Source organism: Leuresthes tenuis, unplaced genomic scaffold, assembly GCF_036924035.1.
Source record: "Leuresthes tenuis unplaced genomic scaffold, fLeuTen1.0.hap1 SCAF_24, whole genome shotgun sequence".
NCBI lineage: Eukaryota > Metazoa > Chordata > Actinopteri > Atheriniformes > Atherinopsidae > Leuresthes > Leuresthes tenuis.
In genome coordinates, this window is record NW_027325378.1 from 17,645,645 (window position 1) to 17,752,766 (window position 107,122).

Below are 107,122 nucleotides of genomic sequence, written 5' to 3' on the forward strand. Positions count from 1 at the left end.
CAGCTGAAAGAGAATCCATTTTTGCATATGTGCTATTACCATCAAGAGTTGAACAGTTAAAGTGTGTTTGTGTTTCCTTACAGGCCGTGTATGGCATTAATCAGAGGAATGTTGGTAACTGTCAGACTGGATGGCTGTCCAGTTTTAGGGAAGGGGATTGAAAGAGGAGAAGGGTGCAGAGAGGTACGCCAGCATTCGGCCGCGTGCCACCTCTCCTGTCATCTGTGCTATGCCAGCCATGGCATCCGGTGTGCAGCCGGTGAGAGCTGGAAGCTGAATCCCTCAACCTCCCTCTACTTTCCAAAGTCCTTATCTCAATCTGATATAGATAAAGAGAGAGAGAGAGGGGACATTTCTGCTGCCATTCATCCAAATCATCAACATAATTTCAAAGAGGAGAATTGAGGATGACGAACTGTGCCTTTTTTTCCGCTCAGGATCACAGAAGTGTGTACAACCGCAAAAGGCTGGAGACTAATCTTCAAAGCACTGTTTGCACAGGCCTGTGTGTTGAGTCGTTGCATGTTAATGCACTGAGCAGCTCTCATCGGCACACGTTCTTAACTTGGAACCTTATTTTCTCATCAAGGTTCTTCCTCTTGATGTTGGGAAATCTTATTGAAATGAGATTAATCTGGAAAGGTGCGCTTTTCGTCTCTTCCAGTCTTCCATCATTTCTGCACATACAGTAAAGAGCACCTTCATATAGCGCCGCTAATGCGATTACCAGCACTTTCCTCCTTAAGGTTTGTATTGGTTTTCACTTATCGGATTACTCATGCTCTCTTAGTCCTGTCTCGGTGATGCAATGCATGCATTTCTGTAATAAAGATTGAACTCTAACATCTCTTTCTTTGACAGTATATTGTTCTGCTATCAACTTTTTCATTGCGAACAAAAAATATAACCCCTCTCAGTTTCAAGGTCTTACATATATAATAGAAAAAACATCTGGCTATTACTGAGTCTCAAAACGAGCCAAATACAACCGTGGACACACACCACATGACGGATGATGTTATGTAACATCATATATTACACTGTCATTATTCATTTAATCAAAAACTGAGCCAAGACGCAGAGACTTTGTGTGAAAAACGAGTACAGCCCACAGTTCGGTAACTCGTAGAACCACCTTTAGCAGCAGTAACTTGGAAAATTTTCAACTTAATTTATTACACTCTGCCTCTTCATTTAGGCTTAGTTTTTTGTTCAATAGATAATTACACTGTGTAACACGTGTTGTGTTATGTACAGTGTTAAGACCTGGTATGGAACATTAGATTTTTCATCATTTAATACATAAAACCTTAACTAAAATATAGGTTCTAGTTTCTTTCTAACATGACTGTTTGTGTTTCCTCTTAATTCATTCTACAGTTGTCACGTAGCTTTTTGCTACATTAATATTTTGCTTCTAATGGCCTAACAGAGCTTGACGTCTAATTTGCATTGGAGGGGAATTCTTCTCCTTCAAGCTCTGCCTGGAAGCGGCATTGTCACGTCAGCTGATCAGTTGGAGCTTAATTGCCTCGTTTAAGTGCAACTGGGAGAGTTGAAAAAAAAAAAAAAAAAGACTTCCACTATTACACATTCATGCTCATATACTCTCAGTCAGTCTGCGTGTGCAGGCTCCAACTTCTGTGCAAGGCCATGAAATGAATTAACAAATGAAAGGTGGCTTTCACATACCAATTCATCCATACCTCGCCTTTACTGACCCATTTGGAACATTCATTTGACGGCTGTCAAAGTGAGGAGCAGTCAGCATACAACAGAGCAGAATCTGACGGTCACCTCATTTTATTCACCATTTTATTCACCAACAACAGATGATCTCATGTTTCAGGTACAACATATACTAGCGGAGCTGTATCACCTTCGGTGTTATGACAAGCAAATGAATGCATTTGTAAGATGAATGTCCAAGAAACAATTAATGCTATATGCTTTTTAAATGTAAATGTAAATGTAATTTATTTATACAGCCCTTTACAACAATCCATTTCGGTGTACCAAAGTGCTTTACAGCAGATAATAAATAAAGAAAAGTCACCATTCTACTGGGTATTAAAAGCCATCTGAAATAAGTATGTTTTAAGCCTAGATTTAAAGAAGATTTTAGAGAGCAAACATGTCTTGAATAACTACAGAAAATTGTAAATGTTAAATTAATTTCCTTATGTAGGAATACAAATATCAAAATGTCACTACAAGACACCACTGTAGCACATAAGTAGTAAAAGCAGAAGTTATTGTTACATTTTCAAGAAGAGAGGAAGCAATGCAGGTAGTCGACTGAAAGTGGAAATGGCTTGATTAGCCACATAATGAGGAAGACGTACAAAATCTAAAATCCTAATAAGACGAATTAGCAAGATCAGAATAGATCATAATCAGACGATGTCTTGAACACAGAAGTGTGTTCAGTCAGAGGCTTCTTCAGCCTCGCTGCGAAAAAGAGTGGTGCAGGAGGTAATTTCTGCCCACAGCAATAACTCTACACAAATGAAGTTTTTTTTTTAATAACGACTAATGATAAGTCACTGATAAATGCTTTTGGTCTTTTATGCCACAAAGAAATTAAGTTTATTTCTGTTCAATTCAAGCTACCTTTGAAAACCAAACCTACACTGAGTCATGTGAGATATTCTTGGAAAAGCATTCATATTCCAGACTGTTATCAAACAAAAAGCTTACTTCATTTTTTTTTTCAGTAAGCAGCCAACTTAAATGTCATGTTTTGTAGGAAGTGGAACACTGTAGTTTTAGATGCAGGCAAACAGCTCTATCAAGCAGATAAAGGACCAATTTAGTTTAATGATTAATTGACCAGTTCTCCCATTAAACTCTGTGCAGCACTGACATTTGCATTCAGTAAATAACTTAGGCTACATGATGCTTGTATAAACTGGCAATTCAAACGGCAGTCTGCTTTAGGATTTTCGTGTATTCATTACAGCGCGCTCGCTTTTATTGAGCAAGTTGTAATTCTTGAGCCGTAATCTCACGTACAGTAGTTGGCAACTCAATGAGCTTGTGTGGTAAGCGGAAGAGGTGAGGAGCTGGGTGAGGGGGAGGGAAGAGAGACAGAGAGAGAGGGAGGGAAGAAGAGTGCAGGACGCGCTCCATCCACAGCTTCACTACGCTGGACTGTCATCCTTGGAGGGGCTGACCGCATCTCCACTCGCTCTCCGCCTTGGTTCAGTCCGTTTTTTTCTTCGCAATTACAGTTGGACGGATGTGGCATGGGTGCGATTTAAGACACAGCATACTACCCAACCGTAAGCAGTTTTCATCTAAGAAGAACCTCTCAAAGCTCGTCCGGGCGAAGGCAGAATAATGATGGAGTACTGGAGGCAATGCGCGCTGTGGTTAATAAACTGCAAGGTGCTTCCAGCTAGCCACCGGGTTACATGGGAGTCCGCGCAGGTATTCGACTTGGCTCAAACCCTCCGGGATGGAGTCCTCCTGTGCCATCTGCTCAACAACCTCAAACCCCAATGCATCAACCTGAAGGAAATCAACCTCCGTCCACAAATGTCACAGGTAAGACACGTCCCTGACGTCTGTTCCCCTGTCTGTCGCTGAAGTACAAGGCGACCGCTATGTGGAGCGTGCATCCAGACTTCGGGAGTATGACCCGACTTTAAAGTTTCATTGCCTCTCAACAAACATGCCATTCCTTTCACGACCTCGACTCAACTTCATCGCCATGAAAGTGGCTGTGTAGAAAAAATCGGCTGTATATAATTCTCATTTTAACGACGTATTTAAACGATAATTAAACTTTTTTTTCTTCCAAACCTCGGTCGTAACGCTCTGCCATCCCCACTGTGCGTATTTACTTGGCGGAAAAACGATACATATAAGAAGCCACCAAACCACATTGGTTGAAATAAATATAATAAAATAAAATAAACGCAATTCTTCTCGTTTTTCTGCTTTTCATGTCAAAGAACAAACGTGCGGAGCTGCTAATTGTTGCTCTGTCGCGTGAGTATTTCTGACAGTTAGCATAAGAGCACCTAACTGGAGGAAAAAAGTTAACGGAATACGGTTAATTTTTATTTCAGACAACTTGCACCCTGTTTTACAGTTGGGCTGTAAGCGTAAAGGTTAAAAACGTACATTTTCTCTGATGGTTGGGATCAAATGACTCGTGTAAGTTACTTGTCGGAAGTTTTATGACATTTTTAAAACAGCACTGGTTAACCACTAGCCGTGTGAACACCACTGCCCAGTCTGCAGCTCAGAGGTAATGTTGATATGAAATGAAATAATGGATAATAACGTGTTCTTCAATGCCTTTTTAGTGAGTAATCAAGAATGCTTTTAGTCTAACAAGAAAAAGAATTCTGGTTTGTCCTGTAGGTAGATAAACAGATAGATGAATAGCTTTGGCCATGTGGCTCCTGTTTGTCAGATACCATCTGCTTCAATAACAGGAAAGCCTGAGCCAGGACCAGATTAATACTCGCCTTGATAGCATTGAATCTGGGTGTCTGGCTGATTGACAACACACAGTGAGGTAGACACACACCTACTGAGTCTACAGACCTGGTGCAGAAGGATTAGACTGCCTACGAAACGCACACACACTCGGACTACACACATACTACTTTGTGATGGATGCCCTGATATTTGCATTTCATTCAAAACAGGTTATTTAGGTAGGTATAAAATAATGTGATGTACCACAGGCCTGATGGAGACCGGGGATCGGGTTTGTTTCCTGGAAGAAAGTGCTCCGAAGTCAATGGCTCGGTGGCACAGTCAATATGATACGCAGTTACTGTTCACTCACAATCAAATTGGGTATCCGCTATGCAACTATAGCACACTGGGTAAATCAGCAATTTAAAGCAGTGTAGTGGTTTTAAATGTCATCAGGGGCAATGGAAACCAACCAACGAAGGATCTGTTTACGCGGAGATTTCAGGCACCACTAGATTGGGGCAGTAATATGGGCCTATTTGTCCATTTGATGCTAATGTAAAAGCTATGCCAGGACCTGAATAATTGCAAATAAAGGGGCATGAGTAGATTGGTGTTTTCTTTCCATGTGACATAATGATATCCAGCAGAACCGCCGCTTGCAGTGGGGAGTGCTTGGCCTGGTTATTTATGGCCAGGCTTTGCTTCGTGCATGACTGGGTGCTGTTCTCACACTGACCCAATGATGAAGCCACGTTTAGAGGCAAATTAGCATTAGCATTAGTCGTTGGCTCAAGCACAATCCAGTAGATTTACAAAGTGCACATGCAAGACCTTGTGTGCTGTGCTCAAATGCTTCAATTGGCGTTTTTGGCTTGGTAGTAAAGTGCATTTAGATTGCGTTTCCTAATTTCCCTTTTTGCCTCATCAACCCTTTTCACAACAACTCTTATTGTACTTAACTTTATGTTTACGACTAAAGAACACGAAGAGCCAATTTTAACAATTAAAGGTACTCATATAGGCTCAGTTACTGTTAGATTATTGGCAAAATGTCCACTTTTGTATTGAATATTCACTCTGAAACTTGATATTAATGCCAGTAGAACCCCCAGCAAGTTTCTTCCCTCTGTGGCCCTGAAGTTAAATTTACATAACTGAGGGAGGAGTCGCTTCCCTTTCACCCTGCATAATGCATGAGGGACCGTGGCAGCTACTTTATCATTGGCCAGTGATAACACATGGGACGCTGCCGCGGCCTCACCCATGGGACCTATGAGATGGAAAGACAAAGGCAGTGAAAGGACGGGCCTACAAAGAGTCTGTCTGAGGCATCTCAGAGGACATAAAGAGACCTGGAGGGCTAGTGTGCTTCGCTGGGGTGGGCCGCTTAATTAAAGCACAATGCATCCGAGACCCTGGAGAGTTCACATGTGTGACGTTGGAAGCAGGACGAATTGCTTCTCTCTCTCTCTCTCAGCGTTAATTGTGTTTAGGTGCTTACTGTGGTATGTGCTTGGGGGGCAAAAAAAGTGTCAAATTATCGGAAGAAGTCGCTGGGATCCATCTATTTACTGAGAAATTGAGGCGATCGGTGCCGCAGCTCGTCTTCTGGTGGAAAACGAGTGAAGTGGACTTCACACGTTTCCTCTGTTTGCTCCAAGCATTCGCAGTGAAGAGCTCAAAGTTCCAGTCAAGAGCCTGAGCAAAAAAAATTCTCTCCTGTCTTTGATCAGGGTTTTACAGGGCCATCATGAGACAATTACAAAGTCTAGACGCAGCCACACCGCAGCAAGTGCAGCGCTTTGCTGGCCTACCAGAGAAAACGCCACATAATCAGTGGTTGCCCTTTGTCTCAGTGCGTGGAAATGAGGGGTTTAGCTTTAAGAGGAACTGTTTGCTGCTTGCCATACTGCAGGAAGCAAACCATGCGGTGATGCATGCATGCAGTCTCTTCATTGCTCTGTTTCTTCAGATGTTCAGGTCAATGTTCTAATGAAGGTGGCAAATACCTCTCAAACCCTGCTTGTGTAAACAGCAACAGAGTGTCCATCTACTTGTAGCTTCTGTAAAAACAGAGTGTGTGGAGGCGAAGGATGCACGAACAACTGCTGATGTCGATAAAAATAAGCTTTTGTTGGGGTCTCTAAGTAGATACATACGTCACTTGACTGAAGTTGAAATCTTGAAATGTGCCTGGGCTTCTCTTAACTTGTGAAGCCAACCGCTTATCCTTTTTTTTTTTCCACAAAAGCTGCAGATTCAAACTGAGAGAGCTGCAGCAGTGAACCCGCCAGCTGCCGAAAAACCTCTCACACAGATCGGGGGCCGTGAGCCTCGACATGCACAGGAAATCAGGAAATGGAATAGAGGAAGGAAGTGAAACTAAACATGCCCCCGATCCAACTCTGACCGAAGCTCCAAGAGAAAAGCCCTCGTCAGGCAGCGGAGGCTAAAAAAAAAAAACTAAACAAGACTTTACTCTTCAGTCCAGGCTCCCTCTGCACTTTTTTTTTTTCTTAAAGTGAAAGTGAAAAGAGGAGTGTGAGTAAGAGGCCTAATTTCAGCAAGTCCAAAGATGCAGAGAGTGTTTCCTTAGAGCAACAAAAACACAGATACACAAATGAGAACATGTGAATCTCTGCACAGATTGCAGACCAACACAGATGAGCTTTTAACACTTTATGGTGCAGAGTTCTCTCCTGTTAGCTTACACGTCCCGAGCCCCGAAACTGAACTATTATCCAGTGATCATGCAGCTTTCCCGGCCTTCTTGTTCTGTACATTCTGCTTTATAAATGAAGCGACCCCTCCGTTCGCTGTCTTCTTTTCCACGATGCATTTTGGCTGCTTTTTCGCAGTTGTGTCCTTTCAGCTGACCCGACTTTGACTCTTTTAAAGGCCAAAGCAGCCGCAGCATGCATGTAGATATAGTACGGTTAGAGGATACATCATCCATTATACATGGCACATGTGTATATGTTATCAAACTGAGACTGAGGTTCTGTGATGTGAAACTAAGAAGAGAAAAGCTGGTCTTCACTGAGCGAGCACTCCATGCAGCAGGCTTCAAAGGCTCTGAGGCTCGCTCGTCACTCTCTTGCAGAGAGACAAAAGTTAGACAGAGATAGTGTGGGAGGATGAGATAGAAAGAGAGGGGGGAGTCTTCATTTTTCTGAGAGGTTCTGTACAAGAAGGCGAGTCCTTTAGGCCTCGGAAACTAAGAGTTGTGTCTCATAGACGGATTGTGATTATGCAGAAAACAGAAAGTTGCCCCAAGTGTTAGCATGTGGAGTGTGTTGTTGGACAAACATTTTCAAGGGGTCATGCATTATGAATTAATCCCGTTTCTCTTTTCCTGAGAGCATGTACTTGGGTGTCTGAAGTCGCTGCCAACTCAAAAACATAACCGCGGCCCTTTGTTTGGGGCCCTCGGTGTCTGAAAATGTGACATTCAGCGATCCGAACAGATTTTCAGGGGAAACATTCGCCGCCCCAGAAGGTCATCGGCCTCGTCACCTCTGCCTCACTTCCATTTCAGATGGTGCTGCATTCACTGTATCTCAGAAATGGGAAGTTGAAACTCTCGTGCTCTTGCTTTTTGGCCTTGCTGTTAAAATCGAATCTCATCTTTCATTTTGATAGTTTCCTTAACCGAAGAAATAAATCAGCTAATAATGCTCTACTTGTACTTTGTGGTTGTGTTTGTTTCACATGCTCACACAGAAATCTGACAGTTGGAAAGTCTGTTTTCCCATTTGTCATGGAAGGCACCATCCGTAACAGCTGTTTTTAAAGACATCAGTGAAATATTGCTAATATACTCTAAAGTTCTTTATGCTAGCAGCTAAAAACTGATGTATCTATGGAAGAATGGAGCGACTGTGAGGTTCAGAGTTTATGGAGCTGATATATGAGGAATTGTGCTCGGCCGTTACATTGTGCGGTGTGTGTTTTAACAACTCGGACCAGTTTGACACATGACCTGTGACGGGAAAGAGGTATCGGTAGCCCACCTGCAGCCCGTGGTCCAGTTGTAGACGAGGGAAACATCTTTGGGAATAAAATTGCCGTTCAAGTGTTTTATCTATCTGCTCGGTGTGTGGGCTGAGCTCTCAGGCAATTTAGTGCATGCTCTCTCACGCCCCTGGTAAAAGTGCTCCAAGTGTTATTAAGTACGAGAGAGGCAGATTGGAGTGGAGTGGGTCACTCCACGCCCCGAAGATGATCCGCTCGAATAGACGCGTAAATTAATGGAAGAGAAAGGAGCTGCTGTGCTGTCTCTCTCTGTGTTAGTTTGACCAAAGCCTGTCACAGACATTTCATTACGACCTCAGGAGATTGTATCAACTTGTAGAAAAACATCCCTTAAGGTGCAAAATGTAAGGCTCAGATCGAGCGCAATTATAGAAGAGTCTTAATCTGTAAATTACGTACGTAGTCCGCATAAGTGCATAAAAAGCAATAGTTATAGGCTAAAGGTTTAGGGCATCATCTAACAAAACTGGAGCTGAACTTTGAAGCATTCTGTTGTTCTCTAAGTGAGCACCACACAATAGAATAAAGGCTGGAGAGCTTTCTGGGTACAGTCCAGCTTTCTGGCTCTCATATGTTTTTGATGCAACCTTGAAGACACTCGACGGACTTCCTGATTGTGCCACGTTGCTTCTGCTTTTTCAGAAGTGAGGAAAAAAATCTCGAAAACTCGCACCTTTTGGTAGCTCCTCTGCCTCCCGCATCTGCCCGTTTGTTACAGCACGGACAAGAGGGCGTGATCAGAATTCGTGGTCAGGCTTCGGTAACCCAACCTGGCTCTGATTATTCTCACCTATCATACGCGTGCCGCCGTCTGCGTGCTATTAGTATGCGGCGAGGGAGTGCAGGACGCAGCCACTGAGCCCCAGGACGAGCTGCTCTGGCCTCGTTGATTCGTTTAAAAGAAAAAGAAAAAGATTGCGACTCTCTGTGTGTGAGTAACACCGCAGCAGCGCACGCCAACTCGGTGCGAGAATCCGTGGCCTCCCGTTTGCAATATCTTCATGTACGGTGACAGGAATGCACATATAGAGACCGTGCTGCGTCTCACGCACATATGCACCGGGGAAAATGACCTTTTCTCCTGTCACCAAGGTAACAAGCCTGAACCAGAGCCAGCTGGTAAAGACTATGTTCCAGTGCGCATTAAACTATAGGTAACATATACAGTGACTGTTGTCGATTGGAAATGCGAAAGGCCTTGTTTGTTTTAAGCGACAGTTGGAAAGAGTTACGTCGATAAAAACAAACAGTTGTGACTCGATGCATGTCTAATACATAGGGTCATACCGACGTGTGCAAAAGAAAGTACTTTGTCAGTTGTAATGTTTTACATGTGAGTATGTGTTGATCCGGTCTGATCCCAGGTGTAAAAATAACATTGTGCCATTATTCTGTGAACGAAAGCGAAGCCAAAACGAAGAATGGGTGCGTGTTAGAAGTGCACCACGTGATTTACTAGCTTGCAGAACCCCCTCTATCAGCCAAAAAATGTTAAGTTATCGTTTTCTGTGGGCTTTTTACCAGTCTCACAGGAATTCTGTGCAACTTTGCTTCAGTTCATTTCAATTTATTTCAGGGATTTGTTTGTTCCCATTTTTTGCCAAGCTGTAGCTGTCGGACAGATAGCCTCAACCTAAACAAGGCGTAACTTAATTTTCTAATTGTACCGTCATCATCTTGATCATTTAACACGTCTACAGAGGCCTGATGAGTCTGAGATGTACCTCTTGGTGTTTTTTACCATTTCTCTAAGATTGTGCGGTCCGATCCTGGGATGAGCTTACTGGGACGTCCTCTCCTGGGAAGGACTCTTTCTCATTCTGAGATGATATATTCTGAATTGCTTGAGGTTGTAGTTACTTGATTTTAGAGGCTTTAAGAACCAAATGAGTTCCTAAATATGGCCCAGTACGTAATTCCCTATGACATCTCTTTCGTGACAGTTTCTCAGTAGAGTCTTATTAGCCAGACATTGAATTTTGGTCAGCCATCTAACATGATATTGTAAGAGAAATCAACAGATGTTTCTTTTTTGTATTCGTCTTTCTAGCCAAACTGTGTCTTTAGTCCTGAAAGTATCCCCTTTACGGATCTTCATCCCCAACACAGCCACACTCACGTGGGTCAGACAGCCGTTGACCTCACTCTGTCATGTAAGAGCAAAACATAATTCACACTTCTTTTACACAATCTTTGAAGGGCTTAACAGTCAGGTAGAGCAAAAAGGAGGAGGGGGGGGGATGCTGTCTGCTTCGCCGTTTGCTCTTTCCAAGTGTACATTATTTAGCGCTTTATGTAGGAACAGTTTGCACGATATCCAGTTGCCAGCTCTCCGCTACGTTAATGCCTTTTATTCCTCCTTTTGAGGCAGTCAAACACCGTCGAGCCAAGCTGCTTGACCTATGCCGCCATTGCCAAGAGGGTTCACATCTCATGCAGTAACGCTAATTCAATTCCCTTCTGTAGTGGGGGGATGGAGTGAGCTATAGGTGGGGGTCACTGGGGTTAAGTTTTGGATTTAATGGAATATGGCCTCTGAGACACGTATTGGTGTTGTGGGGGAGGTACACAATTTTCCCTTTTTGCCTCATTCTGATAACATTAAAGGAACGGGGATGCAAGGGAACTGCCGTCGTAAGTCATCCTCCGAATCAAAAGGTGTGGGGGGGGGGGGGGGGGGGGTTCACTGAAATCTGTCCATGAAATATTTGGTTACATATTTACAACCAGTTTTTTTTTTTTACATAAAGGCTACGAGTGTTTTATTTGTTTAAGTCATTTCCTCCAAAATCCAAATGGTAAAAACTATTTCTTTCCAATGCTTTTTTTTTTTTGTTGGACTGACTCAATAACTCAGACCTCTGAATTTTTCATTCCAGATTGTGCCTCCCCAGCTCCTGAGGGGGGTAATATCTGGCTATTTAGCCGCTAGTCTTAATTGCTCCATTTACTTCAGTCAGTTGCTTTCTGCTTAAAGTGAGCCCATCAGAGTATGATTTAATGAAATCAGCTGTCTGGAATTCAGGTTTAGAACAACAGTTAACCAAAACAGGATTGCTGTGGGCCTTCAAACCAAAACAATCAGCTGAAAGAGGCCAGAATACTTTTGGAAGCTTGGAGGAACTGCAGAGTTAATTTAGGATTTTCATTGGAGTTGCCATCATGGTTGACCCTTTTTTTCGGGTCGCGCTCAATATCTCTTTCCCACTGTCGATGTAAAATGAGAAAGGAGGCTTTTACCATTCAGCTGGAAAAAAAAAAAAAAGGACAAGTTCTCATTTTCTCATGCTCTCTGATACCGCTGTGCTTGTTGTTCCCTGTGACTTCACATACTGAAAGAACAGATTAGTAGGAGGAGCAGCACACAGAGCATCAGCGACATAAGGACGCGGATTGACTACTTTGGTGCCAGTCCTCCTCTCACCTAAAGCGGCTGGTGGCCAGTGAGTCAAACCCCCTGAATAAACAGAGCGCTCACCGAACAGAAATGTGACAAGAAAGTGCAAATGAGACAAAGCGAGCACAAACACAATCAGGAGCGATTGGAAAAAGTGACTCAAAGACCATCTGCATGCAGTGTCAGTGTTTTTCAGTCATGTGGTGCCGTGCGCCAAGAGTGTGTGGGTTTTTATGTAAGAGTTCAGAACCAAAAGGGGGACTGTGACATCAGTTACCACAGTGTATTTCTGGAATGAAAAGCTGCTGACCGCTGCTTTATGTTGACAATATGCTATTCAGATAAGTGGGATGATGAGCGTCTTCGCTCACCGGGGAGAGGGCAGGGTTTTCATTAGCATCAGCAGAACTTCACTTAACCTCCCCGCCTCCCGTTTCCTGGTAAACGCAGCTGACAAAAGCTCCTGCGTGACATGGACGTGACCTGTCGGCTTGTACCGATCACAGTCGGGTCTGAGCCCGTGATGTACGGATACCTCAGCGACGCGAAGCAATCGCACTGTGGATGGTGACAAAAACAAATACTGAATTTGATCCGGTTTAATTCCAATAACTGATGCTCACCAAGGGCTGAAACAGTGAGACGGCCAAACTGTCTTCCATCGTGCGCATCTATGAGAGAACAAGAACAGGATTTCATTACGCCCCGCAGTACACACAGGGGCCATAAACGGCTCCAGCTTGTTGCTATGGAGCTTTGACTTGTATCAAGGAATACATAAGCAGAAACTGGATAATGATTGTGGATACAGAGCACGACCTCATATAAAAAATACAGCAGCTTGTCTTACAGGACGATTTTTCTCTTTTGCCTCATATTCCACTTGGTTGGTTTCAGAAATGAAACGCGCCGGGTGGAATTTTAAGCCCCCACAAGCATTGTTGGTATATAAACTGTGCGTTTTCATGCGGGCTGAGTCAGTGTGTGTTTTCCAGATTCCTGCTGGGCTTAATCTGGCCTCAGTTCCTCATTACACACAGTGAAGTTATTTGCTGGTTCCTTTGACATACATCAGTAACATTAACATTGCTGGTTGTATTTGCCTTGGATGTGGTTGTGCTGCTTTGCAGGCTTATGATTGTGATGATTTGTGAGGTACATGCCCATCTTTGTATAAACACAACATAAACAAGCAGGCATATGAAGGACCGCTTGGTTTTGTCTGTGGAGTTTGGTGACTAAGAAATGTCGGGGGAGGTTTCATGCGTTCGGGGATGCATGACATGTTTACATGGATCGTAGACATTTATTTTAAACCTGAAACTCATTTAGATGACAGTGGACTTTTCACTTCTCCACATTTCTGAGTTTGGTCTGGATGTGATAGAGGAAGCCCTTAAAAGGTCCCTTAAAATACTTCATAAACTCTTAAGCTGTTTACACTTCACAAGTTGTTTACTTACTCTGACAGTTTTCATTGCAGTGTTTTTGGCCGCTTTGCTGGTCGAGCATTTCAGCCGAGTATGACGCAGTCACGTTCTCTTTTGTTCATCTTCTGTTCATCTTCTGTTCCATCTTTTTTGTTCAATAGTTCAGCTGTTATAACAGCGAGACCGTAATATTACGCCAATACTGATTACCCTCGGTTTTAACAGCAATATTCGGAATCTTTTTTGGGTTTTACAGGTGTATTAACATCATCCAGGTTCCATCAAACCTCATGCTGTGCTCAAAATGGGACCCTTTGATTGTTTGGCATCTTTGCGAGAAAAAGACAGGACTTCGGTGCATAAATTAAGTTTTAATTTGCTGTAGGTTTTCTTGAATTGATATGTAGTAAAGAAAATGCATAGACAGGCTCAGAAATGTAAACACAGCCCACTTCCTCATTGCAATTAGGCTATTGTGTGTTTGACTTCTTTTCTTGGTGAAGTCAGTAGAGTTCAATAAAATTTTATTGGTTTCCTGGCAGAGACCCTACTTTTCAGCACACGCCACATTTTTCAGTAGCTTCGACAAATCATCCACACAAACTGCACACGCAGTGTGTGTGTGTGTGCAGTGGGAGGCGCTTGCATTTCACTGGGAGCAGTTTGGAACTTCAGGGCCCTGCTTTAGGACACCTGGACACATTGAGGGGCTGGGGATCGAATTCCCGGCCTTCCAGTTACCGGACGACCTCCTCTACCTCCTGAGCCCAAACTGCCTCCCTGGTGTCAGGACTTTAGGAAGACCATTCCAAACGCTGTTTCACAGCTGGTTGTTTATTAGTTGTGTTTGGGACACGGTTTCGTGACCAATGTTTTGCTGAATTTTGGAGGCGATGCCAAAGAATACTTTGGTATTCCTTCTTCCTCAGTATTGTCTTATCATCTCTGTGCAATCTTCTTATTCCAGTAAAAGGAAAACAGCTCCAAAGCATGATACAACCACAGTTTGTATAGTGTTGTGGTTGAACATCCCATCCTTTACCCTTTCAGCATATCTCCAGAGGATAGCCCCTCAGTCCGTGGCCATTAGGGGTGTAAAGTGAACCGATACAAATCTGTCTTAAGATTGTAGTTACGTTTTATTTTTATTTGCTCTTATATACAGAGTTCGAGCGGAGTGTAAACGTCAAAGTAAAATATCAAAGTGGATGATTACTGTGCTCGATTTAAACAGCGTATCGACCAGCCTAACCCCCGGGTGCTCCACTCAGATCAAGCAGCAAAGGCACTGTTGTTGCTTTCATGGTAAAAAGAAATGCAGCAAGTCTGACAACCAGCGCTAACATGGTGTACAAATTCAAAGTTTGGAAATCTTTTGGATTCTATGAGATGGAGGGAGCATTGGACCAAAGTCTATTTCCCGGCCTCTGTCCTCAAGGCACACAGCCCTGCATGTTTTCCATGGGTCCTTGCTCCAGCACACCTGACTTAAATAAATGGGTCAACTCTTTAGCATTTTAAGCTCCGCAGAAGGTTGATGGAGACCCATTCATTTGAATCAGGTATGGAGCTGCAGGGCATCGATTAAGAGCGGCGGCAGACAGATCTGAGAACTCACTTCGTAACATTTCGAAGTAAATCACGGAATGCCTGTGCAGCGAGCACAGGCAAGAACAGCAATAGCACACAGCATAAAAACACACAGCTTTTTCCAACACCAACATAGCCTCAGCTCAGCAGGGTCAAATGGAACCGCAAGCATCTATTGGCTGATTGATTTCGAAAGATGTTTAGAAGTGTAGTTGAGTGCAACGCTTTCATGATAGCTGTGAAATATATCAACTAGGCTGTATGTGCCAGACGTGTATGAAAGTCATACAACAACTCTCAAATGCACATTTCTAGAAATTACGTGGAAAAGAACTATGCTAAGCAAATGTTGAAAAGTCCCTGCAGTCAAACTGGATCATTTGGTTTAAAAATGTATCGTCACTGGATCGTATCACGCCCGTCTTGTAAAGGAGACATACACCACTAACAGCCTTGCAAACCTCTCTTTACTATAATGACAGCAACACAAATTTCACAATTTCCTCTCAGATGTGGGTGACAGTTAGGGTTTTCTTCCAGACCACGGTAAAAGAGTCACTGGCAAGTCAAAAGGACGCTTTGGACAACTTTTCATGCCGCTGAATTTATTTCAGAGGGTCTGCTTCTACTTTTTGAGTCTGTATGATCTATCTGATCCCGCTTTGATGTGGAAAAATACACAATAAATGCAATTTTTGTGGCAAAGTCTGAGGTTTTTCTCCTATTAACAGATGTCTTTTGTGGAAACAGTCCCAAAAGAGCAGTTAAGTGAAAGCCCACTAATAACTGTAACTATCTATATGTAGAACTATTATTAATCCAACCCTTTTTTTTATTTTAAACTCACTTACAGGCGTAATATTTGCGGCAGCAGCCAGATGAGATTAAAGGCAAAGCAAAGTGGAACGGACAGAATCGGAACAACAAAGGGTTGAAATTAGCACGGCTGTGTCGTTGAATTTCGGACATTTAGGGGGTAGAAACATGTTGATGAAATCAATCTATACGGCCCATTATTCGCAGGTGTTGATCACCTACCCAGCAGCTGATACCTGGCTTTGAGTTGCCCTCTGCTTTTTATTCGTACAAATTCATCCACCAGAAACCTCTTTATATTCATTTTCAACTCGCCGTTATGACTTGCTTTGTACCAGTAATTGAGTCACGCAGATGTGGATATGCATGCGCACCTCCTGAGCCCCAGAGAGTCACAAATGCAGAAGAAAAAGCGGCCAGAGGAACAGTTGGTGGTTGCCTCATTCTCTTGCTCTCTAGTTAATACAGTTCTCCGCTTTATGTCCTCGACTTTCGTCTTTCATATGTGCTCTGCGAAGCTGCTTCCCTCAGATAATATACGGAGGTCCTTTGGGACTCTCCGGAGACTCCAGGCAGACAAGATGTGCTTGTCTGATAAAAGAAAGTGATGTGTACAAGTGTAAACATTCAATAATATCCCCTCAATTCCTGCTTGCTGCTTCACTCTTATCTATATCTCGCTGGCCGGGGGCTTTTCTCTCACTTGTGAAATCATCTGTAAAGTGTAATTGAACAAGAGTGGAGAGCCCCCCCCCCCTTTTCTTTTTAAATTCAAAGCATGGAAATGCGTTGTCCAGACAGATCTGATTTAGCAGAGGTGCACTGTGCGTGGTTGAATAAGTGCACCTTCTTTCTTTTTATTTGAGGTTTGTATTCTGACACCAACTGATTCATTTTCTCACAGGCAGTCAAATAAACAGCCAGGCTGCTTTTAAGAAACAGGAAACTGAAATCAATTTCCTGTGAACCTGTTACTCAAGAATAAGAAGAAGAAGAAGAAAAAAAAAGACAATCATGAAGAGGCACCATAAATGGAAAGTTGGGGAATTTGTAGTATTTGCTTTGGATTTGGTTACTTATCGATACGGGATGTTATTTGAAGTATTAGAGTGGACCAAATGACCAGAAAATAGGCAACTTTAAGCTTTAAGAATTATTGTTATTCTTTTTACACTGTTTTTTTTGCCTTTAGGTGCCATTTTACTTGTGACTTTTATTCAGTTTTTTTGCTGCACCGTTTGAATTATTCATCTTCCTCCTGTGTGAGTTTTCAGTTGTTTCTGTTGATTTTAGATGCCGGTCTTTTGTGTTCAGCCAAAATGGCTCCTCCGCCCAAAGTCATGAGCCACAATTCACGGGAAATGTGCTCGAACAACGTTCGACCAACATCAGATTTGACTGTGACATCAACAATCAGATGTGTATCTATAGATGAGGTCGTGGACGGGGTGCAGTTACACTTCATGATCATGAGTTTGGACAGAAAATTCCTAATCGAGCCACAGAAACGGAGGCTGAGATGTCATGTTTTTCACAGTTTCTGAATGATTATGTACAGTCAGAGGTTTAGATGTTAGAAGTTGTTCTGGAGCCGGGTTACGCTGTACATTTTTCACAAGATTTAAGGAAATGATCTGAAGCATCTTTGGGAAACAAACGGGACTTCGATAGGTTGCTATCCTCGGTAGGTGCGTTCAGACCCAACAGTTCTAGTTTGCTGGAAGCTCCCCAAAGGGCTATCTAAAATAAAAGGCTTTTTTCTGGTTGCATCCACACCGAAGATGGGAATGCTGACATGACAGCCAGCCGGTAGATGGTAGATAAGTCATAGCCAGGTCTCCATCACCGTTTTTGATTCACATTTAGAAAATAAGAATAAGGAAAGGCGGCTGGAAACAGAAAACTCACTAATGTGCCTAAATGTTTACATGGTTTCGAGAGAGAATGAATTGAAATGGAAACAACTTTGTGAATTACGTGCAACTTGGCAAAGATTTAAAATGATGTGACTCACCAATTTATTCACTTTAAACCAGTCAATAGAAACCTGTCAGATTCACATTTCTTTTGTCAGTCTTTTTAAAATATTGCTTTAGATTAGCTTCTCTAGTGAACGGAAGCCTGGCTATCGTCTCATTGTAATTTCTAGCATGTAGGCTCAAAAGAACTGTTTCACTGTTTGTCCACTCCTTTGTTTGTCGAAAGTGGGGGGGGGGGGGGGGGGGGGGGGGGGGTTACCAGCTTTTTTTTCTTTTTTCTAATTATATAATGACTGATTCCAGTGCAGCGTTCGACCAGTCACGATACGCTTGTGTTGTCTGAATGAATAACTGCACATTTACACTTAGAGGGTTGTTCTCATGCCGGGAGAGCATCTGCTCTGAGCTCAGAAAGACCTCAGAAAGATTTCTAAGAGATGAGTTACTGCTGTCTAAAAGTAACTAATACATCTGCAATATCTCTAATTATATTCGTGGCACCGAAGCAGCAGTGTCCTAAGGTTCAGACATTAATCTCACCTGTTCTAAGTCGGATTTTCCATTCTATCCCAACTTTATCTGATTTGTAGCTTTATGACGTGTGTAATGTGAAATAACTGAAACAAGGGAGTCATTAAAGAAGCAAATTACATGAAAGTTGATTGTTACTGTTTGAAGGCTCATGAGCAAAAATGTAAAGAAAAGTCTGAAACGCTAGAAACCCAGACTGTTATGAATAACTGACATTCATGGATGCAACAGTTTTAAATGTTTGTCTGGCGTTTCCCCAAGTTGCCAGATGAGCTGTGAGACAGTATCTACCGGGCTCATAATCCGCATAAAACATACAGTTTCCCCCCCATCTGTCATTGTAACCTATCTACCCACAACATTTGTGGATGCATCTACCAGCTGAAGGTTGAATGAATTTGCTCACTGCTTAGCAGCTGTTGCTTGCGCTGTTTGCCTCAAGTGCGCATTCACAATTAACGTTGTGCCGAGCCAAATATATGCAACTCATCACACGCGCGTGAGAGGTAGCTGCGGTCTAACAGTCTTAATATTATGATTAGAAAGCAGATGTAACTGTGTGGACCATTCCAAACACCATCATGAGACAGATGCACTGTCTAAGAACTCTAAACATCTGCCTTTGCAGCATAATGAATAGTAACATCAGCTACATATCTATGGGTTGTGTACATCTTGGAATCTCTATTATCATCTGTATAATCAGATACATACATATTGTTTGCAAATTCTTCAGAAAAGACCCATGATTTTTGGTCCCAGAAACTTTCTGGTTTGCATTGATAAGCTAATTTTTTGCACAAATCTGTAAGGCAGTGGCCAATATAATATCTCAATACCATCAGCCATCACGTGGGGATACTTAGCTTCGGGTCTTTAGCATTTATCTGCATGCAGACAATGATGAATTCAGGGAACACGAAGTCTTGGCCAGTAAAGCTGTAATTTTTAAGTCAGATGTCTGCCGGCTACACTGAAAGCCCAGACAAATTAGCTGTTGCCTTCAGGGACTTCAGCCAAAGTCTTCCCAGATGTGTGATATCCTCTTTGTTGCTTCACATTGTTACAGCGATACATCAGTTTTAGGACCAGAAATGTGTAGCGCTCAGCCATGGGTGCAACCCGGTTTTACAGTGAAGAATGCAGGGTTACACCCTAGGATGAGGTCATCTTTCAAACCCTGTCCAACGCTGCGCCGTGATGTGACAAAAAAGAGAGTCACTTCCTGAAACATCTCTTTCAACAGCATAATTTCTTTGTTACATCCTACAGGAAGTCACAGATGCTGCGTGACGGTTAACTCTTGCATGTTGACACCTTCCCGTTCACAGTCTGCCTGCAGTTCTGAGCTTCTCATAAAGAATTTCAATTACCTCCCAAAACCTTTCTTAACACCGGGGCTTTACCACAGTGTTTGCTTGGTTTTAGTGTAGGATATAGATAAATAGTCGCTGGATTTAGCACCATTGAGATTGTTAGTGTAAGATTTAGGTTACAGATGGGAATGAAATTTGCATCCTCAGTTCCAAGTTCTTTTTCCCCCCAAGTTCCTCGACTGTAATTAAGCTCAGTTAACAAACTCACCATCCATTGATTTTCAGTGAAAAAGTTCTGTGGCACTTTTTGAATACACTATCTTAGCAGCGAGAGCACACCATACCAGCAAGAATACAAAACATCAGTGCATTTCTTTATACCTCTTTTTCCAATTGCGACCCACTGCCCTATTTCAAAAGAAAAGATGAAACAAGACGTCCTCGTGTTGCCCATAAAACGATTCATTTGTCTTTTGCAGCTGAGGTTAAGGGGGGGTTGAATTAAGGAGTGTATTTTTTATGCATGTGATGCTGCCTGTACATTTATTGATGACTCACTCACATATAAACCCTTTCTTGCCCCCCCCCAACACAGTTCCTGTGCCTGAAGAACATCAGGACTTTCCTGGTGGCGTGCAACGAGATTTTTGGAATGAAGAAAAGCGACCTGTTCGACGCCTTTGACCTTTTTGACGTCAGGAACTTTGGGAAGGTAAGCAGGGCAGTCGCTCACAAACACACCCTCACTGTGCCTGCCTGCTGTCCCCAAAGACTATACTGAATGAGAGAAATGTGCTTTTACGCCCATTTTTGGCTTTGCCTGGAAGTTAGATAAAGACTGTAAATTATTGACAAGCGAACAAGCTCTTATTTCCCCCCCGACTTGGATTTCAGATGATAGTGAAAGCCTTGATGCATAGAAATCCATTATCTGTGCTTCTTTTCACAAAAATTCACACAAGCCTGACTTGACTTTATAGTTCAATGTTGGATTCTCTTTATTGCTATTTTTTTCTCTGTTTTCGTGGCTTTTGAATCGTATTTGCTGAATAATTAGTCAATGTTCAATCTATCATAGCTGGCACTTATAAGCACCGTCTGAGGCCATGATGCATCATTCTTCACACACCCAAGCTCTTAAGCCAAAGCCCAGAAATCAACAGCATGACCCAGCAGTTTAAGCTCTTCTGCTCATTAAAGTGAAAATGGCTCAGTGTGCAGGCTTTACAAGGGGTTAAAAGCATGGCCTTGAGTTCATTACTTTGTTAGGGTTGTCGGTCTTTGCTTGTAGGGCTGCGAAAGTGTCTGCGGCTCTCTGACAGGCCCGCCGCCGCCCTCAAGAAGTTCCCAGGAGGTTTAATTAGAAATTGCAGTCTTGTGTGGAAGCAAAGTGCTGCAGGCTCCCGATGCACATGAATGCATTGGGAGATGACAGGATCAGGTATCCATATCTTAAAATTTGTGTGCATGCTTCATCGGGAGAAAAACAGGACAGAGAAACTTTGCTTTTCGTGACGTCACCCTGGAGAATAGAGATTCTGGGGGTTCCTGATTTTTGTCCATTGAGAGGGTGAGAGGCAGGGTACAGACCAGTCCATCACAGGGCCACTCAGAGACATACAACCACGCTCGCCCCCTCGCTCCTATGGACAGTTTATGGACAGTGGGAGGAAGCCAGAGTACCCAGACAGAACCCACGCAAACACAGGGAGAACGTGCAAACTCTGCAGTGACAATGTGGAAGGGAAACCTTGGCTATTCTGTACTTTGAAGACTTGTAGATACTTTGACATTGGATAGCTACAGCTTACACACAGTCCATCCATTCATTTTCTTACGCTTGGGTGTCCAACAAGAAGCAGCGGCTCTACTCCGAGCTCCTCCCGATGCACAAGCTCCTCACCATATCTAAGGTTAAGCCCAGACACGCTTCGTAGGGAACCCGGTTTTTTCTGCTTGTATCCGACATCTCAATCTTTCTGTGACTACTCGAATCTTGTTACCAAAGGTGAGGGTTGTGGCAAAGATAGACTGGTAAATCAAAAGCTTTGTCTTTCGGCTCAGCTCAGTCCTCACCACAATGGACTGGTGCAACGCCCTTATTACCACGGACTAAGTCCTCGTCAATCTGACCATCAATAAGATCCTGAGATACCGAAACTTCTCCTCTTGAGACAAAGACTTATCTCCAGCCCTTACACACCGTCTAATTTAAAGACACAGTCATATTATACAACGTTGTCATTATAGGGACGAGATAAGTGAATCTGGCTGAAATGGACCCATCAAAGTGGTTTCCATAGCAACTGCATTACTTACAAATATGATGGTTATGTCTGAGCTACGTCTTTGAACTTCCTCTTTCATGACAAACCCACAAGTCAGGTGACAACACTCTTTCAGAGAAAGGCTTATGAAAGGCAGCAGCTTGTGTAATTAAGGCCTGTTGAACACACCGAGTAACGCCGTTCATTGGGAAAGTTTGCTTTGAGCAGGTGGAGTTATCTGTGCGTTTGAATTGATCTTGGCGGTTTTTCAGCCAGAACAATTCTTTTCGAGTCACACGACCAACAAAAGGCTATTTCTACGAACTGTTAAGAATGCAGAATGAACGGATCTTTTGAAAAAATTTACGATCCTACAAGGAATACAGAAGGAAAATGAGAAAAGCTTGAGAACGGATCTTTTTTTTTTTTTTTTTTATCTCTGCTGGCGCACCGCGGTGAATTAAGCAGCTGAGAAAATTAAAGCATCTTTTCATTAAGTCATTTATAATTAAAACACTTTGGACCGCTGGCAAATTTCTTTATTCATACCAGGAAATATTTTACTGAGTTATTTGGTGGGTGAGAGTTGTTCAAACACAAATCTTTATCCTTGCCCCTGGGAAAAATACAGTAGAAAAAGAAAACTATTTAGAGCTGTAGAGATTCCCTCACCCTTGTGATTTTTTCTATTGAAATCTTAATCCTGGTATGCTGGTTTACTGCTGAGAGGATTAAAGCCCCCCTGGTGTGTTTGTACTCTTGGTAGCCTTTTAGCTTAGCATAAGATAAAAACAGTAGTTTGAGGTTCTAGAAGCGCAGGTTATCTGTTGGACTGTTTAGCAGCTGCAGTGTTTTTATTCTAATTGTTTTCACTTGAATTCAGTAGAGATTCAGGTTAAATTTGTCACCTTCTTATGGAACGGGTTCCCATATTTCCACTCTGTCTGTTAAGTTAGCTAATCAGCAGCTAGCTTTAGCATGCAGTGAATGGATAAACCTCGATACTTCAAACTTTGTGAGAGGGACTTTCTCAGTAGAATAAATCAGATTTTTGTTCATCTGGCCAGGTCACGAGAGATGATTCATTTTTTCCATTTTGTGTTGCATGATGTTGCCCTCGTCTTCCTCCACTGATTTCACTCTGCTGTGGTGGACAACTATGATGACTCTTGGTTGAATCCATCACTGCCCAGAGTGAATCTAACACACTGACTGTAAGCTGGTGGGTAAGCCTCGCTCGGCTGGCTCTGCAGAGGCTGATGGAGTGAAGAGAAAAGGGAGTGGGCAAAGCTGCCATTCATGGTCAATAACACTGCCATTTACTGTTTTTTCCCCCTGCCTTTGGTTTAAAATAGCTGCCAGACTGCTCTTGCATAAAACATCAGCCGTGATTGTTTATTTTAGAGTTGGCTCAATACCGTAGTCTTGATTCTGAGTAGTGTTGGGTCTGTTTGAGGAAACATGCCGGAAATCTCTCTGGGCTGTAACAGCCATACGGGACTTTTCAGCCTTAGAACCCAGGAAGGTGCATCAGAAGAACAGTCGTCATTAAATATGACTAGCTTTAAAAAATAGAGCCGTTAGCAGTCGTAATGTCACGTCTGACTAACAGCTTTGGATTGCTGATGATTCAAACTGTGGCTGCACAACACGGCCGTTGCAGAACAACATGAAGACAAATGCAAGCAGGTCTCCTTGCCGCTATCTCTCCTGTGCACGAACATCTGGTTTGCACATCTGTGTTGTAGACACGTGAGCGCTTGTGGCCTCTTTAGGGGAAAGAGTAACTTGGCTGTACCGGCCATGTACGCACACACACACTAATACACACCTAGGGCAGGAGGAAGGGTGAGAAAGCATCAGAGTTGTGGTTTGAAGTATTTAAAGACAGTGGAGAGCCACAGTTGTTTGTTTTTTTTCTTTCTTCTTTTAAAATGTGGAAGTGTTTGAGAGTGAGTGACATTCAGGTGCGTATTTCACCACAAACATTTAATCACATCGCAAACGGTTTGTCTGCTAAATGTAAAGATGTACACCGGAGCTGCACAGAGGACCTTGACTGTAGTCATTATCTCTGAAGCCGAGGCTGTGAGAGCATTTCTCACAGTAACGCCAATAGCCCCGCAGAAAAAGTAAAGCTGATATGTTAAACTTGTCCTCTCACAGATCATGTCAAAAATCCATTGCTGTTGCTGTTGGCACCTGTCAGAATGCTGACAAGACGGTCTCAGAATCATACAGCCAGGAGTTGTAGATGTCAGCAAGCTTGAGGCACCCTCTTGTGACTTTCTGAGAGAAAAAAAAGTATCTTTTGTTGTGACATGCACTGAAATCCACACTGCCATCATAATTCCCGACAGCAAGTGACTAAGTGCCTCGCTTCTTTTATACTGCTAATTCCAGCCTGCTTTCAAAATAGAAGCCAAGTGCTGACATGAGGTGTCGACACTCACAGTCACATGATGGACAGTTTCTCAGAGCCTGGAGGAAAATAGTCATCATTCCTTGTCCAGATCAGATTTGACACATCGAGGAAACAAGATATTACGCAGAGCTTAAAAGGTGCTTGTAGGTGGATTTTGTCACCATTTAGACAAGGACATGCTTAATGTGGTATTTCCTGTTTACATTGTGACAGATACTGGCTGTGGCTTCATACGGTATTAATGATTTATAGCCGTTTTTTTGTTGTTTTTTTGTTTTTTTTACTACCAAACTATATCAGTTCAGAATTAAATGCAAATAAGGATGTTTAAAACCATTATTAACGATATGCTTGGGAGACACAAAGCTCATCTGAATGAATCAGATCTTGACTGTTGATGCGAGTCCATTCTATTTTTACGGTTAAGTAACCTCCCACCGCCTGTTAGGCGATTCGCTGCAGACAATTTAAATTTTTGTTGTGTGGCAGCTTCCTTTGACTGGTCCAGGAGGTGCCAGTTGTGTGCCGTTAACCGTGTAGTATAAAAATAAGATGTTAATAAGAGGTTAACACTTCACGTTAGCAGCTGCTGCTAACTCGGTCACCTGCAACAGAATCAGCAGATGTTACTTGTAGGTTCGATGCAGCGGTTGAATTAATCAGCCACTTAAGTCTTTTTTTTTTTATCCTTATGTAGTCTTCTCACACACGTTTTTCGACAGAAGGTGTTGATGATGTGGTTCTCTTTGGTTACTGGCTAAGGTGTGGAAAAATGACACACCAGGGAGAGCAGATATGGGAAGGACGAGGGAGACAGACAGCGAGGGGTTATTGATTGGTGTCCTCTTCCTCAGTTGACTGTGATAAATTTAACTGTGGAAATCCACTAAAGGCTGATGCATATCCTGACCAGCCCCCCCATCATTTCTCCCTCTCTTTCACTTTGTCCTTTGTCCTTCAGCTGTGCTCTCCGCAGCAGATGTCTTTGGTTAGATATCATATGTCTGCTGTGGGCTAATGGATACTTTGGGTGTAGCTTTGTACTACAATTGCAGGTCCACAATGATTCTGAAGGCTTATTTTAGCCGATTAGCATAGTGGCGGATTGATACGTGGTGCTGATGAAAAATAAAGATTTAAAGAGAACTGTAATTTGGTCCAAATCCTCTAACTCTAACTCTAAAAGTGTATTACCAGATGAGCTTTTCTGGCATAGCGTAGGAGGTTTCAAACTTCAACTTTGTAGGTGTGGGTCGCTTAAAGCTGCAATTAAATCGTCAGTCTTATCGAGCTGTGAACGCGCCCGCAGCGGCCTTAATTAGTCTGGCTTTTTAAAGCACAGCCTTACTTTCATGATCTAAAGGCTGTCCCTTCACTCACACTACAGCACAAAAGCATACAGAAATGTAAGAAACAGACAGGGTTCCAGGGTTTTTTTTTCGCCTAAAAAACCCAAGTTGATTAAAAAGTCTGCAAAAACAATTAGTCTGAAGTTATTGGCAGACGGCTGGAGAAAAGACGGTTCCTTGGCAGGTGTGAATCAGGTATTCACACACCTGCAGATCAGTTAACTGTAGGGTGTCATCAGCATACGTGTGCAGCTTGACTGATGACATGACAATGGAAGAAAACTCTTTTGTTAATATACATGATTATGAGACTCAAACTTTCACACCACTGGACTTTAAACTGAAATCAAGGGTTAAAAAGAGGTCAAAGCTTGAAATCGAAGGTGTATCCATTTTCAGATTGATTCCTGTGGTTACTTTAGCTCAGATCGTTCTCTAAGAGTCTCCACCGTCTGTTTACTGTAGTAATGTTCGCATTGGACTCTCACTGTGTTGGTCATCTGTCCTGATTCCAGTTTTTTGGGTGTCTGAAAACGCTTCGATGCTTCGCTTCGCTCCCACCTCACAGTGTGATTTGACTTGAGATCATCTCCAAAACGTCTTGACAGAACCCGCTGTGTTGAAAGCTCCGCGGATAATTCACGACTCCCTGTGCCTGCGCGGCAGCTGCTTCCACTGGATTCACAATTGGGTTTCCTCATAAGCCTGAGTGCACACACACATGCGTGCAAATACACTCGCACACACACTGGCCAAACCCAATCACGGCTTACTGAAGCTCACCAGGCCACACAGCCTCCTGCCTCTTTGCCTGCCAGCTGCAGAAATGGATTGCCTGCTTGACTGTTTCAGGGTGTGAAAGAAAAACTTCTTTGATGATCCCAGACATCTGTTTGGGTTCGCTGGATGTCTTAGCTGTGGCAAACATCACCTTTCTATGTTTAGACAAATCACATTCCAGCAGAAATATGAAATAAAAGCTGTTGAGAGAATGTGTTTTATCAAAGGTGTTTTTTTTCTTTTTGTCCGGACAGATGTGCATCACTTCAGAATTTACAGAGAACAAATCTTAACGTTTCTCTAAACCCGAACTGAACTTAAACAAAAAGCTGAAGAATCAAATTAATTTTGTTTCTACGTAAACAGAAGCGCGCCTGTTTGATTAGCTAACTGACGGCTGATGAAGCAGCAAAGCAAAAAGCCAAAAGAGTTCTGACTTTCTGCTTTGGATTACCAGCAAAAGGATCATGATTTAAGGTAGAATTTTGGGTGAGGATAAAGATGAAGAAGCTTGATATTTCCACGCTGAGCTGGGAGGGTTGCTAACGGCTCACAGAATTAGCTATTTTCAAATGTACGTATGTGACCCCAAAACAATACGACAGGGTGCATTTTTTCAGAATTCGTAAAATCAGTAGGGACCCAAGTTAATAGACACCAAAATATGGTCCCAGGCTTGATGTTTTTTTTCCCTTTAAAGATATGTCTCCTTCCAATGAACTACAGTCAGATTCAAACCAGTCCCAAAGCACCAGAGATGTCCGATAGTGGCTGAGAAGACACATTAGTGTCGTCTTACGCCGTAAGCATCAAAGCTAGCTGAGGCTAACACTCATTCCCACCTTATTTGAATTTCACACATTCAAGGTAAAATAAGATCTCTGACGGGGATTTTCTGACATTCAAAATGCCACACGCACCTTTTAAATGTGTGAATAAGATGTTTGCATGTGTGTGTGTGTGTGTGTGAGCTGGAGTGTCTCCCATGAGGACTGACTCATCTCAGGTCTCTGCAGCAGGAAACAGGAAGAGGAAACGGTCACATCAGAGCCCCTCTGGAGATGTTTCTGTGTGTGAACATTTAAATTTGACCTCAGGTGTAAAGCTGCGTCGATGCCAGTGTGATAAGTGTGCGTGTGTGTGTGTGTGTGTCTGACGATGTGCTGCATTCTACTCAAGCTGTCAGAATCGTAACTAACTTTCTCTGGTGTGTTGCTTTTTTTTTTTTCTTTTTACCGAGCCCTCGTGGGACCAACAAACCTGTCAAGACTTATGGTTTGTGTGTGTGTGTGTGTGCATGTGTGTGTGTGTGTGTGTGTGTGTGTGTGTGTGAGACCAAGACAATTGAACTTCCACGCTCGCCTCCTTGTTCCTGTGACCGGGCCCCGGCCCTTGGCAGTGGAGGCATGTGTGTGAATTTGGGAGAGTTCATGAGTCAGAGAGACAGGGGGAAAAAGTGCATTCTAGCTGGAGAACTGGATGGGGGGACGTTTATATTTTTAGGTTCGCTACTTCTGATCTGCTGTGGTCAGTTGCTCTATACCAATTCAAATTAGGCCTCCCACTGAGTGTTTCACTGCGAAAAAGCCTCAAACGATCATACTCTCCTTCTGCAAATGAATGTTTCTGTCAAATTCTGCACAGTATCATTTAGCAGCAAAATACATTCTGTTCATTCTCACTCTTTGCATCACAAATGAGAGTTGCAGTCCTGGTAAATGACAAAATTACGACGTAAATAGCAGGAAGTCATCAGTCATTCAGCTTGAAGAGACATTTGCATGAGGGCTTTGCATCCTACCCGGCTGCAGGGTTTTGAGGTTACCTGGCTGTTGCAGACATGCCAGGTTTTTATAGGCCAACGCTGAGTGTGGGCAAGCAAGAGAGAGTATGAAGCTAAGCCACAGTGGTCAGGATCAAAGACGACAAAGACTCAAGTGCAGGTTTACAAACCAGCCCTCCTTCCCTTTCGTGTCCTACTTTCTGACAGCTTTGACCTCCCAGCTGTGCTGCTACCTGGAACTATGTAGAAAAATCTTACATCTGACTGTAAATAAATGTTTATTTGCTCGCTCTTCAGTTAAAATGTAACCAGTGTTAGACACTCAGTTATCTCATCAAGGGTTTCAGAACTGTCACAAGTTCTTGCATTTATTACTTCTGCTACATACTGAAATATACATCAGAGTTTTAAAGGTTTGGTGGAGCTCATACTTTTGGTCAAACTGCACTGGATTCCATTGGAATGCAGTGTCTTCTATCCCAGCCAATGGGATGATTATACAGTGATTTAAAAAAAAAATCTGCTACATTTTTGTTTCCAGCGGCTTCCAATGGAGCCCTTAGACAGCATCACAATCTTCAAAGTATATCTCTTGGCACGTGAACATCATAGTTGGTGATCTTCTCTAAAAATGAGGAACGGGACATTGTTTTGCATACAAATTCACCACCGCCTGTAGGTTCAAAAAGAAAAAAAAGAAAATATCTCATCTGTTCGAATTCCAAGAGGGGTATAACATGAAAGTGTGTAAAAACAACATGCTGCGTTATCTGTGGACCGGAGTGCTGGAATATTTTGTGGCCATAAATATAAATGCATGTTGAGTGATCGCTGAAAGAGAAAGTTGAAAGCGAACAGTGTCTGGGTAACCACAAAAGCAACATCGCACATGAACAAACATCTCATTCACAGGTGTTGCTGCTTGCTTTTGTCTGCCACTGACTGAGTAGTCTGCATCAGCACAAGAGCAAGACTTTGCTTTCGCTGGCAGTGCTGGCAGCCGCTTGTCCAAAAAGTCACTTGTTGTTCTGAGCTCTCTTGAAATAGGTCGCGAAACGGGTTTGAAAAGCTCCTAAATATACTGTCAAGGTCTCTAAGCTATATCTGAATCCTAAAATCTGAAAACCTGCCCAACTACCAAAGATCCCACAGGGCCACAGATGCTCAACAGATGATCCTTTGATGGTGTTTGCAGGGCTTGGTCAACGCCTTGGGCTGTTTGTTATATTCTTTAAGCTGTTCCTGAGCAGCTTTGTGTAAAGAGTACATTGCCAACCGTTCCAAATAGGTATTCATCTGGAATAACCGCATTATGCTGTCTTTTCCCAGTTTAAGAGTCACAAAGACGAAGTGTGCTGAGTTTATATGTTCTACAGCCTTGTTAATGTTTTTATGAGCAGATCTGTGACTGCAATGTCCATACAGGTCTGTGACTTGGATCATGGCCACTTTTATCCAGAAGCAACAGCTTCCAAGATGTTCAATCAAACGTACTTTTTTTTTTCTATTGTCTGCTTATAATGAGAAAATCAAACGTCTTCACACCGGCTTCCTTTTGAAATGTCTTCCCCTGACTCCATTCTGCAGTTCAGACATTAGAGTCGAGCTGTAAGACTTTGATCCTGCTTACGGGTGACTGTGCAAGGTGAATTTATTAAGAGCACGAATCGCCCGTGGTCATTTTTCTTTTCCAGATGGTCAACCATGCGCTTTGATGAAATGTTGTTTAGGTTCTGCATGTTTATTTCACTTTCTTCAGTCCCATTTTTTCTTCCCCCCTCCTTTGGGCACCTGCGAGCTCGTGTAAAAGAAGACTAATGAGTGAGATTTCATTTCCATCTAATGCAATTCCTGCTTGACAACTTTCTTCCACAGCCTTTTATGCGCTGATGGAGCTCCAGCTGCCATCCCTCGGCGAACAGCAACGAATGGGATCTCACTGAGACGTTAGTGTTCCTCTGATCTCGCTGAGATATTGTTTTCTGTAATGTAAAGATCCTGCAGAAGCCAAGCAAAGCACTGCTTGTGTGTGTGAGTGGGCCAACGATGCTTTTTCCAGATGCTCAAGGCTCCAACCAGGAGGGGGGTTGGGGTATGAATTGCTTCCCAGCGGTGGAGGTGGAGTGGGCGGATGCACTGCCATTCAAACTAGGGGCGATTCTAAAAGCTAATCTCCATCCTCCGTACTGAGAAAATCTCAGCTCACCTCACAACATGACAACTGTTCCGAGTTATATAATATCCAGATTGAAGCAGTTTTGTTGAAATCACATTGGAAGAAAAAAAAGAAAAAGGAGTTAGAAATCATTCAGTAGATGAAATAATACATGGAGGCAGCCTTGTGATCTATCGTAGATGAAAAGCTGTGGTTTGGGCTCTTGTTCTCTGAGAGAATACATCAAACATTCTGGTGGGGATTATAGCGATGCAGTATTTATCACTTAGTTACATAATGAGAATTATCCACAAATGATCAAAAGAGGAAGGGCTAATATAGGAGAAGTCATTTCCTTACACCATGGTTTAGAGACAGTTTAAGTAATAATTATTTAGGCTTCACTAAAGTAGCATTTGCACCCAATATACAGCATGTTAGTATTAATTGTGACTAAAAATTTGATTGATTTATCTGTGAGACTGCCCCTTCCAGAGGAACCAGATGTTCTAACATACTGTAGAGCTCATGTTCTGTCACAGTATAGCGACAGTTTCCACAAAAAAAAAAGAAATTGCTGTTATAAAAGCTACCAACGTCAGCTTTGGTGTGCAGTGCAAATTCATTTCAGTCCACAGCTGGAAGTTTATAGCTGAAAAAATGTTATGAGAACAGAATTGCACGCGGCTCGTGTCTTAAGGAAAGCTGGGTTCAGTTCTTAGGTCTGACACTGGACCTGATAACGAGGTGTCGCTCGGGTTTCCTGTACAGTTTTTTCATCTTTATACCAGCCTTATTGACTGAATGTGAAAAAGATAAGGAAACCACAGCAAGGTTGTAAAGCTTATTCATTTGATTGAATTCCACTCAACTTGTCATTTTTTGCCAGTTTACAACATCTTTTCAGATGCCGGTTCTATCTCAGGCCACTCTAGACTTTTCTAACGAATAACTAAGCTCCATAATTTACTCTGTGGCGTTCAATCCCTTAAACATACCATAACACAGTTGAACACAGCTGCATGTTTAGTGTGTAGAAACTGCACAGCAATACGGAACCAGTGCAGATTTAAGTGGTCGTGATTATAATGGGGAGTCCTTGGGGTATGCTAATTGACGCTAACCCACTTATGCCATATGAATGTGACAAGCTGGCTGTTTGCGGTCAGAGCTTTAGCAGCTCAGATCCAGAAGTGGGAAGACATTTGTTGCATTGCAGTGGAATGCATTTGAATGCATTGACGTAGTTTGGCTTTTCGGCTGGAGTTTCACAGCCAGTTTGGGATTTCATCACTTGGTTTGATGTGTCATGTTTTGTTCATCAAGAGAATCTCCCACATTACCAGAACTTACATCAGAATTGAAGTTGAGCAGAAGAACTGTAGTCAGTGGAAGGCTCGATGTCTCTGTTGCGAGCATTTCTTTTTCGAGTTAGACTCCATAGAAGAGCAGCTTTTTTTAGATATTAATCCAACCGGTTGCATGACTAGTAGCCTAAGATATACTAGAAAACAGAATGACCAGCACAAGCTAATAGAGATAACATGTTGATTTGATATTTGCAAACAGATTTGCAGACTGATGGCCAGGATTACTGGATTGGAAAATGGGAATTTCTTAATTTCCCTTCCTGGCTTTTTATGTCTGGGGCTGATGTTAGAGATGTCATTATGTTTACCTTTTTTCCTTTGGGACTTGGATTTATGGCACCATCTCAGTGGGGGTTTCGCCTCTCATGGCTCTGCTGTACGCTATTATCCAGCATCGATGGAAGGAACCGATAAAACGGCTGACATGTAAACTACCACAATGAATGGCACTTCATACGATGGAGAGCCCTGCTTCAGTCTTTGTTTACTTAAAGCCAGAATGGTTATAAATCAAGAAAATGTGTACGATTATGTATCTTGTATAATGCATAAGATGATGGTGCTGGAGATTGTAATTTGTGATGCACTTTGCTACTCAGCCAGAATGTTTTTTTTTTTTTTTTGCTTTTACTTTGTAGGACACTTAACAAATTCCTGAAGTTTTTTCTCTGAACTTCAGTCATGTTAGAAAGAAAAGGACCAAGTCTTATAATTAAGTAAATATCACCTCAGATTAACAGAAACACGTGACATATTTTGCTGTGTCGTTATGTATTTAACAAAAAAATAAGTCAAAACTGCAGAAACAGTGTGTGGAAAAAGTAAGTGAACCCTATGATTCAGTAGCTAGTGAAACCAAGCTTAACAGTCGTAACTTCGTAATGATTTTTTTGTGTGATGTTGCTTTAATATGGCTTCAGTTCCTTCAGGTTTGTCGGTATTTGTTTATGCACAGGGCAGCCGGGTTGTTAGAGCAACCGTGATTCCTATAGAAGAGAGTTCAAGGTTCTGTGGCTGCTAAACAAACCCAAATCATCACCACTCCACCACCGTGCTTGACAGTTGGTTTGAGGTGTTAGGTTTTCACCAAATGAAGTGCTGCACATTATGACAAAACATCTCTACTTCGTTCTCGTCAGTCCAGAGGACATTGTTGGTTCATTCAGATGAACTTAGGCCATGCTGCCTTTTTCTTTTTCTCTTGGCAAGCCTTCCAACGTCTTTTCTTGTCGTACAGCCGCAAACTTCAACATTTAACATGCTAACTAAGGCCTTTAATGAGGTGACTGTAGTAAAAACAAGCACAAAAACATAGAATTCATACTTTAGTTTGAATATATTCTATATTCCAAAGGGTATTTTTGTCCAGTTAAGGGTGTATTTAGTATGATTTACATTATCTTACCTCCATAATGTTAGACTCTGGAGAGTTGACGGTCACTGACACTGACTCTTTTAGGTGACTGTAATGCCTCTGATACCCCTAATATACTCTGTTTTAAATTATATATGACATAAAAAAAATCAAACTAGTACCAAATTGGTTTCTGAGCTTTACAGTAAGACTTTAAATGCAAGAAGTTTACACGAAATGTGCTCATTTGATATCAGTTATGGTTCAGTAAAAGCAACTTTCACTCTGTCACAAACTTGTAAATGATTAGGCCATGTAGCATTACTGTTTCTATTCACTAATGCCATAAGTTGTAATCCACTTAACCGGTTTCAACACCCGCCCGCCACCCTTTTGCATCATAAGGTCTTGTGGGGTGGGACGTGGCTGACTGAAACACAGCAGGATCAAAGGCTGCTTGGAGAAATAAAAGTTCCTGAGGAATGTCCATGTGGATTTTTACTAGCTGCCTCGGGAGATCGTAAACAGCACAAACAACCAAATCAGCCTTGCTTTAACACCTTGTTATGGTTTTGGCGAGCTCTTCAAGCTCTCCAAATAAGCCCACAAAGAGACAAACCTTCACCACAGCAGCTGTCAAAAACGGTTCACGTTTCAGACTGAAACACCCCACGGGGAGACTGCTTTCCTCCGTTTGCCTCGGTTCATCCTCGGTTTTCTGTGAGATAGTATTTCAGCTGCGAGGGAAAGAGATTGTCGTGTCAACTTGTAGAAACAATGGAGATTGTGTTATAGATTCATGGGGAGAGTGGGTGGAAAGATGAGGTTATGTCTTCAGCACGACTGCTACTATAAAGTCAATGATAATAACAGCAGCGCTCGCACTGACAAGGGTGGAGATTATTGTGCCATCTCTGAGTTACGGTTTCTCCTTGAAAAAGTCCTCCTCGAGTCCACTTAACGATGGGGAATATTTTTCTGCATCGTTTGAAACGCAGGTTGGTTTCTCCCTTCAAGCGTTTTGTGCAGGAAAATGAAGACACCAAAACATCGTCGTACATTGTCTTTGAACGCATCCCGATGCAGTCAAGGAGCTTTTTTAAGAAAGCAAATGACTGATAGTCAACTTGATGTGATTAAGGACACTTAATCTGAAGTTAACATGGAAAGTAGCACTTAAAGTATCGGAAAAAAAATCCAATAAAAGTTTTAAAAAAAGTAGCCAATCATAAAAAAAACTATGTAATATGTAGATAAAAACAAAATGGAGCCATTTGAAAATCTCATAAACCAATATTTAAGTGATTTGGCAACAGGTCAGAGAGCAACTTAGAGAGGAAGAGTCTCTCGGAAGTGAATGCAGACAGAGGTTCAGCAACCAGCATTAAAAGCACCGAGTAAAGTGTGATTCTGTCGTGGAAATCCCTGCACGGGCTCAGAAATACTTCCAGAATCTGTCTGTGAACACGGTTCTCAATGTTTAAAGCTGTATCACGTAATAAAGAAGCTGATATGTGACCACGAACCATAAACTGTTCCATCTTCTCTCACTCGGTTATCAGTTGAAATGAACCGGGGTAAAGGGGAAAACTGTTGTTTAGTCACCCAGCTCTTCTGGATTTGGGTTGTGCTGTACAAACGACAGTGGAACGTCAAAAGATGTTTGCATTTCCAGTGGAAAAGTTGAACCAGAAGCTGTTGAATTGTGGGGAATTGAAGGCATTTTGTGTTTCAGGCTGAAAATCTTGATATCTCTTCCTCTGCCTTATCGAATCTGCTGCTTATTTTCTTTATTAACTGTTTAGTTTAGGAAAATCAAGACGAAAAAAAGAGAGGGCGAAATGAGACATCGCCTGATTAAAGTGTTTATTTTAGCCAACTGAAAGTCCATAATTTAAGCTAAGTCAGTTTCTTTCACTTAAGACAGACGCTGGCAGCAGGTTGTTTGTGGTGTTACTGCTTAAAAAAATGGTTATTTCTGTGTTTATATAACCAGTTGTTGAACATATTTTCTGTGTCCTTCAAACCATCGAAAGTACAAAGTAAAATTGCTTGCATACCCCCCTTAAAAAGTTGCTTATTTCAGAGGGGAAATCATGTAAGAATCAGATCATGAGATGAAAATGATTTCTCTTGTAGGTGTTTCTCCTGACATCCACGAATGGAGTAAACAAATGAAGCTCACTAAAACCCACATCAGTTCAACCTTTCACTCCTGTTTGTCACATCCATTTACGAGATTTTCCCTGTCTGGACGGCAGTGTGTGTGACGGACTGTTTCCTGCCGGTCATCTGAGAGCAGCCTGCTGATTCAGACCGTGAAATTCAGCTGGAATCATATCCCCTTTCGGCGTTTTGAGACATTTCGGGATTGAGGACTCGGCAGATGCCACACGCGATAGTGGGAGCATCGGTTTGTTGGGTGTCCATGTGTGAAAACCATGCAGATATGCGCTCACGTGACCAGCAAGCTCTCCTATTAATGCAAACGTAAAACATTCAGGGAGGGAGGGTTCGGAGTGAGGGATTTCAAGGATCTGCCAATGTGGGTGTGAATGCATGCGTGAGCGTGTCTGTGTGTGTGTCCTGCGGGGCCGCGGTCTGCGGAGGTTGATTTGATTTACCTGGACAGCGAGGGTGACCTTACTTCTGACCTTACCCGGTTGAGATGGAGTTGTTATGTGGGGAAGATAAGGGTGGTGCTCAAAGCTTATACCTATTTCTGTGAGGATTATTTCTCCTCTCTGAACTGAACCATGAGGAGGTTAAGTCAAAGTGAGTGTGACGTTGAATGAGGCTGGGGAGTGTGCAAAAGCTGAAATTGGGACAGAAATTTGCGCTTGAATGAGTATTTGAACATCAAAACCCCCTCAGTGTTCATTGTCACCGACTGACAGTAGTCCCCACCAGATATCAGCTGCTACTTTGCGATTCCTTTGAGTTTCTACTTCATGAATGTAGGATGAGCCTGTCTATGAACGTGCTTCTCACTTAGCTGCATTCAGCCATGATACACCTCGTTTTGACGTGTTTCCCCCCCCGTTCCGAATTGCCAAGTCAAGTCAAGTCATAAAGCACATGTAAAACAACTGCTGTTGACCACAGCACTGTGCACGATAAAGGACGAGACCACTGACACCATGACGATGAATAAACAGAAGCAGGAAAAGAAATAGAAACCGAAAAGAAAAAGATATGTCACACTGAACTGAGAAGCCAATGAATAGAAATGTGTTTTAAGATGAGGCTTAAAAACAGGAAGTGTTGACGTCACGCAGGGCAATTGTCTCTGTAATTTCGGGGCTACAACAGGAAACCAGTCTCTTCTGTGCATCAGCTGCGACCTCACGGCGCTAAAAGCTAATCATCAGTCGATCCGAGGGATCAAGTAGGGACCTGTGTTTGTAAAAGGCCTGATCGTCCATTAGATGCCCTTTAAGTCAAACAGTAAAAGCAGGGAGATGTGCTTCTGTGTTTGTGTTAGCAGATGAGCTGCAGCAATGCACGGAGGCCTGCCCAACACCAACATAAGTGGCGGTCCAGTTGGGAGGCCATGAAAGCACGGATTAGCCGTTTAGAATAATTTTGGCGATAAATAGATTTTGACCTTAGATAACCGCCTCAGTTTAAGTAAACTTGTTTCAACCATTGAGTTGATCTGTTTGCGACAAATATCACACCCAGTAAGGTTTAAGGCTAACCAGATCCTTAAAGGAAGCATTGTAGGAAGCGCTGGGTCCAAAGATCATTACTTCAGTTTTGTCCTTAAGTTCAAGGTGAGTTTCAAAGGCCAAAAATCCAAGTGTCATCAGCATAACTTTGAAATGAAGGGGAGCATGTGGTGGGAAAGTAACGTTGGCCTAAGTATAGAACCCAGGGGGACTCCACAAGACAGAGTCATTCAGGCTGACAGCAAAGCTTCTGTCAGAGAAGTAAGCCTGAAACCATTTTAGAGCAGAGCCTCTGATGCTGACGCAATGAGATGAAGGGATACGGCGGTCTTCTCTGTCAGGCACTGCTGTGAGGTCTGAGAGCTGAAGAATGACACTTACCTGAATCCACGGCTAGTGAAAGTTCATTAAAAACTGACTGTTTTTGGTCGGTTGTTGATAACTCATTAGATTCTTGTTACAACAACCTCAAAAAACGGAAACTGGGGAGGGATAACGTCTGTGGGGCAGGTGGACGGTTTCATGACACCCAAAGACTTTTGGATTTGTCAGGATCACGGTCCTAATATGGAAAGTCATGTGGGAAAAGAAAGTCTATCTTCTTTCCATCAGGTTTTGCACATCGTATATATCATATATGTAAAAAAACGAGGCAAACACAACCTCGGATGAGCAGCAACACGAATTGACTCGTGCAAGTCTGCAGCAGAATGGATGAAAAAGAAAAGAATCAGGGTGTTGCAGCGGCCCGGTAAAAGTCCAGACCTCGGTCAGGTGGATGTGCTCTGGTGGAGCCCTCAGAAAGAAATGCTCAATTCAAATCTGATTAAAAAAATCTGTTTTTTTAAATTATGCCCGTGGTGTACTTTCTCTTCCACATGTCTTTATGTGCATCAGCAAACATTTTCCTCTGAAAACAACAAAGCTGTCTGCACGACACGTGTTACTGTGGAAATAATGTTTGATTAGAGGGGCGATAAACAAAAATGATGCAGGCAGTAAAGTCAGAGGCCAATTTGCATCCTTCCAATCTGCTGCATACAGTATGGATATCCAAAACTGATTCTGTATCATGGGCCTTAATGAGCCGTGGCACTGATTGTCAACATTAGCTCATCTTTCTGTCTGAGCCAATCAAGTTTTTATTGGATCCTCTCGGCGGGGATTGAATTTTAGGCTCCGGCTGCATCTGTCAGACGGCTGTGCTTAGCAACACAATCAAGCATACGCGCGCATTCAATTACGGACAAATAACAAGAATCAATTGAATGTGCAGCGGCAGGAACAAAGAGCAGGAAACAAACTGGAATCAATTAGTCAACGTGACACATGCGCCACCTCCATCTCACACATGATAACATGCACTGTACACGCTCCACTCTCTTATGTCATTCCTTTTTTTATCCTTTATCTCCAAACTGTCTAAAGAGCGGAATGCTTGACGGGAATAACACGGAGATTTGTGTGTTTTTTTTCTCCCTGAAAAGCACAAACAGGCCCTACCAGAAGCTTCCTGTTTCATCGAGCATGGCCCACAAACGAAGGAGGCCGTGCCACGAAAGCGCCAGCGTGTTGGAGTTTGGAGGAGCTGTTTTCCAAAATGGGAGCGAGCCTTTTAATATTAGCAGAGGGAGCGGGTCGGGGCTGCCGCGGGAGCTGCGAGCTTCGAACGCAGCGGTGCTGACGGGCTAACGGGAGGGTTTGCTTTGAAAGCTCCGCAGCTGTAATGGCTGCCTCGTTTCTTTTTTCATCATTCAGTGAGCGTGTGCTGAATGTCAAATAAAAGTTGTGTTTTAGCGCTTTGACATTGGAGGTGAAGTGGTGTGTGGTGGGGGGGACTGTCGCTGTCGTCCTGGCTCCACCCCCACACACACACACACACACACCTCAGTCTCCGGAGGTGACGTCTAACCACAGCAGGCCCTTTGCTGCTGCTGCTGCCGCAAAACGGGCTCCTTGTGGTCAGACCACCTTTACAGGCCTTGCTTCCAGTGGCCTGCTCTCAAACAGAGGCTTTTCTTCTCTTAAATATGAGCCCACAGATCATTTGTTCATGCAGGCCACAGTGACCTACAGTCAGTTACAGTTAGTTTTGTGGTCGTTAGAGCAGCTGCACATGGATTGTTAAAAGCAGCATCCGTGAAGGTAAAGATCACGTTTGAAGAACTTTAACCAATACATTTGGATTTCTTACCCAAAACAGTTGATGCCATTGCCTAAACCTAACCAGTAGAGTCTCAGTGAAGTGGTGTCATCTTATTAAGAAAAGGAAAACACTTTTCAGATGTTGACGCGGTGAAAGTTTGAGGGGAAAAGCAATTTACTTCCTCCCAGGAGCTGCTTTCTGTTTGAGAAATCGAACTAAACTGAAGCAGATCCTAATACAGTCAGTGGGGGATGCAGAGGATGCCGACACATGCAATTAAATTGTCTTTTTTTTGCTAAAGGAGCTCGGAATGAAATAAGTGGGATGCATTGTCATAGTCAGCCCCAGTAGCAGTAGGTTGAATTCCCACCCTGAAGGCTAACCAATAAACTGTCACAGAATAGGCTGAAGTCACAGCTGGGATGCTTGATTAAATTCATAAGGCCTAAGGGGGCAAAAGGAGACAAACTGACAGAAGGAGGAAACATTCTTGGAAACAACAAGTCGTCAGTAGAAAAAAAAGAGAAACCATAGCTCTAGTAAGTAACTTTTCTGACTATGAGGTTTCTTTATGAGTAAAACGAAAATCCACAAACAGAAGAAATCCTGGGCAGACATTTGAGAGCCCAAACAACTCTATAAAACGTGCTGCCAGGGACAAACAGACTGTCGCTTCCACATAAAGAGGATTGTTGTCCCTGCAACACTTTTAAATGTCACCAGTTTCACAACTCGGTGTGGACTAATCCTTCAGGAAAATGCAAATGTGCAGACCCGAAGAAAAGCTGGACACACACAATATCATTAAAAAGGTCCACATCAGAGCCCTCGAGCGCTTGATGATTTGACAGTGTGACAGTTCAGAACCCTGGCGCTCTTCCTGGAAAAGAACCTCAAAGTCTGTGAGTGTGGATAGTGGGATTTAGCCTTTAAATACCAAGCAAAGGTGCTTCATTGCTTCCTTTCTTATCTCCTTTAGCACACATACATGTGACAGGATGGTCAGCACACGGCCATTTGCTGTCCAGTGTCTGATCTTCTGATCTGATCTTTGAAGTAAGACTGACCGCGATGCTTTGGAGTGAAAATCAGTTTTTCAAACTCAGACTTTTGAATCTTTTTGAGTGAGATGAGATGCATCCTCATGGTTTTTCTTTAGCGAAGCCTTTCCTGCAAAACCCTATATTATGATAGGCTGTATGTGCTCCAGTGGCTTACCTAACTGGACTCTATTTTTAGCTGGAAATTGGTCATTTAGAGGGAAGAGAGAGAAGAAAAAAAAAGGAAACGAAATAAAAGGAGCCACAGAACGGAGGAGAAAACTGGGACAGCATGCTGGGTTGTGTCTTTGAAACCAGTGAAGACAGATCACACATTCAAAATGCATCACCCACTTTGTGGAGGGAAGGATGTGTCAGAATAAATAGAGAGGAGACTTTCAGCAGATAAGTCATTAGTTTTTCTGTTCTTTGGACTGATGGATGTGGCTGCTATCGATCTTCCTGTAAACAGTAAACATGCCAACCAGCCACAACATTTTATGTCCCCGATCTGTGAGTTCAGGGAAGAGTTTTTGAACTCTATGATGTAATTACAGCGGGATGTTGAGCAGCTGAGCGACTCGTCTCCGTTTGTTCTGGGAGGACCCATCCCTCATCCTGCTTTAATTGGCCTGTTGTGAATCACTTCATCCAGCTGTGCAGGTTTATGAGCCTCCATCAAAGCGCCTGCTCGGCTTCGTCATCTGTGGCTGCTGTACATGCCTCCTGTGACCTCTGATTTATGTGCACACTGGACACCACAACTCAATACACCACCTCTGACCTTTTTTTTAAAAAAACTTGTAGCCGGCCTCACTGGAATGCAATGTATTTTCTATGTTTTGCCTAAAGCCGCTCTAACTAATCATCTCCGTCTTCGCTTTGCCGACAGATGACGGCTAAAAATGTGAATGTCCTCTTGGAATTTGAACCTCTCATTTCCTGAGCAGAGTGCTGCGATCACTGATGGATGTAATACTTGTGAGCTCGCAAAAAAAAAGCCACCCTGGCTTTGTACAGATGGTCGGTCTCGTTTTGCGAATGCGTGCGACTCATGAAGTCAGTGAAGCCAGAGAGTACAGCGCGTCACGGTCGGTCCCTTCAAATTGGCTGCCAGCTCCAACTGGACCGCCTCCAAAGCTCTGCTGAACAGGCAGTACATCCTCAGCTTCTGGATATGCTGTACCTGCAAACTGGCCTCAGTTCTGCTGATAACTGTGGAAGTGGAAGGAGGAAAATGCTCTGTCATGTCGGTGTTTGGTTTGCAGCACCGACATTGACGTGCCTTTGAGTTTCTGAACACGTCATTTGCCCACAAGTTTGTACTGCATGTTTGGGCCGCTTTGGAAAAGCATGAACTAAGCATTAAACTGATGTCATGCGCACAGAAACAGTTTCCGATGACAGCGAACTCATAGGAGACCACATGTCCAAGTTTTGGTTCCCGTTTTTTTTGATGCATTGATGCATCGTGCCCAGTGTTCACTTATTTACTGGATTTTCTCATGAACTCATTCTGTGTATCACGTTGATATGCAGCATTAAAGCTGCCAATGAAAAGTTGGGGATTTTTCCAAAATGCCTTAAAAACTAAAATCTGCCATCTGTTGTTTGTTCGAACCTTTCTTTAACAGACACAAGTACAGACTCGGTCCGTCTGAGCCGAGCTCACGTCCTGAGAATTCGGCAGCATTTCTTTTATTTATAGTTTATATATGAGTTCTTCTTTCTGAAAGACCAAAACTCTTTTTGCTATGCCCTTTTTTTTGTCCCAAACCTGATTGATGATTCTCTGACAGTTATCTTTGCCTTTGGTGGGTGCTTCTTTTATACCCAACCCTGACACCCTTACCTGTGGCCAGTTATTCTGCTGAATTTATACACTTATTCTGTTTAGTGTGCTCCTTAAATGATTAAAATGATATCATAACTCAACAGTTTATCTTCCTCTTATGCATCTTTGTTCAATAAGCATTGTCCAGCTCCAAAAATACCACTGTGACGATCATCCACATGCCGACTTTGAATAAAAGTTTACAGACTAACTGCCAGCTTTACTTTGACTTCGATCAAGTTCTATTTACAGTCGGAACCGACCAAGAAAACAGACTCCATGTGGATGGAAGGCTGATTATACTGGTAAAGAATATTTTTGAAAGGCCAAAAAGATATTCTTATTGTAGTCATGTGTCACTCATTACAGTTTCAAAAGCCTATGATAGATTCAGCTCCTTTGTGGTTTGAGGTTCGGTAGCAGTTTGGACTGACTTTGAGTCATTGTATTTGTTCAACAGTAAGTTATTCCTGAGGAGTACAATCTGCTTAGTAATGGTGCACCCAGTGTATGTCTTGGCACCCAAAGCAATACGATTAAGAGGCAGCACAAAGTGCTTAACATTCTTCTTTTTTTTTTTGCAAACCCCGAATTCCGTCTCTCAGGCTAAAGGCTGTCATACTTTATTTGTTGAGTTTGTGGTGGCTGTAAAGGAAATCCAAAAGGCACAACTCTAATCTGACAAGTGTGCTTCTTATTAAAAGCTATTGCGAGCACATTAACCGAGTTTTTTTACAGTTAGTTTAAAACGACTGTAAGCGCACGCGTCAAACGTCGTTACGCCTCCTCTTGTGATGTGCAGTCACCCTCTGCTGCAGAGCAAACACGCTGCATCCTCCCACCGTTCAGCGCCTCACCACTGATATTTCCCTTTGATGATTAGCTACAACTGATGAGCACGGCTCTGGTTTGTTAGCCGGGGTGCTATTAATGTGCCTCCGCTGCGTCCGATGTTGGCGATGATTAAATGCTTCACCGCATACAGGATCTGACTGATTTAAGAAGCATAGAATGTCAGTCACTGTGAAGCGGACCCACAACAGTCTGCTCATCCAGAGTGCATCCCTCTGGTCAGAAAACTGCAATAATGATCGAATATTAAAAGATAAATGTATATATATCTCCAGTTTGATGCTTTTAGGATGTTGTCAGAAACAACGTGGTTCTGTGTCTGTCTGTAGCGCGCCGCTGTTTACTCCATTTGCCGGAGGGGGAAGGGAAACGGCCAGTTGTGTGATCCGCATGGATGGTGGAGAGCACGCTCCGGGGCGATTTGTCTACGTTACGTCTGCGACGTGTTGTTGTGAATGAGAGCGCGCCGCCGGCCTGACCCACGCACAGACGTGCACAACATGAATGAATAGAGCTCCCTTTTGGGTTTGAACCCAGTTAATTAAGCTGGACTCACAAGATGAGTTCAGTGGTCATTAGTTAGGCAAGTCTCACGCTCGCCTCTCGCACACTCGCTCGCTCGGGCGTGCAAAGGCAGGGTCAAGGGCACTGGCAGCCCTGTGCACAGCAGTGTGAAATGATGTGTCATACTGTTAGTAATTGTGGCAGCTCATGGGTACACATGGTTGACTTTTGAGCCCGATCAATTAGTGATTAGGGTTTGTGACGCTGCCTTTCCTCTGATGCTACACAAAAGTTTATGCCCTTTGTTGGAAGTCAAAGCACAGCAGTTATAACATATTGGAGAATGTATTCGTCCCTTGTGTCGACTAGAATAAGTTTGCAACGTGCGGTTGGATTTGCAGCATTGAAATGCAACACTGTGTTTTCATTCACTCACAGAGGAAGTATGAGAAAATGCTGCCCTCATGTGCCTCCATGTAGAACTGCAGCTTTCCTGTTTCAGCTCTTCCCTTTCAGACTTTGTCTAATGTGAAAAGCAGTCCTAAACACATCCAATCTCTCTGTTCCAGGTCATGGACACGCTGTCCAAACTTTCCCACACCATGGTTGCACAGCAAACTGGAATCAGGTATTCTGACGTGAAAGGACATAATGCAAAACGGTAGAAAATGAGCGGTGAATTGAAACAGTCTTATCTCTTGGTCTTCCCTTCACAGACCCTTTCCCACTGAGGACAGCGTTGAAGACGAGGAAATCTACAATCACTTGGAGGACCTGATAGAGTACGTCCCGCCGTGATTATTTTATAACAAGATCTTTCATTATTTTGTTCAGTCAGCCTCTAGTTTCCCTACCTACCTCTTTAAAATCTGTATTTCTAAAAAAAAAAACCCACACCATTTGTTCCCTGGGTGTTGACTGGAAGGCTGCCACCTCCCCTCAAGGCCCTCAACACGTGTTTGTCCCACTCTTTTCTCAGTTGTCCACAAGCTGCGTGGGACTGTGGCTGAGTCATTTGTTGTTCAAGCCCCGTTCAACGCGCACGCTTTGTGAAAATGTTGCAGATTTTTGTGCACGAACAATAAAGGGCTGTGGTTCAAAGAGTTTGAACTTGAGGGAGCCACAGCGGAACATTGAACTAACCAGGTCAGCTGAAAACGAAGACTGGGGGGACTCCTGTGGGCCTTTGGAAATCACTTAGGTTTGAAACAGAAACCATCAAATCATTCCAACTAAAAAAAATTTGATATATCGAAAGTCGAGACTATGTAAGCTGTGTGATAATTGAAGCCAAAAGAGGGAAAGAAACTAATGATGATGTTAGGATTCCTCACAGTGACACGGCCCTCTGTTCTGTGTTTCGCCCTGATGGCTCCTGTTGTACAGGAAGCAGCCCACTCAGAGTGACAGAGGTAAACGGCGTGCTGACAGCAGCCTGCAGTAAGATGGGAGGATGTGGGAATGTTCCTGAACAGAGCCGTTTTCTGTTCTCAAAGCCCATCTGCTCTGTGTTCAACAGAGGCTCACATGGAAGCACATAACGAGCCGTCATCTTCCCGTTGAGCTGACTGATCTGACCCGAATGACAACATTGCATCTGCAAAGTGCTCAAGGTCATAATGCGTGCAAGAGAGAAGTTATTAGACCGATTCGGGTTGGATGCCACAATATAGCAGGGAAAAAAAAAGGATCATTACTGTGGAACATACAGGCATCCAGTTCGTCTACGGAAAAAATGTACAGCAGAAACAGAAATACCATCATGCATTCGTGTTATTGGACAGTGACACTTCATCATAATCAATTAGATTTCTTAGGATTTCTTTGCCAAAGGCACTATGTCGCCACGCAATTGCACCAACAAGCTAAAATGTGCAAGGATGATTAGATGTTGTCCCCTGATAACAACATCTGTTGCCAAGTCTTGAAATCCACATGAGTAAAAACAAAATGGCGTGCGTCTCTTGGTTATCATGATGATGAAAGCTTTTACCCTCTCTTTGTCGAGCTCAGGATCAGCATCGGTGTAGATGTACATGTATGCATTTCCGTCTTTAGCATAACGTGCTTCTTTTACATGTACTGCAGCGAGAATGGGGTGGACGATGAGGAGGATCTGTATGACTGCGTGTACGATGATGAAGATGGTGGCGAGATCTATGAGGACCTGATGAAGACAGAAGTCATTCCTCCTCCGGTTTGTGCACCCCTTTATAACTTTACTCACCGATACCGACGGTGACATGGCATCTTTTCTCCTTATTGCCAAAAGATAAATAATCATATTCAGCAACAGACAAACAAAGTTCAACTTGTCATTTCTACTTTTACATGCTGAATAAACAAGATATGAAATGTTTGCACTTGAGCTTTAGCGCTCACAGTAGCATTGGAACTATTCCAGGCTAGCTGTTTTCTTGTTTTTTTCCCTCCTCTCAGCTTCACTTTTTTGCCTAACGTTGAGCTAAGCTAGTCCCACGTTAGCCACATTTTTTAGCATGCTGGCAATGTAGTTACACAATTACACACGAATGACAATTATTTGATTGACATTACATCCACCTTTTATGTTGTAACTGTTTAAAGATGCATAAAGCTACCTCGATTAGCATTAGCTTCTCACCTCATTTGTATCCAAACAAAGAAAAGACGGCGTACAAAGACAGATTGAGCACACCTACACTGTATTGTCTTTCTTTGTGTCCTTCAAAAAGTCTTATAAATGCAACAGATTACATCCTATTTAATAAAAATTACATAATATTTAAATAATGAATACTGAATGATAGTATTCTGAGGTTTTCTCCTTCAGTTTTACCCTCTGTGTTCCGTGCTACATAAAAGTCATGTTTTCCTGCTGCTGTTTGAACCGGAAGATGCAGAATCATTTTTTTAAGCCGAGTTAATTTGCCACGTTTTTGCCCATTCATGCATAAAAAAAAGCATCTCCCGTTCTCTCATATTTTGGCAGACATTCTAGCGAGCTTGTGCGACTCCTGACCTTGCTAAGGGGCTTGGATCAGCTACATCTGGTTGGACACTCAACAGTCCGTCAGCCCACAGTGCTGACACACGAGTGTGTTAATGTGTGTGTGTGTCCGTAGGCGTTCCAGAAGCAGGCGGAGACTGACATCAGGAGCTGCTGTTTAAATGAGATCAAGCAGACAGAGGAGAAATACACTGAGACCCTGGAGTCTATAGAGAAGGTATGCACAGAATAACTAGTGGCTGCCTTTGTGAGGACATCGCATTACTTTATAATGCTTGAAATTTTAATCTTAAGTGTGTTGTGAAGGGCGGTTTTTGATCAGCTTAGCAATATAAACAAGTTCTAAATATCTTTATCTCACCAGAACCTGGAAACAGTCATCCATGTTTTTATTGGACTGCTGTAACTCTGTAACTTTCAATGTTTCAACAAATGATTCAACCTTTCCACACTACAATTAGTACAGAACTCAGTCGGTAGATTTCCTGGAACTGGAATAAACATCATTCCACTTCTGACTGAGCTGCGGACTGGGGACTGAAAGCCCTTCCTGGTCCTGCGCACACTGCTGACATGTTGACCCCTCTTTCTGCTACCTGGTCACATAGGTCATCATTACACTTCTTACTTTCAGTTCCTCACTCACTTCTTAAATCCAAAGGCCAAGCTCTTCCATTACATAATGAATCCTGCCTTGCTGTTGGTCATTTTAAATCAGACTTAAAGACTTATATTTTCTCTCTTCCTTTTAGTTCGGTGTGATGCGGCCCATTTAACAGACTTTGTTTATAGGTGGTTGATTAGTGTCCTCAGTTGTGGTCTTTTATGCTCGTTGTAACTATTCTTTTTTTTTTATTGTTTGTATTTGTTACCGTCCAGAGCTGTATGGCTCTGCATGGCATTGTTGCACTTGTTTAAGTGCTCAGAAATACACTGACAAAACATTTTTAGTGTGTAGTTAAAGAAGACATGTTATTCTTTTCCTGCATGGGGTTACTGGAACAGAAGGACAAGCTAAATGTGTCTGGAGTTTTCAATAATGAGGTGAACATATGGAAAAGTGCTCCCTGTGAGCCAAAAACTTGGGGCTTCAGATTCGTCTTGACACCACATTTCCTCATAAATGCTTTCTTGGTCCTGTCTGGAAATGTATGTCCACATTTCTAAAGCAGTCTACTCGAATTGACAAGTATATTAGGCATTTAATGTACTCGCATCACACGAATTACCACCAGATCAGGGGGATACTCTACAGTAGCATGCTACTAGCTACGTTAGCTTAGACGTTTACTGACAGCAGATGTTTTTAACCTTTTAACAGAGACGTGCATAGATTGCTGTAGTCCTGTTTGCTGCAGATGCTGCAGATGTTACTTTTTATTCCAGACTGGAACAGTCTCAAACCTCAGGCGAAGGTGCTATTTATTATAAAAGAACCACAAATGACTTAGTGTTACAAAGTTTGCTTTCAGAACCTCCACGATGGCAAAAAGATGAGGTGGCTCTGACAAACACAGGGTGCTTATGGGAGGAAATCAAAGTCCCCGTTTCATGCCCCGTTGAATGCTGACAAGCTGCGTGGGCCTGCAACTGACCACAGAGTTCACAGGGCACCCTCCCCCAGCTCCTATTAGCTATGACCATTCCCCGTAGCCTTCCCAGTGAACTCTCATCTAACAATCTTGCAACATGTTTGCTCAAATTTAACCGAAACAAGCTGCTATTGTGGATGAGCATCTTCATATTTCCTTAAATATGTGAAGGGGGCTGTTCCTTTTTTTTAAAATCTTGGTTTGACCGGACTGAATCAGTGTGATCAAAAATGAGAGTAAACTTTGTCTGGGTGGATTAGTGGGTAGTCCCACTAATGGATGTTTAGTAAAAGGATGTTGAAAGCACAGGAAATCTATTGACCCATAAAACCTGCGCTATCAAAAGCTGAAACAGGCTTACTGTGAGAACCAGTTTCTGAGGTTATGATGGGAAAAGATAATGAGTAGTTTAACAGTTTGCTCACTTTTTATTTCCAAAACATTTACTTGTTAGGGATCCTTAACAGTGGATCGTTTGGGCCCTTCAGAAAGTGCCCAAAGAGTCCATAACATCGATGGAAGCCTTTTTCTTCTGGAAGCTTTCCACCTTACCCTGCACTTTTACAGGACTGTGGGAGGCCCGCCATCTCCAAACCCCTCCAGCCACAGCTACTTGTCTTCTCCCTCTTGTGTATGTTCACATCTGCAAAAAGCCCTCGCCTGATTTCCCAGCGGAGCGTCTCAGTAGATGACTTTTGATATGAAGCGGACGGTGGAATTTAGTTTGTGCTCGCCCGCTCCTTTGAGATGTAAAGTTGACTATGTGGTGGGAGTTTTCTGAGAAGAAATCATTAAATTGCAAGCTCTGAAAATGAGATTATTTTCGTGACCCAGACAGTCCTCGTTGTTTCTGCTTACTGCAGCTCTTTGCAACTTGGCCCCTTAATATAATAGCAGCTCGCACGAAATGACTTTCCCACTTTTACTCCAGAGGAACGAGCTTCATTCCCTTCCATTCTTTCTCTCTCCCGCAGCACTTTATGATGCCCCTCACCATGTTTTTAAGCCTGACTGAGATGGAGAAGGTGTTTGTGAATATTCCGGTGAGTCATTGTCCTTGAACGTGTCCAACTTGAGTTCACAATTCTGCGAGGCTACCTTACATTCAATTTACATTTTCAACTGATGATATTTAGGTATCACAGTAGGAAGAATACAGGTGTAAATAATTCAAATGACAATGGCTTAAATTTAACACTAGCTTGACAAATACTAATTTTGCAAACTGAAGCACAATGATTCATACATCTTTCATTTACTTAAACTGACATAATTGTTACATTACATTCAATACAATTTGAGAGTTCTACCAATTCTGAATGTGCTGGCTGTCCAGTACAAGAGCAGTACTTTGAGCTAAATGCTAACATCCACATGCTAGTGGGCTAATAATGACAATGCTAACATGCTAGTCGGAAAAAATTTTGTGTTTTTACTGTTGGTTTAGCATGTTGCCTTCCTAGAGTTTTCTTATTAGGACTAAATTAAAAGGCACAACTAAACCAAATGCTTGTAGACCAACAGTTAACGTGGCTAAAAAAAAAGAAGTTATATTTTTAAACATGGCTAAAAAGAGTAACAGTTAATACACAGTGTTTTACTTTCAGTAAAGTCAGTGTTTGCCTGTGGGAGTAATTGCAAGCTTCTGTTAAAAGAGAGCCAGTGATTGAATTTAATGTGGCATTAAAATGTCAAATGAAAGTTTAACTGAAATATTTCTTAAGTTCCAGTTTCTGAAATTAGTTTTTCAGGGTAATGACCATTTTTAGTGGGTTATTTAATAGAATTCTGAGTATTATATTTTGTTTGACTGTTACAAGTAATTCAAGGGCATAACGTTAGGCTTAAGGGAGTTCTGCTGAGCAGTTTTTTGTTGTTTTTTTTGTTACACACACTTGCTTTTGTGAATTCCAAGGCAAATATTTGTGAATTGCTTGCCTAAATCAAAGTAACGGAACTGGATGACCTGCATTATTGGTTTGTTTTTGTTTCTTCAGGACCTGGTTAAAGTGCACAAGTGTTTACTGCTGGAAATCCAAGACTCCGTTCACCACAGAAGTGCCCAGAACCTTTACCAGATCTTTGTCACATTCAAAGAGAGGTACACCATCCCCTTTGTAGCACCTTCCGTTGTCAGTATTTATTATTTCTCGTGTCACATATCTTTAAGGTTTCCACAAAGCCTAAAGGGATTTGGCCCTCTAAACCAGAGCAGAGTAGGTACCCCAACTTGTCGCCCTTCTTTTGTGTCATTATGTGTTCGATACGTTGCAGTTTGTTGATCTATGGGAAATACTGCAGCCATGTGGAGACAGCCATTGCCAGCCTCGATGACATCTGCAAAAACAAAGAGGACGTACGCATGAAGCTAGAGGTAAACAGTTTCATGGCTGCTTTTAAGTGGGTGGTGAATAGATGGTTATTTAGTGTGGCCGTTCCAGGTATTCAGCTCTCAGCTTCTCAGAGTGGTTAGAGAATGCCCTCAAGTGAGCACATGAGGCATTGCAGGGGATGATAATGCAGCTGACAGCATAGACTGATGCAAAGCAGTCTCTGAAGCTTTGGTCATAGTGAACCTTTTCTTACCGCAAGACGGTCAAAGTGGTATTCTCAATAGGATGTATTTATATTTTGCAAACTATCGATTCCTTCTCTGTGTACAGGAATGTTCAAAGAGAGCCAACTCTGGCAAATTCACCTTGAGAGATCTGCTCGTTGTTCCTATGCAGCGGGTCTTGAAGTATCATCTCCTCCTGCAGGTACGGCACTACAGTGTTTTCTTACCTCTTTCTGCACTGTTGCTGCCATAAAGGTCGTGTGTGTGATCTTGGCGTCCAGCTGTCATCCCTTAAGTTGATGCCGGGAATGTTGGCGAACCAGTTATGGCTGTATTTTCTGAGCAAATCTGTGAAACACTCTGGAGGCCGCCTGAGAGAAGCTTAGCACATTGGAACAGCAGCAACACAGGTGTACTTTTAAATCATGTAGCAACAGTCGAAAGTGCCCCTGTACACTGTGCAAAACTACATGTGTAATTAAACTCTAGAACTTTGACTTTTGTGGCTGTATATGATGTCATCTACAGTCAGATTAGAGGACAGTGTAAATGTAAGGGACATTAGTGGCTTTAAAGATGACTCTTAGGGAATGAAGGAGCTTAATTTTAGACTTTATGTTCAAGAGAACTGACCGCCACTACTCAATTTGTCCACCGGAGGCAGTGTTGACCATGTTTCCCTCCCTTCTCCCTGCAGTCGTCCTCCAGACTGAGGAGGCTCGTCTCATCTATTCCTGTATCTTCTTTATGACTGAGTTTTAAATGACCCCCGCATAATTGTAATCCGATCAAGACAATCAGCCAGGAGGAGAGAGGAAAAAATAAAAAATAGAGAAAGCGAAGTGAGTAGTGAAGGAGAGGGCAGCAGAGGGAACAAGACAAACAACTGGAAGGACGGACAAACAGAGAGGGAAAGCAGTTTTCAAGAGGCAAGAATCTGAATGTGGAAACTTAAATTCAGCTAACTGTGGAAGCCTCATACATTTAAACAACTTTCTCAACCAAAAGAGCCCCTTTCTCCTATTGTACCGTTGACAAAGGATCAAATGTAACCCATGTGAAACAGGGCAGTTCTAAGTTGTTTACCACTTTAAGGTGGTATTTCATTTAAGGATGACACATTCAGATGGAGGAGGGTCTATAACAGTAACAAGCCAGCAGCAGGGATAGATGTTGTCTGATTTGCATTTTGATTCCCAAAAAAACATTTCAACACGATTTGATCTGAAAAGCTTAAAAAACACTAGATGTTTTCATTTGCTTTCATAGCTCAGAATGCTTCTTTGAGGCATTATTCATTTTGGGATGTCACACACGCTTGCATGTCAACAGCAGGGTCAATTGAACGCTGCGTTCTTTCCTTTTTTGAAGTGCCGTGTGCTTTCTTTCTTTCTTTCTTTCTTTCTTTCTTGTCAATTCCAAAAGGCTTCCATGAATATTCCTTAATTAGGCTCTCTGAAACCCCCTGATTTAATTTCTCTGGCGTTTGCATTTGACACAAATAAAAAAAAAAAAAACCCAGAACAATGTGTGTTGCCGACGTGGGCCGAGATCCCCGTGGAACAGATGTGGAGTAGCTAACTGCGCCGTATAAAGCATCTGCTGGGTCAGTTTCTCACGTGGTGACAGGCAGAATCTCTACAGCTAATGTCTCGTCACTCCCCAACGACCCATTCTTTTCAGCCCTTTTTTTCCCCCTTTTTTGTAATCAATCTTTCGCTGCCTGCGATAGTCAACCGCAGGGATGCGATTCCCTCAACGAACCCGTCATGCACGGCCCTCGCTATCAGCAGGGGGCCGCTCCCGTCCCCCGTATCTCGGAGGATGTGCAGAAGTTGGAGCAAGGCTTGATAAACAGGCCTCTGTCGTCTCGCCGGTGATAATAATGCCCAGGTTGAGCTCGACTGACTCTGGGGATTTGAGCAATGCCAAGCAGATGTATACAGTATATCTCCCTCAGCGGCTCGTTGTGCACGTGTGCGTGCATGTGGGCACGTGCATGCGTGGCATCCATCCTTATCCCTCACTGCTGAGGTCTAGATGTCTTGTTTACACTGCAGCACAAGTCATTTCAGATGCACACTTGAGCACACACACATACGCCGTATCTGATTCATTTCAGATCGAGGTTGGCTTTGCAGCAGCCGTTTTCATTTCATATCGGAAGCCACAGCCTCACGTTCACATGTTACATGTGGCTTTTCTGTATGCTTTGCAGCAGAATGACAGCGGTCCCGGGTATCTTTGTTTTTTACATGAATCTTCACCTTCATTGTCTGGTTTTTGTCTCCGTTCCTTCCTGTCCAATAGGAGCTGGTGAAGCACACTCACGACGCCACTGACAAGAGTAATCTACGGACGGCTTTAGACGCCATGAAGGTACTTCATCAGTTTGCCCATTTTCTGTCTACGTGTTTCAGTCTCAGTCTCAAACGTTCAAACGTATGAATCCACGTTTACACACATAAGGCCATTAAACAAAAAGAAAAACTCTCCAAAAGGAGTTAAGTCAATTTCGTTTTGTAACCATGACGAGCTGTTTAGTAAAGCTGAGAGTTGTGTCTTTAGTCCTCTCTGTAGCACAAAATCACAAAAAGAGACTCGTTGTTTTCTGCTGTGCGAGCAGGACTTGGCTCAGTACGTAAATGAGGTCAAGAGGGACAACGAGACGCTGCGAGAAATAGATCAGTACCAGAGATCCATCGAGAATCTGGTGAGTCCCACGCTTGCAACGAATAACGAGACGCCGATGTCGTTTTTTTGTTTGGTTTTTGCTCTTCCTCAGAACCAATTCTCTCTCTCTCTTCTTTCTTTTCCTTTAGAATCAGCCTCTGAAGAAGTACGGGAGACCTAAGGGGGACGGAGAGGTACGGGTGGCCTCGGTAGACAAACGGGCTAAACAGGACAGGTAAGACGTTGGCCTGAGACGGAGTTAAACCAGAATCATGTGCTGGCGCCTGGAAACCTGCCAAAGTATTTAGCTCGAGACAAACCTTTGTTTTTGCACAGAATAAAATCATTGCTATTGAATAGCATGCTAACAGATGCATGCCTTTTTGGGCGAGGGGGGGGGGGGGGGGGGGGGGGGGGGGGGGGGGGTCATTTAGCTGATTTTGAAGTAGAATTCCCAGAGTACAACCAACCACAAACCCAGATAAAGCTTCTTGCAGCCACTGGTATGTGTGGGTGTGAAAGCTGGGCTCCCAAAGGGAAAAAGTCTCTGCAGGGGTCACATTTGTTGTCCCAGCTCAACCGTCTCACTCCCAACTGTACCGCTACTCGTACGATAGGTAACATTTTTAGGTAATCTCATCAGAAGTCATGCATGTTGTGGTTTTGAATTAGCAGATGTGCCCCAAACGATGAAGGTAACATGAAACGCCTGGATTCTTGATCCACAGTTCTACAGCTGAGTGAGCTTTCCTTGCCACTGAATCACGAAGAAGGAATCGCTCTTTGAGTGTTTTCTTTGTAGCACATACAGTGCTACAGTTAAGTCTTGATTTCCAGTTAAGAGACACTGAACATGGTGAACAACATGTAGGAACGTTAGGCTGAAATCTGGGCCCATCTGGACGCTTTATGTTAGATTATTACGAGTAATTCCAGCATCTCTGTCGGGACACATTCTTCAGCTGCAGCCAACCTCCCAAAAGAGCTCACAATCACATCACCCACAATGCTACCTTCCTCAAAGGGAAGGCTCAGCTGGTTGAGTAACCTTACATTTATATGGAGCATTTTTGCCTTTAAAAAAATAATAATAATAATTGCTGTACATGTTTCTAAACAGATTACAAAATTACAAAGAATCTTGCCGTTACATTAAGATGAATCACTGCTAATTACAGAGTTAGTACCAATTTACTACAACCCGTGGCAGCACTGGTTTGAATTGAAATTGAATATGACAGTTTATCTATATTGGAATTTCTTTACCCTTCAACATTATTTGCATCAGTAGCAAAACAGAATGATGTCAGTCAGGCGCTAAAAAAAACCCCAGCAGCCCGTGATAGATTTGCTTTTAATGACTTTGACATCTTTGTTCTACAGGCATATCTTCCTGTTCGACGCTGCTGTGATTGTTTGTAAGCGGCGAGGAGACAACTACGAGATGAAAGAGGTGATCGATCTGCACCACTTCAAGATCACCAACAACCCCACATCCGACAAGGACAACCGAAAGGTGGGCACACACGTGGGCCGTTGTTTATTTGGCTCATTGATTGCCTTAAGAATGGCTGTCGGTTTGGCATCCATGGGGTCTCAGTTTGTTCAGCGATGTCAGCGAGATCCCCGACACCCCCACAAGCAGCTGCTGGCGAGACTTGGAACTACTTTCTTTGTGTAAATTTGAAATTATGAGGAAAAAAGACATGGGTGTAATAGCTTAATAGCTCACTTACCAGGCTGACTGATCTTGAATCAGTGAAGTCTGGTAGATATTGAGTGCAGCTAAGCCACATTTTCTACACACATAGTTTTTTAGGCCATTTTGTTTCTAGAGCCTCGAGTCTCCAACTCCTAGAGCAGGGATGCCCACATCCGGTACTCGAGGGCGTTCATTCAGATGAACTGGATCTCTTCAAAAGATTGTTAAGTTCTGCACAAGCCTGCTAATGATGCATTGATCTGAATCAGGATCTGAAGCAGGGAAACGTCTAAAACCTGCCCTCGAGAACCGGAGGTGAGTATATATATGCATAGACACAGTTTGGTGTCCTTTTACATGCAACATGAACGCGCTTCAGGTGCTTTGCAGTGACTCATCGAAGCAGAACCCCAAACGTGTGACAAAACAGGCAGGAGGCATGCGAAAAACAGACTGTTAAAGCAAGAACTCACATGAAGCCCACAGAGATGGCACGACGAGGATCTGACGCAGAACTGAGAAAAATCAAGGAACGTGAACTGAGAAGGCCAGTTAACGAGGAACAAGAACGGGTGGTGGTGACACGGGAATCGGACACGGGATCAGGGAAGCTGTGGACATTAAGGGAACTCAACAGAAACAGGAGAAAACGGAACTAGAACCAAGAATTAAAAACACGGGGATTAAAGCTTTCACAAAACCAAAGAGGAAGTAAAGAGTTAGAAGAGAGCATGAAGCAAAACTGAAACACAAGGAAACAACTTTCAAACGTAAGAATCAAAAAGCAGGGGGGAGGGTTTAATCCTGGTGTTCTGATGTTGATGCGGATTAAGCATGTGGAACACCTCAGCTGCCATCATGATACTCTGGCTCTGGTCGGGGCTCGATAGAAAGTTCATGCTAACATCACCGATTTAAAGAAGAAGAAGAAAAAGCAAAGGTCCTACAGAAAATACAGTGTTGTGTCAGTGTTTAGAGCTTTCTATCCCAATCCAGGAACGTAAGTTGATTGTGCTTTTGGCGAGGATGCGGCGGTGAAGTTTCACACCGGGGGGGGGGGGTGTTCGTCTCTGTTAAAATGGGGAAGAAAACACCAAAGCTGCTTCTCTTGCAGATTATGTTGAGAAAACGTCTCACAATGTCACAGCAAACTGTCGAGATGCGTTTTTTTTTTTGGGGGGGGGGGTTCTGCAGCACTACTACAGAGAATTAAGACAAAAGAACAGATCTGAAGAAGAAAAAGGAAATGTCATTTGGCTCTTTTTCAACCGTTAACGCTCCGGAGATCAGATTTGTCACAGATGACACAGAAGTGTGACTTGCACCTCGCTTTTGGTTCTTATTCATCATGAAGATGTTTCCCTTTTTTGGGACTGATTGTTAGGCTCCCTCTGAATCCTCAGCGGGTCTTTAACACTCAGACTTTAATTTTATGTGGAGCCATGATTTCCAGGAAGCAGCGTCCCACTTTCAGCCGTGATTCGCTCGTTTTTTCAGGACCGCTTAAAAGAGCTTTGAAGCGCTTGATTTCACCCGCAGATACCGGGCCACGGCGGATCAGAACAGTGCGTTTACCCTGGGTCCTGCTTTCACCATTTCTTTTCATTTTACAGCTTGTAAAAGTGATTTAAACAACAACTAACGCTTCCTATTACCATGTGCCTCCTAACAGCCCAGCCTGCCATAACGAAGGCAAGTCCTGCACCGTCGAGCTCATTATCGTGTCTTTATGACTGAGTCAGCAAAGCTCTAAAACCACGTTTTAGAACTACTGGTTGGACAAACCAATTAACAGTGCGTTATCTGCATAATGAGCAGCCATATCAATTCATCAGGTGAAAGCCGGCCCATAAAACCGAATGAAAATGAAGTTCAACTTGTTTCTTGACATTTCGGGGGTTTTTTTTAAGCACCTGTAACGACCCGCCTCCTGCGCTCTGAACCCCCCCCCCCCCCCCCCCCCCCCCCCACCCCCCCGCCGCACGGCCTCAAGGAGCAGCGTGCAGAAAGAAACCTTCCAGGCTCTTAACACAAACAACAAAATAATTAACAGAAAACAGTTAGAAATAATTTGCCGTGCTTGTTTTACATTCTCTTTTTCATTTTGCAGCATCACACCCGAAACAGTGTCAGACTGGAGCAGTCTGCCTCCTCCCAGATGGTGCTATCATTAAACCTCGCTTTGGGCCTGACTCCACACACACACACACACACACACACACACACACACACACACAGAGCGAATACTAAGTGCCAAGTCGGGAGAAACATTGCCAATCATAATGAGGAGTGATATCCAAGGCGTGCCAAGAAAAAAGATTGATTTGGGTAATAATGATGCTGTAAATAGCCCACATCAGAAGGCTCAGACTGACAGGCTTCTTTTTTCCGATTCACCTCTGACATGGCGGATATAATGCCGTTTGTTTGAGGGCATATTTATGTTGGAGATGATGGAGGTGACAGTGGCTGCTTGAAGGAAACAAGTAAGAACCTTCATCACAAAGGCAACATTAAATCGTGGCTGCCGCCGGTGGCGGGACTGGGGAGTACAACGAGTGAGTGTCATCTTGGATTAAAAGCCGTTGGTCTTGACACAGATCTTTGCGACCCACCAATTGATTCGTGGACCAAGTACGCCGACGCCCGACTCGAAATCCGGTCTGCTGGTATTTATACGCACCGCTTTTGTGCGTTGATGGACAAGAGTTCAATTTAAAAGGAAATTTGTGTGGATATTAGGCGATGCGTCATCTCAGCAGTGCGGGGATGTGAACGGGGGAAGAGAAACGATAGGTGGGAAACTGATGACATCAGACCTCTAGCTTCCATTTTGGTACGAATTCCTTTCAAAGAAACAAAAAACGGCCGCTACCACATCAGCAAGACATCCCCTTATGTCATATCATGTTTCATAATCCAGGAACATTTAGATCATGAAAAAAAGGGAAAATGAAGCTAAAAGTCCATAATAGCCCAAAGAAATACTGATCCCTGGTGTCCTCTGTATTCTGCTAGTAGTTTGCATACCAGTAGTGCAAGTAGTTAGCTGTGATTGTTTTTACATTTATATATGTATATATACATGGTTTGATATTAATGAGGACAAATACTGCTTACTGTCACAAAGATGATGGAAGACACCTCAAAGTGTGTGAGAATCTGCAGAGAAATACTTGATATCGACCTGCGAGTGTATTCGTTTTAAAGAGACAAACAAACACCTCCTTCTTCTCTCTGTAAAAATTAGTAGCTGGATGGTATCATTGCTGAGTGGAGGTCCTGGTGTCCACTGGGAATGCTTCTGAAGAGCACCGCTTTCATTTCTCTGTGGCTCTGCACCCCCCCCCTCTGAGCCTCACCAGCAGCACTGTGAGCTCGGCTCGTTTCAGCCTTCAGAGCTGAGAGTTTAAAAGTTCAATAACACAACCGGAAGCCATTAAAAGTGCATCCTGCAAGCATCCGTTTAGTAATGCTATCTTTAAAAAAAGCAACAAAAAAAACAGAACTGTGTTGACTCAGAGGCTAATGAACTGATATTTAGCGTTTGAAGTGGATAATAGTAGCTGATTACAGGCCCACTCACTACTTGGGTCGGTTCACGCTGTCTGATGCCCAGCGGCTATCTCAAACTGGTTTTCTCCTCTCACTCACGCTCTCCCTCTATGTTTTGTCTGTCTCTGTCAGTCTTTGTGTTTGCTCTCCCCCAGAGCATCCCTCTTTCATTTTGCATCTCTTTGTCTCCATCTGTCTCCCTGCATCCTGCCTGCTTCATCCATCTTCTTCTCTGCTCGTCTTTCACTCAAACCTCCGGTGTTTGTATGTGACACTGCTGCATTTCTCCTTCTCAAAATTGATCTATAAATCCTTTTTTTTTTTCTTCTTCTTCTTTTGCAGTGGTCCCACGGATTCTACCTCACTCACAACCAGGGCCAGAACGGCTTTGAGTTTTTCTTCAAGACCAAAGAGCTGAAAAAGAAGTGGCTGGAGCAGTTTGGCATGGCCATGTGAGTGTGTATGATCTGCACGTGCATGTTTGATCACGTGGAACTGTGTGGCACCCTTTGTCTCGCTGCATTTGATCACCGCATCAAAAAAAAAATAAATACACTGCTCATCCTATTGTTCAAGTGAGGGACCAGGAACAATGATGCTGACACAAAGATGAGCAGATAATAAGACACAAAACATCGCAGTCAGAGAGCTAAGTTTAATGACTGCGCCAGATGTATGTTGTCAAACAGCATTAACCAGTCCTCATCCTGAACTGGATCCAAGTTCTCCTAAAGTGACAGACTATCTGGTTCAACGAGTGACAAATGACATCATACTGCTTCATTTGGAGACTGCGATGCTGATGAGTCGTCAGTGTCTTAGCTGTAGCAGACGGAGGTCAGAGCGCTCTCAGTTTGGAAAAGCCGGGAGCAATTCTGGTGGGTGTGCTAAGCATAGGGCAAGAAGCTGATCAGCTGGGAATGAAACGTCTAATCTCAAAATGCCGACTGCGTGACAGTGAAAAAAAACAAAACAAAACAAACCAAATCTATCCAGTAAGCTGTCCAGCTAACAAAAGTCCTGATGGGCTCAGAGGATCAGCTGGCTGGATGTGTGGAAAAGCCGCTACTACACAGATGTTCTTTTGTGCGCGCACTGCAGTTCTGTGATGTTCTACAGATGTTCTGTAAGGGTGGCATGTCAACTGGGATCTACGCGGTCCTTTAAACAACAGACATAAGGTTGCCTGCCACTTAAGCAGGCTGTTGCTAACATCCTCTCCCTGCGGAAGTGCGCCACTTTTTTACTGATCTTTACGTTGCTTTCCACTCAATTGTTGATGTTGTAGATGCATTAATGTTCACATGATATGATGTCCAATTAGAACAGATGTTTTCATATAGCTTTGTCTCCCACCTGTAATTATTTACACCTCGTCCCCCTCCGTTCAGAGCAACTAAGGCAGACGGAAGAAGAAACGAGTGTGTGGTCAGTTCAGTATCAGTGCTAGCATTAAAGAGTGAAAATGGAGTGATCGGTTTCACCGTCAAGCTAGGATTAGCTGATTTCTATATCCAGCTGTTTTACACACAGTGTGTTCTTTCATCATGATTGATGATTCAATACCTAATCTCAAACCTCAAATTAAAAGAAAACTGAGAAAGAGAAATAAAGAATAGGTCATCCAGTTCCTGGAACTAGTCCGGCGTTGAGGTAGCTGTTATTGGATTATGTTGTTATCCTCTAAGCAGCAGCAGCAGCAGCAGCAGCAGCAGCAGCAGCAGAAGCTCGTAAGCTCTTGAGAAAACCTGAAGAAAAAAAAAAGGAGAGTAATAAAAAAATAAACATAAAAAAAAGATCTGTGAAATAACATTTTCAAACCACAAGAAAATTACCGGGCTGTGAAGATTAGGAAGATAAGGTGTTGACGCGAGGCCGAGAAAACAGGAGCTCGTCTTTTTAACTTGTGAGGCCAAATTAACGAGCTGCGAGCGCTGAGAGGTGTCGCCAAACAATCACATGCTCCCTCGTGGATGCTTAATAGCCGATCTGTGAAGAGTTGCTCTGGCTGGCTCCCTTTATTTCCAACCCGCACGCGGCTCACTGTCACAAGGGGCAGGTTCCTCACGAGGCCCTGGGGCCTTGAAGCGAGGAACTGAAGTTCACAAACTGCCTCTGAATGGTCTTAAATGTGGCATTATTGTACGACCACAAGTCAGAAATGGAGAATAGCATTCATTCGATGGTCTTTGCTCTATTGCAGTCGACATTAACCCAAAGAAAATCAGTGTCTTCTGTTATCAACTTCAACAATCCCATTTATTAATATGCATTTATTGTTGCATTTGGGGCCTGCAACATATTCCAAAATAGTCGGGGCAGCTAAGCTTTCACTTCATAACGTCCTCATTCCTTCTCACAGCTCCTGAAAGCTGTTCTGGCACTGAGGATACAAAGAGATGAGGAATCTGATGGCTTTGCATTAGTATCACAGAGCCTGGTTAGGGGGTCGCGTGGATCTGAAGTACTGAACTGGCTCTGTGTGACGGTCCATCCCAGATGCCTCAGAATCCGATGCTGCATCTGGAGAAGGTTAATTTGAATGACAGCCGCTTGAGAGATGCGCTCCCATGATTATTCAGCTTAAGCTTGAGCTGTTTAATGATATTATGCAGCGTAAATATATGTAAAATGCTGATTTTCTCTCTAATTAGTGTTTGAGGAGCATAGATTTAACACAACTAACACAGCTCCTCATAGGCTCAGCCTTCCAGGGATGCTGCATTTGTACCAAATTATGATGACAATCATCAATTTTAAATGACATAATTTCCTCATTTTATCTCCACGATTTTATCGCCCAAGAATTTTCCCTCTCCAGCGTCTTTCGAAAGGCAAAAATGCATGTAGCACATGGAATTAGGTTGAGACAAAGCAGGAAACGTCAGGTGGTTCACACTGCCTGCAGTGAAACAAACGTCCATGCAAATGCTAATTATTATTATTTGCCTTCTCCGTATTCTTCTCTCTTTCTTTTTTTTTATTTTTCGGGTGGCAGAAAGTCTGCAAAACGGCCGTACACAGCAGATTTACTGCGCTCAAAGCCAGACTGCATTTAGCAAACACGCTTCCAATGCGACGCATTCAGGATTTTGCAGCCCGATTCTTTCGCCTGGGAAGGTTTTTCTTGTATCTTTAGCCACTCACAATATTCACTAAAGAGAGAACACGAAATCCCCTTTCATCAAACAAGCCTCCTCTTTGGCACAGTCTCCAGCGTGGCCTGGCTTGTCCCATTTTCCACGGAACAGGTTGCGGCCCTTCACTTTGACTAATTAGTTCGGTTTCCGAGGTAGCACCTGTGCATATGAAGCAAAAAGTGGATGCCATGCCTCGCTCTTATAACTCCACAAAACAGAGGAAGAATGTGAATATACAGGAAACGTAAATGTCATTCTCTCCTTCTCTGCTTCCTTCTTTGTTTGTTTCTCTCTTCCCTTCTTCCACACACACACACACACACACACACATCTCATCCCAAGGGGCTGAGAAAACCTCTTGTGTTCACTCGGAGCAGGCCTTGCCTGTCTACTTGCTTTTCTCTTCTTCCCACTTCAAAGAAGCGTTTCAGCGAAATGTTTCTGCGGCCACGGAAGAGTTTGTCTTCTGCAATTATAAGTGTGTGTGTGTGTGTGTGTGGGAGGGGGGAGTGTTGCTTTCTGCTTTAAAACTGACGTTTTCATCAAAGAGCACAGGGCTTTGAAAGCCGAAGCAACCTGACTAACAAGCACAAAGTTATTGTCAATAACTGAGAGGTTACTTTTAGGCCACGATCAGCCATCGTTTGCTCCTTATTCAGTGACGTGGAGCCAAAGCCGGTGGATTATTCAGAAGCTGTTAATTTGAATCGTTAGCGTTCCGCTGCAAAGTTCCCGGATCTGAGCGGTTTTATGTGATTTTCTTCCGCCGTCTTTAATGTTTGTGTTGTTTTCCCTCTTGTTTAGATCAAACATTCGTCCTGAGAATGCGTCGAACAACTTCCACGAGTTCCGAATGCATACTTTTGAAAAAACCACCTCCTGTAATTCTTGCCACATGCTGCTGAGGTAAGAGGCCAATTATTATTCATACACACACACACACATATAGCGCATGCATAGCAGAAGTAGAACAAAAACCCCTTTAAAAATACTGTCAAACACAGAGAGGAGTACGAGACGTGGGCTCTCTCCTCAAACAGCCGTCAGGAGTCCTTTGAAAGGCCTCGGCTCTCCCCGTTTGTCTCCAGTGTACCCTAACAATCTATCCGTCACTTTGCCTTTGCCCCTCTCCTCCTCTGCATATGTGCTCGAGTTACACAAAGATCCTTTTGAATTTGCTGAATGGTATCGGCACCCAAAGGACTGCGCCTGGCGGTCCTTCTGGCGGCAGGGCCGACTGAGTGGTTTCACCTACAGAAGACGGAGAAGAAAAGTGTCTGTCACACTTCTGCATCTTTTCCCAGGCTGCGGGTGGGGAAGTGGGACAGGGCGACTGCACTGTGAATACACACATTCCACAGCATGTTCTTAGGATTAGAGGAAGGAGAAATACATGTCTGCGCCCTCCTTATCAGGTCTTAGAAATAATGTAAAGATAACCTCAGATGAACAGGAACAGGTCTGATTGTTTAACAGCAGCGGATACAAAACAAAAGGAGTTTATGATCGACTGCAAGGTGTCCAGGTCCTGTGGCTGCGAAAACTAGACCAAATCATCAGCCCTCCACCTCCGTGCAGGACAGCTGGTACGAGGTGTTTGGTTTTCATTAAACACGGTCAGACATGAAATGATTCCAGAAGCTTGTTCAGATGCAGCTTTGCCCACCTAAGCTGTGCTGCCATGTTCTTTTTAGAGAGCAGAGGCCGTCTCCTGGTGGCAACCCTTCCAAACAAGCCCTACCTGTTTAGTCTCTTTCTAATTGTACGGTCATGAACTTTAATGTTTAACATCTCTTGGCACCTGTGTTAACACACCTGACACAGGGTGATGTGTCATGTGTTGTTGTTGGTTCGGAGGTTTTTCTTATTTCTCGAACGTTCACACCTCAGATGATTCTTTATCACGTGCCGGTAATTAAAATCTCTTAAAAATTACAAGCTTGTGTTTCTAATCTTTTCTTGATATGAATTCTCAGTGAAATAAACAGCCGCCCTAGTCGAGGCACGATGGAGTTTTCTTGACAAAAAATATACGACGTAGTCTTTGATTTTCCGTTAGCTCCTAATTTTATTCATTGTGCTGAAAGACCCGATACATTGTCAACTTTTTTGTCTTCTCTTTTTATTAAACTGCAGACTTTTTCTTGGTTACTTCGAGGTTTCTTTTTTGATTTCCTCTGGATTTAGTCAATGCTCCCTTTGACCGTCGATGACATATTTTGAGCAGGTGCATGATAATTGGATGACAGTTCAATCGGAGGCTTTTAAGCCATGCAAACCAACGCTGATGTTGCAGGTGAAACTGGTGCACAGACTCAGAAAATGAAAAGGTTTTCAGACTTTCGAGCGCCGCTCTGTGAATATTCGGGGAGGTGTCGCCGTGGTGCACATGCAGTTAAAACCCACTAAAACGGTGTAATTAAAATACTTCAGCAGCGGGTGTGAGTCCTCCTCAGCGTTCCTCCATGTTGAATTTTACAAGAGGTCTTTTTCAAGAGGTTAAACAGACAATTAGCTGAGGTGAAGCCTTTCATTAAGTTCCTGTCATTTTAAGAGCAAAAACAAAGGGACGATGTGATTTAAAGTAGCGCCCAGCTGATAGGTTTAACGTGACATCTGCAGACTGCAGCCGTGGCTGTAAGCCCAGAATCGCCTCTTTTGTTTGTCGCCTCCACAGTTTAATCTCACTCGCCATCATAAACATCAACGCCACGGTGGCACAAACTGTTGGTCCTCCTGAACCTGACGGAGAATGAAACTCCACATTAAGACTTCGCTGTTCTCTCCCATAAGCATGAAAGTTTGGTGTGTTCCACAGAGCAGATTATGTGATGCACTGTTTTTTTTTTTATTGTTCCCCGTGTCTGCAGGGGCATCTTTAACCAGGGCTACTTGTGCTCCAAGTGTGGCTGTGGTGCCCATAAGGAATGCCTGGGTCGCTTTGGCTGCTGCGGAAAAACAGGTAAATATTGCACAACCGCATCAGTCTGCAAACGACCTCAACAAGCAGCCAGCAGGCGAAAAGTTTTTACAAAGACCTGAAACCTAATTGTTCAACTCGAAGCGCCGCTTTTGTTGCAGAACGCAATGACAGGTGTCACATCGATGCGTATAAAACCTTCGCGTATGAATGTCTTGGGACAAATCTGGCGGATTTGCTGCTGTGTGGTGTAAAAGAGCTACACGGTGACACTATAAAGAAGATGTGGGAATAAGAAGTGGCTTTATGGGAATTGCTCTAACTAGATAAGAACTTGATACACGACATTATTTCAACAGACTAAGGTCACCCAAGCTTTCGATCAGTGCTCCAGAAAGCTTTTCCCGTTTCCCTGGGTGGTTCTGACACTTCAGAGCACCTTAAAGGGAATGTCACTGCCTGTCGCTGCACACATCCCCAAAGCCTAATAGTAGTTTTACTGAAGAGTTTTAAGGAACACCAGACTTCTTTATGACGCTCCTGTTGTGCATCTGTCACTCCGCTCCCTGTGCAGCACACTGACAGCTCTGAGAGCTGGGTGATAGAAGGAAAACTTCAGAAATGTGGAAAAGAAAAAAAAGAGGAGGGGGGGGGGCTCATCAGAAACCAGCTTAGCGTGTTTCCTGCCTCTGTGTGTGTGTGTGTGTGTGTGTTTAGTGAGGGAGGGTGTAACATAAGCGTGAAGAGGTGCAAAAAACTGCATTTTCACATTTGTGAAGTTTATTTTCCTCTTCTTAACCCCCCCCCAAAACTCTTGAAAGTGCTCAAATGTGTTGTCACAGCACTAAAAACTAAGCGCAACATTTTTACACTCGAGCTGAACTGTTACAGCCGGCACAAAACGCGCCGCTAACGCAGCTTGTTGCATCGGTGTGTGTTTGCGTTTCCCCGCGGCGAGCTGCCAGCTCCCGTTGGACCTGGCATCTGTCGCGGCGCTATCGGGTCGCCGAGGCAATAAAGCCTCTGCCAGGCCCACCTGGGCGCGGTGTGTACCGGAGGAGATCGGGGCGACACCGGCGCTGGGAGAGCACGGAGCTGTGAGGGCTGGGATGCTTGTTTAAATTTGCTCTCTCATCACTCCACATTCAGCTGGTGCAGGAATCTGTGCTGTGGATCAATATCACGCTGGAGGATTTTGAAGAGGTCTTGAGCTTCTCTTGCATAAGAGCCTAAATCTGCTAATGAACAAATGATGTTTTGGTTTGTGACTTGGTTGCAACCCCCCTTTTCTTTGCTTTTTTTAAGCTTTTTGGCCTCCGTGTTTCTTCATTACATACGGCAAAAAAAACAAAAAACACCGCAATAAACGGGCTTTGTTAAAACAACAGATAAAGGAATAAAAAGTGGGGAAAAGCACACACACTGCGAGCACAAACACACAGTCACTGCATCACAGAGAAGCGCTCTGCGCATGTGGTCGTGTGCGCGTCTCTGTGAGGGAACGATAAGCCGCCGTTTACCTGCGTTTATCTCTGCTATCGCCTCCCTCGCTGTGCGTTTGCACAACAGGTCAAGGTTCGCTTTCGGAACAACAGGCCTGCTGAGAGAGAGCGTGTGTGTGTGTGTGTGTGTGCAGGTACAGTGCGTATATCTGTGGCTTTCTGCCAACTAATATGTGTTTATGTAATTGTTCTGTTAGAACAGGTACTGGGGCGTGTTTGTGTGTGCATAGGTGTGCAGTTATGTGTGTCAGGGGGGGGGGGGTTGTAATCCGTCCCTAAGGGAGCCAATGAAAGGAAGCGTTGGAGCAAAAACCACAGGTCTGCCTCCACCCTCCTCCCCCTCCAACCCCCCCTCGCCTCGTTACCTCCTCTATTCCGGCTGTCAGGTAGTGGCAGCGCAGCAAAACAAAGCAAACCGCGGTCAGACACGGGCGTCCGCCTTCTCCACTAATGAGGGAGTGTTGCTTTGTACCGATGAGTGTGTGCAATTGTTTGCGTGCACCCCCTAACCCGTCATTCACAATGCCTGTTCTCAAACTTCTTTCAGATTCCGGCTCCGTCAGAATTCAGGTGAGCTGCCGCTGAGCGTGTGCGTGTGTCCATGTGTGCCCGTCTGTCTGTGTCTGCTGTTCGCCTGCTCCTCAAAGCTTTGCTGCACTTTGAAGGCTGCTCTCCTCTGCAGCTCTCTGCCAAGGAGACTCCAATTGACTTTAGTTACTGGCGGCGAAATCTGATGCCAGCAAGGAGAAATAGTTTTGTGGAGATTTCCTCCCGAGTTGTCTGAGCTGCAGCGTGAGAAGCGGGCCCGGGCTGCAAATGAAAGTGGGCTTTCTCTGTGTCAAATGCTGCGCAGAAACTTAACGAGAAGTCATTGCTTTTCGCTTCAAGTGCCGGATGAACTGTTCTGATGCAACGCACGCGCAGAGTAAAAAGTGTGGCGTTGCGTTATTAATGGCAGAATGAGCTAAAGTTGTTTCTGCTTTCTGCAGCTTTGCAGCATTTCTTCTGCAGCGACGTGCTGCTGCATGCAGGCCAGCTTCACATATCGATTGTATGTGTTCAGCAAAAGACTGTCGCTAACGACTGGGTTAGCTTGCAGAAACTGAATTTAAGAGAAAGACGTAGACTGATGCATACGGGGTGTAACATGTTACGTGTGCGTGCACCTTGTTTCCGAGTGTAAATGTCTGTGTGTGTTTTTCACAGGGCAGAGATCGAGATCCAGGTGAGAAACTCTTAACTGGACACATCCTCTCACCATGCACACATCTTTCTTTTCTCCACTCTTGCCTGTTCTTTGTTGTTTGCAAATGCAGAGTGATGCTTATCAGCACACTATATAACTATAAAAGTGTCAAAAGCATGAGTTATTCCATTATTGACAGTTGACAGTTGTCACTTAGCGCGTCTCGAACTGCCAAATTAGCTTTATGTTATTGACCAGATTTGAAAGGAACAACTTGGAAATCCTGCCATTTTTTCGCTCGTCGACCAATTGAGTGTTGGAATTGTTTGGCAGGGTCGGCAGAAGGTGTGCAGGAGCTGCTGCTGCCGGCGCGGCCTCAGACTGTTTCTCTTCTCCACAGTCAGAGAGAGCTCTGCACACCTGGCTGTTTAAACAGTTCAACTCAAATATGCCACATACAAACTTTGGGCATGTGCAGTAGATGCAGCCGGCGCTCTTAAAGCCGCCTCCCTCGCCGTCGGCCTTCCTGCGAGAAAACTCTAACGACGCACGGCATCCTCGCGTGAGTCCACACTGCACCAAGGGCCTGTAATCGCCTATAAGCCTGGCTTCGACACTCATTTTTCCACCCCTCCATCTATTATGCCGCAGAAAATGATTTCTGACTGAAGACGCATTAAAATCAATAGGCATTTGATTGCCCTGGCCCTCGGCGTTTTATAATATTTCAGCGCTCCTCTCTTTGTCTATTTTCAAAGGTGCACAAACACACGGCTCGTCCTTGTGTGGATAGGAATGCAATTCATGCCCTGGAGACCCAATTCTCCATGGCCCTGTGTCTTTAGAAGTCCTATTCAGGCGAGATCGCACATGTAAGGCTGCCAGCCACAGTGCTGCCTCGCTGGAACAGGCTGAGAGAGAAGCAGCGCAAATATAGATGTATTAGCTTTCACTACAATGTTGTTGACTTCTCTGTTATTTGCCTTAAGCTTTACCTCCTCCTTCATGCTATCGCTTGACACCCCCCCCCCCCCGAAGATGAGGGGATTTGCCTATCAAATGGCATCATTCCAGCGAGCAGATTCACCTCGATGAAAAGGTTTTCGATCATCTCGCTGCTGTGAGATATGCTTAGACAGTCAGGGCTGGTTATTGAAGCTTTTAATGAAAAAGCATTCGTGAGGTACCCCGTTTCCAAGCAGCAAACTACAAAAAAATAAATAAAATAAACTGGACGAAGTTTTCCTCAAATTTCGGTAACAGAACAAAGCATTTCTGACTAAACTTTCCTCCAAGCTTCCCAGCAGGATGGAGGAAGAATCAGAAAACAAATCCTGCTCCTGCTTATCTTTTATCAACCCAGAGACCGAGATAGACCAGGGTGCGCTGCTGCTTATCTTTCGTATGAAAATGAGCAATGATTCCAGCGAGTCCTGACACAGGGGTGCGTTTGTGTGTTTGTATGCTTGTGCACGTCAAGAAAGGAGTTAGAGAAGGAGCCCAAGAGCTTGGTTGAAATGGACAGCAACTTACAAAAAGGACCGTTTGCTTGGTTTTGTCATGCTAAAAAGTCACTTTTGACACTTTTATAGTAATATAGTGTGCTGGCGAGTCACATAAAACTGTCGGCATGCCATCTTACTTTTAAATTTGTAAGATTTGTAAGTTAAGCTGTATCCGGCAGCATGGCGTCAGGCAGTCAGCAACACTGGCCGAACTTCTTGATTCCAGTGAACAGGCACTAATACGTCTTATCGTGCAGGTCTGCCCAAGATGCTGGTAATCAGGAACTACTTTGGCACGCCGAGCCCCGCCTCTGGCCCGGCGCTCAGCATCCAGACGGGTGACATCATTGAATTAATCTGCGCCGACCTCCACAGCCCCTGGTGGCAGGTCAGACAACTCCTCCATCTCTTTATCGCTTCTTTTTCCAGGACTGAAAAGTGCATCTGCGGGATTGAAGTCTCTAATGTCGGTCCAGCTATGTCCAGCTCACCCAATATTTTATAGTTACGCCTTTATCAGTCCAAACAGGTATCGAGTACGACCGGTTAAAGGTGCAGTCTGTCCGCACAAGTTGCACATAAAAATGAAATTCGGTGTAAAAAGTGCACCCCCACACAGACCTCTTGGCAGCAGGTTATATTCTCACGCTGAATAGGTTTGTGGTGTAAAACGTGAGATCTGAGCTTCTCCCGAGGAGGAAAGCTGAAAGAGGACTGGAAAGTCATCTTTTGCACATGCAGTGAGGAAATCCAGCAAATCTCACTACACTTAATAAAGAAAAAAACAATAGATGGAATAGATAAAGAATTCAATTAACTGGGTGTGAAAGCTTTAGTGGAGGCAGCCACAGCCCCAGTTAACAAACATTCAATATCCATCACCTCTGCAGCCAACAGTCCATAATCATTTCTGTTCTGGGGGTGTGTGACAAACAGAATCGATCACTGTAATTTCATTTCATTCAGTAGCAGCCATCTCTTAGCTTTGTGTGCGTTTGCCGCTCTAATCTTTCTGACTCTTTAACGAGGGTGAAGCGAAAGCAGGGCTTTACACGGGGACGGAGAAGGTGGATCGAGGCAGAAACAGGCTTAGCTGCCCGCTGGTTGTGCACATCTGAGAGGATGCAAGAAAAAGCAAAACATTTGTTCCCAGAGTGCGAAATACGAGACTCAGGCACCTAAACTTACACCCAGGACCCTCTGAAACATCTAAATCTGTTTGGGAGGGGGTCCACTGGTCCCTGTGCAGAATCACTGTACGCTTTTATGCCTCCCATCCAAAACATTCCTGAAATCTACAAATGAATCTAACGGCTTTCCCGTTTCAGTTTCTGTGGTAGTTTGGTTGGGCTGCGTGCTTCTACACGTTCAGGCTTTACTCAGCAGTTTGCACGAGCTCCTGCAGCTTCGGTGGGTTTGTGCCAGAAATGGGTCCAGTGTTGCAGAATGCTTGTTTTCCGCTGCAGGTTCCTGAAAAGAGCTGAATTCTTCCCCCTTTGACAACATTTGAGCGAACTGTGGTTTTACTTTGCTTTAATGTTCGGGGAAACGCACGCGTTTTATTCTGGAGTTTTTTTACGATCCATGTTTCAAACTCATTTTTCAAAATGAGATTTGTTACAACTCGGTTCCATGGTTCCATGCAGTCCAAATTAAGTCCAGTTCATTACAATCTAATTAATTCAATATCAGTCAGATTTAACCCACCAGTTGATTAGAACTGGATTCATATGTAATAATGCCAACCTTTAAAAAGCAGCTTGGCTGAGGATTGTATCGTCATGGGGCCCTTTTCTCTGTCCATGCTTCGTTATAAAGTCTGTTTAGAGTCACTATGATGACTTTTAATTTGCTCCTGTGTCAGACACACACACTGTGGGCCTTCTTTTATGCACATGGTTCTATTGCATGGATGTTAATAGGAACTTTCTATAATCCTTTTTTAGGCACACTTTCTTCCCAACAATGCAGCCTTTGCTTTAGTTATTGTCCCAAATGTATGGAATCTATCGTCAGCTCGCAGAGCAACAAAAACTTCACCAGGAAGTTATGTGAGCTTTGCCTCCACGGTGTTGGTAAATTAAGGCACCGCGCTTTAAGAGTCATCACCCGGGGAGGAATAAGGAACTCCGCCTCCTCCGCTCTCCCTGCCAGGAAGTATTTCAACAACAGTTAACCGCTGCTGTAAATTTGTGCTGCTGTGTTGCGGGCTAATTGTCCCTGAGTTATGGAGACGTCTGCGGCCAGACGCAGGTAACGCAATTATCTCTCTCTGTGGTTTCAGGGCAGGATCCTGTCGACTAAAGAAGTTGGCTTCTTTCCAAGTGACGCTGTGAGGCCTTGCCCATGTGTAAGCACCATTTCCCTCCAGTCCCTCTAATAGCAGCTTGTGTCTGGCGAGAGATGAAGGGATGGTTGGCGAATGCTGAGCAGAGGTTGGGTATTTACCTGACAGAAGTAGAGAAAGAACAGCCTATGGGGGGGGGGGTTAAGTTCTGAGCACAAGGAAGTTGCTTTGTTTTCTAAGAAATAGCTTTAGTTTGTTTATTGAGAAGAAGCAGAGAACAAAATGATCTTTCAAGACGCAGAAATAGTTGCTTGTTTTGTTCGCCTCGCCTGCTTACAGCCATGCGCCGTTTGACAAAGTGAAATTCAGACTGCCCAGCTGCGTCAGGAATATGAGGCTTCCAGTAGATAACAGACTGTTATCACCATCTCTCACTGCTGTAAAGATAGAGAGAGCATTAGGGCGTTTTATTGGAGGTTATACAATGTAAAAGCATCTGTTATGGAGGAGCGCAGCATCAGCTTAAAAAACAGCGCTGAGGAACCGGCGCCAAGTACATGATTTTATTGTAATGTCTTGGCTGTTGTCAGATAAGCGAGAGCTTCGTGCAAATAACAAAGACACGTGTCCACCTCTGCTCTTTGTTCCAGGTCCCAAAGCCTGTCGATTACTCCTCTCAGCTTTGGTACGTCCACGAAAAAAAACCCACCAATCTCATCTCGAATGTATCCAAACTCCGAAGGCTGAAGTCTTTAATCATGTTGACAAGAAGCATTCCCAGAGAGCAAAACACTGACTGTAGATGGAAATGCATCTTAGCAGCAGGGCTCACATGTGTGCTCCTGGCTGATGAGAGATTCATATGGCATGAGCTCTGGCAAATTGTGCCAATTTATTTGATTTGACAAGCTATCCATTGATAGCTGCTCTGCTGCTTTAACCTAAAAGTGTACTACCGTGCCATCAGTCGTAATATATAGCGACAGCCAGTAACTCCTGAGGTAATTAAACACACACAGAGCTGTTCTTCTGTCCTCTTGAGCTGCTTCTGTTTGGCTGTTGTAGGTTTGCAGGTCCTATGGAGAGGCTCCAAGCAGAAGCAGAGCTCATCAACAGGGTCAACAGCACCTACCTGGTCCGCCATCGCAGCAAAGAGTACTCAGAATATGCCATCAGCATCAAGTAAGTCACTCTGAAATAAGCCTCAGACACTTTGCTCTTCTAATGGATCCTTTTTTTTTGGAAACTCTGAAACAGTTTTTCAGCACATGCAAACCGGGGCATTAGTTCAGAAAACCAGAAAATCAGGTTCATGACTTTGGCCAGTGGCAGGAGTTTTCAGGGAAAACTTTAGAGAATCAAAAACCCGATTCGGCGGTGGGAAAAACCCTGCAGGAGCTGTCGCTGCGACAACTTTGCATAGTTCTTTATCCACATTTTGCACACGCTTCATTGGCACCGGTGTTTAAATGATGTTACGTGTTCATATGTCGCCTCAACTTTCAGACGACCTTTGTTGCAGTTTGCTTAAGTTTCTTCCTCTGTAGTGACTGTTTTATTCAAACAGTTTAAACGTAGAAACATTCTGAATCACACGTCACAAATCTTTTTCCGAGGCCCTCGTGAAGGCGGCTTGCTTGCACCATGATGCACCCCCATCAAACATATTCTGCAGGATATCCACTCAGACTGTGCAGCCATCGCTTAGATGAAGTCATCTTTGGAACCCCCCCCCACCTTCGTGTTAAAGGGAGGACCCGTTAACACGAAGGTGGGGGGGGGTTGCAGCAACTTTGCAGCTGGATCTTAGTACAAAATTGGTGCTGCTGACAACGCTCGTATTTGTGCATTCCCCGACATCCACCTCGTTACTGCAAACACAAACATGTGGCGCGAGGGAAGCAGTTACACACATGCGCTCCGGACCACCCATCATTCTAATGTCACAAACCTTTGGAACTCCGTGCATTAGAGGAATGGCCCGGCTCTCCGCAAGGGCCAGAGGCCGGCCACCGATCGATGGCGGTGATCAGAGAGGGAAATTACACTCATAACTTATTCAATGGCCCACAGGTACAACAACGACGTGAAGCACATAAAGATCCTGACCAAGGAGGGCTGCTACTACATCGCAGAGAACAAGAAGTTCAGGAGCATATTGGTGAGTATTCTCACCCTCTTATTTTATTTTTTTTTTCATTCCACCACCGCATTTCATGAATAAATCATCCCGTTCGCTTAATGAAGTGTCAGAACTTGAGTTTTATTTTGGCAATGTGCAAAGAATAGCCCAGATTACAGCCACATTTATACCGGCCCGAAGGCATCGCAGCCCATAAGCCCCGGTGCTTCATTTAAGGGTTTTTTTCAGGCTCCGACTTTCTTAAGTCGGACTTTCGACATATTACTAGAATTGTGTCGTGTTGTTTTAAAGGCACTGCATCAAACCAGACGGTAAAATAAGAGGAGGATTAAAGACACCGGGGTCGGTGGGGATTAATTATTACATTCCACCTTCCATGAATACGACTCCAGTGACGTTTAAAAAAAGAAATGGAATTTCTGTGGTTTTTACAAACGAGTTTTCAAGAGAAATGTGTCACAGTAAATGAAAATGACTGCGTCTGTTTATTGAATGATGTGTGTGTGTGTGTGTGTGTGTGTGTTTAGGAGTTGATTGAGTACTACAAACACCACTCCCTGAGAGAAGGCTTTAAGAGTCTGGACACCACGCTGCAGTTTCCGTACCGGGAACCGGAAAATGCCGCCGTGCACCGCCTCAACCGATCGGGCGGCAACAGTGAGTAGAGCCAAACTTCCAAAAGGATAGAGCTAATCCACCGAACAACCCAACTTCATATCGAACCATCAACTAGATTCTAACATCTTCTTCTTGCCGAAGATCGTCCCGGAGGGAGGGGAGTTGAATTAGTCACCCGGTGGCTGATGATGTGGAGCAATGGTGTTGTTAACCATGGGTAGCTTTAATTTCCAAGGATCATTCGTTCCTTACTTTTAGTTTGCAAGATATCAACTTTTAGAAGCTAAAACCAGCTCAAGTTTAACATCCCAGTGAGTTCCAATAGCTCCCCTGAAAACTCCGGTAAGCGCCGCTTTAATTCACACGGGAGGATCTGTGCTCCTTTTAAAGAGCCGCGTAGTGATTTGCTGTTAAAAACAGTCCAGGCTTCCCTCATGCTAACTGTGTTTGACTCAGCTGTCAAACGGCGGCTGGAGAATCCACTGAGCATGACATCAGATTTGATGACTCAACACTTTCTGAAAATCTAAATCAGTCTGACTTTTTTTTTTTTTTTACACAACATCTGACTTATTTCAGAATCGTTAATGGATATCAATCATTTGTATTCAGCTTTATTCAACATGTTTCAAACAACTGAAATCTGCAACGAGGAACACAGTCCCAGTTCTGCAGGAGTCATTTGTAATGTCAGCGGGTTTTCCACCTCAGAGAGGCCAAAATCACTCAACATCTGGGCTCCCCGCGGTTGGTCTGGGAACTCGTTGTGAGCTCGTTGAACTCTTGCCAGCAGTTGATGGCGATTTAAGCCGCTCGGTTGCTTTTTTCCGCCTGCGTAAACACGCCGCGTCTGTTCGGATATGAACAAACTTGCCAACCCCTTCAGACGTAGCAGCTGTTGTCAAACCACACCTCTGATGGGTAGAGCTGCCCTGGAACGCAGCAGCACGCTGACGGTTGTTTTTCCTGTTTAACCCTGCGACTGTGCCAGCCACTGCTGTCACTAACCCCCCCCCCCACATTCCTCTCAGCGCTCTGCTTTTACTTATCAGGGAACATCATTTCCAGCGAGACGCTCGGTTAACAGGTGTGGGATGTGTTAACTTTGAGCTGAGATTTTAATGAGATGATGTTTGAGAGCGAAGCAGCAGATGAGACAGCAGCACATTGTCAAACTACCAAACTCAGAGGTGTATAAAGACATTTCTGTGACAAGGTGGATTTTTCAGCGTCGAATCGAGACGAAAGATGTTGTGAGGAAGCAAAAAGGCCAAGGAAAGAAATCGCTTTGTGTGCTTCTGTTCAGTTTCAACGCTTTCATTCTCCCTTTCTTTGGCTTGGCTAATGGTAACGGGAGAGAGTGAGGCTGACGGATCAGCAAGAAGGGTTTAAATGCTCGCTGTTAACCGTCGCGAGCATCCAGCACTGAAGTACAAAGTGCTGCTTGGCTTCTGAAAAGATAGAATCTGCGGTGACCTCACAGAAACTAAGAAACAGAAACAAAGCCAGAAACAAAGTGTGCACGCTGGCCATCATTTCATCTGCACGCCACTGCGTCCTTGCAGCCTTTCAACCGCAGAGAAATGTGAGCAGATTGCACGGGGCCGTTTGGTTGTTCTGAAGCGGGGCCTGCGGTTCCGTCTCTGCTTCAGAACGAATGGAGTCAGCTCCAGTCTGTTCCAGTGAGGCCCTCCGCCTGCTCCTGCTGCGCAGGCTGCATTTTCATCCCTCCATATATCTAAACGACTCCCGTTTTGATTTCCATCCTCACTGCAGGACGACTTCTAATTAACGTCCACTCTTTCTCTTCCGTTCTTTGGGACAGGTTCATGCAAGGCCGAACTGGCGCTTTTAGCCGACCACCAGCGTTAACTGGGAACAAAACCAAACGCGTCCGCTGGCCGGCCTCAGCTGACAGCCCGTGTGGAGCACCGGGCCGCTGCTTGGACTCTGACACCCGTCTTCACTCCCTTGTGAAATGATAGAGCGCGTGTGCATGTGTGTGTGTGTGTGTTCTGGGTCTGAGTCACATCATCTATTCCAGTGTGAGCCACAAAGCCCAAGAAGCTTGTAAAATGCGTTTCGTGGCTGTTTGAAGAGGAGGGCGAGCCCTCTTCATAGCGCTCATACCCAGACACCATGAGGGGTTGCAGAGCTGTCTCTCAGTGCGTTGATTAGTATTCATTTTTAAAAAAAAAGGAAAACATGAAAGCCCTGCTCTCCTTACAGCATGTCAAGTTCAGGCATTCATCTGCCACGGGCTGAAATACGGGCTCCTGGGTCGCCTTCTTTGTTTTAACAAGCAGAGAGGAGGCCCGTTAAAAAGAGGCTCAGCTTTAAAGCTGGTCATTACATACAGTATCCAGAGTAATGAATTTATTCCAGATAAACAACTTTTCATATTCAGATATGTGACAATAGCCGCAGAGCCTCTGATTATAAAGAGATGACGGGAAAACAGGTTGTTTTGTTGTGGCTTTGTGGGCATTTTTGCATCTCTCCAAGTCTCTTTGTGATCATTTTGTGTCTCTGATCACGTTGACGTTACGGCATGTTGTTGATTCTAATCATCAACAGCTGCAGTTGGTTGCCACATCACTTCCCAGCTCCAAATGGTTCCTTGGTCTCCATACAAGTCAGCTAGATTTAGATTTAGATTAGTTCCCACCGCGGGTTCTCACCCTTTCCACATTCGTGGCTACATCACGGCTCGATGAAGGTCTTCATTCATTTCTAAAAGAAAAAACGCATTCCCTGAGCTGTGGTTGTGAGTAAACTGTGCATTCTTCCTAAATAAATGCTGAAGTTAGGATGTCATCTCTCATCTGTGTGCAGACATCAGCGGGCAGCACTTTGGCACATTGGATAAGATGGTTTTGATCTCTGCAGGTGATCCAGTTTCCTCCCACAGTCCGAAGACGTGCCTGTTAGTTCTGATTGGGCCTGTAGGTGTGAGCCTGCTTTGTGGTGCGTCTCTGTGAGAGTCCTGTGATGGACCGGTGGCCTGTCCGCGGTGTTCGGAGCCTCACGCTCACTGTTAGCTGGCTCCAGTCCCCCACAGCCCTCTGTAGGATAAAAACAGGCACCGGAGATGGATGGATAGCAGCAGCAAAATCCTAGCAGAGGATTTTCAGTGTGACCTTTAACTTTCTCTTCCCTGGAGCCCCCCCATGTGCCGCGTCTGTCTGTGTTTGGTATAAAAACGCAGCCTACACCATTTTTCAAAGGTTTCCAAGCATGACACAATGACTCAGGAGGCCGCCTATGGTAATTTTACTACGACCAGAATGTGCGCGGAATTTGATGAACCTGCAGACTCCAGAATTTCTCGAACAATCTAAATGACATCGGCATCACTAACTCGACTGACTCCCTCTCAAGTGTCTCTCTGTTGAGTTTGGCCTCACAGAACAGCAACCGGTGCTCGATGCGTCTGAAAACGTTTGTCAGGTGGAAGCTAAAGGCTCGCGAGGCTAACTCGGGGGGTGGGGGGGACCTCGGGGAAAACTTGCAGAACATTCATTGATTTGTTTTTAAGTCTCACATCTGAAAAACCAACGGCAGCTTCTGAATGACGACAATTAAAAGTTTGATCCCTCTTGTTGGAGTTAATAATTTAGATTTCTAATTAAAGCACCCAAATCCGGCAAAACAGTGTAAATACTTTCGAGGGCACAGATTAATTAAGGAGTGAAGGCGAGTCGTCCGCTGCCTGTCGTCATCTATTTTTTATCAAGCCGGGACTGTGTTCTTTATACCTCTGAAATAGAAACCCCAGATTTGGACTTTTTTAAAAACATTTTTTTTCTCCTTTGCTTCTCTCTCCTTCCACCCCCCCTCCCCTCTCGCATCCCTCCGCTCCCTGCCTGGCCCGCCCCGCCATAGCTCCATTGCTCTGCGGCCTCTCTCTTGTAACTCCTGCCGGCTACAGCTTTGTACCTCCTTCCTCTGCTCCCTTCTGGTCAGGTACAGGTATCGCTTCTCTCCGTCTGTCTAACTCTGGATTCTGTCTCTCTTTCCTTTCATGTTGAAGGTTGCTTGGCATGCTGGCCCAGTATCTCAGTGCGGTCACGTCATAGCACCAATCTCAGCTTTTACTTCTTTCATCTGGCTTCCCATCGCATCAGCTCTTTCGTAGTTGTGTGTACACTTGTCATCCTGTGTGGAGAAAAGGGACTGTTTATTTTGCTATTGCATGTTCAGAATGTCTTTTTTTTGCATGTGCGCTGTAGTGTGTGAGGGGGAAACCGAGCGGAGGGAGGAGCGGCGCGTGAGATGTTTTCTGGTGTGTGTGTGCTTGTGGGTCTGTCTGTCAAAGTAAAGGTGGAAGTGTCCAAATGCACAGAGTTCCTCTATATTAGATATTCTATCCCCACGGCCAGGTTGTAGAGGTCTGACATTCCATTTCCACCTGTCAGCTTAGCCCAGGCCGACCCAGCAGTCGGTGTCTGGAAAGGAGAGCCGGCAGGGTGGGATGGAGCAGTGGTAACTAGCTAACCTGCTCCACATCTGTCTCTCACACTGCTGTCTTCTCGACAGGAGACGTTTAATCTCACACACTCCTGTCAGAACGCTCAAGCCAGACTACTTCAGCAAAAATCCATGAACTCACAAGCACACAGTATGCTGGAAAAGGGCTGGGCGTCACTTCTCACGCTCAGGCGCTTCAGGTAGAAGTAAATGAGTTTGTTGGGACGCCTAACTGCCCCAGTTACACTCAGGCTACCGCCCCCTCTCTGCATATACATTAGTAAGATCATTCAGAGAGTTTTCCACGCGTACCTTTGTTAGTGAGGCCGTGTGAGTACATATGTGTGAATGTGTCTTCAAAAAGCCTATTCTCAAACCGTTCTTGCACCTGTTTCCTCTGTCTTTAGTGTTTACGCCCAAAGTGATTGGCGTGGCGATAGCGCGGTACGACTTCAGTTCCCGTGACACCCGGGAGCTGTCGCTGCAGGAGGGAGACGTGGTGAAGATCTACACAAAGTCCGGAGCCAACGGCTGGTGGAGGGGCGAGGTCAACGGCAGGGTGAGTGGCGGCCCGATGACGCCGAGTGGGATTTTAGTTCGTTCATCAGATCCAGCAATAGAACTGTAATATATGCACTCTGTAGCTTTAGATTTCAGTCGCTCATACATTTAGTGCCTTTTTGATTGAAATATCTCCACAGTTTTGATATCAAACCTAAAAAGAAGTGTCCAGTTTCCGTTAGCTTCCTCAGTCGGTCTTTTCCATTTCTGTATATCCTCTCTGCAAAGTGTTCATGTGCTGCTTTCATAGATGTTTGCTGCACATGCCAACTGGACTCTGCAGTACGAGCCCACATGCACACACGTTGCTGGGATGATTCGAGTTCTGCATGCAGAGAAACGGGCAGACTCCCACTCAGATGCGCTGCATTTGTAGCTCGGAGGGTCTTGGAATGTGTGTTTAATCTTTTTACGAAGCCAGACGTGTGTGTTGATGGTTCTGAGCAGTGAGAGAAGAGTCTCTCCGTCGGTAACACCATCACGTGACTGGTGGACTGGACGTTAATGAAATGAAATCTGGTCTAAATCAAGAGGTTTAGTGTAATTCTTTGAATGTATCAGCCATTAAAGAATAGAAGCATTGGCTTTGCAATCAAATGTATTACATTTAATCGCCTAAAACTCACAAAATGGCTGAATTTGTTTTTTTGCAAATGAGGATACAAACACGCTTCGGTTTAACAGTTTAGTGGCTGCAAGTTAAAGCAGGGAAGGCTGCCACACACACCACAGCCTGATTATCATGTCTCTCCCCCTCAGGTCGGCTGGTTTCCGTCCACATACGTTGAAGAGGGTGAGGAGTGAGAAGTCCAACATGGGAAGACGAGTCAAATGAAAGAAGAGGGGCAGCAGTGGAGGGAGCAAACCGAGCACGTTCTGTAACAGTGAGCCTCTGCGCGGTTGCAGACGCTTCACTCTCCTCCACGGTGCCCTGTTGCCTAAAACCATCCCAGAGGCCTTTGGTAGAGAAAAGGGCTACAGCACACTGCAGTTGTAAAGGTGCCCAATCATTTCTGGTTGACTCTGTGTGGCTAAGCGACTCTACCAACAAGCAGCTTGACTGTCAGCGGGGAGCAAGCACTCGCCAGACACTTCCCTTCTCCCTTCCTGACTTAATCCTTCCATCCATAATTCATCCCTCGCTTCCTGTCTGCCCCAGCCAGCCGCAGCCTCCCCTCAACTCCCGCCCGTTTCCGCCTGCCAAGTCAGCCGCCGCCAGAACTGTCACAAGTGAATACTCAAATTCCGCCCCTCCGTTCATGCGCTCATCTATCCATCCGTTCATCCGTCAGCTCTCCCTGCCTCTCTGTGTGGGAACGGACTCATGGAGACCCGCGCTTCTCCTCTAATTCTCCCCTTTCATCCCCGTCTCAGTCTGAGGGGATTTCAGTCAGCTTTGACCTTGCCTGTGTGTTTGTTCCACAAATGCAAGTGGTTATTGACAACTGTACGACCCAGATTCATCCAAACACACACACACACACCACCCACCTTTCCTCCCCTTCAGATTATTATCGCCACACAGTCTCACACTCATTCTTACTGTTAGATGGAGGAGAGGGATGGTGTCGGATAGCATCGCCGCACAGTGCCAGCAATTGATTGCTGTTGTTCCTCTTTTCCGCCCACCTCCTACATCCTTTATCTGCGGCCGGGCCTCTCGTGTTTTTGGTTGTCTTGGCTGTGAGCGATCCTCCGCTCTTATCGGTGGCAGCTCTGTCAACAGGCGCCCATTCGCTGAGGGTTTATCAGATGGGGGGCATTAGCGGGGCCGTCGGGGGGAGCGAGCTGCGCTACCTGGAAGTTTTGAATTGTTTCACTTTTATCATGTCCGGGCAGGTTTCGTGCATTCGTGCATCATCTCAGAGGCTGATAGTGTCTCTTACTGTCACAAAGAATTCAGTCGAAACACTTTTTTTTATTTAAAATGTCCAGAACAACATTGAAAAACCAAATCAATTTCAGATCCCGTAGAAACTGATATCAGCTCTCTTACAGCTCCCGCTCTTCCCCTCGGCTTTCCTCACCTGCTCTATATGCCACGCACAAAGTCTCCTTAATCCACAGTTTAAGAGGATTTTCTACAATTGAAGGACGGCAACATTAGCAGTCACAGAAAAAAAGGAGACATCTAAAGTAGTGTTCAGCCTAAATCGAGGAGGTGAGAGTCAGAATTTCTTGGTGGTTGGCGACGTTTTTGTTCTCTCCATCATGGACAGAGACATTATTCGCCGTTAAACTGACCTCAAACCTTGTTATTTGGTGGACGATTGGTGATTTCTGCTCCCACGGCGAGGGGAAGTGCACGAGCGATCCCTGTGAAAACGCTCAAAACACTCCTTTCTGCTGCCGCCTTAGTGCCCTGAAGTCGTCTTTTGACTCCTTTTCCACTGCTCTCACTCAGCTGCACACACTCGTACGTACGAGTATTTTTGTCAGCTGAAAGTTTACGGTAAAGGAAGCCGTTGTGTGGCTAACATCCTGCTATGGAAACAGCCCTGAGGCGGTCCTCCCTTTCTTAGCTCCCTCTCACGTCACGCCACTGGCTGTAAAAAACATATTCTCCGAGTTTAAATGAGGCTTTCGTATGAAGAAATGCTGTTTTGTGGACTCAATAGAGCCATTATATTTGAGAATCATTAATAACCTCCTGCCAGGTCTGTCAGCCCATGTTTTCATAGACACCCCCCCTTCCCTGTCATTGTTCATTGTTTAACCTCTGGACTGCAGAAACGAGCCAGCCTGAATCACATTCATGTGTTCTGCTTTGTGACAGCTCCCGTTTGAGCTCATCTGCAGTGTCCTTGCGTGTCCACTAGATGGCAGCATCCTAAACATAGCTCCTCCTCATGAACGCTGTTGCCTTCACCTCGTTAAAAGTTTGGAGATGACTCATCTGATGAGGAGGTGACCAGGATTTTACAGCTGCGGCCTTGGACCTGCAGCTGGGAGCGAGAAGGCCTTAAAATACAAGCAGAAACTGTGGCGGTACATAAGATACAAGTTTTCTAAATGAGTCTTGTTGTCTCGTAAATGAGATGAATTATTTGTAAATGAAGTTTTCCGGAGCCAGAAACCTTAGGGTGGCATTTCTTCTCCTTCCCCCCCCCCCAACCCTAAAAAAAAACCGTACATTTAGAACTTCTTCAGGAAAGTTTTTGGAGACCTGCTGTGCAGAGGGGGCTCAAATGCAATCCAACCCAAGCCTTATTCCCGTTTTAGGAGAACAGACGAGTCTCTAATAGCAGACTGCAGTAATCCACTGCTGCTCTCCCTCCTCCACCTGGATGAACTATGACAGCCGGGCCATTTACAACAGCAGGCCTTCCTCTCCTCCCACTTTTTTTTTTTCTTTTCGCACGCAGGAGAGACTGGTGCAAGGCTCAAGGGTATCTGTGATCTAATCATTACACCATCTCCTCACCTCGGCGACCCCTATGCATTCATCTCTCTGTCGGCTCCCGTCTCTCTGGCTCTATCTCACCGTGTCACTTCTCTCTCTTTACTGCCCTCTTTCCCCATCCATCTCTCATCCAATCTCTGTCTTCTCCGTTTCTCTCTGTATTCTGTCCCTCACCCTCTGTCGGCTGTAAACTCCGCTGCTGAGAGTTGGCAGGAGGAGAGACGGAGATCCGATATTAGAGGAGGAGGAGGAGGAGGAGGAGGGAGACAGGCGATCTGTAATCTTAAAAGATAATGAGGAGTGGTCGAATTTTCTATTTAACCTCAAATTATCACGCCGGCTAGAGAATGAATGGGAAGTTTTATCCCACCATGCGCAGATTATGCTTTCCCTCGTAGGCGGGTGTACGTGGGGAAAAGCATTTCGACAGGATTCAGCTTATCAAACTCATGCACTCCTTTCATTTTTTCCCCCCTCGTCTTGACTGAAGTTTGCATTCCCTGCCTCGTGTCGATGTTTTGTTATTCCAATGAAGCCAAAGATGTATGCTGTACTTACTGTGCTCTCAGTGTTATGTCTCATAACCACGGTACCGAACCGCTGTGGCCTAACTCTAAAACCGTGCAATCCTGACTGTGTAGCAGAACCCTGTATTGTTGTTGTATTATACTGTAAATTATGTACATAGCACATAATAAAAATATACACTGCTTCTTCTAATCTGTTGGTATTTCATCTCTGGCTTTATCGCACATTTGTGAAGCTCATTTATAATCAGACCATTAAAACTAACTGTATGAACACCAAGATGCTTCATCTTTAATCTTAGCTTTATTTCATTTGGTGATATACATCAGTTCCTGCACTTAAGGCCTGTAAAATCTTTGAATAAATACAGGTGATTGTAACCACGATTTGATACAAAGCAGCGTCGCTGAGAGGGTGGGCAAAGATGGGCTGAGAATCCTGTTTGTCCACGAATGCATGAGAAAGTCAGTGAGATTTTTAAAAAAAGTTCATCATAGAAAGCTTAGAATGGAAAGAGCGAGGGAGCAAGTCTTAGTTGGACAGCTCCAGAAGCTAATATAACCACGAGGGAAGGGATTTCTGTTGGGAACCTTTGTCAAGCACCACAACACAGAGTTATGTAACAAATAAAAAAAGCTCCCTTAAAAATTTACAATGCATAATAAAGGGGCCCAATATTTAACTTCTTTGAGCTGGGAGCCATCACACAGGGGAAACAAATGGACTATGTTCTCAGGACCAAAGACAAAAAGAACCAGTCAGGTTAAGCAGCAACAAGCAACGCCCCTCCCTTTCTGCTGCAATTCCAACAATTTGTCACCCCCCCCCCCATTTAATAATAAAATTATGTCTGTAAATGAATAAAAGTCAAAGAAAGTCCCAACTTCTTCTGACTATCTCACATCCATAAATCTTATTCAAAGCACAGCTCACGATTTCACAGGCGAAACATCATTACTGGCAACGGTACAGCAGGTAATTCAGACTCGTCTCTATAGAACCAACAACAAAAAGCCTCTTCAATCAAAATCATCAGAAATAAAACCAATAAGACACAGAATGATCTAAAAACAGCCAGATGCTGCTCCTGGATGATAAATTGTCCTTGTATGCACAGGTTTAGTCCAGATATCTTCGTTAGGCAATGTGGATACACACATGAGTGAATGATGCTGGAGAACAACACGAGTTTGACTTCTTAAAGCTATCAAAGGTTACTCTGATATGGGTAGTGATACATGTATATAATAATAGTAATATATGGGCTACCATGTCATTTCAAGGTTATGGTTGGTTAAAAAACACAATTTACATTGAATATTGTGCTTATAGGTATATTTGATGTATGAAAATATATCTTTTTTAGTAACAGTTTATACAATTCTTAATCGGACCCTGGAAACTTCAAGGCTGGGGTGGATTTTGTGATCTTACTCTTAAAATTTCTATTAGTGGAAAAACAGCTGAAGTGATCACTGGGTCACACTGTCACTGGGTGCCACGCCTAACTCTGTAATGCTGGTAAATCATGAAGAAATGAGGACACGAAACAGCCTTTGGACTTCATTGCGGTCAGTTTAATCTCCAGTGTGCCCAGAAGAGACTTTCTCGTCAGATCAGGACTTAAATCACGAAGCTCACTGCAGCGTTTTGTTGCTCTTTCCTCCACAGGACTTAAATAACCTGCAGCCAGTGGGGTGCCATTTCTCACTGGCTTATTGGTTAATAAGTGTGAATAAACGTGGGGATAAACAGTGGGTCTTGTTGCTGGTGATCATGCAGATGACAAAACCAACCTAACGACTTTTAAATATAGTAAATTAATTAGAAAAGAAAAAGTTGAAAGCCAACAGTACTGTGGGCGTGTGAAAACATGCGGTGAATAGTTGTACAAGTGTTGAGGACATAATAAGTGTGTACAAGACGCAGAGCATATGCTGAGGCTTGCTGTAGCTTCTCTGTAAAAATGATCTGAATCTGTGTGTGTGTGTGTGTGTGTGTGTGCCCGTGTGTGGGTGGTGGTCTCCCTCGCCATCTGGTGCCTCGTTACCTGCCGTTGCTGAAGTAAGACCAAGGCTTGGACTCCAAAAGGATCAGTGGTGCTGGGGCTGGAGCACTGAGTGCTCTCCGCTCTGCGGGGGTGGAGCGAGACGCGGCACCAAATGTCCAACAGGCAGGATTTGCCATGGCCTGACCAGTCTGAATCACACCAGTCCACTTCCAGCTGAGGTTGGACCACCATGGTGACAGATGGCCGGGTGACATCAGCTTTCTTCACAATTTGGCCCAACTTTCTGGCCCACTGCGGTCTTGTCTGATATGAGGATTCTGTAGGTGAACAAAGACTTTCTGTGGGGCCGACACTCAGGCAACAAGAAGCTCCAACAATATGAAGTCAGATGAGGAAGGTGCTGTGGCTCTGATCACAGGACTCCACGCATCAAAGTTTAAACTCGTGCAAAAGATTCTGCACTGTGTATGATTTCAGGGCCAGAATTTCTGCATAGGTTTCAGTGATTCATGAATGCCACAGCTAGATTTGGAAGTTTGCCAGCTTGTGACAGATTTGCTTAAGCTTAACTTGGCACCTCAGGGTGAACTGACTTTCGTGATTAACTGAAATGCCACTAAAAACGTAACAAGTGGATGGAATGCATTTTACAGTGCTTAATAAGTAATAGCATAAAATATTGCACCCCGAAAACAAGTTAACCAGCTCGTGAGCAGAAATAATCATTTATTATGCCAAATGGAAGACCTCAACCAACCGGCTTTTTCACTCTTGCTAATATAATATTTTCACTAATGAACGTGTTATTTGTGTTGATTAATTTTGCTGTTAAACCTGTCCAGTTCACAACATATTGATGTCAGAGTACTTCAGAGGTTTAGACTGTTATCCAGCAAGAAGCACCATCAGGGGGATGTCTGATTCATTCTATATTCATTCAACGAAATAGCTGTGGTCCCACTTGTATAAGCAGTTATCAGGTGCCTACAACATCTGAAATAGACAAGATTCACTCACACAAAAAGATGTCATTCGTCCAAGTCAAACCAGATTGTAAAATACATGAAATGTATGTTTTAGTCCGACTGCAGTTGTCAATGTGGGACTTGCAGACCCAGATGATGTGTTTGGGAATTTAACTACTCAGTGGGACTCAAACTGGTCTAGGCACTGTGTGGATGCTGCACACAGGAGTATTTGAAACGTTAGTAACTGAAGAAGGCTACAACAACAGAGAATAAACACAAAGGATAGCATTCATCAGGAGGTACCAAATGCTCAGAGCTGGGAATCTGTTCATTTCCCAGATCGCCACCAGCTAAACTGTTAATTGATTTTTTTTGTTGTCTCATGTAACACTAACGAGATGAAAGATGGAATTCCTCCACCAATCGCAGCGGAGTCCGACATATTCGTTGGAAATCCCCACAAGGGTTCTCCCTAATTGGTTGGGATTATTCTGTGACTGGTGTTAAGGCACAAGCGCCACCCTGGCCATCTTTTCTGTGGCCCTTATCCTTTGTTTTCTTGTAGGTTAGGAGGCTGATACAGTTACGGTTTATGCCTCAGCCATTTCTCCCTGAGGGAATCCAGCAGCCTGTCACTGTATCCTTTGGTGTTTCAGCCTCTAAAAGATAAAAGCCCCAAGAGCCTATAACTGATGGATATTTGAAAGGTTGTTACTCAATACTCAAGAATAATTTACAATATGCTACTTCTTGGGACCTTGTTTGCCTAAAGCAGTTTTCACATATGAACACCTGAAAAGTTGCGAGAATATGCAAAGAAGTTGCACATGCCACCCCTCAGAGTTAAGGACTGAAGCGCATGCATGAAAGTGGCTCACATGAACTTCTAAGGAAGTCTTATTCTCATTTTTCCCAATACTGGACATCACTTTCTAATCACCATTTGTCAGACTGGTGGTTGATATCGTTTTCCTTGCTTACATATTACAGGGTTTTCCAGGGAACAAAGCCCACTCAACCAGTAGTGTTGCCACTTCACGGCCTGAGTTCCCTCGTTGGAGTGTGCTGCTGCTGCATGGTCTACACCTTGTGCTGCACTTTTGCTCATTTTCAAAGGGTGAATGCGACCTATTGAGAAACATTCAGAGCTGCTGATCGGATGTCTGTTGCACAGCAGGGTTTGGACATCGCCGACTCTTCTGTTCCTCACAACCCTTATGATATGAGTGATCATATCCAAACTGGGGTGACAGTCAGGCTAAGATTAAAACAGATTGCAAGTTGTGAATGTTGCTTTGAATCCATCAGACAAAAGGATGACTGACTGTATGTAGGGGACTGTTTCGACTGATTCCACAGTTTGTGCCAGTATGTCAAAACGTGCAACTTTAAAAAAAAAAAAAAGGGTATGGCACCAGACTTTAAACAAGAAAGAAAGGATTAACAGTTCTTGTTGTCTGCTTTGCCACTACATGACAAAACCGAAACTTCAAATCCACCGACACATACACAAAAGCACCTAATAATAACGTGTGTGGACACTGATTTTCTCTCTGTCAAAACTGATTAAACCAAAGAAATGCCAGCCTGAAAAATCCTCACGTATCAACATGAATAATCTACACTGCAGTTAGCAGGCTGTCATATGCAACATCCATAGTGAAGACTAGTGACTCAAAATAGCCTGCTTGTGTCGTCATTTCCAAATTAGTTTCAGTTTCAGCCATTTCTCTGCTTTCCCCTTCGGTGCCCCACCCCCCCCTCCCCAAAGTCTCTCATAAACTCTGCCAAATTCTGACTTCTTCGACTGCACTCCATACATCCCCATCTATTTCTCACTCTCTCTCATTTCTTTTCTGGGTTTATTGCTGTCTTTTGGGGCCATGAGGGACCCGTCATCATTGCCAGGCTGCTGTATATCAAGCAGCGATCTTTTCCTCCCCATTTTCCCGGAGACCATCAGCCCTGCATAAATACAGAGGTGCTGTCTGCAGAGCTCACTCAGACAGTCTATCATCTAAAAATAAATAAAGCAATGTATAAAAGTAAAGAACAAACAGACACTTGTCCATTCAGAAACGCCCTCCACGCTCATTCGGCTGTTCTGAATGTCTCTCCTTACTAGGCATAGCAATGTAAATGTCTCATCTAGCGTTTTCTTGTAAAGTAGTTATGCACTGATGCAGCACTGATTCAGTGCTAACGTCTGCAACATTATAGTTGTTTGTGCATGTGGCCTGGTATGGCATGGCACGGCATGGCACAGCTAAGAAGTCAAGACATTTCAATTCATCCCAGCTGGCACAGGCATGAAATACCCTTTTGCACACTTCGATGCATTTTTCCAGCGTTGCAGTGCACTGTCACAGCCTTTTTTTTCCTTCACACATACAAGCGTCAACATGTGACGCTGTCCCCCAAACACACACACACACACACACGCAACAGATGGTGGCACCAACATTCTCTTCAATAATAATTAGCATTGTAAAGCACTTAAAAGGCTCCATTTAATTTGCCTCACTTACTTGCAATATTTAACACATTCAACTCCTACTTTCTTACAAGCTAACTGCTTCGAGGTGTTGTTCTGAGAGATCTTAGCACTGTGTGAATTTGAATGTAAATGCATTGGAATGCACGGGCTCAACAGAAACATCTTGTAAATGTCATGTGCGTAGATAAGGCTTGCAGGTCTTGCACTCAGCCTGTGCATCACATCAGTACTTGGCTGTGATTCCACCTACTGTATCTCAGCAAAAATAGAGATAAAAAGAAGGAAAACTAGGAGTGTGTGTGTGTGTGTGTCTGTGTTTGTGTATGTCTGCACATCACACCTGTGACCTAGTCATACTATGTATCTGGGATACATTTGTCTGGAAGTAAAAATACATAAAGTTCTAATACATTATTGCTTATTATTTACCTCACCAGTTAGGTGAGCATTAGGTGTAAAGCACGAGATTTTCAGCATATCAAAGTAGCAGTAGTGTGCAATGTCAGAGGCAAAGCTGCTAAAAAGCTCATCATGGACATCTGTGGGCTATTCCTTTGTTTTCTCTACATTCAGTGAGCATGTAAAATGTCTTGGGTTGGTTCTTTGTGCGATATTTGCATTTGAACCCCCAACATGCAGTCAAAAGAAGCATGTGGTCAAGTACAAGTGAAACAGACAAATACAAGGAAAACCCCATCAGAATGATTTTGATGCCAAATCTACAGTTTGGTTCAGTCTCGCAAACAAAAAAGGGTGAAAAATAACGCAGAGATGAGCTTGATCTCACAACAAGGCCAAAACATCCACTGAAAACAACAGTGACCGATGGCTACAGGATCCTTCCATGGGAATGGCTGCAGCTTGAGGTAAGTATTTGTCCTTCAGTTGGAAAATTGCTGCTTCGATCCCCAACTTTCCCAGAAAATATGGGTAAAAAAAAAAAAAAAAAATCGAACCTCATATTGCCCACAATGCGTTCCTCCCTTTTACTTTACTTTGAGTAAAAACATTTGCTGTGTGTATGTAATGGTAAAGAAAACCTTTCACTGAAACCAGCCAGCTGAAGAGCATTGTTCAGAAGGTTGACTGAGTCAAAAATAGAAAGTGGAAGGATAGATTTTGGACAGCATTGAGTGGCGCTTGTGATCCCAAGCATTCACCATTGTCTGTAAAACATCCTGAGGCAGAGTGGCAGAGGACAGTGTGCAGAGATTCAGCCAGAAGCTGCAAAGCTGCCCGGAAGACGCTTCACAGCAGAGATGGACAACGAACCGAAAGATACAGCAAATGCAAGTTTTGATTGTAAATAAGTGGAATATTCTGTAAAGGCTGAGCCAGTTTTCTCAGCCCAATTAAGCTGCCCTTCATTTGCTGAAGACAAGCGTAAACGAAGAAAGGGCCACGAACAAACAACAAAGCTGCAAAGACCCGTGGAAGAGGAAACCCTTCTTTGTTATTTTATGTAAAAAAATTCTTGACAAAACTTTAAAATGCATAATTTATGGTTATGTTCATAGGCCTTATTCAAATTTGAGCCCCTGTGAAATGTATTTCTGTGTATAGTGTAAAAACTGACAAAAAAGCGGAATTTACGTTCACCGTGGAATCTTTTATCTATTCATTTTTTTTCTCGTTTCTGTAAAAAAAAAAAAAGAGTTTTGAAGACTTGACATACAAATTGCATCAAAAGGGTTCTGACAAGCTGTAAGGATCTTGTTCTCCCTTCATTAATCATTAGATATAAAGGTTATAGTTTGAACTTGGTACCTTTAGACTGCACAAATAACCCAACAGACACATGGAATTCTGCATTTCATGGAGTGGCACAGACGTAAAAACACAGTGTGCTGGATTGTAAATGTGATACTACTTTAAGAGACCACTAAAATGAGGTAAAATGTGTGTGATGTTACTGTAGCCAACAGTGCTGAAGTGTTATCTGACTTTGTGGCAAGTTAAAAATGAAATACTGGGAGCATTACTTTTGGAGGTAATTAACTTCAGCTGGCCTTTTATTTTAACTTGAGCAGATTTACATTTTAAATGAGTTTTTTATGACTCGTACTCAGGTGAAGTTTCATCACAGCAGAGGTTGTTCCTCATATCCAGGAGTCGCCGAAATGTTTCCTTCAGCTGAGGTTTGTACAGGAAGCTTAACCTCACACTGATCCACTCAACTTCAGCAGGGGGAGATGAGGGGGAGCATTTGCTCTGCATGGTAATCTACTAAGTTCCTTTTCTTCCAACTGCGTTGACCCATCACTGCATCACTGACGCAGGACTGGAAGGATTTTCCAGCATAATAACTATCTACTGCTGCACTTATAGACAAGGCAATAGGACACACCATTTGCCTGACATATCAATTTTGCACTAGACTACCATAATTCTAATATGACAAGTTTACTGCAGGAGCACTCTTGTATTTGCTAGACTGTAATATCTAGCTTTCTCTTTTGCAAGATAACAATGAGAATCTGAACCCCTCTGGGTAAATTTCTACCTGTTAAGTTGTAGGACACTGATGGACACAACTCCCACATAGACTGATCGCATCTTGGATGGAGTTCTATGCCTGTTTAACCGCTGGTTTTCCTTCAGTCTCTCCTAAGCTCCTTGAGTCTTCCTCTTTAATCCCCCCTGTATATGAGCTGTAACAGGAAGACATTATGTTCACAAGACTTGATCTCAGAAGTGTCAATTATCTGCTCTGGATTAAGCAGAGGAGGATGGGGAACCAGGTGGTTCAAGTGGTTGAGCCGGTGCTCTGTGGATGTATCCCGGTGGATTGAGGTTGAAGGCCCTAATCGCAGCCGGAACCGGTTAGAGTCCCCGCCTGGGGCTCTTTGCTGCATGTCATCTCCACCCATTTCCTGTCAAGCCACTTTAAAAACAAAAAACTAGTGCCCAGCAAAATCTTTAAAAAGAAATTAAGAGGACAGAGATCAATTGAAAACATCTTTGAGAATGAGCATGCTCTGCATTACCATTGTGCCCTCTAGAGACTCCAAAAGGAACTGCGGGTTGTATAGGAAGAGAAGTGTGAAATCCACGTGCTACAAATTGTCATTCCTGGGTCAACTTAACACGTTTCAGTGACTTTCTTCCAGGGGACCTAAAATAGTGCTTTAGCTCAGCTGTGGCCCTTCAACTGCCTTACCCATTTCAACATTTCATCCATGGGGCTTCGGATCTGACGGTGACGGAGCATGGCTAACCCTGACAAGATCCCTGTGCTCCCTAAACTGTCACATGAGGTGTGGAGTTGTAGCGTTAAATCAAGAGCTTTTCCATTACTCTGAACCATGATCTGTTCCACATTTTACCAAGTAGTTTTGCTTCCAAACTATAACTTGTCTTATTGCTGCAGCCTAACCAAACAGAGAGTGAGAGCAGCACATAAAAAACAATGGTATCAGACAGGAATCAGAAGGGAAAAGAATTGTTTTCTCCAATACGCAACAAACTGAGGAATCAATGTTCTCAGACTCAAGTCGAACCTGTGCCTCCAAAAGAAAAATCCAATGACTTTTTTAGGTTTACTGCAGCTAGTTTGCAGTACGTACAACTGCACAATAAGAAGACAACAACTTTCCTTTTGGTTTGACTGATCATAAGAATCTTGTGTGTATCTGGTACACTCAGAGGTCAAATGGACTTTATTTTCTTCCTGATTTATTGCTCAGGTTTTTGGAACATTATGTTTGTTGTGTTGGTCAACTGGGACAAAGCCCAGTTCATAGCTGTAACGGCACTGGGAAGCTTTGAGGCATTCCATACATTCTTGTAACCATATTAGATTATTTTCACACTGATACTGTAGCTCAAATCGCAAGTGATGCTGGAAGTAGAGGATAGAAAAACAAGTGTCTCTCCAGCACACAATATGCAGACCCCTTCTTCCCCTCATGTGGCAGAGCGATAATGGAGGTGTGGGAGGCAGAGCTTCTATTTTGGGTTCTTTGAGTCTTGCTCAGTCTTTACGTTGCCCCCCCCTCAACTGACAATCGTGCCATTCGCAATGTGCCCATTCCCCAGTGTCCCCTGGAGCACCTACAGATGTATTCAGCTCCCATTTGTCATTCCTGGGAATGTGGTGGCGTCAGCAGTTATATTCCAACCTCCACCGATGGCACAGCACAACCACTACGAGAAATCAGCTCTGCCTGCGGTCACCCTACTCCCTTATTACAGTTTTATATCTACAGTGTGATGGATAATGATGATGCTGTTGCCCTATTTACTCTGCTGTGGCAACCAGGCACGCATTTCACTTATGTGCTGGCTTACTGCTCACAGATCTTTTAGCTACTCTGGTTCATTTAATGCTGCTGTTGAATTCACTGAGGGTGTTTCTGCTCCATAAACAATGACAGGTTTGTGGTTAGTGCATGCAAGCACTACAACTGAGTAAGAGCTGCATGTATCGAAAATGAGCAGCTGTGCAGTTTTCCAACAGATAATTCTCAGGGCCAATATTTTTTACTTATAGCTGTTCTAATTGTACAGGTGTAAAGCAACTGATGGCATTAGAGATGATTTATGGTTTGAAAAAGTAAGTGATAATGGCTCCCATTCATTTACGCATTTATAACCTTTTGAACCACATTATGGCATTTTCTCTTTCCTTCAAATATAAAACCGTAAACTGAACTCAACAAGAGCACAGACCAATATAAGACTCACAGCAATGAATAAACTACCCTAACAAATGCTCCAAATGAGCTCGGAAAGGACTTAGCTCTTTTACGTCCTACTCTACTATACTCAAAATTTGGGAAAGTAAATCTGTCTGAGCCACTCCAACCACTTGGTTTCCATTTATCTTGCTGAAAGAAAGTTTATGTTCAAAATGTGATACTTTTATCATGAGGCATCAAACATCTGTGAGAAAAAAAACATGGATTCTAATGATCGTTGCCTCCAGGAAATGAAAAAAAAAAAGAAAAGCATACAAAGGTGCTCACTTAGCTTTTTATCCAAAGTGAGGAAATTAAAGGGTTAATAAAATGAACCAGTAAAAATGTACCTTTCCAACATCAAACTACTGAAAGTGTTCAAAGGAGTTATAGTTTCATGTAAGTATTACCTCACAATATAAATATTTTAGGTAAAAGCAGAGAGCAGAAAATGCTCAAGAAGCCTAAATTTGTAGCACCTCTCTTTTTACACATCCTCGGATATTCACTTGTCCACACTTTGAGAAGGGCAGATGACCTTTAGCTGATGCCCAATGAGCCTGAACAGTCCCCGAGGAGGAGAACGAGAGAGTTAATTTTAGCCTACAGTGACTCCATATGGTATCTGCACTTAATGCACACTCGAGGTGGAAATGATTCATTCCTTTGTGCATTTGAATCCCTTTGTTCGGTTGAATTCAGAGACGTTAATGACAAATTAAGCAGTTTGCTCACTTTTTATAAGCTTTTCTTAAGCTAAGCATTTGCATCACTTTTAAAATCCACTTCTAGTGTGATGCAACTCCAATGCCGAAATACAATAGGAATAATATTTATATATGGTTTTAACAGTGAAGGTCATATATTCCAAAGCTTACCTATGTAGAAGTATCTTGGTACTATCTGCAACATGTACTTGAAATACTAAAGTAAGCATTAACATGCAAACAATATTTCAGACACTGTTACTGACTAAGCTGGAGATGATTTTACTCGTTTCATTTACTGTTGGCTGGTGTAATAACTGTATAACAACTCATTGTAATTCATGCTATACAAGACCTTTGTCACAACAGACATTTTGGCTTGTCACAGCATGAAAAGCACTGGGTTAATGAATACCATTAGCAATGACAACGTTCCTGTTAGTGCCATGGAAAACCTCGACAATGAGGCAGCGTGCTTGACAGCAGGACCTTTCCCCAAATGGAATGCGACCATCGTGAATTCAACTGTACATTCCCTGAGATGACAATTGAAAAGGTCTGCGTGACAATGGTCTATTATGTTGTGTGTGCGTTTACATGATGGCTAAAAAGAAAACTAACTAACATCTAAAGTATTAGCAGTGAAGTACAAAGTCTAATATTTCCCTCCAAAATAGAGTGGAGTAGAAAGCAGCATAACATCAAACACTTGAAGAACATCAAAATTGTATTTAAGTACAGTTCATGACTCAAGTAAATCTACTTTGTAACATTCTACTTACGGTACTTTTAGTCTGCTGCTCACAGTTGATTTCAACTTACTGTTTCCACAGCCTTTTTTTTACATTTTAAAACAACAATTCAACTTAACATGTGTACAATAGACAAAAAAAAAAATAGGCAGATTTATTGAAAATATCCAACATTTGTTGATATAACAGCAAGAAATATATCAACCCGTTCTAACTTCCAAATTGTCACATTCTGATGCTTGTTCTAGAGCTTGCTAAGTGTAGGATTGTCTCTGGGGTTCGAAGAATGTTAGCCACTGTAGCTAAAAGTGAGCAATTTCAATTAGCCCGAGGTAAAGTTGATTAGTCACTGATTATAGCATCAGTTGGAAAAAAATTGACAACAGATAAACTGAAATGAAATATAGTTGAATTTAAATCTGTCGCATATTATATTCCGTACAACTTGTTATTTAAATTAAGATTACTTTATTGTCGCGTAGTCATTGTCACACGAAATACACAAAATTACTCACACATGCACATGCACAGGGTCACACACTCAACCAGACAGATGCCATGGAGCAGTGAGCAGCCATTCACAGCGCCTGGGGAGCATGGGTGTACGGTGCTCAAGGCCACCACAGCCGTGGTGGCAAGAAGGTGGACTGCCACCCCTCAACCGCCAACCTTCAGGTTATTAGACGACCCACTCTTACCACTGAGCCACAGCCGCCTAACTTTGGTTAGCGGACACACTGTCTGTAGACTATAAAAAGATACTTATGACCAGAAGCTAAAATATAAAACTAAAGCTATTAAACCTTTCGAAGTAGTCTGCGTTATGATCCAGCAGAGGGCGGTCTGGTACGTAGCTCGACTCTCTCAGTAAAACGAACCAAGTTGCTCCTAAAAATGAAGAAACAAGCAAGCAAAACCGTTCTGAGAAGTGGTGTTTGGAAGTATTTTAGATTTTACATCGTGAATGGTATCGTAAAAAAAAAAAGCTCTTTAAAAGAAAGAGCTGTGGACTCACCAGCTTGCTTGCCACTAAAGTGAGGCGGTAGCAGCACCTCATCAGTGTTAGTGTTCAGTATGTTCTGACTGGCCGCTATTTGTCACAGTCAGTTACAGCTGGTGCCTTACCAGAAGCTTGTAAAAATGCCATATAAAACCAGCGGCTGATTGCCATTGTTTCATGAGAGAGGTCTAAAGAACTTACTAATTTAACACTTCCCATAAAGCAGTTGTAACTGTTGCCAAAGTCAATATGAGTTGGGTTATGGTGTGAGTCATGATTCCTCCTAACATTTGATCAAACATGATTTTTGGAAAGACCAACAACCCTAATTACAGCTCATCAAAATCAGAGCAATAAACGACAGTTTCTCAACAGCATGTCCACTGCCATCAACCAGTTTTCTTCATATCACAACAAGTTATTTGCCACCATGATGCGCAACAGGAAGGTTTGCCACACAGGACATACGTTACCATACGCAACTTAGCGCCATTGAGAATCTTGCAAGTGTGATATTTGGATGCACAGGTTTCCCCCCCAGCTAGGAATGTGAGAGCCATGAGGGACATGTTGCCATGGCAATGTGGAAACTGTGGACGATGGTCACAGCAACAAAATGCATTTATTGAGTATTGTAAACCAAAACCAATTTTGTTTTCCTAATTTAACAAAGTACTTTCATTGCTTAACTTTAACCATTTACTTCTATAGTAGAATGGAGGAGGTCAAAATACTTTTTTTTTTAAAAAAGGAAAAGAAAGTGAATGAGTGCATTCTCACAGTCTGAGTCTAACACAAGCCCCTTGCTTGGGAATTGAGTGTCTATCTTCCTCCTCTCCAATCTCTTCCAGTGATAGCACCTCCAGTGCTAGCTGTTCATAGATGATGTCGTTCACCACTGGCAGTGCGTGAATTACTCCTGCAAAAAAATAATAGGCTTTATGCAGTTGTAGAGCAATTGCCTGTGTCAGAAAGTAAAGTGAAACCACATAAAGGGCTCTAACAAGCTGTGATGAGTTGGAAATAAGGATGCAATTTATATAGTGAAAGATCCAATAAAAATACTAAAAAAAAACTTTTGTATGACGGGAAGAAAACATGCTTCAAGATTGCACAAACTCCAAACATGTACAGTTAGTTTAGACTTGAAGATGTGTGCTGACTATATTCTGCTCACAAACCTCTGTAAAAGGATGATCCCATAATGAATTACAGAAGCAACTGAAACAAGATGTTGAGGGCTTCAGCAACTTGTCGAGCTGCTAACAGTGACCCTCATTTGAAACAGCTGACAGCACTGCTCTCATCCTTTGTAGCTTCAAAAATTCACCTACGGAAACACAGAGGACAAGTGGAAGCAAACACCGACACTGATCTGATGAATTAAACTCAATTAATGACCATGTTTAGCATAACTGCGCAGTTTAGCAGGGCTTTGCGGTGGATGTATGCAATGCAACAATTATTCATTTTGATGAGCAGGGATTATGAATTAGGCAATTAACACGCTGTCAGGCTGGAGGGGAAAGGGCTTCACCGCTCAGTCTCAAAATCCGATTTTTCTGCATGTAAACTTCAGAGAAGAGCGCAGCCACAGCTGGTGTCGGGCTGACAGGTGGGTCAGGTGGGCGTTGGAATGACTGGGACAGCAGCGGACGTTTGACCTCATCAAAAACACAGAGCATCCGAGTTAAACTGGAGATGCTGCATCCTTCCATCTTCTCAGGTTAACCTGATTTAACTCAGCGACACACACACACACACACACACAGTCACATGAATGCACACTCGCACAGACAGGCTGCCAGCAAGTTAAGTCCCCAGGCGAGAAGTGGGGCTGCAGAGAGGGAGAACACATTAGCCTAATAAGGGCCATCTGGTGGCCATTCATTAACTTGACCATCCTTGAAGTCCCTGGACCAAAATGTCATTTTTCACTTTGCAGACAAATCCGTTAGGTGTCAAGATGAACTTGGGCAAAATTACCAAAGATGGAAAATGTAAGGAAAACAGGAAGACAGGGAGCAGGCAGAGAGGAAGTGAGGAAAAAGTGCTGGAGCTAAGAGGAACTAGACTCTGGCAGGGAGCGGGAGCATGAGTTATGCCGGAAAGAGACGATAATTAGCAGACACCGTATGCACTGTGGGCTTGTCCAAACTGTAACACTGTCAGCTACTCCAATGAGTTCTTTTCCATCATCATCTAATTCTAAATTTTATTTAACACACCTTCTCTGTCATGTAGGATCTAAGGATCTGACTTGACTTTTCAATGGAAAAATATCGCAATAAAACCCAGTAAAATCAACAACATTTGGAACAACATAAAAACAGCTTTATTGAACCGCCCAAACGTCCACCAAGACACGGTGAAAAGATGCCTTGAAGAGGGATTAATTAGAAGTCAGCATGACGGATACCTTTGTAGTGCCTTCCAGACCTTGACTGACACTCATTTATTGTAAGAGGAGATTTTTGAATTAGTGTATGTTCACACACGTGAGCAACGACGCCCTCGTGCAGCAGGGGGTCTTCGCGGCTTTAATCAAGCTGTCTGATTAGATGCCTGCACGGCGAAGCACCTTTCTGTCACATACTAACACACTCTCCAAGGTCATATGCAAATTCTCCTATTATTTCTTACCAAATTAAAATGCTTTCAAGTGGTAATATGAGTGGTCTGTGTGTTTTACAGCCAGTTCCTTTCTCTGCACTTGCCACAGAGGATTCATGCATTTTCATTTCAAACGTCGCTGCTATCGATGTTCAAGGTTGATTTTGGAACAGCAGGTAACATAGTTTTTAAGGTAGAATGAGTTCACGCCATTAAAGCATATAGAGTCTTACCCAGGTGAAATGTTAAACAGTTTCTTTCTCCTTTTTCCCCAAGACTGCTCCAGTATGCAGGGACACACTGTCAGCCAAACTCATTTTTCATACATAACAGATGTTACTATTAGAATATGGTTAAAAGGATATCATTACACATCTCGGCTCAGTTATGTGCATGCCTGATGAGTGAGAGTCAGCTGGAGTTCCTATAAGTCTTTCCATTTCATATTCTGAGTTTTGTTGCATAGTGGAGAAAATGGACTAATTGCTGTCGTAGTTTATGCTGTTTGATAAAGTGTTTGCATACTTATCTCACATCCTTAGCTGTTATAATTCCTACCCATGGAGAGTATGTAGAAGATGGATGTAGCTCCAAGGCATGAGAAAAAGTTATCAAGGAAGTGCCTTTTAGGTCCAATTCCACTGATGGTCTCTCGGGGCTGGCTCCAAAACATCTCTGGCTGCATTTGAAACAGCATCAATTTTGAACATTTATTACTTATATGTCATTTTAATCACACTGGTGTTCTATCTAAACCAGCAGATAAATCTTCAGCAACCAAAACAAATAGACAATCCAGAACAACAAGAAGATGCCACTTGGCTGTTTTAAATCGAACAAGTCTTTCGAGACAGAGTCCCTACTGATATGAACGGCAAACAAAACAGGTATCTCAATAGACACTGCACACAAGAATTAAGGTTTACATGAATAGTTAATTCCCTGTGACTGACTAGGGAGATGCGTCTACCTGGCTCATTGATTTCTAAAGCCTTCCTGAGGCTACTACGGAGATCAATTTGCTTCTTAACAAGCACAACACCAACGTCCTTATGATATCAACCATACATTTAAAGAAAATAAAGATTAAAAAAAATCCATAATAGATCACTGGGAGGGACTTACTTGTGAAAAAAATAGCTTCAGTTTGTTTAAAGCTTCTTCATGTAGAGCATTGGCAAAAAGCTTGTGGTCAGTGACTAGCAGATGTTTTAAAAAAGCAAATGAAGATCTTCAGCTGCAAAACGGCTGCATTTAGCAGTTGGGAGCAATCGTGACTCAACCCTTTATTGTTTAATAGCCGAGAAGTGGACAAAAGATACCAATCATTCCCTGACTTCGCTATGGCACTGGTTTGAAACAGAGAACAGGTGTAAATACAGCAAGGACAGATTTACTTTCACTGACGATGCAGCAACATAAACACGTGGACGATCTTAGTGCAAATGTAGCCATGCGCAATTACTTCACTCACACTCGTTTGTGTCCTTGGGGACCCACAAGAACAAAAAATGGTATTCTTTGCTTCTTAATGAAGTTCCTCCTCGGCAACAATCTAGGTTAGTGAATGCATTTGCTCATCAGTGGAAACCAAGTGAAGGCAAGCTCCTCAGCTCTTTGGACTCGAGTTTCAGAAAAACAGTAAAGAATGATAATGAGAGAATAAATGAGGCTTTTTTTTTAACTAACTTCAAAGACAAAGAGATAAAAATGTCACTCATGTGTCAGTATTCCACTGGCCTGTCTCTAACCTAAGCTTCTTGCTTATATTTCTAACATCTTCATATTATAGAGGCATTTTCTCGTGTTTCCCAGCTTTGTCCTTCATGTGTTTCAGGCTGGCCGGTGAAGCAAACTAGAAGTGGGTAGCTCAAGGGCACTTTAACTACAGAAGATGATAAGAAAAAGGGAAGGTTTTCATTTGCTATCCGTGGTTGTTAAAGCTTGCTGCCAAACAACACTCAGCAATGTTGTAGCCAAATTCTGGAGGCTACCCAGTGGTCCAGTTGCCAAGCACAGGGACTTGTAAGCCTTCTTATTTTGCCTTTACTATCCAATAAACTGTTTTTGTTTGAGTTGCTGCCAGAGTCTTTGCAAAAATATATCTGTTACTAGGCCTAGATCACAATGTGGTTGATTATTCCATCCTTATTAGCGCTGTAGAGATGCCAGCAGTGCAGGAAACTGCATTTACGGCAATAGAGAGACTCTTTTGTTCTCCCAATAAAAGGGATAATACAGAAATGTTGGCTAATCTTGACTCTCCTTTGTCAAGAGCAAGCTGCACGAGGCATCATTCTCTCTTTCCTATTACCTTTTTAGCCCAATCTCCCATGCTGTACCTGCAGGAACATCAAAGATAGCAGGAATTAGCTGCCTCTTTGAATGTGAACAATGTGATAGTGATGCTAATTCTCTAACCTTCAGCCCCGTGTCTTTAGAGTGACGGAGACTTCAGACGAAAATTTCAGAAACTGTCAAGCGTGGCCTTATTCTTCTCAGAAGCAAGAAAAACAAACACTAAGGAAGGGGAGCATTTAGCTTGCATTGTCTAACAGCACGAAAATGTCAAGCTATGACTGACAATGTCTTATATTGATTCACAAACTAAAGCAAACAAACTGACGCTGCCGTCTTCTCACAGCGAGGGCTTCTAAAGTCAAAGCTTCCCGTGTCAGAACATGCTTTTGCACATCAGGTGTCTTGCCATTGGCCATAGCGCCAAACAAATTCTATTTCTGACAAGACTAACATCTCTGATATTATTAGTGCAACACAGACAACACTTAGCATTGATATAACTGCAGAGGAGAAGATGTGAACGGACCTGTTGTAGCCGCTCATTACTTTCAAAACAAATCCTTCAAGTGACTGCAGTATGATAAATGGCTTTTCACTCACAATACTGATCAACTTGATTTGCTGTTTACTGTGTAAAACAATGCCGCTGACAATGAGGTTTTACACACACACACAGTCAGACAAACTACAATTTAGTTGTGAGGGATTTTTTTCCTGGCATATGAGCTTTGTGACTTGTTATTTGACTCTGGATTTGTTTAGCCTGTTAGCATACAGTATTCACGGCGCGACTGCTCACACTGTTTGTCCACAGCACATGCTACATCTGTGGAAAACAGCCAGTGTGTACTCAGGTTGATGCTATACACACACTGCAGACAGCAGCATGGCCCAGATAGCAAATTATCTGTAACTTCCAATCTCTGCAATCCTGTATTCAGTCATTTGCTTGACTTTTGACTTTGACATGACAACACAACTGAGTGACGTTGTCACATAAAGCGAGACTTTATCTGTAAAGCCATTGTCACGCACGCATTTATTTTTGTTTATATACATCCATTTGTGCATTTCTGGCCTGGAACACATTTCAAACGTTGGGACTGTAAAGCTTTTACCACTTTGTCATGTTGTCATTCCTTCTCACAACACTGAGAATATACTCTGGAGCTGACTACACCAAGCAGTGAAGCCTTCTCTTTCGGGTAGAGGTCAGAACTGCGAGCTTCAACTTGTCTTTTGGTTTCTTTGTTTCTTATATCTTGTCCTAGTTGAAATTTGTGTCATCAGTTTACTTCTAGCACCTAGGATACCTTGCCTCCAGTTTTATTTTGTAGAGTTTCCCCTCATGTGCACTCTGTTGTGCTTACTTTTGCTGTAACACTAGGTTTTCAGTTACTGATTGCCAGACCTGCTCCTTGTTTGTAATCATCTCCCTCAGTAAAGATTCTACAGGTTTTCCTTTGTTCAGTGCCAGATCCCCATCGTCGTCACGTTTTCTCCTGAGTTTTATTTCTCGCTTCATTTCTCCCTCACTTGTAATTGAAGATCAGAAGTGTCTTTGAGGTGCAGAGGATCTCCAGTTTATCAGCAAATGGGTGAGAAAAAGATCATTTTACCGAGTGGAAACAGTGTTCCCCAGAAAGGCTGGAAGACAGTGGTGCATTTCTTCGTCCACAATGCATGATATTACAAAACCATTCAAGGAATTTGGAGAAATAAACAACACATAAAGGACATGAACATTGAACACTTGAACATTACCCTCACATATAAAGTTTTTCTACTGAGCACTGGGCTCTTATATCTTCTGAGGCAGGGGCTGATGTAAGATGTACGCTGTTCAGTACAGCTGACAATATTTTCTTTTGAAGCTGGCTTTATTGTTCTTAGGGTTAATACAGTTTGAATGCAGGCAAAAAAAACGAGGGCGGGGCTCAGAGTTCAAAGCCAAGCAGAGGAGGTGGGATGAACGTTGTCCAGTGTTCATGTCCATTATAAAATACTGCATGTAGCATTCACATACTTATCACAGCATTATCTGCTGGGCTCAGTTACAACAGACCCTTCAATTTCAGATCAGCTAAATATGCCATTAATGTATAAATTGTATATTAATGTGACAAGGTTGACAAAATTAACATTGTGGCAACAATATATTTCATTACGCACCTATTTGAATAATCGAAGAATAATGAGCACTAACAGTTGTTTTTTAAGCTTATTTGTAGCAGTGTCATTTGACTGTTGATTCGGTCAAGATTAATCCAATGATACACTGACTGTAAAGGAGTAATCCATTCCATGAGATGAGAGTGCTAACCACCACCCCATTGTACAGCCTTTGAGCCAAAACTAGCAAGTCAGAAAATTTAAATTAGCTTTGCATTTAGTGATAATTATCAAATGTTAGCATGTTAACAGGCTTTGTTCATACTGCTAAACAGTATTCGGACTATTTCAAACCACTTGAAGGGGGAGTATGATCCTGTTCATGAGGATAAATATGGAGGAGTCTTTTATAAAGACAGAGAGAGGAAGACGCCATTCCAAGAATTTAGATCAGGTTGAGACAGAACAGATTAATGATTGTCATCAGTTCTTGTGCAACAGTTCATGTAAAAAACCTACTGACTCATATAGTGCAGAGAGTATTCCCTAAACGGTCATAGTCTGGATGCAATTTATTTTTTTGTACTGATCTAAGCATCTTGAGACTAACTTTGCAACAAAGCAGCTTCCACAGTGACACAGGCTTTCTCCACCTGTCTCTCTGTACATGGTGCTTGCACATAAACAGACTTGCGTCATAACACCTCTTAAATTACCTTTCTAAAAAGACTCTTTGTAAAGTCATAAATTATAACCGATAAATATTTATGCATTAATTCCAAAGCAGGGGTTTCTTTGTTGTAGTAGATTGTATGACCAAAAAAGATAAAAAGATAAAGTAGGAACAAAACAGTCATTATGAAGAGTCACTATTGAAGGTAATTGTGGTGGACAGGAATGATCCAATGCATTTGTCCTTATTTCAGCAGAGCTGAAGAAGCCTCTGCCTGAATACACTGTTGTTTTATTTGTTGTTTTCTGTAGAGGGTTTGTAGTCCATTATATTAAACATTTTGCAAAACAATCTTCTTTCCACCATTTGCTTCAGAAGTTCCAGATCAGTTCTCGCCACAGAGTTTAGCTTTTCTGATTCGCCGGCTCCGTTTTGCTGCCCCTGAAGATACAAGCTGCTGCGTAGCACTTGCAGTCAAGTCTGTTGTCAAGTAGAATCCACAATCATCACCGTTTCATCACCGTGTATTTACGGGACTGCATTTGCCAACAATGTGCCTTCCATGCTCACTTGTCAACTATATTGTAGTTCCACTCACAGAATTCCTAGTTACATGTGGCATCAGTTTCCTGTCACATGTGCTTCTATCCATGCCATAGGAAAGGTTCGTCTCTGCCGCATCGGACCGACTCTAACCATGTGAACATGGCTGTTGTCACTTAGCTCCACTCCTTACTCTCCCTGCCATCAGAGCCATATTCGACATCCATCAACTGTGTTGAGCCGTGATGGGACTTCACTCTTTCCATTTCAAACACTTCCCTGCACTGACACATCAGGAGTGTGAAGGCTTTGAGTGCTGGGGAAAAAAAAATTATGGAAAAACTGGGAGCCCGGTGGATTATGTTTGTAATAATGCACAGAACTCTCACTCAATCTCACTTCTCAGTCAGTTTGTCTGATGTAAAGACTGACATTTTGTAGGTTAAAAGATAATGAAGGTGTTCAGAAGTGTTAGAATATCACCAGCTTTACAAAATTCTGCTACAAATACAAAATTCAATGTGCTATATCATAATAATTTGGTCGACACTTTTCAGATACATTTTAGGACTGTTGGATAGCATTACTGTAGTTTATATTGTAGTCAATACGTGGCACAAGGCTATCCTGCTAATGTCTGATTTCGAATAAAAATGTTGGCAATGGGGGGGAGAAAAGTTTTTATTTTCTCAAAATAGCCCTTTCTAAAGGGGAAAAAAGTGCAGGAAAGTCAAGCAATTGTAGACAGGCTCTGTGAGTGCTTCTTGCTGAGTATTAGCTTTGTGTCTGTTAATGGACATACTGTATTTCTGGTTTCAATGTGGAAGAAAGTAGTCGATGGGGGGGAGCATCTACCACTCAGCACCCACAGTGAAAGGAAAAAAAGAAACACTGATCAATAAGTGCTGCGTGTGGTTCAATAAGAGCATTGATCATCACACAAGCAGACGCATCACAACCATAGCGGGAACAATAGAGCTGTTGCGAAGTCAATACCTCTCAAGTTGCCTAATGTAAGTCTGCTTAGGCTTGTTTTCACTTGGACTCTTACAGAGAATTTGTCACTGAACATTTGATATACAGACAATGAATAAAAGCTGAGAAGAAATGTTTGACATGCGTCTGTAGATACCAGAACTTAAATGACAAAGTCACATAAAATGAATTAGTTTAAAATGAAGATAAAAAAAAAAAGGGAACACTCAAACATTTACAGTGACGAAGGCAAACTGTTGTCTGGAGGACTGTTGCAGTAGTTGCTATCTTGCTTAACCTTACAGCCGCTGTGGTCAATATTTCTAAAGCTTTTTAAGTTTTGATTTACAATACTAGATTTGACACTCATCTTTTTACCTGCAGCATTCTGACAGAGGCTTGCTCCATGCTGAGTTTCTGTTGCCTGTGAGTGACACTGACGGTTGTTATAAGACAGTAGGATTCCAGCTCATTACAGCACATCTGAAAAGACATCCATTGCCTTCATAGCGAAAGTGCGCTGGCTGAGTCACTGATTCCCCACAGATAAATTCCATGCTCTGTTTGCTACAGGGCAGATGTAAAAAAAAAAAAAAAAAAACTAACACACCCAGTGTCCCCTTTAACACTTTTAAGTAGTCATTTCCACAAAGCACATTATCTGGGAGAAAATCCGGTGGCGGGAGATGGTTTGCTCCAAGGTATTTCGGCAATGCTTCATGGCTGGGTCAGCCAACAGCTGTTAGAGGTGAGATATCTAGGATGAAGTCCGCTCCCCAAACGACATTAGCTCTATTTTAATTCTCCACGCAGCATGGTGCATTGACACCTGGGCTGAACACATGGTTAGAATTAGGGCCGCTGTTGGGGACCTTGACAAACAAGTGACTTTGACTGAATTTATCAGACTGCCCCAGGAGTCAGGCGCATCTCTCAACACACAGCAATGTTTTTGGAAACTTTTGTCCCAAAGTGATCATTTCTAGGTCTTTTTTTAATTTATTTATTTTATTTTTTACTGTCCTTACATAGTTTTTCTTCCACAAACAAGAACGTGACATTTGATTCTAACTGGCATATACAGGTCAATATGCCGTAAAACAAGAATATGTTATTATAGTTATTGAGACATGGTCTTACCTGTAACTGCTTGTTCTCCCTCTGAGTTAAAATAATAAAAAATATGACAGGATGGAGTCCGTTTAGCCAGAACAGCTGTTTCTGTAGTTCAGATTATGAATGGACTGTCGAGTGTCTGACAAGACTCACTATATAAACCTTGAACACCGGCTCTCTGGAAGACGTTATTGTTGTAAATATTTAATCTGGTGCCTCCACAAACAAGAACGTGACATTTGATTCTAACTGGCATATACAGGTCAATATGCCGTAAAACAAGAATATGTTATTATAGTTATTGAGACATGGTCTTACCTGTAACTGCTTGTTCTCCCTCTGAGTTAAAATAATAAAAAATATAACAGGATCGAGTCCGTTTAGCCAGAACTGCTGTTTCTGTAGTTCAGATTATGAATGGACTGTCGAGTGTCTGACAAGACTCACTATATAAACCTTGAACACCGGCTCTCTGGAAGACGTTATTGTTGTAAATATTTAATCTGGTGCCTCTGACAATGTATCTCGCTGAGAATAATCTTTACCGTATTGAATTCAGACTAAATCACAGGGAGATATCATCCAAGCTGAAACAGGTTTTTATTCACGATGCCGTCAGGGTGGCCTTATTTGCTTATCAAAAATATCGAATGTGTCAGGGCTTCTTAAACAGCACCAGGAGTTGGACAGCCTTTTACACAGTATAGACTGTTATAACTGAGATACGTATTCAGTGTGTTTTTAGAGAGGTCATAAACTAAGACTTCTAAAAATTACTTTATTTAGAAGTAGTTATTCATGTATTATTTGAATTCCTGAAACCTGAAGCTTCAAAGCAAGAAGATTCCGAATTTGGGGCCTTTCTGTGTGGAGGCTGCATGTTTTCCCATGTGCACACGTGGGTTCCCGTTAGGCCCACTGGCTTCCTCCCACTGTCCAAAAAACATGCATGTCAGGTTAATTGGTGCTTCTTAATTAACTGTAGGTGTTAGAGTGACTGTACATGGTTGTTTGTCTCTGTGTGGCCGTGTGATGGACTGGCGACCTGACCAGGGTGCACCCTGCCTCTCACATGATGGCCACTGGGATAAACCCCCCCCCCACGCTGCGACCCCGAATAGGATGAACAGATGGACCTTGGAAATGTTTAAAAAAAAAAAAAAAGCAATCACTACTTGACAGCTTTACATATTCCCAAAGCTTAATGTAACAGTATTAGTGTGAGCAAAACTTACAATAACATTGTTGTATAACAGCATAAAATCACCTCTCTCTCTACAGTTTACGCAAATTGTTTGAATCACAAACACTTCTCACAAAGTTCAAGTTACTGCGCAAAATGCGACAATATACAAGGACGCATTCACATTGACACTTGTCTTCAGACATAAAATCCTGCAACACAACATACAAAACACAATAAATATCAATGCGTAGTCTCTGCTTTTTTATTTTCTGCTGAAACTGCTTTCGTCATTTATAGCACATGAAATGTTAATGTAGCATCCGTAAATTGTGGAACTATAATGTGGAAAAAAAAGAAAAAGAAAAACATGACATGGTTTACTTCATGGGCCTGATACCAAAGTGATACTCTGGTATCACTTCATAATATTTGATATTACATAGGGTACTTCTTTAGTAATAATTATACACGACCAACAGAGCTTAGTTTTATAGACTTTTATTCACTTAAATTCTCAAGTGTTAAAGCAAGAACAAAACATTTATAATGTCCTTTGGTGGGATTTTAGTACACTTTATTAATACTGTATATGTA

The 107,122-nt window shown here is 43.3% G+C and overlaps 1 protein-coding gene across 2 annotated transcripts; it reads left to right on the top strand.

The window, feature by feature from the left end:
* The first annotated feature begins 3,127 nt into the window (after positions 1 to 3,127).
* On the top strand, positions 3,128 to 82,587 carry LOC140284897 (guanine nucleotide exchange factor VAV3). Of its 2 annotated transcripts, XM_072378913.1 has the most exons (28): positions 3,128 to 3,549; positions 20,130 to 20,246; positions 43,634 to 43,692; positions 43,781 to 43,846; positions 45,153 to 45,261; positions 46,169 to 46,270; positions 48,620 to 48,688; positions 49,643 to 49,746; positions 49,920 to 50,019; positions 50,309 to 50,404; positions 52,513 to 52,581; positions 52,829 to 52,915; positions 53,025 to 53,110; positions 54,259 to 54,391; positions 58,475 to 58,584; positions 62,077 to 62,178; positions 64,143 to 64,234; positions 66,242 to 66,264; positions 66,901 to 66,919; positions 68,643 to 68,773; positions 70,670 to 70,735; positions 71,323 to 71,357; positions 71,738 to 71,854; positions 72,746 to 72,833; positions 73,343 to 73,472; positions 77,319 to 77,399; positions 78,311 to 78,462; positions 79,224 to 82,587. In XM_072378913.1, exons 1-28 carry the CDS (start codon positions 3,343 to 3,345, stop codon positions 79,266 to 79,268), a joined length of 2,595 nt encoding a protein of 864 aa, XP_072235014.1. In that variant the 5' UTR covers positions 3,128 to 3,342; the 3' UTR covers positions 79,269 to 82,587. The 2 variants fall into 2 exon arrangements, with proteins under 2 accessions (XP_072235014.1, XP_072235015.1); XM_072378914.1 differs by lacking the exon at positions 77,319 to 77,399.
* The last annotated feature ends 24,535 nt before the right edge of the window (positions 82,588 to 107,122 follow it).

Excerpts from the sequence above, each read along its gene's own strand:
- LOC140284897 (XM_072378913.1), top strand. The coding sequence starts at position 3,343 with ATGATGGAGTACTGGAGGCAATGCGCGCTGTGGTTAATAAACTGCAAG. Across the intron at positions 71,855-72,745 it reads GAATATGCCATCAGCATCAA|GTACAACAACGACGTGAAGC; the intron begins GTAAGTCACTCT and ends AATGGCCCACAG. Across the intron at positions 77,400-78,310 it reads CTCTGCTCCCTTCTGGTCAG|TGTTTACGCCCAAAGTGATT; the intron begins GTACAGGTATCG and ends CTCTGTCTTTAG.